General features: G+C 35.6%; 14 protein-coding genes and 4 pseudogenes across 15 annotated transcripts; 9 read left to right on the forward strand and 9 right to left on the reverse strand.

Annotated features, from left to right (window-relative positions):
* Positions 1 to 5,168: 5,168 nt before the first annotated feature.
* LOC122105209 lies at positions 5,169 to 6,119 on the forward strand (annotated as a pseudogene).
* Positions 6,120 to 11,284: 5,165 nt separating this feature from the next.
* On the forward strand, positions 11,285 to 12,235 carry LOC122104727 (olfactory receptor 5D18-like). The gene has a single exon (XM_042675665.1). The coding sequence runs from the start codon at positions 11,288 to 11,290 to the stop codon at positions 12,233 to 12,235; it is 948 nt and encodes a 315-aa protein (XP_042531599.1). The 5' UTR covers positions 11,285 to 11,287.
* Positions 12,236 to 19,894: 7,659 nt separating this feature from the next.
* On the forward strand, positions 19,895 to 20,845 carry LOC122105125 (olfactory receptor 5D18-like). Its single transcript, XM_042676250.1, has one exon. The coding sequence runs from the start codon at positions 19,895 to 19,897 to the stop codon at positions 20,843 to 20,845; it is 951 nt and encodes a 316-aa protein (XP_042532184.1).
* A 6,981-nt stretch (positions 20,846 to 27,826) lies between these two features.
* On the forward strand, positions 27,827 to 28,771 carry LOC122105189 (olfactory receptor 5D14). The gene has a single exon (XM_042676331.1). It carries the CDS (start codon positions 27,827 to 27,829, stop codon positions 28,769 to 28,771), a length of 945 nt encoding a protein of 314 aa, XP_042532265.1.
* Positions 28,772 to 37,489: 8,718 nt separating this feature from the next.
* LOC122105082 (olfactory receptor 5D18) lies at positions 37,490 to 38,431 on the forward strand. The gene has a single exon (XM_042676185.1). The coding sequence runs from the start codon at positions 37,490 to 37,492 to the stop codon at positions 38,429 to 38,431; it is 942 nt and encodes a 313-aa protein (XP_042532119.1).
* Positions 38,432 to 45,661: 7,230 nt separating this feature from the next.
* LOC122105151 (olfactory receptor 5W2-like) lies at positions 45,662 to 46,597 on the forward strand. Its single transcript, XM_042676291.1, has one exon. The coding sequence runs from the start codon at positions 45,665 to 45,667 to the stop codon at positions 46,595 to 46,597; it is 933 nt and encodes a 310-aa protein (XP_042532225.1). The 5' UTR covers positions 45,662 to 45,664.
* An 8,538-nt stretch (positions 46,598 to 55,135) lies between these two features.
* Positions 55,136 to 56,080, forward strand: LOC122105222 (olfactory receptor 10AG1-like). Its single transcript, XM_042676370.1, has one exon. It carries the CDS (start codon positions 55,136 to 55,138, stop codon positions 56,078 to 56,080), a length of 945 nt encoding a protein of 314 aa, XP_042532304.1.
* Positions 56,081 to 60,879: 4,799 nt separating this feature from the next.
* Positions 60,880 to 61,830, reverse strand: LOC122105320 (olfactory receptor 5I1-like). Its single transcript, XM_042676521.1, has one exon. It carries the CDS (start codon positions 61,810 to 61,812, stop codon positions 60,880 to 60,882), a length of 933 nt encoding a protein of 310 aa, XP_042532455.1. The 5' UTR covers positions 61,813 to 61,830.
* A 7,452-nt stretch (positions 61,831 to 69,282) lies between these two features.
* LOC122104728 lies at positions 69,283 to 80,939 on the reverse strand (annotated as a pseudogene).
* A 63-nt stretch (positions 80,940 to 81,002) lies between these two features.
* Positions 81,003 to 81,924, reverse strand: LOC122105167 (olfactory receptor 5L1-like). The gene is given in 2 exon segments (XM_042676308.1): positions 81,003 to 81,429; positions 81,431 to 81,924. Coding segments are annotated over 2 exon segments (921 nt in total).
* Positions 81,925 to 90,629: 8,705 nt separating this feature from the next.
* On the reverse strand, positions 90,630 to 91,559 carry LOC122105165 (olfactory receptor 5W2-like). The gene has a single exon (XM_042676307.1). The coding sequence runs from the start codon at positions 91,557 to 91,559 to the stop codon at positions 90,630 to 90,632; it is 930 nt and encodes a 309-aa protein (XP_042532241.1).
* A 4,201-nt stretch (positions 91,560 to 95,760) lies between these two features.
* LOC122105150 (olfactory receptor 5W2-like) lies at positions 95,761 to 96,714 on the reverse strand. The gene has a single exon (XM_042676289.1). The coding sequence runs from the start codon at positions 96,712 to 96,714 to the stop codon at positions 95,761 to 95,763; it is 954 nt and encodes a 317-aa protein (XP_042532223.1).
* Positions 96,715 to 103,208: 6,494 nt separating this feature from the next.
* On the reverse strand, positions 103,209 to 104,170 carry LOC122105160 (annotated as a pseudogene).
* A 4,293-nt stretch (positions 104,171 to 108,463) lies between these two features.
* LOC122105149 (olfactory receptor 5W2-like) lies at positions 108,464 to 109,396 on the reverse strand. The gene has a single exon (XM_042676288.1). It carries the CDS (start codon positions 109,394 to 109,396, stop codon positions 108,464 to 108,466), a length of 933 nt encoding a protein of 310 aa, XP_042532222.1.
* An 8,342-nt stretch (positions 109,397 to 117,738) lies between these two features.
* On the reverse strand, positions 117,739 to 118,776 carry LOC122104729 (annotated as a pseudogene).
* A 7,968-nt stretch (positions 118,777 to 126,744) lies between these two features.
* On the reverse strand, positions 126,745 to 127,683 carry LOC122105024 (olfactory receptor 5D18-like). The gene has a single exon (XM_042676113.1). The coding sequence runs from the start codon at positions 127,681 to 127,683 to the stop codon at positions 126,745 to 126,747; it is 939 nt and encodes a 312-aa protein (XP_042532047.1).
* Positions 127,043 to 136,515, forward strand: LOC122105023 (olfactory receptor 10AG1-like). 2 transcript variants are annotated; one of them, XM_042676111.1, is made up of 2 exons: positions 127,043 to 127,088; positions 135,599 to 136,515. In XM_042676111.1, exons 1-2 carry the CDS (start codon positions 127,043 to 127,045, stop codon positions 136,513 to 136,515), a joined length of 963 nt encoding a protein of 320 aa, XP_042532045.1. The 2 variants fall into 2 exon arrangements, with proteins under 2 accessions (XP_042532045.1, XP_042532046.1); XM_042676112.1 differs by lacking the exon at positions 127,043 to 127,088 and having other exon boundaries at positions 135,571 to 136,515.
* Positions 136,516 to 142,106: 5,591 nt separating this feature from the next.
* LOC122105200 (olfactory receptor 10AG1-like) lies at positions 142,107 to 143,051 on the forward strand. Its single transcript, XM_042676347.1, has one exon. It carries the CDS (start codon positions 142,107 to 142,109, stop codon positions 143,049 to 143,051), a length of 945 nt encoding a protein of 314 aa, XP_042532281.1.
* Positions 143,052 to 144,179: the final 1,128 nt, after the last annotated feature.

The following is a 144,179-nucleotide window of genomic DNA, read 5'->3' on the forward strand; positions in this document are numbered from 1 at the left end:
ACTTTTTGGTGGTGGTGGTGGTGCATGGGGGAAGGTAGGGCTGGAATTCAGTGTCTGAGTAATGTCTCTGAGCTTTTGTTTTCAAGGCTAGTGCTCTATTACTGGAACGAGTTCCACTTCTGAACTTTTGGTGGTTTATTGGAGAAAAGACTGTCAGGGGCTTGGCTTGTAGCTGAGATTCTAGGTTCTCATCCTGAGTATCTGATTCCAAGCGTGAGCTACTGGCACCTGGCTGAACTAAACTTTTCTTGTTATAATGGAACCATATTTTGCAAATAGAAAAGCTATCAACATCATACAAATGAATTTCTTGACCTGGAGTTTATGCTGTTTTGGGAAAACTATGGACCATTGGCATTTCTACAGACAATATAAAACATAGATTAATGATAATTTTAAAATAGGACTCATTGTGCACATTTAGTCTTGTGTTTACATAGTTTTTAGTTGCTTGCATCCTTTAATTAGTGATTCACATGTCACACGATAATATGTATATATATCATATATTTTCTTTTATAAACATATATATATATATATATATATATATTAGAAAGAAAATGGAGAAGAAAGCTTTAGGTTTGATGGCTCACTTGGCTTATTTGCTCTGAGACTCTACTAGAGCCAAAGCTCCACTTCAAGCTTTTTCGGGCTAATTGGAGATAAGAATACCTTGGATTTATCTTTGAATCTCCATTCATAGAGTTCAGTCCCCTGAGTAGCTGTGATTGTGAGTCTAAGCCACTTGCATTCAGTTACTGTTTGAAACTTATCATTTGATTCAATTTAAAAATATATTTGGCATTTTAATCTTCACAATGACTTTAATTAAAATACAGCACTGAATGTGTTGACATAGATAATATCTAATTATATAACTATATATTTAATATTATAAATTATGTATATATTTATTAAATATGTTATTGTATATTATATATAATATAATCTTTATAGGTACTATTAATATATAATATATCTAGTAATACACAGTGTTATATATACTGTAAAATTATATAGCATAAAAGATATTATATATGTATACATGCATATAAATATATAGATATATAGAGATAATATATATATATATATATATATATATATATATACTACATGCACATATATTTATAATCACTTACGGTTATAGTGATACAATGCAATACAACCATTGTGTTGATTTTTCTATATGTTGTAATTTTTCTGCCAACATATTTATCCCCTGACTTGGAATCCACAGTGCATGAATCAGAATAAATGGATTTAACATATCAGTGCTATGATTTGTGTGCCTGTCTTGACTAGCATATCTCTATGGCAAAATAATATAGCCAATGCACACTCATCATCTGAAAATTCTAACCCCAATGGTTGAGAAAAAGCGCTATAACTGCACAAAGTATGCACGTGTCTAATAACATTTGCAACATATGAAGCAAAAGTGTAATCATGTTGTGATATTAGAACATGGACCATTATCCATATTTTTATTATGGTTGTTTATGTGGTTTTCATTAGTACAATCTCTATAGCAAAGTAAGTGGTGTTCTTAAAATACATAGATGACAATAAAATCTAAAAGAAATGATGTTTTCAGCGACGTACAAGGAGGTTTTCTCTATTTTCTTTGTTTGTAATTCATAACACCAAATTATCAGGCATCTCCAGGGTGCATGTCCCCTAAGGCAAGCATCTGGAGATGAAACAAACAATGGAATCATGGAACATAGGTTCAAAGTCTTTAATTCAAGACATCTCAAAAGGTTTTGAAACTCACAGAGATGCCATCTCTCTCTTCCTCTTGAATTATACTTCACAAGAATCATTCACTGCCTTTATTTAATAAAATTTCTCAGACTATTTTAATTTGGGGGGAGATTGTGCATGCAGATTTTACTTTTTATGGGGAGGAACTACTGTTACTTCTTTTTAAATCAGGTCCTGCAGCTGGCTAGGATATATATTTATAGCTTGAGCCCTGAGCCAGGCCATCAATGTAGTTTTTTTTTTAAATAAAGGCAGGGGAATATCCACTGAAATGTACATCAGGAAAATCTGTTTTTGGTAAGTTCCTTTGATGAGGGGAATATTTTCAGTCATATATGAGAGTTATTGAAATCCTGAGGTAGGAGATTTATATAAGCTAATGTTAGCTGAAGGGAAATTATTTCTACTCATTTAAAATAATGCTACTCATTTAAAATAATGCTACATATCAAAGTGCTAAATTGGACACTTAGTTTTTCCTAGGTTCATTTTACTGAGTTTGAAAACACGTCCTTAATTGTTATATTCCACATATGAATACTTTTAAATGAAATGTTACATGTAAACTTTGTTTACATGATATGCAAAATAATCAGATCCATAGACTGCCACACAAACAAGACTATACATACAAAATAGTATCATACCCTATGCATCTGAAATATATAGTGATAGGTGCAATGAAAGGTAGATCAAGAGAAAAAATGAGATTTGAATGCCAGAATTCTTACTTGGAAGAGTTATGTGGAAAAGTTGTCACTGAAATAGGCTACATGATTAAACACTGCAGAAGAATGTGGTCATTTATTGAATAGGAAGACATGAAAAATGCTTTCTTTTTTCTTTTTCATTTATTTTATTTTATTGTAAAGATGCTGTACATGAGTAAGGCATTGAGTACATTACTTGTCGATCATCATTACCTTTTCCTTGGTTGTTGTCCTACTATCCCTTCCCTCCCGAACCTCCCACACTAATATAACTAAGCCAGGGTCCCATCCAGCTGATTAATGTGATTATTTCATTAAACCAATTAATTAACTCAATTAATCCAAGCAGTGTGCCATCCTATTAATCTGGATGAGAGGATGCACAATTGCAGTGGCGAGTTACAGAAGAATGAAGTTAGGCATAAAATATAATAATGAATGTACGATATCTAATTTTGACCACAAATTCCAAATGACATTTTTATGCACTTCCTGGGAGATTTGATAGAAATTCACATAGAACAGTTTCAATTTAATCTCTTAACGAAATGCTATGAAAACCACTTAAAGTATTGCCTTCAAGTCTCAATAATTGCTGGTCCATAGATTCACACATTAGCAAGGAGCAGTGTGAGGAAAATTTTCATACTTTTCTGTTTTTTTATTAGTTCTTGCTCCTTTAATAATGGCCAAGGACAAGAATAGAAAATCAATAGGAAAAGGAGAATTAATAGCCAGTAGCATTATTAAAGGCAGAAATTAATGGAAGTTTGAGAATTCATACTGGATAACTTTCACAAAATTAGCAGCACCGTCGTATCACAATGTGTATAGTGTTGTGAAGAGTGTGCATAGTGATTTTTGAGACAGGATCTGGGAATGTAGCTCATGGTGGTCTTGAAATCATAACCTCGCTGCTTGAGCCTACTTAGTGCCTGGATTTCAGGTGCTACTGTCTCAACCAGCTCCTATTCTATTTTGTTATATGCAGCAATTATTCTTTTAGAGTTGAGAAGAAAGAAAATTTAAGAAATGTTTAACAAATTGCTCCAGTTGTAATCAGAAATTTTAGGGAGAAACTGGAATTTTAGGGATGGGTTCTAGACAGAGTGCTGAGTTGAAAGGCAAGCTACTGAGCCATGGTTTCATCCAATTGATTAATATGCTTACTTAATTAATCCAATTAATTAACTCAATCCAAGCAGTATGCCATCCAATTAATCTGGATGAGAGGATACACAATTGCAGTGGCAAGTTACAGAAGAATGAAGTTAGGCATAAAATGTAATAATAAATGTGCAATATCTAGTTTTGACCCCAAATTCCAACTTAATAAATATGAAGTTTTGGTTGGTCAGTAATCCCTCCACAAATTTTGGCGTAGGAAAAAATGGAGCAAACTCAGCCCACAGATTAACTACAGATCCTAAATTAGTTGATACAAGGCAAGTAACATCCTTACTTGACTTGATAGATTGTTCTGTAATAGAGGGCATGATTTAGTATTTCTATTTTCTCAAGATAGCTAATGTTATATCAAAACTATTACTTAGACAATGAGACAGAGAAAAAAGTATAGAAAAAATTATAGAAGATTGTGCAAAATAATAGAAAAAAATGATAGAAAAAAATCCTTAGGCAAAAGTGTAAAGATATTTAGAAAAAAATTCTCTCTTCTTTGGAACAATAAAATCAACATCCTTATTTGTCTTTTACACTCAGAATGAGAAATGTATTTATCCAGTCAAGAACCATAAGGAAGCCAATCAGTGCCTTGAATTCTTTCAATGAGAAGATTTGAAAAAGGGTTTTCTAGATGCGAGAAGAGGAATATTCATTCAAAAATGCCCAGTAGAAATTTAGTAGCAATTACTAAACTCAAAGAAAGTGAAAAAGAAAAAAAAAAGTGAAAAACGTCAGGGATTCTTTCATTTAAATCTCTATTATGTCTTTTTTGACCATTCGTTAAAGATTTTCACAAAAGTTAGGTAGTTATCATTTATGCGAATTCTGCTTTAAGCATTTAGGGAAATAGAGAAATTGTAGAATCTTTATTGACACCAGAAGGGGTGAAATTGATTAAGGTCCTTTGTATGCATTGGCATGCTGAATTTAAACCTTTTTGAACAATACTTAAGGATGATATAAAGTAAAGATAATGAAATGTAAGAATTTTTCAACATATGTTGCTAGCAGGCTAACGTTCATTTAGGGTCCCTGTTTCCACAGTAAAGTAGAATGTGATGCTACAGCTGATACTCTCTACCTAAGGGTGGAAATGGCAGGTGATTATAGACAAGGGTAAAGTTTGTGTTGTTTCTCAGATGATTTAATATGTTTATTAAGTTTTTATATCTATTTCTAGAATTGTTTATTCAGGCTCACTAATTTGAATATTTCAAGTATTAGGTTCCTTCCAAATAGTTTGCTTAAAATGTTATTGATACTACTATGACTTTATTTCAGATACGGGAATGACAGCGATGAACAATGAAGCTAATTGCCCACAAACAGAAGCTATGAAGTGATCCACTAAAAATGAAGTGAGGCACAAGAATCACACACTCCAGTTGGTCCTGGTTTGTCTTCATTTGTATCTATTGAGATTCTGCTGAGTTATTGTTTTGCCCCCTTGCAGACCCCCCTGCTCAGTTTTCTTTTCTTTCTGCTTATTACTTTGTTGAATGCAGGATCATGGTCTATGATCTGGTAAACCAGAGTTTCGTGACCACATTTACCTTGATCGGCTTCTCTGAATACCCACATCTATGGGCACCCCTCTTCTTTATATTTTTAACCATCTACATGGTCACGGTGGTGGGGAATCTGGGGATCATTGTGGTCATCAGAATCAACCCCAAGCTTCATACACCCATGTACTTTTTCCTCACTCACCTTGCGTTTTTGGATATGTGCTATTCCAGTGTGTTTACACCCAAACTCTTGGAGATCTTAGTTGTGGAAAACAGAATTATCACATTAGAAGGATGTATGATACAGTATTTGTTTGGATGCACATTTGTGTTTACAGAAATGTTTATGCTGGCGGTGATGGCCTATGACAGGTTCGTGGCCGTCTGTAACCCTCTGCTCTACACAGTTGCCATGTCCCGCTAGCTCTGTGCGCTCCTCATAGCTGGGACTTACCTGTACGGTGGCCTCTGCTCGGTCATCCTCACCTACTCTCTTTGGCAACTGTCTTACTGTGGACCTGGCATCATCAATCACTTTGGCTGTGAGTACTCTGCAGTCCTCTCTGCATCGTGTTCTGATCCTTCCTTCAGCCAGATTGTATGCTTATTCATCTCCATATTTAGTGAGTCCTGCAGCCTCCTGATCACCCTGGCCTCCTATGTGGTCATAGTGGTCACCATCATGAGGATGCCCTCCAAGGGGGGGCTGAGAAAAGCCTTCTCCACCTGTGCCTCCCACCTGACTGCCATCAGCATCTTCCATGGGGTCATTCTCTTACTTTACTGTGTGCCCAGCTCCACAAGGTCAATGCTCCTGGTGAAAGTGGCCACCGCCCTATACACAGTTCTTGTCCCCATGCTGAACCCCCTCATCTACAGCCTGAGGAACAAGGATGTGAAGGAGACAGTCAGGAGGCTCCTCCACTCCAAACTGCATCCTCAATTGATATAATTCCAATAATTGTTCATAGAAGTCTAAAGTATGCATGTTTTATTCATGTGTATGTATGTTTGTATATATATGTATATATGTGTGTGTATATATATGTGTGTATATATATAGATGAAGATAGATAGATAAAATAGATAGATAAATAGATAGATCACATTTGGGATTTTAGTGAATGATACTTTAGGGTTTTTTGTGTGTTTGTTTGTATTTGTCAGTTGTGGGGCCTGAACTCTGGGCCTGGGTGCTGTCCCTGAGCTCTTCAGCCAGAATTGGTATACATTTTTAGACCATGTCTCTTTTAGAGTTCCAGTTACAACACAAAATTATTCTTTGCTTAATGCATCTCTCAATTTCCTATTAAAGATATGAGTTGTAATATATGAGGAAAATATATGAATCAATCTTAAATAAAAGTCAAGACAATAGATATTTGGTACTTCCCTATCTACAAACAAAAGCAGAATAAATATCCTAAACAAAAAGCCAGGATACCATCTATTATTAATTTTGAACTTCTCATATTTCAGCAACATACTAGTGAGAAACAGATCATACTTTTCAAATATAGGATAAACATGTTCAAATTTCCCTCGTGACTGTGTTATTAACTAATTATAATCTTAATTAGGAAGGAGAGATTTTCAAATTTTCTTGTTTGTAGCTCATGGTAAACACCTTGTGAAAGCTCTCTGGGATTTTTATTCCCTAAAGTCATGCAATGAAAATTTAATATATGATTCCTAAATTTTGTCTCTCAGTTTGACTCAGATTAAGAAAGTGTTTATACTGAACATGACTGCTTTTAATTGTAAAAATATAGAATTGTCCTTCATGGCCTATGTTAAATGAAATTCTCAATGCTTAATTACAAGCTTTTATAGCTACAAGTTTTGAGAAATAACATAATAATTAATTGAATTGTTCCACAACCACTGAAAATTAAACCTGTCTTGTTGCTGGTGAATAATTAATCTGTCATCCTGCTATAATTCTGATGCAGAAGACTCTGATTAAAATTTCTAATATTTTTTTGCGAACAAGACCTCTGTGAATCTACTAGCTGTGGTAGCAGTGTCTTTCAGCTAAGAATAAAAACACAAGGTACTAAAACCTCTTCCCTACATTGTTAAGAAGTTTGCCTTGTATTAATCTTTGAATCTGTTTGTATACTGTAATGAGGCTTAATATTCTTAGTGAATACTAAATTAATGCTCATTAACCATTCTCAATTTTTATCAATCCTTTAGAGGACTGTACTTTTTAGGTTTTATTTATTGTTTAACTAGTTGTCTAAAGGAGTTTCAATTCCACAAGTCAGATTATGACTATCATACATTTTATTGATATGGCCCTTCTAGTCTCTCTCATCTTTCCTGTCTCAGCCATAGCCTGAATATTTTTACATACCGTACATTGACTATAACAGCTGTAGTTGCTCACTCTCCCTCCTTCCATTTATGTATTCCCTCCCCCCATCAATAAAAAATGTTTCAGCTAGTTAGTTTGATTTGAAATGGTTCCTTAATTGTTCAGAGGAATTATAAGATTGGATACTTTTAGGGGAATATATATTTTAAAATATGTATAAGGCTGTGAAGAAATATAATAGACAATATAATTTTATTTTTATTTTAATGATGTGTAGGCAAAATCAAATCTGAGCAGTTTAACTGAGCAGTTTAACTGATTTAAACGCCAGAGTTTTCAAGTAGTTTGCCTGGAATTTGACATTAAGAGAAAGAGTGGGTGAATACAGCCATAATATTCAATGTACATGTGTGAAAATAGATCTATCGATAGGATGAGGAGAGATGGAGGAGAGTGTTGAAAGGGTGACAATGATCACGATGGATTTTACTCATAAACAGACATGTTGAACTGAAATCCATTTGAACAATTACTTAAAGATATTTTGTTTCTTTTGAAAAGGTGCCTGTGCTTAGAATTTGAGGGAAAATTGTCATTATAGTGGGAACAGGCAAAGATGTTGAATGTGTATTTCCCTGAAACTACAGGCATGTTGTCAAGTTGTCACCATTTGAGTGTCACCGTAGAGGAAAATTGAAAGGACAACTTGAGTACGTTTGCAGAGACAGGTCAGCAGCAGAGTTGTTATTTAGAAAGAGGAATATGTTGTGGAGTAGGATTGTGAATGGGAAGTCATCTTGAATGATTTCATTTTTACCTTAATGTTTTCCTCAAAGCCTTAAGTTGAGAGGAAAAGGAATCCAGGAGAAGCTAGCGGAGAAAAGAAACAAGAAAAGAGACAGTCAAGTTCATGTGCTGATGGTTTGGGAATTGGGTACCTAAGCTAAGCAATGGTAAGAATTAATCAAGGAAAACATTGCTTTTTACTATATGTCTGCCAACATGTTTCTTGTTTCATTATTTCTAAATTAACAAGAGGTGTTTTTGGTAATATTTTGCATATGTTATGAATCCTATGAAAATTCAGAAAGGAGAAATAAAGAAGCTGTTTTGTTGAATTGACTACAATGTAGAATGTAGTCCCAGGGTTCCTAAGGTTGGGATCTTATTTGGGATACCCTTTATTCATAGCAATATCATAACAGTAACAGTAGTTACATCAAGAATAATGAATATTTTAATATATATTGGGTCACATACAAGCAGATAAAGGATTGAGACCCAGAGCATGAACATCTCATCAGAGGTTTGATATTTGATTCTGGTTGAATTTCAACTCATGGTACTTGACCCAAATATTAAGTCATTCATATTTTCAAGACTCGATACAAACCTATGTAATGGCTGATCATAGAGATTGATTGGTTAACAAATTCACCTTCAGTATGAGAGTTATGCTTGTCTGACAGAAGGACATTAGACCAGTTTGAGTCAAAGAAAGGAAAGGAAATAGCAGAGATCAATGTGAAGTGCTACAAATTCAATGGGGAAATATGCAAAATATTAAAATTTACAAAAATAAGATTGGATTTTCTCAAAAATGCCAATCATGGTCCTGGGCACTGGCCCTGAGCTCTTCAGAGCCACTATAATACTCAATAAGAAATGTACTCATTAGCTCACTGATGTAACTATAACTCCTCTGTACAGAATCTTTACAAGAAAATACAATTAAAAACTAACAAAAAATTAAACAAATATGTTTCTGTTTTTAAAGAAAATCTTTTCTTTTCCATCAATCGTAGACAATTCATGTAGAAAATGTGGCAGTCCAATATCTCTATGTCATTCAAACCCCACAGATAACTTCCAGCTTAGGAAGAATGTATAAGATGGATGTGCAACTGAAAGGTATCAAAAAGATTTTGATCATGTAAAATTCCCTTAGATATGAGAAATCACTGGAATGGTATTGCTTGTAAGAGGACAGGTTAAAATTAGTTCTAGTTGGCCAAGCACTGATGACTTATGCCTGAAGCTGGTGACTCACCCCTGTAATCCTAGCTACTCAGGATGCTGAGATCTCAGGATCATGGTTCAAAGCCAGCTCAGGCAGGAAAGTCTATGAGACTCTTATCTTCCACAAGCACAGGAAAACTAGAAGTGGAGCCATGGCTCAAAGATGTAAAGTGTTACCCTTGAGCAAAAAGATCTCAGGGATAGTGCCCAGGCCCTGAGTTCAAGCCCCATGTAAACAAAACAAAACAAAACAAAAAAACCCAAAATCAGTCCTAGCATCATGTGTGAAAAAGCATAACTGTTCTTTGGTTAGCTTTTAAGCTCAACACATATCACATTTGTTTTCTAGCATCTAGCTATGTAACTAATATGAAAGGTTACTTTTATTATTATTCCCCTATGTGTAGTGTTGACCTGCATGTGAAAGAAAGTGTAATTTCTATTTTCTATATTATACTGTACTTTGTATGTTTTTTTTTGTGAAAATACTGTACAGAGGAGTTACAGTTACATGAGCAAGGTAATGTGTGTATTTGTTATCAAGCACTGTTGCCTCCTCCTTTATTTTTCTCCTATCATCCCTTCCCTCCCACTTCCACAACTACGCTCCCCTCTACCTAAATTTTTTTTATTATAAAAATGTTATACAGAGGGGTTACAGTTACATGAGTAGGGCAATGAGTACATTTCATAGTGAGCATTGTTACCTCTTCCTTTATTTCCCCCTTACCATCACTTCCCTCCCCAACTCCTCCCACCCCCACCCCTCGGCATCGTAAAGTTCGCTTTCAATATAGTGTCCTGTACATCTCGTCATCACAATGGGTCAGCCTGCATCCCCATTTAAGCATTCTGCAATATTCCTTCCCTTCCCCAAATTAAAAAATATACTGTTCCTCTTAATGCTCATAATGTTGAACACAATGAGTTTTCATTTTAAAGGTATAAGTATAGCAATATATCCAGGAAGACATAGATGCGCAGATATAAACACTGAAATCCAACTATACTACTATCCCTTCTGAGATAAAATCACTTTAAATATCAAAATAAAACAAACATTGAAACATAGATTTTTTTGTTAGGTTATGGGTTTAATTGGTTTTATTGAACCCTGGCAGGTGAGGAAAGCTGAAATATTTTTATAAGAAATCTAGCCCATTCTGTTAGACCAAGATAAGATTTTGCACTTATGGTATATGAAAAGAAATATGGTCATGCTAGAATTTAAATGGCTCCACGAAAGGAGTTCAATTGCCTGAGACGAAAGTAAGAAAAATGCCAGATTAAGTGAACATTCATGTTGCCCTAGTGTGTTTTTTTTCTTGAGGTACTGAGCAGTACTTTCCTTTCTTAAATTAAAGCTCTTATTCAGTGTTTTATCTGGTCGTGATGCTATCCACAAGAGAAAAAAAATACCTAACTGTGCAAGATAACTCATCCAGTGTTTTATTGCCTGGAGCAAAATATTTATTGCTCTCATCTTGCAGTCCTAGAATATCTAAATAATTTAGTACTTTCTCATCTGGACAGAAGAGATTACCAACCCATTTAGACTGATTTTAAACTCTTAATATCTGCTGTATACATTGGCCTGTTTGCACTAAACTGTGGCATTCAGAACCAAATGTGTTCTTCCTCCTAAAATCACATTTGTAATCAAATATAAGTTAATTGATATAGATAGTGTTGAGTTTACTAGTTTACTAGCATACCTAAACTCTTTCTTCTCTGGCCTGTAATAGAAGAAAACACACTTCTTTTTCCTCGGCAGGAGCCAAATGCAGGATGAAAGAAATCAGAGCGCTGGATTCATCTTTGTCTTTTTGGGATTCTCAGAATTGCCCACCTTACAGGTGCCTCTCTTCCTGGTGTTCTTGACCATCTACACTGCTTGTGTGCTGGAAAACCTAGGTCTGATTTTGCTCATCAGGATCAATCCCAAACTGCACACACCCATGTACTTCTTTCTCAGCCATCTATCCTTTGTTGACTTTTGCTACACCACTGTCATTGCACCAAAGTTGCTAGACCTCTTGATATCAGAAGACAGATCCATGTCCTTCAAAGGATGCATAATACAATTTTTCTTTGGCTGTACCTGTGTGGTTACACAGACTTTTATGTTGGCAGTGATGGCCTATGATAGATTTGTGGCCGTCTGTAAACCTCTGCTCTACACGGTTGCGATGTCTCATAAGCTCTGTGCAATCTTGGTCGCTGGGAGTTATGTGTGGGGTGGAATCTGTTCCTCAACACTCACATATTTCCTTCTGGTGCTGTCTTACTGTGGCTCTGGCATCATCAATCACTTTTGCTGTGAGTACTCTGCCATCCTCTCGGCAGCCTGCTCTGATTCCTCCCTCAGTCAGCTGGTGTGCTTGCTCATCTGTACCTTCAACGAGGCCTGCAGCCTTCTGATTATCATTATTTCCTACACTGTCATATTTGTCACTGTCATCAGGATTCCGTCTAAGGGAGCCCTGAAGAAAGCTTTGTCCACTTGTGCCTCCCACCTGACGGCCATCTGCTTCTGCCATGGGGTCATCCTCTTACTCTATTGTGTGCTCAAGTCTAGAAGCTCATTGCTTACGGTCAAAGTGGCCACTGTGTTTTATAGCATGGTGGTTCCCATGCTCAACCCGATCATCTACAGCCTCAGAAATAAGGATGTGAAAGAGAGCATCAGGAAGTTAATTCACCTCAAAGTCCTTTCTCGCTCATTTTAGTCATGTTCAGACATCCATAAAGCTCAATCAGTGATGGGATGAATATTCGTTATGAATATCCTTCATGGCTTTTAAATTTCCCTTCATACGATGACATAAAGCAGAGAGTTAATGCAGCCATATACGATTTACTAAATCTGGCTGTGCTTTAAAAATAACTTGTGAGTAAAAGGCAAAGAAGGAGAAAGACAATCTTGTTTCTGTCCCTCCCAGGATGGGGTGGTCTAAATAAACCTGTAATAATGTCCACATTCTATATTTCTCAGACTGTAGAGTCGAGCTTTTTCTAAAATCATCTCTTTCTTTTTTTCCTTTCCACTCTACTACATCTTTAATGTTCTCTCTTTCTGTCTGTCATTCTGTCTCAATATGACAACCATTCAAATGTATGTTTGAATAACTCTCTATTTTTTTCAACAAAGAAAAGGTAGCCCATTAAGTTAAAAACAGTATAAATGTTACACATAAGCCCCTTGGGGATCCCTTTGTCTTGTTACTTTCTCTAGAGAAAAACTGCTTTGGGGAGATTTTGAGATTCACTACATTTCTTTGTCCAATTTTTCTGTGTATGTCCTGAGAGTAGCAAGTTTAATTTTCCTTGCAACTGCAACTTATCTCTATTAGACCTTAGAGTTTGCTTTTCATCGTTCCTGGATCTTTCCCAAGATTTTGGTTAAATGCTATTTAAAAGATCAGTTAAAGCAGTGATTTATTTTATGTTGTGCTTGGTTGTTCCATGAAATGAATAGCATGTTGATACTCTGAATATTCACTTAGATTGCTTCCTTTCCTGAAATGTAGATAAGAACATTTGTGTAAATGTCTGTTCTTGGTTTGTGTTCCTCTGCAGTACTGGCTCAAGTTAAAGAACTTGATTGTGCAGACAGAATGATCTGCTTCAATCATTTCTTTTTCTGCATATATTAGCTCACTACAAGATGCTTGGCAGTCATAAGCTTTGAGCAGTTGGGGTCAGTTCATTTACGATCTCCCTGCATCTTTCCATTTTGCTAGTGGTTGCACAATATTCCTGAAATAGTATTGATTATGTAATAGTTATGTAAATTATATTGATTTTATTCTCTCATGGGATTAAGTTCAATAAGTTCATGAGCACACCGCCAACTGTACCAGTTTGGTCCCTATTTTATACAGAACTATTTGTCTCTAGCTTCCTTAATAAAATATGCAGCCTGCAAGTTGTTTTGTTAAGTTTTCATTTGATCCTTGTCATTTAAAAAGAAACTGCTTTCACATAGGGGTATGCCAAAGGCTTTCTGATGGGCTTGCCTTTGTTTGTCTCTGCTATTTTCCTGACAATATACTTATTCTGCTGATTCTCTAATTCAAAAATTTCATGGCTGATCTTCAAAGTACCTGCAATTTCACTGAGTGGTGATTCCTACGCTACATTAGTCTGTAGCTTTCTGAACAAAGATATGAATGAGATCATCACTAAGTTAAACAATACCTGGTTTATATGCTGTAAAACATTGTGCTTCAGATATTAACTCTTTATATTTTTAGATGAACAGTTTTGGCATTCGGAATCAAAGCACCTCTTGAATGTATCATCATCGTACAATTAGCATTCCATATATGTTCATTCTGTTGATTAGCAACATACATTTTTAAAAATTCAGACGTAAAATCACAGACAAATCTAATTGAATTTGTTATTTTATTGTTGCAACAAATTTTTGCAGTACATTTTACTATACAATTGCCCAGTCAACATGTAGTTCAAAGAAATGCTATGTTTTGTGAAATATTAAACTATAGTTTTCATGTGGTTCTATTCCTCACAAAAAATACCACTGTGAAGTGGTATTCAATATAACACACTGAATATCTGAACCTTTTAAAGTTTATTTCTACATGAATCATTTTAGCTTGGAAAGATTTTTCTTTTAAAAAATATTGTAAGGGTGATGTACATGTGGATTACATAAGTAAGATAATGAGTTCATTTTTATAATTTCTTTTTGGAAAGTTTTATAGGCAAACAAGAATAAATAGTTTTCTCTTGTAGAATCCTAATCCACTGAAATTAAAGTATGTATGACATTGTGTAATATATTTTCTCTATATATAATTCCAAAAGTAAGTACAAAAGACTACAAATTCATGCTTCATTGTGACATATTTGTGTCAATATGACTTTCCATTGTGAAAAAATAATTATTTGGAAATTTGACTGAAAGCACTTTGTAGTCATTTTCTTTCTACATTTCTCATTGGAATTACAAGTCAAGAAACTTTTCATCTTTTTGTTGTATGGCTTTGTTGTTGATTTTTGTTTAAAGTAAGCTCATAATCGAGTTTACCACTAAAATAAATCCTGATTTAATCGTCCACATTAAGATTAAATTAGAAAAAAAGGAATCACATGGCAAACCCCAAAGCTAGGCATGAGAAACTTGTCTGCCTTGTGAAACTGTAAAGTTGCAAGTTGGAAGTCATTTATCTGAGAAGTATGACTGAATCTCAGAAACAGGACAGTTCTGCACACATTGCTCTTTGGTGATGTTGGGTAACTTCCTTAATGATAACTCATAGATAACCTATGACTATACCTCAATTTGCTGAAGTCTTCTAGTAAGTTTTAGGTCATGCTGTGATTTACCCACAAAGTTGTTTGAGATAAAATATAAGAAAGAAGAAAGAACTCACATTGCCCTTAAGGTCTTGTCAATCATGATAAAAGCTTCTGAACAGAACAGTAAGGAGATTTCCATATGATGACTTTTCAATACAACTGATTATGTCATACTTGTTTTCTGAAAGATATATTGGAAGCACATAAATTTTAAAGCATTATACAATGTACTGTTTAATGTATGAAATGGAGTTTCTAACACTAGTAGTGTATTGCAATATTAATGAAAGATTCACATCAATTTTATCAGTTAACAAAATATCATAAATTAATTATTCCACTCTAGTGTATTAAATGGTGGGTGTTGTGTGTGTGTTTGTATACCTTTATATATATAGTCAATATTTAACAACTATTTCAATAAATTTATTTTTTAATTATTCAAATTTTTTATTTTTAGAATTTCCTTCTACTACTAATTATAAATGTTTACTACATACATACATTGCAGCATATCCATTTTATTAAGATTGCCCACCTCTTTGCAAACATAGCTAACACTTTTCAGTACAGTATTATGTATGGTATCTATAAAGTGTCATGTCTTTGGAAAAAATTATACAATTTGTTTTATCTATCTCTTTATTTATGTGTCTATAAACTGTACATATATGTGCACGTGTTTTAAAACTATGCTTTTTAAAACATTCTGCAAAAATTGACTAGGTAAGACAAAATAAGTGATACCCTATTGTTTTCACATACTTTTTGTCTTATTCCTGAATACATCATTTATATAGTATTTATGTGAATCTCACTATCAAATTAATGTACTTGCTCTGTTTGTGGAATAAATTTTACATGATGTGATGTTGAATTTAAGTGGAAGTAGTTTTAAACATGATGCCATCATAACTTTTCTCACTCGTAATTTGTTGAGTATTTGAAGTAGGAATAATTGTGGGCTAACTGTTGCTTTTGTAGAAGTTTTGTCTAATGTTCAAAAAACTTGGGTTCTTATATTTCCTGAATTTCCTCTTGTGAATTTGTCACTCTCATTTGCACTATGTTTTCCCCTCATTTTCTATCAGAGATGATGAGCATACTGGAATCTTTGTGTCCTAAACAAATAAAATACTTTCTCCCTTTTGAAAAAATCATTTTGCTTCATTATTAAAAACAGTATTAGATGCACCAGGTGCCCATGACTCCGACCTGAATACTTACGTATTCAGGATGCTGAGACCTAGAAGAATATGGTTTGAAGGCTGGCTAGAAAGAAAAATTCATGAGACTATCAATGAAATTGGCAAAGATAAAGGAGGGGCGTAGGAAGGCTTCAAGTGTTAAAATGCCACATAAGCAAAGAAGCTGCGTGAGCACCAGAACCTGAGTTTAAACCCAGTCCTGCAAAATAAATAAAATAAAATACAATCTGATGAATTAATCAATCTTTTTTTGTTTCTTACTATTCCAGTTAGGATAGTACAAGTGACAGATTATGTAACCAATCCAGTTGCTCATTGCTTCCAAGACAGAATGTTTGTCATCTTTCTAACAAAGACATTTTAACTTCACGTATGAAGACTATCCTTGAAATGTTTCTGTATTTTAACCCACGATGATGATACGACCTACCTAGATCAGATCTGCATTTCTTTTATTGGCAACGTAATGAAAATTATGCTCTTCATTGATCTAGCTCAACGTGATTGAATCTATGAATTTAATGTTAGGTGTACAGTTTCATATAAAATAATTCAAAGCTATAATTTAACTTCACAGGGGAAGATGAAAAGACATTAGTATCATATGCCTAGATTCCTTAACCAAAACCTGCATAGCCAGGTAGAACAAATTTTGGCAGTTGGCATTTACAATTATAATAGAATACTGTGTGGAATGAGACATCAACATAGTGACATGCATAATTAATTTCAAGGTAGAGTGCATCACACAAACATTCATTTTCACACAGGGGAATTCTTTTCAGCTTCTATTCTTCCATTGTTGGCTATCATTATCCTTTAGATTTTGTTCACGTACTATTTTGAAGCAATATTAAATAGGGAAAAGGTGCAAAATATTACTTTTCCTATACAATTTGCTTTAACATGATCTTTTCCTTAACTTGTTAAAAGGCATTTTTCATGATTTAGTTCTGCCCTGACTTCACTTGGCATTTTGTAACCAACAGATGGTTATACTTCTCTACAAAAACTTCCAAGCAAACATTTATTCTCTTGACTAAACTAAGCATGTGAAGACAAAACCAGCTCATACTTGTGAAGATAAACATGAAATAGGTACATAAATGTAGTCTATGAATCTTCCTACCTCTTCCAAATCTAGCGACACTGGAATACCCAAACCCTTGGAAATTACATTTGCATGTTTTGTTTTCAAGTATCTGTGCACATGTGCATTTCCCCAGGTTTCATGATCAAAACCTGAAGTGGATTTTTCAAATGTCAATCTTTGCCACCTCTGTCTTCCCTGAAGACTTACACACTACAAGTACAGATGTAGAGTCATGTGAGGTAGATATGAAATGGTTGTGCATCTACATCTTGCAGGGAGATGATTGAAGTGATGGAAATAAGCCAAGCCCAAAAACCTATTCAATATAAAATAATGCATAATAAAATAAAATGATATGCATGCTTCTAAACAAATAGGAGACGCACAACTGCAATTGTATTGAAATTATGGTATGTTTCTTGTGATTTCTCAAATCACAAGCTCCTGATAGTCAAGGTTGACTTCTGTTTATAACATGAAGATCTATGTATTACAGATATAGAAGAAAGGAGAGGAATCTTCCTCTAGTTTATTTTTAGCTTATGACAACAAACTCAGCATTCTCCAGGGTCTGGGTCCCAGTGCTCAAGTAGTTCAGACAGAACAAACAACACGACTACAGAACAAAATATCCAAGTCTGATTCTTCCTGTGGCATATATGCACACTGCAAGAACACTCACACTTTAACAACCATCAGAAATGGATTCATTTACAGAATTCTATTTTGCCAGAGACAATCAAGTCCTTTAAACAAAGGGGTCATTTTTTTAAGAACATTTTAATTTTGAGGGGGAGTTTACATAGTCTGGCTTTTGGTGAGTTGCTGCTCTATTATTATGGAATCCTTTATCTTTCTTTGGTGTGTACATTAGTCTTTGGACTCAGCCTTGTGCTTGCCGACAAGCATTCTACCACTTGAGTTATACCCCCAGCTCTTTTGCTTTAATTATTGTAGGGATAATGTCTCATTCATTTCTCTGAGCTACTCTGGAAAGTTGATCCATTTTGGTCTCGCCGATAAGCTAGCTGAGACAAATATTTTTTTTTTCATACGGTTACCTGCGGTATATTTAAATTCAAAACACTTTTGTGAGGAAAAGCCCATGTGAAAAAATTCCACAAGACCTGAGTGAGATTAATAAGTGCCTGATTTAACTAATGGCATATATTCTGAGCCCTGAACTCTGCTTTGTGCTTGGGACCATTTAAATGAGATTGAAACCATGTTCTTGAATGCTATTAAGATGTAATACAGGTAATAGGTATGTGTGTATATGAATATCTGAAATTTGCTATATCGCCCAGACTGGCCTGAAATTGATCATTCTCTGTTTTTATCTATCTGAGTACTAGGATTACATTGTGCAACACCAAACGTGGCAGTCAGTAAGAATATTTTAAACGAAAACCTCGATGTAAATTTTATCTTCATGAGATGCAGTTAATCCACGCAATGAAAACACAGCACAGTCATACATACACATACACAGGAAACAATAAGCCTACAGCTTCCTTAAAATGTTTAGGAGCAAAGAAGGTAAATATGAAGAAATATAGTAATATTAGGATTCATAAGAAAAGTTTTCTTAGGAAAGCTATGTAGGAAAGTTCTCATTAAAACAGGCAATGGTATACCTTTGAAGGAGAAGAGAAGCATTTTAGTAGATTAGAAGAATTTAAAAACTGTCTTTGTAAATTCATATCAGAAAAAAGATGGATGTACAAAGCAACAAAAAATCACCTTATGAATAAGTTTTCATTGTATTTGATGTTGGTATAATTTGGGGAAGGGAAGGGAAAAACAAATTGTTTAAATAGGGATACAGGTCGACCCATTGCAACAATGAGATGTACAAGGCGTTATGTCGAAAAACAATCTTTACAACCTTTGTGGGGGGGTAGAGCCATGGAGGGAATGGATGGTAGGGGAAAAACAAAGAAAGAGGCAACAATGCTTCATAAGAAATGTATTCGTTACCTTGCTCATGTAATTGTAAACCCCTCTGTACGGTATTTTCAAAATACAAATTTTATTTAAGAAGACAAAAAAAAGAAAAAAATGGATGTGAATATAATATTCAATGACAAAGTAATTTGTTTTATATAAGTCCTCAGACAGTCTAGAACTATAGATTGAAGAGTTTCAATGTGAATGAATTTTGTTCATGAAGTACTGTGAACAAAAGTTACATCAACTCCATTTCAGGATAGGTGGTATCATGGACAGAATTACATCAGCTGTGACAGATGTCTTTAGTCAAACTCCAGTAGCAGTAAAAAATAAAAATCCAAAAAGCTGGGTTTACCTATGTACTATATAAAAATTATGGTTTTATATATGCATATAAAACAATGCATACATATATACAATAATGGTATATATACATATATGTATATATAATATATTGCTTTGTAGTGTTATTTGTGTTGTTTTATATTATTGCGTAAGTATATACATATACACAGAGAGAGAATAGTATATGTACTGGCACTGGAATTAGTATGAAGGTCTCATCTATTCACAGATTCATTTTAATAAAAATAATATTTATATATACTACTATTTATTATTCCAGGAACAAAAACACTACAGTGCTGGTGAAAGAAACTAATATCTCATAAGAATGTCTGGATTCAAGTGACACTCCCAAATAGAGAAAAACAGCCAATAGCACTGCTGCTATCCAGCCTGGGTAGATTCCCTTCTTTCTCCCTTTTGTTCTCTGCCTCCCATTTGCTTTTTCGTGTCAACTGGCTATGGTGCAAGATGAAGTCAACCAGAGCCACGTGACCAGTTTTGTCCTCTTGGGTTTCTCAGAATACCCTCATCTGCAGGTACTTCTCTTTTGTGTGTTTTTGATTGGTTATGCGACAGCTCTGATGGGAAACGTGGGCTTGATTTTGGTGAGAAGGATCAATCCCAAACTTCGTACACCCATGTACTTTTTCCTCAGTCATCTTTCTTTTCTGGATATCTGTTATTCTAGTGTACTCACACCACAACTTCTACAGCTCTTAGTGGTGGAACGCAAAGTTATCTCCTTTGAGGGATGTATGACACAGTTTTTCATTGGCTGTGCCTGTGTGGTTACAGAAATGTTTATGCTGGCAGTGATGGCCTACGACAGGCTGGTGGCCGTCTGCAATCCTCTGCTCTACACAGTTGCCATGTCCCGCAAGCTCTGTTCTCTCCTCATAGCTGGGACTTATCTGTGGGGCGGCCTGTGCTCAGCCATACTTACTTATTCCCTGGGACAGCTGTCCTACTGTGCACCCGGCATCATCAATCATTTTGGCTGCGAGTACTCTGCAGTCCTTTCTGCAGCTTGCTCTGACACGACTTTCAGCCAGATGGCATGTTTGGTCATTTCCCTATTCAATGAGTCCTGCAGCCTCCTGATCACCCTGGCCTCCTATGTGGTCATAGTTGTCACCATCATGAGGATGCCCTCCAAGGGGGGGCTGAGAAAAGCCTTCTCCACCTGTGCCTCCCACCTGACTGCCATCAGCATCTTCCATGGGGTCATTCTCTTGCTCTACTGTGTGCCCAGCTCCACAAGGTCCTGGATTCTGGTCAAAATATCTACTGTGCTTTATGCAGTCATGATCCCCATGCTGAACCCCCTCATCTACAGCCTGAGGAGCAAAGATGTGAAAGAGACGGTCAGGAGGTTCATCAAATTCCAACTGCATACACACTCATTATAACTCAATTGCATAGGTGCCCATGTGCTAAGCATATCTCATTGCTGCATACATTGTTGATAACACATGCCTTTCTGTGAATATATGATAATGCCTAAGTATTAAATCCTGACTATTCCATGTGGTTCATCTATCAGCAATCCTTGCTTAATAAAAACACATATTCTGCTTTCTCATTTGAGTTTCTGAAATAACTGCATTTCAACCTTTCTCCCATGAAGTTAGGAAAATGAGAATAAAAACAGTTAACATTTGTGTTTAGAAACTCTTGTCATGTTACAGCTTCACTTTAATCAATGCGTGTAATAAAAGTATTGCAAAGCAAGGTGATTCTGCTTTTCTTGGCACTATCTTCAAGTCTTCTACTTTATGCAAGGCTGTGTCTTAAATTTGTCTTCCCCTGGTCGCAAGAATCCATTTATGATCTTTTCCTCAACTCACAAGCGTTTTCTCTACAGCACTCATAATATAGACCTCATCTTACCACTGGTTCACTTGTTACATCATCTTTGCTATCACTGAAACAAAATGCCTTCTAAGACAGTATTCCAAGGAACTTCTCTCCTGAATTTAGAACAATGTGGGGAAGAATCATTAGAACTTTAAGGAAAAGATTGAGAGAAAGAGAAGATAACAAGAGTCCATTAGGGCAACTATTTTAGAAACAAAGACTATTTTCTTTTCTTTTCTTCCTTTCTTTCTTTTTTTTTTCTGGTTGGTTATGGCCTGGGCACTGTCCCTCAACTCTTCAGCTCAAGGCTAGCACTCTACCACTTGAGCCCCAGCACCACTTCCAGCTCTTTATGTGATGCTGAGGAATTGAACCCAGGGCCTCATGCATGCCAGGCAAGCTCTGAGCCACCTTCCCAGCCCTATTTCGTTGTTTTCTAAAATCATTTTGTATGTCATGTTACCAGCCTTTTGAATTGTAATTATCATTTTTCAACTATTAACATTCTTATTTATTTGAAACCTATTTTGTGCTGTTACTTTAAACCCCTTCATCATTGGTTGACTTTTCCACCAAGTGAATTTGCTAAAAAGTTCAGTTTTAACTTAACAAACTATATTATATGGGTAATGTTTTCATTTTTGGTTTTCATCTTTAATTAGTTATGTAAAGGGGTTTCAATTCAACATGTCAACTTATGAGTACATTACATATTGAATAATGTCAACCTTTCTATTGTCCCCGTTCTGAGACATTGTGAGAGCACAGTTCCACACCAGCTTTTATGTTTCTCCATTGGCTGTGTCTTTGAGAAGTGTGGTCTTCTCCACATTGTAGAGAGATATTTTTCACCATCTTCCATCTTTGACTTAAGGCTCTAGAAATATTTTTGATCCATTCAGAGTCATGGAAGAAAACTGCAGTGCTTCTGCATGATGTGATTCATTTTATCCTAGACATTATGTGTTTCACCTAGGAAAAGCACAAAAATAAGTTGTGAGTATCCTTACAAATTGAGCCTTGGAAAAATATATTCTTGGGAATATATTCAGCTAATTCAAGCATTGTGGAATTGCAGTATACTTCAAAATTCATCGTTCTTCATAAGTCAGTTCCATTGTTGCAGGATGTTTACTGAAAAAGTGCTTTTGTGTTTCTCTGAAGTACCATATTTTTTCATTAAAATTACTCATAAGTATGTCCACCAATGTTACTGTAAGCTACTGACAAAATGACATCAAAACCAATCCCTTGCTCTATGTGATATTTGTGTAAATTCACACAGTATACTTCGATCAGTTCCATCCTTTTCTATTTATTATTTAATCCCCCCTTTTAATGGTTTTAGTGGGTTTCATTATGTTGTTTTCTTACATACTGTGTAACAATAATATTCAACCCCCATCACCTTAATTTCCTTTCCCCTCTCCTGTTAGTCCCATTGGCCACTCCCCCAACCCCTTTTATAATCTGGTAAAAAAAAAATTACCAGACAGCAAAATAAAACTAAAAGTTTATTATGATTTCATTAAAATAACCAGTGGCTCACACCTGTCCTAGCTACTAAGGAGGCTGCAGTCTGAGGACCTACTATAAATTGACTTCTGTTCTTTAAGCTCTTTGTCCAACTGTAGTAAGGAAAGATCATATGACAGTTGTTCCTTTTTGATTTCTTAAAGAATACTCATATTGATTTCCATTCCCACCAACACTCTACATAACCTTTTTTTTTGCTGGTAGTGAGGTCTGAACTCTGGGTTTGGGCGCTGTCCCTCAGCTCTTCAGCTCAAGGTTAGCACTCTATCACTTGAACCACAGCACCACTTCTAGCCTTTTCTGCTTATGTGGTGCTGAGGAATTGAACCCAGGGCCTCATGCATGCAAGGCAAGCGCTCTACCACGGAGTCACCTTCCCATCCCTTGTACATAACCTTTTAAAAATATTTTCTTTTGAATACCTGATGGAGTTTCAACAATAATAACAATAATACTAACAACAGTAATACTAACAATAACAAAGATAATTATTTTTAATAACTATTAAGTGCTTCTTTGAAAATGAATAGGCATTTTAAGTTTCAATTGATAAGAAAAACATAAGGATCCTTTAAGAATATATTAAAATATTTCTTTCAAATTATTGAGTTAATAAACAGTTTCAGCATTTATTGTGTGTTTACATACAAGAAAACTGTTTAAACCAATTCACCTACCTCTAAATGTAAAGGGCACATTATCTGAATCATTTGTGACATGATGTTAAATAAATTATAAACTCCCACCAAAACAAATGTAGGAAAATAGAGTGTTGATTACTCTGTATATACTTTGGGACCCTCACATTTTCAAAACAGAATGCATTGACTTATATAGATTGGTCATAATTTTCTTTTCTTTTTTTAAATTGCATTTTATTTCATTGTAAAGTGATACACAGAAGAGTTACAGTTACATAAGTGAGGTAATGATTACATATTTTTCAAAGACTGTAAGTTGACCTGTTTCTCTGAGTCAGGAAAAAATGATTCTTCTTCAAATTTTTAGATCTATAGCTCATGATAAACATGAGCCAATTTGCCCTAGGATGTGCTTTTCCCAAGGGTAGGCAATTAGATATACAATACTCAACAGGATGCCTAAATTTGGTTTTCAAGCCCAAGTCACCCTTGAGATACTTACTGTGTTACTGATGATGAGCTCTATAATTAAGAAACAATAATTTTCTCAGCCTCATTACTGGTATCTGCTGTCAATGGAACTCATTGTCTAACCACAAATGCAAAGAGACTATATTCAAACATAATTTTAGAAGTTAATTGCTAATGAGTTTCCTAATAAATACCGTTAATGAATAAGTCCATTCAGGTTTCTGTTCCATTATCAATGTACATATTTTATTATGTTTCTATTGTGACCAGCATGTCCAAAGAATATCTCTGTGAAATCAATGGCATGATGTCAGTCTCATTTAGCTGAGAATTAGAGTGAAACAAGGTAGTGAACTCTCTCCTACATCATTAAAATCCTTAGCTTGTTCTTATATTAAGATACCATTTTTTCTCATTTAAAAATAATTCCTGGGAAGATTATAGTGCAGATAGTTATTACATGATTTTTTTTTATCTAAAATTCATGTAGTTGGAAACAAATGAGAGAATATAAGTTTAGATTCTGGATTAATTGCCAAAGATTTCTGGAAGAAAGTAGCCTGGGATTTGATATTATGATGTGATAGTGCTTAGAATTGAAAATGAAATGTACTGTTATATTTGGAAGAGATATATTAATGAAGATAATAAATGATAAGACAGTCATCAAGATTCCTTCAAAAGGCGTCCTGCAAAAAGCCTTATCCACCTGCGCCTCCCACCTGACAGCCATCGGCATCTGCCATGGGATCGTCCTTGTGCTCTACTGTGTGCTCAAGTCTAAAAGCTCATTGATCCTTGTCAAGATCACCACTGTGTTCCACAGCCTGTTAATTCCCATACTCAATCCCCTTATCTACAGCCTCAGGAATAAAGATGTCAAAGAGTCTATTAGGAAGTTGATCTACATCAAGCTGATTTTTCACTCAGTATAACTAAACAGCACTACACAGACATCCTTTCTCAGTGATTTTGCTTTTGCAAATATGATTTCTTTATGTTTCATTTTTCAAATATTTTTGTCTCATAATAATGGAATACTATTTCTTCAGAAATTTTGTAATTTGTATGCATCTATGATAATTAAATCTCACAATGCTTTAATAATCTCCAGTGCTCATAAAATCACAAATGAGGAAAACCAATAGACATGTGCATATGACCATATAAAACGATGCTATGGTGAATAATGCTGCAATAAACATAGTTGTACTGGTAGTTTTAGTATGGCCTTGTTTGTGATCATCTGGGTAAATTCCCAGATGGATGCCCCTCAGTAGATGAATGGATCAAGAAAATTTAGTATATTGTATATGTGTGTGTATGTGTTTGTGTTTATATATATTGGAATTATGTGTTTTCATCAGAAAGAATGATACTGCCACCTATTTTAGGAAATAGAAAGACCTGGAAAAAAATTATATTAAGTGAAATAAGCCAGGCCCAAAGAAACATAGGTCCCATGGTTTCCCTTGTTTGTAATAAGTAGTATGTCTGAGACAAGCAGAAACGGTCAAATAAGTTGATGTTAGGTGAAATGAACCCCAAGATAAGGGCTCAAATGTTTTTTTCTTTCTTGCGATTGTTTCTAACATATTTATAAGATGGTTTCTTTGTTGCTTTGTATGTCCTTCCCCCACTGTATAACCCCTGTTTTCATTGTATTTGATGTTTGTATAATTGTAGAGGGGAAGGGAAAAAACAAACTATTTAAATAAGGATACAGGTCTACCCATTGCAATCATGAATGTACAAGTCGTTATGTCGAAAAATGAACTTTACAACTTTGGGCCGAGGGAGATGGGAAGGGATGGTAAGGGGAATCAAAGGAGGAGGCAACAATGCTTGATAAGAAATGTACTCATTACCTTGCCCATGTAATTGTAACTCTTCTGTATGGTATTTTCATAATTAAAAAATAAGTCTTGATTGAAAAATATATGCCCATTTATCTAAGACTGCTATTTGTGACACTGTGCTTATGCATTAATTATTTACCAAAAAGACCTGACAAATGGTGAAATTTGACTTGACTAGGATTTTTTTTCAAAATAGGAAACAAAGCCTAAGTCTGAGGTAAAGTGGCAAAATGACTATTTATCAAAACATAATGACCATGAGATTTCTTAATCCATCAAGGAAGCTAAAATTAAAGAAAAAAAATTAAACCAGATAAAGAAGACCAACAGGATATTTATATAAATGCAAATAAATAAATAAATATAATATACAAACATGCATATATGAATATAAAATAAATTGAATATTTAAGTATATATTTAAATATATACTTATATACATATAGCTATATATACATAATACCTATATATAAATACACACACAGATAAATGGGAAGAAAACAGATATACCTACATTCTGGGATATGAATTTAGGCAGTGCAAGAGGAACACATAAATGCAAGGCTATATATGGACTATAGACATTTGTACTACATTCTCATGTCTAAGAATGTGAACACTTGACACTAATTTTGTTTAACATCCAAGCGTTGCTTCTCAATTTAGTGAATAGTTATTGGCAGAAGAAGTTATTTTATTGCTTTAAAATCCTGATGTGTTTGTCTATAATTGCTTGTGAGGTATATCCAATGTTCTGAATAAATTCTATTTGCCAAATACATCTCCAGCGCCATCAGATATGCTGGGCTATGCATTACAAATAACCATTTAGAAATGGTGGCTGGAGCTGACAGAGAGCTTTCTCTCGTTTAGGGATTCACATCGATGGAGAACATTTGGTTCATTTTGTAAGTAGGTAGGAGTAATGCTTAAAATTGGTGCATGCTCCCGCCAAAATCCCAAGGGTTCCTGAGTTTTGGAGTAAGGTGAGACAGTATTTGAGTTTCATTTTAATATTTAATACAGATAAGATAATATTTTAATTGTGTATTAACAAAACCTAATAATCGATAGTCGACTTCATGCTCTATCATTTTGTGCAATTTGAAGGAATTTAAATCATTAAAGATGGTATCAAAGACATGGCATTCATCATAATTGCTTGTTTGATGCTGTGGAGGAATAATTTGCTAGTATTCTCTAGAGTTAGCATCTCCAGGGCATTAGAGAGAAGTATATGAAAGTCTTTGAATCTCTCTCACACTCAATCTCCAGAGAAACAGGGGTAATGGCCTGTTTCTGGGTAGCAGGTAAATTTATTCACATTTCCTACATAATGGTAATAACATTCTTCTCTTACAACTAGGATTTTCTTGGATATTTCTATGTAAAGTCACTGCAGATGTATATGTCTTTCCATGTGAAATCACTTCAGATGCTACCCAATTCTGAGATAAATAATATTAAGTAGAGAAGCTTAAGTCATAGAAATATTTTACCATAGTCTCATCAACTACCAGATTATACAAGAGATAATTTATTTGCTCTGATTGCAACCAGAGGTCAAAAGAAAGTGTCTTAATTCTCTCATAACTATAGAATTCTATGAGTGCATTAGAGTTTATAGAATGAAAGTTGGAAGAATGGAATTGCTCAGCCCTTTTCTTACATTTCTGTAATGTAACATTTTGTAACATTTCTATAATGTTCTATAAATGTTCTATAACATTTTTATATCTCCAAATAGAAAAATTCTTCTAATAATTTAAATTTATAAGTAAATGAAGCACAGCAATAATATATATATATATATATATATATATTGCTGTGTGAGGCAAATATATCACACTTTTTCAAGTAGGTTCATTTCTCTATGTATTTACATACAGTAGGTGCAAATATTTTTAATCACCTATGTGCTGGCTTTGATTGTAGAAATTCAAGGCCGAATTGTTTCTCAGTCTTATCACTGTTATATTTGCCAGGGATAATTCTCTTCTACTCTATCTGCCCGTTAAGAGCCATGATGGTGATTACTGCAAGAAATCTGAGTGTGGAGACAACCTTCATCCTCTTAGGTTTTGCAGATTATCCAGAGCTGCAGATCCCTCTCTTCCTGGTGTTTCTGATCATGTACAGTCTCACGGTGGTAGGAAACCTTGGGATGATCATACTCATCAAGACGAACCCCAAATTTCACACCCCCATGTACCTTTTCCTTAGTCATCTTTCATTTATTGATTTCTATTACTCTTCCATCATCATACCCAAGCTGCTAGAGAACTTGGTGATGACGGATAAAAGCATCTTCTACGCCAGCTGCATGCTGCAATTCTTCCTGTCTTGCATGGCCGTGGTGACCGAATCTTACTTGTTGGCTGTAATGGCCTATGACCGCTTTGTGGCCATCTGTAATCCCCTCCTGTATACCGTGGCCATGTCACAGAGGCGCTGCACCCTGTTAGTGGCTGGTTCATATATCTGGGGTATATTTTGTCCCTTGGTACTCCTTTGCCACGCACTGCAGCTCAACTTCTCTGGATTTCATGTGATCAACCACTTTTTCTGCGAATACACTTCCCTCATCACCGTCTCCAGCTCTGACATCCACACGCCCCACCTGCTCCTTTTCTGCTTTGCTACCTTCAATGAGGTGAGTACGCTGCTGATCATCCTCACCTCCTATGTGTTTATATTTGTCACGGTGCTGAAAATACGCTCTGCCAGCGGGCGGCGCAAAGCCTTCTCCACCTGTGCCTCCCACCTGACCGCCATCACCATCTTCCACGGGACCATCCTGTCCCTGTACTGTGTGCCCAACTCGAAAAACTCTCGCCACGTGGTCAAAGTGGCCTCCGTCTTCTACATGGTCGTCAACCCCATGCTGAACCCTCTGATCTACAGCCTGAGAAACAAAGACGTGAAAGAGGTTTTCCAGAAATTCCTGGCCACCAAAAGTCCATGGCACTGAGCCACTCTCGAAATATTTTCAATCCTAATGAATAGTGGGAAGAGAGACGGAAAGGCTGTAAAAGTTATAGCCTATATTTGTGTGAGGGTTTTGGCAGGTTACTGTGATTCATACACGGATAAACTCAAATCTCTTAAAGAAGGTAAAGAATTTCATATTGGAGCGACTTCGCCCAGGTTTTCATCCACCACACATCTGTTTGAATGCTCTAGCAACAAACACATTAAAACCATGACAACAACAAACCCTTCAAAACACAATAGATGGTACAGAAAATATTTTTCTGATTACTCATGTGAATGGCAGTGAGACCCCAGACTTTCAAGAGCTAGGCACCATAAATCACCTTTGGTGGGAGATGCAGGTGTTTATAGTGTGTGGCAATGGATGCTAGGAAAGGAAGGCATCTTTCCTGTCACCTTCATGCTTGTGTGAATTCTATGAATAGAAAGCCTTGAACTCTAGACAGTGATGTCATATTGAGAAACACACAGTATAAGGACAACTATATCTATTGGGTAGATAATGATATAGATGCTTAAGGTACTATTTGCGCAAAGACTGGTATGACTTAAACAAATGTACTGCTGACTGCAGATGTAATACCTTTCCTATACAGTAATTCTGATAATTTTTTACATCTAACAATATGTATTTTTATTATAAGCCATAAACATAAAGTCTTGCTAAGTACCAAGTGGAAGCACATAAAATGATATATGTGGGAAAAGTTATACTATCTAAACACATAAAATGATATAGTACAGTCACCAATGACTTCTGAATTAATGTGATCATTTTGACTTTCATTAAGGACAATCAATGGAGTCATTTCAGAGTTTTTAGATAGCATTTGAATATTATTGTAGTGCTAGAGTCATTAGATATAAAAATTTCTGTAAGCCTGTAAGAATAAATACAAAATTTTATCAGGGAATATTGAGGAAACATTTCAATTTTTATTTTCTAATATTTTCATATAGATGAAACAAAACCAAATATTTTCTAATCATATTTAATACTAAAGCAAATTTGAGCAAGCAGTAAATTATAGAAGTTTCTGTAGTTTAAACAATGTCATATTGATACATATTTTTCTATGGGAAATAAATTGCTTTTAAAATTTTACACACCAAGACAGAGTTTTAGAAGAAAGCCTAAAGTTTAGATACCGTGGTTAAAAATATATTTCTGTGCTAAACTATAGAAAATAACTTAACATGACAAATTAAAAACTGGAGAAATTCACTGGCCATATTTCACTGAATAGTGTAAAAATGACACTCTTATATGACAGACATATAAATAGTTTAAAATTTTACACATGAAGAGAGAGTTTTAGAAGAAAGCCTAAAATTTAGATACCGTGGTTAAAAATATATTTCTCTGCTAACCTATAGAAAATAACTTAACATGACAAATTAAAAACTGGAGAAATTCACTGGCCATATTTCACTGAATAGTGTAAAAATAACACTCCTATACGACAGACATATAAATAGTTTTATGAAATACAGGTAGCTATGACTCATACTAATAGAAACATTTAAAGATTGCTTTGTATTATTTTTCTCACTTATAGGAATGACAGACATCCAAAGTTTAATGACATATCTTTAAATGAAGTGGTGGAGAATCATATTTTCATACATTTCTGCAAGGAAGGTACAAAGCTGCACTACCAACATTAGACTCTTGGAAGAGCTAGAAACATTACCTTCCAGAGAATTCACAGTTCTGGGAATCTATCTCAAAGTTGAATTAACAAAATAGCTTCCTAAGCATCATTTATCATAGCAATATCCTAGAAGAAATTCAAAATGCATACAATGAAACAAAGAAGCAATAAATTGTGAAATGCAAAGCAGGAGGTTTCTAGAAACTACTACTGTATCCTTCCATGTTATATTTTTAACTAAATTAAGCCCAAATCTAGAATAGGTTTTACAGTATGGCCAAATGTATGAAGCCAGATGGAATGATAAAACTAAAACTAAAACAGAAAAATATGCAATAGGAAATGGAGATGTGGCCCAAGTAGTAGAGCTCTAGCAATGAATGAAGAGCCAGACAAAAGATAAAGGTTCTGAATTCAAGTCTCAGTATCAATCAGCACATGAAAATGTTCACTATAACTTAATAAAAGATTTGTCAACAATATATCAGTAATTGTTTTAGAACCAAAATTTCTCATGAGTTAGCTTCAATGAAAAAAAAATGAAGTACAAACATTTAATCTTAATTTGGATTACCAATTTACATTGAAATGTTTTCCCTTTTAAAACCATTGTCCTTTGCAGTTGTAGTAAGTTAACTGTAATTTAGCTGGCATTTTAATTATGAAATATTCTTTAAATAGAAAACCTTATTCTCTGAAAGGGAGCTCAGATTTATTGGATACATGGTAGAGTTGAAGACATGATGAATCTTGTGGTGGTTTAGTTTTGAAGAACACAACAATGGTACCAATGGCTAGTCATGTGATCTCCAAAGGGCAAAGGAAGTAATTTGAAGTGGCTTTCATTGGTAAACGATTACTTTGTTTATGTTGAGGTTTTGCAATATTGTAATGTTTTAAATTTTGTGTAATATTTGTTAGGCAAGTACTTTATCATTGAGGCTGTACCGCCAGTTCCCCTTCTTGGTTCAATTTCTTTCTTAGATACGGTCTCATGGATTTACCTAGGCTGGCATCAAACTCACAATCTTCTTCCTTCCACATCTCAAGCATTTACAGGCCTGAAAGACCACATCTTGTCTCCTTATGCCTCCTCCCCACTGTGCTCCACCTTGCCTCTCATTCCTTCCCCTGTCCTTTCCTCTGCTCTGCCCTCCTGTTGTCTTTTCTTTCATTGTTGCTTCTACTATTTGAACTCAGGGCCTTATATGTGCTAGATGTGCATTTGTTCCATGCCCCAGTACTTTTGGTTATTTTTGAGGGAGGGTCTTTTCTATTTATTTATTTAATTTAATTTTGGCCTGGGCCAGTTTGGACTTTGATGCTCTTACTTACACTTCCCACATACCCAGGATGACAGATGTGTGCCATTGCATCTCTTTTTATTGTGTAAGTGACGAAGGATCTTTCTGTCTCTCTCCCTCTCCCTCTCTCTCTCTCTCTCTCACGCATATATGTGTGTGTGTGTGTGTGTGTGTGTGTGTGTGTGTGTGTGTGTGTGTGTGTGTGTGTGTATGCATTTGCCTATTCTTAAACTATGGTCTTTCCCTATCTCCATTTCCCAATTAGCTTGTTTATAGGCAGAAGCCATCATTTAATTTTCTTTATGAATTATATTTCAGAGTCATCTAACAGTAAATGAGAGAGGAAAGATCATAAGATATCAAGGATAAAAAAGGAATAAAATTTGAAAGTCATGATTTTAGATTTTTTATTGTTTTTCAGAAAAAGCTAATGGTGTTGATTTCAATGACTATTCAAATCATTAGGCAACAATGTAGTGGGTTGTTTAAAATAGAATAACCAGCCTAACACCACACAAATTTCTATAAATCAAGAAGGAAAGCAGGAAATGCCTTCTAATCAGTTACCTTGGGGCACCAGATTGAATATGACTGGTCCATGCCCATCCATGCAGAGTTCTTCATAAAATACTTAAAAATGAACCTAATAAACATTCTTAATTTTAATATCCCTTTAAAATAAATGGTGTAGCAACAAATTTAATTTCGCCAAATGAAGCAGTCAGCCAAATACAGAACAGACATTCTCCACGGTCTACATTTTTTTCCAATAAATGACCTGCATACAGGTGTTTTGCATACACACACACACACACACACACACACACACACACACACACACACAGTCCTAGAGGGAAAGAAAACTAGTTATAACACCACCATTTTTTGACTCTTGATTTAAATGAATTGAACTAACTGGCACAGTTACAGAAATTGAAACATGGATTGGTGTGATATAATATTGTCTGAAGTACTTAGCTCATTTTTACTAATCATAGTAATTTTTATAAATTATGACAACAAGTAGCATATGAATGGATAGAGTAGAAGAGTTGGCATACGTGACTTTGTTTCAAGTGACTGACTGTTAGTGGACTGGCTGTCAGGTCTTGGATTTCCCTACAGATGTTGTGCAGATTCCTGACAAATACTTTCCACACAAACTTCTCTACCAGATGTCACACAGGATTGTTTAACCAAAACACACTAAGCAGGGAAATGTTCGCCTTAGAAGAGCATTTGTGTTTACTTGTTTTGAGGCTTGCAACATTGGCATCAGTATTTTACCATTGTTTCTTGGATTATGTTGAAGGATATAAAGCTAATATTGATAAGCTCATAAAATTTGTAAAGTCTTAAAATTCTAGATTATTCCTATAAACCTGAGATTTGTTACATATAACTTCTCAATGGATTTCTGGTATGGAAGTGGATGTCATTTCAAATATATATGTACATACATGTATATACATACATACATACACACATATTTCCATCTGAGACCAATTTTGAATTTTTGATCTGAAGCTTTCACTCACTGGCTAATGCTCTGCCAACTAAGCCATGCCTCCAACTCTCTCAAATATGTACGTTCTGATATTCCTTTCTGTAATATTGAGGTTTAAATTCAGGACCTCCAGCTTCCTGAACAAAATATCTTACATTAATGTGCCTAGTTTGTGTACTGAGGTGGAGTCTTGTTAAAATTTTTTCTCAGGGTGTTCTCAAGTTGTGGTCCTCCTCCTCATTGCTGCCTTCAGAGAACCCGGGATTCTTTGGCATGTACCATCACATCTGTCTTCAAATTTCTTTACTGTATTAAATAATACCCATATAGTGGTCTGACTGCATCTTTGAAGGATATGTGTAGATATATTTACAGAGAATTGTTTTTTTAATCTACTTTAACTGATGTTATTCTACAGTATCTTTCTTATTCCCCAAAGATTCAGAAACCTGCTTCCACAAACTGAAGGCTGGCTCAGATACATTAAAAAGTGACTTTATGTTTAAAAATAAAGGAGTCTTCCTCATTGTGCACCAAACTCCTAACGTCTTCCTTCAATGACTTGTGTAATTCTTGTATCACAAGGCACCTTACTGTGGCTTCCAGTGACTTCTGAACTGAAGAACAACTCTTGTTACATCCTTTCTAACATGACTGAAAAAAATGATTACATATTGGCATTTGTATACACTTTAAATACTAATTAGATCAACAAATGAATCTTCTCTATCCTCTATAATGATACTGAAGCTAGGACCAGGTTCAAGGTTATCCTGTCATAAATACTCATATTACAACTAAATACACAAATGACTTACTATGAACCTCCCTTATGCGTTCAGTTTCTTTTCCTAAATTATGGCACCAGAAAGCAATATTCATTAAAAAAAAACTTGTGAGATTCTGATTACATACAGCTACATTCAATGCTGTTGTTTATTATTACACATCTTTTGTTTTATTTTGTTTGTTGTTGTTGGCCATAAAGCTTGGGCACTGCTATAAGCTCTTCAGCTCAAGGCTAGCACTCTGCCTACCACTTGAGCCACAGCGGCATTTCCAGTTTTCTGGTCCTTTATTGGAGATAAGAGTCTCACAGACTTTCCTGCTCAGGCTAGTTTTGAGCCAGGAACCTTAGATCTCAGCCTTCTGAATGGCTAGGATTACAGGCATGAGCCACACCAGTGCCCAGCTGCTACACATCTTTTGAGAAGAACATTTTGATGAGATTCATTTCTACATTGTCAAATTAGTGACTTTGGATGCAACTGGCATACAAACATGTTTGAATGTTCATGATACAATCTTTGATGAAGCAGGTTTAGGATTTTTCTGAAGGAACTGGGCCTGGTAGCTTTTTTCTGTAATTCCAGCTGCCTAGAATGTAGGTATTGGGGAGAATGGGGTTCAAGTCAGACTAGCCAAAAATTTAGCCACTTCTAATATGCCATGTACAGAATTGCATATGCCTAAAATTCCAGTACAGGAATGATATAAGTGGGAAGAAGGTGATCAGGGGTCAGTTCTAGGCAAAATAAATAAATAAAAAACACAAAGCAAAAAGTAAACAACAAAAAGTAAAACTAAAAGATAGCAAGGGGCTGGGAAGGTGGCTCAGTGGCAGAGTGCTTGCCTTGCATGCATGAGGCCCTGGGTTCGATTCATCAGCACCACATAAGCAAAAAAGTAAAAAGCTGGAAGTGGCGCTGAGGCTCAAGTGGTAGAGCGCTAGCCTTGAGCTGAAGAGCTGAGGGACAGCGCTCAGGCCCAGAGTTCAGGTCCCATGACTGGACCCCCACCAAAAAATAGCAAAAGCAGAAAATGCCTTCAGGTGTGGCTCAAATGGTATAGCAACTGCCAGGCAAGCATGATAAGAATTATACACTGAAGTCACATCCTAATATATCAGACAAATTCTAACAGTGAGTATTGGTTTCCTATTGTACAATCTCATTGTGCTACACTTTGAAAAATAATTTCTGTTATAATGAACTTGGATAGATATAAGAAAATTATTCACATACAAGATCTTCTTAATTGTGTGGAAATTTCATAATTTTGGAATTTTAAGGGCATGCTTATAAGGCTGGGAAAATTAGCTTCGATTAAAAATTACATGAAATGTTCCTAACTTTATTATTTATATTATTTAATATAAGTGTATTATTTAATCCTTTATTCCCAGGCCTTCTGGTATATAAGCATTGCATTAGATTGAGGTAATTAATTTTAATTGTTTATTTTCTGACCTCTAGAGAATGGGGCAATAGATAGTCTCTGGGGCCTAGGTCTCTCTGGTTGAAACTACGGATATAAAAATTCAGGTTTCACTACCAACCTGAAGAGGAAGGTCCTGCCTTCACATCAGCAGGTTTGTTTCCAAATTACAAACTGATATTTATTTCATCTAGAAAATAACTTGTGAGGAAGGAAACACACCCTTTATAACTACATTGTTCTGGTAAAAGATTGTCATGTACTTTTTATGTTAAGCATCATGTTTAGAGGATTGGCTCAACTAAACTACTCAAAAGGTAAAACACCTGACCAGGGTAAGAAGGTAAAGCAAGTTCAAAAATTTGGGGATTATATATTAATCCAGGTTCACAAATGGTTGAAAAAAATAGAAGAAGAATGCATGAATAATGAAGTAAAATAAAATAAGCAGAGATCGGAGAAGCGAGGGAAAGTATGAAAGGGGGACAGCTTTACTGAAGAGTAGAAAACACAACAGGAAAGTTGGTTCGCTCTTAATTGGTAATCCTTCCCTTTCACAGGTAACATTGGGGCCAACTGACTATACTAGAGCCAAGGAAGATAGAGATGGAGAGGAGACAGTGAGGAAGAATAAGAAACAGCTAAAGAGAGAGGGCTGAGGAAAGGAAATTTTTATGCCGAAACATAATCAATTTTTACTAGTAGGGAGCATTTCCTAAAATTGATTGTACATGAACATACTGCTTTCTGATTGTTCATTACCCAATATATTTTCTCACTGGTTTCTCACTAGTTTCCATAGAATGGGTAATATTAAAACTTGCTCATAAGTAGAATCATAAGCATTCATACAGGAAATTTGCTAATATCTACACTAAAACAAAATCGGAGTCTGATGGCTGGAAAATGTGTACAGTGTTAGGAGTAGATTCGTATTCATCTGCAGGCCACTAGGAATTTAAACATTTCTCTGTGCCTAGAATAAGGAGCTAATTCAGAGTACTTTTTCTAAATGGTTCTGTTTTTTAGCTCTTCATATTAAGGAAATTATACAATTCTAACTTCAAAATTTAAAGAACATATCCTCCTAAACCAACAATTAACATTTCTTTTGATGTAATATTTATCATTTTAGAGTGATAATTCAAGTGATAAATAAAATTAAAAATATAAACACACAGCAGAATGGGAGAAAATAAAGTAAAATAAAAATCAAAGACCCATAGTGAAGCATTGGGACTATTGATATTGAAAGATGTTGTAGCAATATGTGATATAAAATAAATGTGTTTTTTCATGTTGGATTTACATTACTGATTATAGAACCGTGATAACTAGTCATTACAGCATATTAGGCTAATAGTCTGTGAATTTAAAAAGTTTTAGGAGAAAATACGACATGCACAAGACAATGTGTTGGACATCATCTGTACAACCGGAGGGAGGGTTTGGGGGGAGGGATTTGGGAGAGGGAAAGTGGAAGAAAAATGAGGGAGTTTGAACAGAAATGTACTCAGTACCTTACTTATATGACTGTAAGCCCTCTGTATATCACCTTGACAATAAAGTAAACATGATTTAAAATATTCATAATAACTTCATACCAATTTCTAGAGTTTGTAAGTATTAAAATTGTATATATATATGTATATATATATTTCTACAAAGATATCATTCTGGTATTTCCATACATACAGAAAATGTACTTTGGTCAAATTTGTTAGTCTCTCTTCTCTTTCCCCTTTCCCTTTCATAAAAAAATTTCAGTGGGTGTCATTATTCTGTTTTCAAGGAATAAGTAAACTCCAATTCAACATTTTTTTTTCTTCATTAAGTTTTTTTTTTAATGAGTAAGCTTTAAGCAGTTTAGACATCCATGCTTGCCTAAAAAAGGTGCAGATTTGAAAAGAAAATCTTCATCCTCCACATTCTGTAAGGGGAAAGACCCACAAAGCTCCCATTCTGCTCCTTCTTGTTGTTTTCCAGGATTTTCAGATATGATGAAGAAAAACATGCAACTCTCAGAAAGAAATGACAGTGAGGCCACTTTCACCCTCCTGGGTTTCTCTGATTCCCCAGAACTTCAAGTGCCACTCTTCTTGATTTTTCTGGTCATCTACAGTGTCACTGTGGTAGGGAATATTGGAATGATTGTCATTATCAAAATTAACCCCAAGCTGCACACTCCCATGTACTTTTTCCTCAGCCACCTCTCCTTCGTGGATTTCTGCTATTCTTCTATTGTGGCTCCCAAGATGCTGGTGAATTTACTTGCAGAAGATAGAAGCATATCGTTTTGGGGGTGTGTGATACAATTCTTTTTCTTCTGCACCTTTGTCGTGACCGAGTCCTTCGTATTAGCAGTGATGGCCTATGACCGCTTTGTGGCTATCTGTAACCCTCTGCTCTATACGGTTGCCATGTCCCAGAAGCTCTGTGCCATGCTGGTGCTGGGGTCCTATGGGTGGGGGATAACATGCTCCCTGATACTGACAAGTTCTGCTTTGAAATTGTGTTTCTCCGCTTTCAACACCATCAATCACTTTTTCTGTGAGTTCTCTTCCCTACTCTCTCTTTCATGCTCCGATACGTCTGTCAACTATTTGCTGCTCTTCGTTTTTGCCACGTTTAATGAAGTCAGCACGCTGCTCATCATTCTCCTGTCTTACCTGTTTATTCTTGTCACCATCCTCAAGATGCGTTCGGCCAGTGGGCGTCGCAAAGCTTTCTCCACCTGCGCTTCGCACCTGACCGCCATCACCATCTTCCATGGCACCATCCTGTTCCTCTACTGTGTGCCCAACTCCAAAAACTCCAGACACACTGTCAAAGTGGCCTCTGTGTTTTACACGGTGGTGATCCCCATGTTGAACCCCCTGATCTACAGTCTCAGAAACAAGGACGTTAAGAACACAGTCAGCAAAATAGTAGACATCAAAGTCTTTTCTTCGTAAGTGTATTATTTTTGTCCCATGGGTTATTCACTTATGGATTTTTACATGCAGCCTGAAATCGAGAATGCTATTAGAATTAATATAATTCATTGGAGTGGAAATGAATTTTTATTTCAAGAGAATACATATGACAGTCTGTTGGCACCAATCGCACTACCATTTCTCAGATTTCATATATAGTTTTGAAATAATGTAAGAATCTGGGAAGATCCTTTAGCATTACATATATATTTTATGGCATACTTTATATAATCAAGTAATATTTTGTTCAACACTTTTTTTTTTTTTTACAAGATGCTGGAAATAGGGTAAGCTCTCAGCAACCCCTTAAGTATATGGCTATTTTTTTTGTCAGTCTTGGGGCTTGAACTCTGGGCCTGAGCACTGACCCTCAGCTCTTCAGCTCAAGGCTAGCACTCTACCAATTGAGCCACAGCACCACTTCCAGTTTTCTGGTGATTTATTGGAGATAAGAGTTTCACAGACTTTCCTGCCCAGGCTGGCTTTGAACTGTGATCCTCAGATCTCAGCCTCCTGAGTGGCTAGGATTACAGGCGTGCGCCACCCACACCCGGTGTAAATGGCTATTTTATAAGGCACGAAATAAAAAAAGTTGCAGAGAGCATGAGGGAAGCATAAATTCAAATCCATTGAGGAACCTGAAGATTCTTTTCTAAAATTGATATTTGAATTTATTGAGGGAAAAGAACATGGGCAAAGTGTTTTGGAGGTATGTATAATCAATGAAGGTATTTTATCTAGGACAAAGCAGCATAAATAAAACCAAGTAGGAAAGAATAGAAAACATAATCACATATACAAGTAGTAATTTCATTTTTTGCCAGTCCTGGGGCTTGCATAGCTCCTTATCACTTTCAGTATATATATGCCAAAAATACTTTAATTCAGCCCTATGAGAATTCATTTATTCCAGATTAACAGATTATAACAGTTTACAAATAATCAATTATCAACCCAAACTAATGCTCAGCTTTAACAAATGCATTGCATATTTCAAAAACCATTGTATTCAGAACTGTAGGAAAAAATCTAGGTAAACATTAACCATATTCTAAAGTTTTCTTTTAATCCACCAACTAGCATAAATATTTAAATTTTATGAGAGTATTTCCAATCTAAGCAGAACTCTCTCTGAAAAGGCAAGAATCACATCTTCTTCAGACTATATTGGGGCTTAGGCAAAATATCCATTGTATATTTATATGAAAATAACAATTATAGCAATGGTAAAGTTGAGGGCTTTCTATAAATGAATATGAAATATTTTGTATAGAATACATACAATAAATACCAGGCAAACCTAAAACAACACTATAGATTCTATCACAGACTGGGTTAACATCAGTAATTGAAGAAACACATATACGCACACACTCACTGCTCCCCCAGTCTCTGGCTTTGATTTTCTTTGACATTTATCTGAAAACACAGTATGTTAACTACCATAAAACTCCTTCAATTTTAAATTAGGTCTTTACATACACATGATGGAAAGTACAGAGATGAGAAACAAATGTCAGACCCCAGCACGTCCTGTCAAGTGCTGTTTTATAGTTCGTGTATTATAAGCTTCCTCATCAGTAACTGCCTCCATAAGAAGAAAATTTTGCATGTCAAAGTGTATCATAATAATGTATTTGTCATTAGTTAAAAGGCAAATCTAATCTCAGAGATGGAGTATCTGATGAAAGTATATCATGGATGAGACTTGATATGGTAAAAATTAAGTGACATTTTTCTGTAGAATTCTCTTTACAATCATTGAATATTATATATGATTTTGAAGTTTAATTTTCGTAGCTCAATTCTTCCAATTTTTAAATATTTGATTTGTATACCAAAAGCCAATGATGTGTGCATAGTAAGCAAAAATATAGTTTTATTGAGAATAATATATCACCAGTAAATATCTGGAACATATTTATAGTAAGCAATTTTATATCTGTCTGAGATCCAAGTATATTGGAATTTTGTTTTTAATTTGACAATCCTTCTTGTGTATAAATTGGAGAAGTGCAAACAATGCCTTTGCATTACAAAGTCCTTTCCTATAGATGCCTTTAGAATGTGGAGATAAATGATTATTCTTGGGTTTTAATTGCCAATTAATACAGATCTTCTAGGTGTTTCAGAAGGAAAAGAGAGAAGGGACTAGAAAAAAGTGCATTCATCAAATTTTTTATCATATTTATTTACCAGAAAAGGTTCTTCTGTAACTCCATTCTGCATGATTTATAATGTGGGAATTTAAAACATATCTAAAATCTTAAACCATTGATTTAATTCCAACAATTATATCTTTTATAACATTGTTTTTGTGTTGAAGTGTATGGGCCTTGCTTTTCTTACATAGAAAGATCAAGAGGTTGTATCATTGTCATCCTCTCTTTAAAATGCACAGAAATGAATGCAAATTGTAAATTTAAAAAGATACTCAATTATACAATCGATTTGGGATCAAGGGCTGGGAATGTGGCTCAGTGGTAGAATGCTATTTAGCATGCATGAAGCCCTGGGTTTGATTTCCCCATCCCCACATACACAGTAAAAACCACTTGAGCTTTGGCTCAAGGGGTACAGTGTTAACCTTGAGCATAAAGCTCAGGGACATTGCCCAGGGCCTGAGTTCAAGACTCAGGATTAGCAAATAGAAAAATAATAATTTGGGATCAAATTAACTTTTAAACATCAAAGCAAATTAGAAGATGTACCAGTGTTTCAAGAGAAATGCTCTAATCCAATACAAAAATCAGTCTTTCAAATACAGAATGCACAAACATTGTTTTATTATTGCATATTTCATACAGATAATTAATAAACTCATGCTTTTTAATATATATTTTTATTGTAAAGATACTGTACAGAGGGGTTACAGTTACATGAGTAAGTTAATGAGTCCATTTCCTATGGAGCATTGTTACACCCGCCTTTATTTTTCCACTATCCTTTCCTCCCAACCTCCCCAACTCCTCCCTCCCCTCTCTTACCACCCCCCCCCCCCGCAGTCTGCAAAGTTGTAAAGTTTGTTTTCAATATAGTGTCTTGTACATCTCATTGTTACAATGGATCATCTGCATCCTTATTTCAACATTTGTTATTTCCCTTCGTCCCCAAATTAGAAAAAAGTATATACAAGATACAGGACACCAGAATAAATACAGTGTGACAACAGGGGTTGTACCATGGGGGAAGAACATGCAAAGAAACAAAAAAAAATCAGTAAAAAAAGAACAGTAATAAAGACACAACCTCTTGTGTCTCTATCTTGGGGTTCATTTTGCTTAGCATCAGGTTATATGGTCATATGTAAATTTTGACTGCTTTTCCTTGTCCTAGTCATATACTAGCCATTGAAGATAAGGGAAACCATGGGACCTATGTTTCTTTGGGTCTGGCTTACTTCACTCACTATAATTTTTTCAAAATCTTTCCATTTCCTAACAAATGAGGCAATGTCATTCTTTCTGATGGAGGTATAGAGGAGGCAACAATGCTTAATAAGAAATGTACTCATTACCTTGCTCATGTAATTATAATTCCTCTGTACAGTATATTCATAATTTTAAAAAAGTCTCATGACCTTTCCTGTCCAGTATGGTTTTTAATCAAGATCTTAAGATCTCTGCCTTGTGAGTAGGTAGGATTACAGGCATGAGCCACTGGTGCCTGACTGCAAATGATCTTTTAAAAACAATACCATCAAATTGAGGTACATAGGGGTTGCAGTTACATAAGTAAGGTAGTGAATACATTTCTTGCCCAAGTTGTTACCACCTCCCTCATTTTTCTCTCTCTATCCTTCCTCTCCATCCCCTCCCCCAAGTTGCACAATCATTTGCAACATACTGTCTTGTGAGTATTGCTGTTGTATTGGCTCCTCTTTTGTCTTTTACAAAATGGTGAGACAAACATTCTTTTAGTTAAATAATATCAGAATTAGTTCCATGGGCTATATAGTTTGCTAATCACTATTCTTCAGCTGTTCAAGAATCTAGGACCCAAACATACGTATAAAAATGACCATGAACATTTTGAATTTCTTAAGTGGATCTGTATTGTATCAGCTGCAAATGTTCTCACACATCCCTAATATTTTGTCTCATCTGATACAATTTCTGTGGTAATTGAGATTATTTGGGGGATTTAACAATTTAATATATTGCCTAAAGTATGGGGAAGAAGTGCTAAGAAATAAATGTACAGTGTCACCTAACACACCTCATTAATGATATCCACATTTCACTCAAAGAATTCAAACTGCTATCTCAGATTTTTTTTAAAAAATAATAAAAGTTAAAGTAATCCGGGCATTTTATTTCACACCTGCAATTCTAGCAGCGTGGGAGTTTGATATTTGGAGCATTGATAGGAAGTTTGTAAGAACTCATACCAACTTCTACTTAGGGCAATGATATATTCTGCCATCCTGACCAATATTGATGCTGAGAATGACAACATCAAGGTTCAATGCCTTCTTGGCAGAGAAATTTGTGAGACTACCTCCCCTCAGAGGGAAGCTGAATAAGAGATAGCACACCCACCAGACAGGCATGACCTTCTGAGTTTAAACTCTGGTACTGCCAAAAAAAAAAAGAGTCAAAAGCACACATTTATTTTTGATGTGTCAGAAATAGTTGGGGCTTTTTCTGAGGCAAAAATGAAATTACACAAACCAATTGTGTTCAGTTTTATCTATGCTTGATTTGAAAAAAAAAAAAGAACTTAACTCTGAGCCTATCATCTTTGAGTTAATGCAAATCATTTCAGTGACTTTGCAGTTGCAACATTGGATTCTATTGCAACTTAAATGCATCTTGTCATTGAGATCTGTTTGCAGAACATGAGCTATGCCATATTTATGCAATAAGATTGCACCATGTCTCTAGTCTTATTAGGCTGACAGGAATAGCACAGGGTAAAGAATTAAAATTCCAGCCTTTGCTAAAATTGTTGCAGATTCTCAGGGGAAAATCCTGAGCCATTTATCTAATTAGTTATGGTTGAATGAGACAAAACAGTGAAGGTAGAGGTTTAGGAGATTTAACTCACAACACTCACTAGGAGACAATAAAATGTGATCTTCAAATTGCTCAGGTACAGGCATAAGAAAAGAGACACTTCTTATAGCTCAGGTAGGTTTTTGAAAGCCTATGTCTACATACACTTAAAAAGTAAAATTCTACCTTCATTACAAAAACAAAGAAGATTAAAATGTTGAAAGATGAATAAATGAGTGATTTTTATCTATTTTTTCTTTTAGTTCAATATACCCTGTAACCTAAGGGCCAATTTAAATTTCATCTTAGATATATGTGAATTAGACATTCATTATCATTTATACAAAGGCTATAAATGTTTTGCCTACTCATATTTCAGTTAGGATTCATAATTAAGCTTTCATTAATCTGATATGGTAGTTGTCAAATTTGGTTCTAGTTTATTGAATTCTATTATTGAACAATAATAGAATTTACACAAAACAGACATATAAGATATGTCAATGCAATACTTTGGGACTACAAAGGAGAAATAATAGACCTAAATTACACATCAGACAGCCATTCATATTGGAATTTTATGTATCAACAGGTAGATATACTGGTGAATATACGTGTAGACCCACACATTAAATTCCAGTATGAACACACAAGAAACAAAAACCTAGGTATTTAAGAAATTTTGTCAGCTTACTGTTTAATTAAATAGTCTACTCATAACTCAATAATATTCAAATATATTAGTTATAATCTTTCATTCTTTTTTCTTTGGATGATATTTTTTGTTTTTTAGAAGGATTTGTCTAATGGAATTACGTGAGGTACACAAAGGTAAGGAATGATATAATACACCTCTAAAACATGCTTGGATTTTCAATATTCTCTATACTCTTAAGAAAGCTACTATATTAATTTTCCTTTATTAATTTGCATGCAGTATAATTCTGGTCCTAAAATCAGTGATATTTCTTGGATAATATAATAAATGTGATCCAATTTCTCAAGCATATGAAATATTTAGTCTCCAGGTTTCTCTTTATAATTTTGATATTTTTTCCTATCATTGTGTGGTCATGGAACTAAGCTTTATTCAACTGACTGCCAGAGAATGGTTGACAGTGGTCAAAAATAATGTCATGTATTACCCTATTTATTAGGAAATGGAAAGACTTGGAAAAAATTATATTAAGTGAGGTAAGCAAGGCCCAAAGAAACATAGGTCCCATGGTTTCTCTTATTTGCAATAACTAGTATATGTCTGAGTCAAGCAGAAAAGGTCAGATAAGTTGATGTTAGGGAAATGAACCCCAAGATAAGTATTCAAATGTTTTTCTCTTTCATGCAATTGTTTCTAACATATTTATAAGATGATTCCTTTGTTGCTTTGTATGTCCCTCCTCCACAGTATAACCCCTGTTTTCACTATATTTGATGTTGATATAATTTGTGGAGGGGAAGGGAAAAATCAAACTATTTAAATAGGGTTACAGGTGGACCCATTGCAAAAATGAGATGTACAAGATGTTATGTCAAAAATGAACTTTACAACTTTGGCACTGCCGTGGGGGGGAAGAGGGGAGAATGGGGGTTAGGGAAGATGGGAAGGGATGGGAAGAGGAAACAAAGGAGGAGGCAACAATGTTTAATCAGAAATTCACTTATTACCTTGCCCATGTAATTGTAATCCCTCTCTACGGTATTTTCACAAAAAAATAATGTCATCTCAGGAATTATATACAAATGCTTTTGGAGTCAAATTTGATTAATTTGCATTCGATATTTTTAGTTTTCTTCTTATTTTTAATGATTGTGCCCCTTTGAAAGAGATATATGCCTGCATTCTTTCAAAAAATATTGTTAAGATGATATACAGATGGGTTACAGTTACATAAGTAGGGTAGTGATTGCATTTCTTGTCTAACTTGTTACTCCTTACCTCATTTTTCTACCTTTTCCTAATCCCCCAAAGCTCCACGCCCAAGATGTACAGATCATTTCCAACATGTTGTTTTTTAAATATCACTGTTTTACAGCTTCCCACTTTCTCCTTTGTCTCAACCATTTTGTTGTTCTCCTTCCCTTTCATACTTCAGATAAAAATGGATCAAAAAACCAATGTACTGCCTCATACTAACACCATTGTGCAGAAGAATCAATCCCTAACCTACCACTCTCTTGATGATCATCCGTGAAGCGTTTGAAAGAACAAAGGAAAATGGACACTGGAAATTGTTCCTCAACAACTGAATTCCTTCTTTTGGGAATTGCTAATGACTCTGCAATGAAAGTGGTTCTATTTTCTGCATTTCTAGCTTTATATCTTGCTATTCTCATTGCAAATCTTGGAATGATCACCTTAATCAGGATGGACTCCCAGCTTCACACACCTATGTACATTTTCCTCAGCCACCTCTCTTTCTCTGACCTCTGCTATTCTACAACTGTAGGGCCCAAGATGCTGGTCAACCTACTTAGCAAGAATAAATCAATTCCCTTTGCAGGCTGTGTCCTACAGCTATTCGTCTTCTGCATGTTTACAGATGCGGAGTGTATGCTGCTGGCAGTGATGGCCTTTGACCGGTACAAGGCCATCAGTAACCCCCTGCTCTATGCCGTGGACATGTCCAGCAAGGTGCGCTCCCAGCTTCTGGCTGCGGTTTACCTGGTGGGAATAACAGATGCTTTGGTGCATACTTCTTTGACATTCCGCTTATGTTTCTGTGGGTCCAATGAGATCAATCATTTCTTCTGTGATATCCCTCCACTCCTGTTAATATCGTGCTCTGATATACAAGTCAATGAGTTAGCAATATTCTTTGTCTTTGGTTTCATTGAACTGAGCACCATCTCAGGAGTCCTCATCTCTTACTGTTACATCATCTCATCAGTGATCAAGATCCGCTCTGCTGAGGGCAGGTTCAAAGCTTTCTCCACCTGCACCTCACACTTAACTGCAGTGGCCATTTTCCAAGGAACCATGCTCTTCATGTATTTCCGGCCAAGTTCGGCTTACTCCCTAGATCAAGACAAAATGGCATCTCTGTTTTATACCCTTGTGATTCCCATGCTGAACCCTCTGATTTATAGTCTTCGGAACAAAGAGGTGAAAGCAGGAATAAAAAAAATAAAAAGTAAAGTTTTAATTTGAGTACATATTTGTACACTCTGAGTACATGCAATTACACACACACATACAAGCATATATGGTTTTGCCCTTAATATTGTATGTTAATAAAGCACAAATTTGTCTTTAATACTTTAACATTGTAGGTACTTTAGTGAATTGCAACACACAAGTAATATGTAAACTTTAAAATATGCTATACTTCGCTATGTGTTCTATGTAAATAAGATCCTCTCTACTTGCAAAATCTTTCCTTTCTTTTGACAGTGTAGCAAAGTGTTAATTTAAGTGTATATGCATAGTTTTTTTGATTATGCTAAAGGTTAATGAGTGGTTAATTTTACACTGCTTTGAGCATTGAACATGCTAACAGGTACTACTATATATATATAAGAAATTAGAAACATTACTTAGCTAATCTTATGATGAATTCAAATAAGTTGTAAAGTAACACATTGCGAAATGGAAGCTAGTCAAGTTATTAACAAAATGTCTAAACCTAGCCTGAAATGAGAAATGAGGACCTTTGTCACCAGAAGTGAACAGTGAGCCAGGTCTTTTAGAGGGCTGGTGTTGAGAAGAAGCATTTTCTCTCTTCAGAGCTGAGGATGGAACCTAGGTGCATGCTGGGCCAGTGCTCTACCCTTTGAACCATACCTCCAGCTAACAAGGTGGTTGGAATTTGCATTTACGAAGTAATTGTTGGTATTGTCCACTTTTCTCATATAATCTGACATTTTATATGTCTTGAATTCACAAATGTCAATTTGACTTTTAATTAAAATTGCTTCTTCTGTCTTCTTTTTTTGTTGAGTGCTTTTGAGTTGTGCAGGAGAAATAAGTTCTGATTTTCTACTAGAAGGAATAGTGACTTCAGTTAATAATGCTATTCAAATAGATGAGTGAAATAAATAGTGTTTAATACTAGACCAGTAAGCAACAATAAACACATGAGGCCATGGATCAATCATTGAAAAATATGTATATCACTCTTCCCATTATATCTCATAAATTTGTATACTCTGTGTCAACTTCAAATAAAATGAATACAGCCAAACAGAATTGCATAGTGAGGATTGAAGTGAAGTTCAACCTTATGTTGAAATCCCTATTCATTCACCTTCACTTAGCTGCTTTTCCTTTCTCCTTTTCCAAGCTCTGTTTAAATGCCTTTCTTGATGGTTCATAGATAACACACTCCATAAGTTATGATGCTCTATTAATCTAACACTTCCAGTATGACACTGTGGACATTCTTTGTACAAGTCTAGCAGGTTTAATGTCTATCATTTTATAATTTGCATTGCAAAAAATGACACAAAATAGAAAGACATTTAAATTTTAAAAGGTGAATATAATTTGATTTTAAGCATTTATCATATATCATTTGATTCTCCACAGGTAGGATATATGCATTGAATACGTATTTTTCAGTTAGAGAAGGTAAATAAAATGGTTATGGAATATAAGGCAAAGAATATACAAAGGAATATAATTTAATTGCTCATCAATGTGCTTTTATGATGTTTGCCTGCTTTCTCCTTGTCTCTGCCAGTTTATGGAACCAAAACTTTGAAAAAGGATTTCGGTGAAACTGTGCATAAAAAATAAATTTGTGGCCTAACACAACATCCTCTGAAATTTATTTCCATTACAATGTCACAAGCCAAAAATTTTCCAGTTGCCTTTATAAAATCTTCCTCTGTGTGTGCATATTTCAGAATTGATCTAAAATTCAGGAAGTTCCTTTGCTTTCTAAAGTGCCATTTGTTGCATACTGTTACAGGTAAAAGTAAAGCAACACAATGGGAAAAGTTCTGTATGAAGAAGAGTTGTTTTTTTTTTAAAGTGATTTGTTGGTTCCTTAATTCCTTAAGTCATCCTTAGACCCAAATTCTTCTCTTTTTCTTTCTTAGGAGCATCAGAATGACATGAGAGAAAACATTCTAATTCTAATGAATTCTAATGAATTTCAGATTAATCAGAGGGTCCACATATTGCAAATGATTCTGAAGATAAAACAATGGCATCCTCTTTTCATATAATATATGAGAGAGAGATTTTGGAAAGATAATCTGTTGTGCCTATTGGCTCCTTTAGTCAGAGCCAGTGAGAGGAGACTAAAAAGAAAACAAAACAAAACATGTGTTTTATGAAATCCTGGGGAGGTGGTCATTAACTTGAACTAAAGTTGTTTTTTGCTCTTGTTTTGGTATAGCTGAGACCAAACTCAAGTCCTTGCATTTTCCAGGCAAATACTCTTCCACTGAACTGAACCCCCAATCCCATGAATTGATCTTGAACTGTGCACTTTCATGCACTTGATACTTGGAGATTTTTTTTTGACAATTGGGAGCCATAATGAAAGAGATCTTTGAAGGTGTCATGATAGCTCTGATAATAATTATGCTGTCCAGCCTCTCTTGCTGCTTTTTGTGCCTTTATGACTTTGGATGGAAATTATGAATGTCCCTTCAGTTGGCACACCTAAAAGGAAATATCTGAGTGCTCCTGCTCTCTACTCTGCCCTGGGTCATGCATTGGCATGTAGAAGATAACAAAAATCCCAAAACTTCACTAGAAATCTGACATCTCAATTTTCAATGGGAGAAATATTTTTTCTAATTTAAGACTTCACTTTTTAGCAACTCTTAAAAGAACATTTATTTAAACAAAAATAGTAATAATAAAATAATCATGATGCTATATTTCCAATGTTCACATTTCTTCTTTTTTTTTTTTTACATTTTTCACCTTTAATTAGTTGCACACAGTAGTTTGAATTTAACAAAGCAGTTTATGGATACAATGTATCTTGTTCAATGTCAACCCTTTCAACATTTTCACCCATCCCTCCCTTACAAATCCCTTCCTTCACTCTTCTTAATTTTGTAGAATATATATTGGATTCTTGACTGCATTCTTCTTCCTTTTTATTATTTCATCCCACCCTCTGCCCTTTGAAATACCTATACACTGATGTTTATTTTGTTCAACTTTGTCTTTCTAAAGAATTACCCCATTTGAATTGTCCTTTGTATCTACTGTATTTCATATATATATATATATATATATATATTATTGTAAAAATACTGTAGAGGAGTTACAGTTACATGAGTAAGGTAATGAGTACAATTCCCATCAACATTGTTACCTCCTCCTTTGTTTTTCCCCTACCATGCATTCCCTTCCACCTCCCCAACTCCTTTCACCCCCTCACCCCGAAGTTGTAAACTTTGTTTTCAACAAAGTGTCTTGTATATCTCATTGTTACAATGGGTCAACCTGTATCCTTATTTCAGCATTTTGTTTTTTCCCATTCCCTCCCCAAATTAGAAAAATGTATATACAAGATCCAGGACACTGGAATCAAATACAGTGAAAACTGAGGTTATACCATGGGGGAAGAATATACAAAAGAAACAAAAATATCTCATAGTACATTATAAAAACATTAAAAAACAACCACAAGAAAGATAAAACCACTTGTGTCCCTATCTTGGGGTTCATTTTGCTTAGCATAATTTTATATGGTCATATAAAATTATTTCTGCTTGTCCTAGCATATACTAGTTATTGCAAATCAGGGAAACCATGGGACCATGCCCCTCAGTAGATGAATGGATCAAGAAAATTATATATATATATATATATATATATATATATATATATATATGAATTCTGTACCTCCATCAGAAAGAATGACACCACCCATTTGTTAGGAAATGGAAAGACTTGGAAAAAAAATATTAAATGAAGTAAGCCAGGCCCAAAGAAACAAAAAAACATAGCTTCTACTGTGTTTATTATTGATGAGTAAATAAAAAAGGAAGAGTGTCTGAGACCTTAAGAAAAAGTATGAACATAGATTTTTGTTTTTGTTTTGTTTTATTTTTGTTGGTCATGGGGCCTGATCTCTGGGCCTGGGTGCTGTCCCTCAGGTCTTCAGCTTAAGGCTAGTGCTCTACCACTTGAGTCATAACACCACTTCTGGCTTTTACTGTTTATGTGGTGCTGAGGAATTGAACCCAGGGCCTCATGCATGCAAGGCATGCAAGGCAAGCACTGTACTACTGAGACACCTCACAGCCCCTGAGCATAGATTTTTATTGTTGTTGATTGGTTGTTTAGTTACCATTTATTATTTTTTCTATTTTATTATTTTGTTAAGTAAGACACCTGAGTGAGTGGCAGACAAAGAGTTCTGTTCAATTAGAAAGTGTCTTGGAATAGGAGGTGATCCCCTGGGTCAATAATGTTTAGTACTTAAAAGACAAGGTTGATAATGCAATGTATTTCAGACAGAGTTATCTTCTGCTTCAATAAAGTAGAATATCTAATCTTTAAAAGAAAACTTTATTGGTGTCCCTTTCTCACTTTTTTTAGGAAGGCAGTAAAGATAAAAGTCATTTTAACTTCCACCCAAATAGGTAAGCATGGACTACTTTTGTCTAATATAAACTTATTTTTATAAGTACCTGTATGTTTAGAATCAACATTAATTATTTTACTACCAACAATTTTAAAAATTAAAATTTATTGATCTTTCTTAAAAATGGAAAAACTAAGTCAGGTTTTGTACCTCCTTGGGTTTGATTATTATTAGTCTGCATGAAATCAAAATACAAAATATTACATAGTGAGGCTATATATTAAAGATTACCAACATTTTCAACATCATTAACTTTTAATTGCTAACATGCATTAATAGATTAATAGATACTAAACATATTTTATACATATATAAATTCTAATGAAAGCATTTCATATAATGAATGAGCAAGATGATGAATAAATAGTATTGATATGGTTTACATTCTATTCTACTAATAACAAAGATATTCATAAGTTCCATTCACCACTCACCATTGTAGCAGGTTTACTATCTAGATTAAATTAAATTGCATTGGTTGTTAAAAATATATGAAAGTATATTAGATAACATGGTAGAAAATGCATTGACATGTAGTCTGACATAGTATCTTAATCATGCAATTTGTCAGCTATTGATTGTTGATACTCTTAGAAAAAAAAACAGTTGCAACATGTCTTTTGCAGAAATGTCTAGGAGAGGTTTTGTCTTCATTTTATTCATCCTTAATACATAATATTAGACATGTTGATAGGGCACTCTTGTATGTATGAGAACTGTAATTGTAAAGCCAAAAAGCCCTCCACACTTCAACCACTCACTGGTAATTTAAGGGAAATATAACAAGGAAATCCATGTTACTGTTGTGTTTAAATATGGCACAGTATCATGTAGTCAACCTGCTCAACTGTGACAGACCTGACTGTCTTTTTTTGTTGTTGTTGTTGGTTATGGGGCCTGAACTCTGGGCCTGGGCACTTGAGCTCTTCAGCTCAAGGTTAGTGCTCTACCACTTGGGCCACAGCGCCACTTCTGATTTCCTGGTGGTTTATTGGAGATAAGAGTTTCATGGACTTTCCTGCCCAGGCTGGCTTTGATCCACGATCCTCAGATCTCAGCCTGCTGAGGCGCTAGGATTACAGGCATAAGCCACTGGCGCCCGGCTTTGACTGTCTTTCTTCTAATTACAATTTTATACCCATTGGCATTACTCACCCCATCACTTCTTGCCTTCCAGCCTCCTCACCTTGATCTTCTCACTTCTCCATCCTGCTATGGCATCTTTTAAATTTTTAATATTAAAAGAATTTACTAATTACTGAATGCCTCATACATTTCAAGTGTTTTGTCTACAACCTTATAGTTGAGTTGTGTATTTGGATTTTCCTTTTCTCAACCAACGAAAATTATTAAGATATTCCAATTCTGGGTTCACTGTACTGGCCCATCCCTCATTTATGTCTGCCCAGTCTTAGTACATCCATAGGTTTATCTATTCTCTGCAATGAGTTACTATTTTTTGGTTCCCAAATTGCTTATTGAATATTAAGGATGTTCTCTAACTCTTCCAAAAGCAATAAGATATCAGCTACCTCTTCCAGATATGACCATCATCCCTACACACCCTCATTTGCAGACATCTACGTTCATGGGCTTGCTCACAGATACACAGGTAAAATGCATTCAGTACAAAACTTTATGTAAGGACTGCCTTTGGAGTTTGAAAGATCACTTACAGCTTGAGAAGGATTCCAATGAAGAAACTTATTAGTATATATCTAGTAAGTGTGAATAAATCAAATTATGTGAGTCAGTACGCTATACATTCCACATACACTGTAAAAACTATCAGAAGAACATTGTAGGTTTAGAGAAAAGGGAAGAATGTAGTACCTAGAGATAATCAAGTGTTAAACACTAGCAAATGTGAAGAAAAATACAATGGAAAGGACTGAGTAGAGTGGATGAAAAGAGTAGAAGCAGTTTATATGAACAAGTGAGTGAGTTAAGATAATCAGAGTCAGATGCGGTTAATGAACATTTCATATAATAAACATGAAATTCAAAGCCACACAATCTAGGCAGAATTGCAAGCACTAAACATCTTATAATTCTGACTTTCCCTTCTAAAACCTAAAGAAAACTTATACCTGCTGATTTCATTGATATTCCTTGGAGATGGAAACATAATTTGAAATGAAATATTATTATTGGCAAAGCATATTATGAATAACAGTTGTCTAATTATGAATTAAATAAAAACTCTACACGGCATTACAAATATTTAAACAAAATCAGAGCTAAAATATTAAATGCATCTGTCTCAACAGAGCTTAACTTGACAGTCACAATAGTTCTTTGAGCATTAGAATAAACGTTGACTGGGTAATGTCAGAATGGAACCATGACAGTGCTGAGGACAAACTACTGTATACACTTTGATAAAGAAAGGAATCACTGCTATATTGACAATAGATTTCTATTTTGAGATGTGGGAATTTCCAAAGTAAGCCAAAGATTAAAATATGTATCTTTTTTATTATTTTATTTTATTTTATTTGTGAACATACTGTACAGAGGGGTTACAATTACATGGGCAGGATAATGCATACATTTCTTACCAAGCATTTCAGCCTCCTCCTTTGTTTACCCTTCACATCCCTTCCCAGCCTCCCCCCTCCCCCCCACCCAACCCCCCCCCTCCCCGCACCCACGTTGTAAAGCTCGTTTTTGACTTGACAACTTGTACTTCTCATTGTTGCAACAGGTCCACCTGAATCTTTAAATGACTTGTTTTTCCCCATCTCCTCCACAAGTTATACTGACATCAAATATAGTGAAAGCGGGGGATCAAATATAGTGAAAGCGGGGGTTATACTGTGGGGGAGGGACATACAAAGCAACCAAGGAATAATCTTATAAATGCATTAGAAACACATGCATGAAAGAAAAAAACATTAAAATACATATCTAGGGTTTATTTTCCTAACATCACATTATCTGACCTTTTCTGCTTGACTCATACATATACTAGATATTGCAAATAAGGGAAACCATGGGACCTGTGTTTCTTGGGCCCTGGCTTACTTCACTTAATATAATATAATTTTTTCCAAGTTTTTCCATTTCCTAACAAATGGAGCAATGTCATTCTTTCTGATATAGGCATAGAATTCCATTGTGTATATATATCACATTTTCTTGATCCATTCATCTTCTGAAGGGCATCTGGGTTGGTTCCATATCTTAGCTATGGTAAATAATGCTGCAATAAACATAGTTGTGCTGGTAGCTTTAGTGTGGTCTTGTTTGTAAACATTTGAGTAAATGCCCAATAGTGGGATTGCTGGGTCATAGGGGAGCTCTATGTGAAGTCTTTTGAGGAACCTCCATACTGCTTTCCAAAGTGGTTGAACAAGTTTACACTCCCACCAACAATGCAGTAAGGTTCCTTTCTGTCCACATCCCCTCCAGCATCTGTTGTTGTTAGAGTTCTTGATTTTTGCCATTCTAACTGGAGTGAGGTGGTATCTCAATGCTGTTTTAATTTGCATTTCTTTTATGGCTAAGGATGTTGAGCATTTCTTCATGTGTTTATTGGCCATCCTTCTTTCTTCTTCAGAGAAGTTTCTCTTTAAGTCTTTAGCTCACTTATTTATTGGGCAGTTGTTTCTTTGAGGATTTGTTGTTGGGGGATTTAATTTTTTGAGTTCCAAGTATATTTTAGATATGAGACCCTTGTCCATTGTATGGCTAGTGAAGATCTTCTCCCTATCCGTGGGCTTTCTATTGATCTTGCTAGCTATGTCATTGGCCATGCAGAAGCTCTGCAACTTTATGCAATCCCATTTGTCCAACCTTTCTTTGATTTGTTGTGTTTCCAGGTCTCTATTCAGAAAATTTCAGCCTGAGCCAAGGAGACCTAGGGTTTCTCCTATTCCATCCTGTAATGTTTTCAGAGTATCTTAAACAAGCATGCACTGCTTTTCTCAGAAGAACAAATATGACTAACATTTTTCATATGTATATTTACTAAAGATGATTACACTTAATGATATTTTTGGAGCACCTACAAATTAATGTTTTCTATACTTATAGGGAAGTTGGAAAACATCCAGTGCTAAACAAAGTCTGGTGCTGAACTGAGGCAAGTGAAATGACTTGGCTATCTGATCGAACCATCCTCAAAGATGAAACTTGAAGAGATGAAAGCTGAAGGTAATGTTTCCACAGTGAAGCAATTTGTCCTGTTGGGATTCTCTGACCTTCCAAATCTCCGAGGTTTCCTGTCTGGGGTGTTCTCCATAGCTTACATAATTATTCTAATTGGAAACAGCCTTATCATCATCATCACCAGGCTTGACCCGACACTGAAGAAACCCATGTATTTTTTTCTTGCCAATTTTTCTTTCCTGGAAATCTGTTATGTATCAGTCACTCTCCCTAGGATTCTGTTGAACATTTGGACACGGGATAGAGCCATGTCTCTGCTGCAGTGTGCCACCCAAATGTGCTTCTTCCTTATACTGGCAACCACTGAAAGTTTCCTCCTGGCTGTGATGTCCTATGACCGCTACGTGGCCATCTGCCACCCTCTCCACTATATACTAATCATGAACCCAAAGAAGTGCATTGAGCTGGCAGCTGGAGCCTGGCTCATTGGCATGCCTGTCCAGATAGGGCAAACGTGTCAGATATTCTCTCTGCATTTCTGTCGTACTAACCAAATTGACCACTTCTTCTGTGACATACCTCCCATTATCAAACTGGCCTGTGAGGACACCTTTGCACATGAGCTGTCTGTCTTTGTGGTGTCTATGTTGTTTGCAGCAGTCCCTTTTTCCTTGATACTTGCTTCTTACAGTAAAATCATTTCCACCATTCTGAGGATGCCAACAGCCCAAGGATGGGGTAAGGCCTTCTCTACCTGCTCTTCCCACCTGCTGGTGGTCCTTTTATTTTATGGATCTGCAATCATTACCTACTTAAGACCCAAATCCAGTCATTCTGTGGGAATTGACAGATTGTTCTCTCTTTTCTACACCATCGTGACCCCCATGTTCAACCCACTCATATACAGCCTGAGGAACAAGGACATGATTGCTGCTCTGAGAAAATTATTCCTTAAAGCATAGTGTCAAGGATAACCTGGAATTGTTTATCACTGACATGTTCCAATTTTTCCCATTACCACTTTTAGATCAGAATTACCTCCAATTATGATGCATGGTAATTTATTTAAAGACTGACCTGGAATTTATTCTGCATGGAAGCATTGCACCCAGATCCATCTAGCCATAATTATGCATGGCTAAGAAAATTACTTTCTCAGAAGTAAAATTTCTGCATGTTTCACATTTTGACTATTATGGGCAAAATTCAAAATGGTATGCCTTGCTTTTTCAATTTCATTTACACTTTATGACCTAAATACTTCTAAATACATTTGTTGACATTGATCTATGACTCTATAATGTATTGAATAGTAGTCACTCATATGGGTTTTATAATGAATGTGTGCTGAACAAGTTATTGAATGAGTGAATTGATAACAACATTGGCAAAGACATTGATAACAACATTGAAGCAACATTCATTGCTACAGAGTTCTGCCTAAACTATCTCATTAACTCAGTAACTATCTCATTGGTAAGCACTGAATTCTATTATTTTGCTGTCTTCACCCAGTAGGAATTGTTCTATAATCATATTAACAAACAACTAAATTTGCAATTAGCTCTCTTCCTATGAAGACATCCCCAACACTCCTATCTGTGACACAAATGTTTTCATAGTGCAGATTCATTCCAACTTTCTCATGAAATTTATTTGCTTTTATGAATTTTAACTCTTTCTTAACTCAAATCCAAAGAGCTACTCATCAAAATACTCATATTTACAAAAGAAATGTGAGCCAAATGCCAAGTGTATTTTAAATTATTTTCAGACTCCCCAAATTCTTAACAGTTAGATTGAATTATTTTATGCTTTACCTCTTTCTAAAATGGCTAAATTATGAAGTCTTCAAATTGATATTATCAAGGAAAGTGAACATTGTTCAAAAGAATCATAACTTTCTATTTGTGCATCCAATATTAGAATCTCAAATCAGCAATTTTAACTAACCATGACTCCCTTCTGTAGTTCTAGGTATTATTTTAAAATGTTATTAAAGACAATGTTATCTATCATTGTGTTCACAGTTATATTTCTCATCAATCTGCTTAACACGTGTGCCATTTAGCAAGATATATTTCATGATGTATATACACACATACATACATAATGCATATCTATGCAGATGTGTTCATTATTATACACATATGTACTTATCATTTAGTGGTCTACCTATTTCAATAATTTGGCATATGTTATACAAAAGGCTAATTGACTTTTAATTTTAACAATAAAAATTATGACCATGGTGGAAAAGGTTGTGTTATTGATCTGTTACTTGAAATTTAGTAAAAACTTGAATAGCAATTTTATGAGTACAGTGTTTTCCTCTCCCAGGGGTTCTGATAATTGAATGTAATGAGTGGTTGAATAGACTAACTCTCTTCCCAAAACATTGACATTTAGTTGATTATATTTAGTATACTATGGCATTGGACATATTAATTACCCAGATGAGACAATTTATTTCTTAATACATTGGACTTATTTACTGTTCCATATATGTGTGGCTTAGATCTGAATGGTCACACAAAGGCAATGAGCAGATGCTCGGTTCTCAGCATGTATTATTATTAAGAGTGTTAAGATGTGGTTGCTAATTAGAGAAAATATGACATAGTGGATTTGATCTTGATGGGGATGACTGAGAACTCCACCCACCTTCCCTAATTTTCTTTTTTGTTGTTGTTGTGGTTGTTACTTGTTTCTTGGGCAATCACTTTAGATTTTTCAAATGTGTATTATACTCTTACTAAGATATTTTTCAGATTTATATGTAAAAGCCCATCTATGAACATGCTCACAGTAGAATTCAAATCCAACGGGATGTTCCAAGGGATCTAATACCACAGGAGCATAGTTGATGATTTATGCAAATGAGGAATCCACCAAATGAAGACCCAAAGAGAAAAATAATCATTTCAGTCCATCAGGACATGCAACAGATAAAGATTAGCTATCCATGCCCACATTCAAACCCCAGAATTTATGAATAGGACAGCTCATATGACTTAGAGAGTTTGCAGATGCGCACTCACCTATTAGAATTTGAGATCAGGAGGATATTGGCACAGGTTCAGCTCAGGAACCAGATTTTATTTTATTTTATTTTTATTTTTTGGGTCTGGTCGTGGGGCCTGAACTCTGGGCCTGGGCATTGTCCCTCAGCTCTTCAGCTCAAGGCAAGTGCTCTACCACTTAAGCCACAGCGCCATTTCCGGCTTTTTTTTTCTGCTTATGTGGTGCTGAGGAATCGCACCCAGGGCCTCATGCATGCAAGGTAAGCGCTCTACCACTGAGCCACCTTCCCAGCCCCACTATGAACCAGATTTTAAAACCTCATCTCCATCAATAAACCAAGCATGGTGGAGCCCAATTTTAGTTCCATGTATTCCAAGGATACTACCTACAAGAGGACAGTCATCTGAAGCTAGCCCTGGGGTAAAAAGTGATAAAAAAAAAAATACCTGAAAAAACAGCTAAAACAAAAAGTGGGCAAACACCTGCAGAGCAAGCAAAAGGCCCTGAGTTAAAACATCAATATAAAAAAGAACAATTAAGTTAGAGATAAGAAACTTATTCTGGAAAACCCCACGCAATCACATGTGCCATTAAATGAGGCAGCATATGCGAGGAGGGTTGAGTGGAGGCATTAAGCAAAAGCATGCAAAAGACCTAGCTCCCTAGTTCCAGGATCATTTGTCATTTGTATGTGTCAAATGCACTTCTAGGGCTTGCCCGCATAATTTGTCTAGCATTACTGTAGTGTTCCTGTGGGGAGGTTAGTATGACACTAATACTCAAGTTGGGAAACTGAGTAAAGCACCTTGCTTTTGCTGATGTGGGAGAGTCATATCCAGGCAGATAAAGGCCTGAATAGAGCAATGCTTCGAAATCCTTCCTGACAAGGAGAGGGCCTGCATACTGGGTTGGCTGCAGACTAGAATATCAGTTTTGTGTTGTCCTTGCTATTTGAACTGAGGCTTTAGCTTCTGCAGCCTGTGGACCTTAAAAAAAAACTGCATCATCAATTCTTTTTTAAAAAAATTTAGGATTATTTTTTATTATCTTTAAGTAGTTGTACAAGACAGTTTCATTCAATAAAGCAGTTTATTAGTATATAGTGTGTCTTGATCAATGTCAACCCTTTCAACATTCTCATCTACCCCTATCATGCAAAGTATCCATAAAACCAAATTAGTTATTATAAATTTTGACAGTATATTTTCAAATCAAGACTAATAATATTTCTATGACTATAATGTGTTTTAAGGGAAAATTACAAGGGCAATAGCCCTGTTGATTATTATTTCAGGGTCCCTGGGAAATGAGAAAGTTTAATAAATTTGTATTTTTTTGATGGACACTTGTTTTTTTGAAGGCTTCTAAAGCATAGAATTTATGTGTTATGTGTTGATGGATGGGCTGCAAAAGCAAAAACAAATTTATGTGCTATGTGTTGGTAGATGGGCTGCAAAAACCAAATCCAAAACAACTGTCTCTAGGGTTTCAGGACAATGGGCATTTAAGGCTTGAATTAGATGTGGTAAAGATACACTCGTTAAAAATCATGTGGATTCTTGTTCTTCAGAGGGACTCATTAGTAGACAGGTAACATATTAAAATATTAATCTCATAAAAAGTCACCAGCAAACCCATTGGGTAAAATATTATAAGAGAGATAAATGATAAAAATTTATGAATAATTCCACAGAAGACTAGCATATACCTATAAAAGACTACAGCTTTCATATCTGATTTTAAAATTAGATATGTAATTAAGATTGAACATTGTACATGATTTTGATCAGAGGCAGTCAAAATATGAATAATTTTTTTTAATTATTGAAATGTGTAAAAGTTTTAAATTGCCACACACCTCTCAGTTAGTAAAGAGAAGCTATGTGTCAAAGCTGTGTGATTTTTCAGTTGTGTTTAAATCATTGTCATCATCAAATCTTCTGTTTCTTTGCCCTTAATTATAGGAAAATATGTTTCTTAAGCAGCAAATGATAAAGTAAAGTCATCATCATCCCAAGATGCTAAAGACATAAAGTACGAATAATTTAATTGGTCAAGTGAAAAGTTTTGATTAGTGAAAGAGTTGCATGTTTTGAGTGGGAGCTGGGTGGCAAAATGGTGAAAGTGAATGAATTGTCTGCAGCACTGCACTGAACTCAAATTGCAACCTGGAGAGACACAGTTTATAAACAAAAGCAGTCTCCACTGAAGTCTCTATCCCAGCCACACAAAGTCGTCTGTGGGAAGGAAGATAGGAAAATATGGGAGCTCTCCCTCACAAAGTTGCCTGTTATTTTGACCAAGTAGTTAAAGTATGCACCTAATGCAAGAAAATCAAACAAACAGAGGGTCTTTGAGAATTATAGTTATCTTCTTCTAACAGAAGAGGAGAATGATACAGACAGCAATCGTCCATTATGGAAAGAAACCACGGGAAAATGTAGAAAGAGAGGTGGTTAGAATATGAGACAGAGGTGGTGAAGTAAAAGTTAAATCTTGCCCTGAAATACATATTCAAATTTCCAGTATAAAATAATTGAGATCAGCCTATGTAACAGGAAAGAACAAGAGAGAAATATGGTAGCTCTCAGACGCTGGCTTATGTTTGCATAGGGTGTCTAATTCTCCATAGAACCGGGGACTATTCATGGTAAACTAATTTTTCTAATCATAAATAAGAAGACAAAGAAGGTAAAGAATATTCTTTAAAATGTCCAGCCTTAATTCATTGTATATCCTAAGAGATCAATTTCCTGCTAATCATTTTCTTGAAGGCGTTTTTGACATCTTTGTTTCTTAGGCTGTAAATGAGAGGGTTCAGCATAGGAATGACCAATGTGTAGAACACGGAGGTCGCCTTGTCGATATCTAGAGAATGACCTGTGCTGGGACGCAGATAAATAAAAATGAGGGTACCGTGGTAAATAGTCACCACCAGCAAGTGGGACGCACAGGTGGAAAACCCTTTCCTCCTCCCCTCTGCAGAGCCCGTTCTCAAGATGGCAGCTAGAATGCAGACATAGGAGAGGAGAACCGTGAGAAGACAGATGGCCTCCACCAGGCTGGCAAAGACAACCAGAATGATGTCATGTACAAACGTGTCATTGCAGGACAGAGAGAAGAGCGGGGAGATGTCACAGAAGAAATGGTTGATTTCCTTGGAGCAGAAGGGGAGAAGGAATGTATTCGTCGTGTGAATAATGGAGCTCATGGTTCCCCCCAAAAAAGCTCCAAGGGCAAGATGGCAGCAGACCCTCCGAGACATAATCACAGTGTAAAGCAGTGGGTTGCAGATCGCAACATACCTGTCATAAGCCATGGCAGCCAAGAGGAAAGATTCTGAGTCAACCAAAGTGCAGAAAAAGTAGAATTGCGCAGCACAGCCATTGTAAGAGATGCTCTTCTTCTCAGCAATCAAGTTCACAAGTAACTTGGGGGCAATGACGGAGGAATAGCACGCATCGATGAAGGACAGCATGCAGAGGAAAAAGTACATAGGAGTGTGCAACTGGGAGCTGTGGGTGATTAGTAAAACCATCCCAAGATTCCCCATGAGAGTTACAGAGTAGATGGTCAAAAACACAAGGAAAAGAAAAGTCTGGAGTTCTGGATGGTCACTGAATCCCAGGAGGATGAACTCAGTCTTCACAGTGCCATTCTCCAAGTTCATCCTCTGTGTTGCTTCTGGCTTTCTAGAGTTGTAGCAGAATCAAGACTGAGAGACCAGGAAAAGATGAGCAAAAATAAGTAAGACAATGGTTCCAAATCCATGGAACATCCTGACACTAACTTGGCATGGCCACAATTAGCCTAGTGCAGTGCAGGTTTTAAATTTTCTGTCTGCAACAGAACTTACCTCTTATCTTCTTAATGCTTACAGAACTTTGAACTGGGCTATTTTCCTTTTACTCCCATTAACCCTCTCATCTACCATCAGTGTCAAGGGATAATGGATCATCTTCTTGATTTCGCAAATTCTGAATAAAGTATCTGTGCTCCCCTTTCTGTTAACAATGTGTGTGTGTGTGTGTGTGTGTGTGTGTGTGTGTGTGTTTGTGTGTGTGTGTGTGTCTATTGTAGGACTTGAACTTGGGGCCCGGGCACTGTCCCAGAGCTCTTTTTGCTCAAGGCTTGCACTCTACCTCTTTGAGCCATAGTGACACCTCTGATTTTGGGTGGTTAATTAGGGAATAGAATCTCTAGGACTTTCCTGATGGGGATGGCTTTGAACCATGATGCTCACCTCTCAGACTATATAGTAATTAGGATTACAGGCATGAGCCACTAGCTCTCTTCAGTTACCTTACTTTTTGTAAAATAGATAACACTGCTGCTTTTCCAAGTGAAGCCTGCTGGATGGAGAAATAGGAATTCTATTTATGGTTATGAGATACACCTTTTCTTTGAGCAACCAAGGAATTCCTTAGAGTTGTCTAACATCTTCCTCTGGTTTTGCAGCTCTGTTAGCAGCAGATAAGCAGTTGCAATACCAATAATACTTGCTAGTACCCATTTTGTGAAGAGTAGAAACAACAAACTTTCCTTCTTTTCCTTGTGAAAAATGTATTCTTGCATGAATTTATCATGCAAGGGTTATCAATTTCATTTTTTTTTAAATTATGGTCTTAAGACTCTTCTGTAGCAATATTAAAGGTTTAATTAAATTGCATTAAATCATTAAGCACATTTTCTATGTGTAAATATTACAATTTTGTGGTTGTACATATACTCACTCGAGTCAGGTCCTGGTGGCTCACACCTTTAATCCTAGCTACTAAGAAAGCTGAGATTCAGGGGCTGGGAAGATGGCTCAGTGGTAGAGCGCTTGCCTTGCATGCCTGAGACCCTGGGTTCAATTCCTCAGTACCACATAAGCAAAAAGGAAAAAGCCGGAAGTGGCGCTGTGGCTCAAGTGGTAGAGCGCTAGCCTTGAGCTGAAGAGCTGAGGGACAGCACCCAGGCCCAGAGTTCAGGCCCTACGACCGGACCCAAAAACAAAACAAAACAAAAAATAAGAAAGCTGAGATTTGAAGATTGCCATTCAAAGTCAGCCCGGACAGGAAAGACTGTGAGACTCTTCTCCAACAAACTACTCAGAAAAAGTGTAAGTCTGGCTGTGGCTCAAGTGGTAGAGTGATAGCCTTGAGCAAAGAAGTTCAGTGATAGTGCCCAGAGCCAAAGTTCAAGCCCAGGATGGGCAAAAAGCAAAACACAAAAAACATCCCAAAAGCATAACAAAAAAAAAATACACATTCAGTGATATAGTCTTTCTTTTCTAGTTCTCTCCACATATGTAACTACTCTGCCATAGATGATCTATCTTAATCCTTACACATGCATATAAGACCTCATTTCAAAAGGTGGCTCAGTGGTAGAGTGGTTGCCTTGCATGCATGAGGCCGTGGGTTCGATTCCTTAGCACCACATAAGCAGAAAAAAAAGCCAGAAGTGGCGCTGTAGCTCAAGTGGTAGAGCGCTAGCCTTGAGCTGAAGAGCTGAGGGACAGCGCCCAGGCCCATAGTTCAGGCCCTATGACCGGCCCCCCCCCAAAAAAAAAACTGCCCCCATGATTTAAGAAAGTAATTTTTAATGTTTCAGAGAAAAACAATGCAGGACGAATAAGTATATCATTCACATTCTCATCAAGTTCTTGTACATGTCTCTCTTTCTCCCTCCTTATCTCCCTTTCTTCTCAGGCAAAATTATAACCTCTCTGAGGTTAATCTCAGATATGGTTATGTCCCTTTACATTCTTATCCTATTACTGATAACCTTTTATAAACTTTAAGCAAAAATATTTTCTAGCCCTTTTAAAATTAGGTTATATTAATTGTGCAAAACTGTTGTTTGTTTATCTATCATTATAAATCTATACAACATCTAATACAAATCTCAGATGTTCAGTGTTTTGCAGCCTTAGAGAGATAGAGTTAGAACAATTGCAGCATAGAAGTATATTGAAAAGTATCTATACAACTTGTGGTGAGGAATGGAAGGGGAATACTAGAAATAGTGAAGGAAGGCCTGACATTGCTCCCAAAAGAAATATGCTTTTTGCCTGATTTATGCAATGCCTCTGTAATCGCTTTAATAATGAGGATAAAAAAATTTAAAAATACATTTTATTTTATACCTACATAAAATATTTTTGATTGTATTTATCATCTCCCACAATGACTCTCTTTGGTTTCCATTTCCTTCTTTGTCTGGTCCCCTTACTCTTCTCTACTAGTCTTTCTAATTCTATGGCTGTTATTATATTCTAAATATTATATTGAAGAAAAAATATAGAAATGTGGCCTATCTGAGTTGGTTTCATTCTGCTTAACCTGATGGCTTCACATCCTACACACTTTTGTGAAAACAACATGATCTCCATGTGTTTTTAACTGAGTAATATTCTCTTTTATAAATCTTATTTTTTAAGTTTTCATTGTTCTGCAACTTGGCTGATACTATAAGTTGGCTACTGTTAAAAGTGTGTTAAGAGACAAGGATATGCCAGTGTCTCTATTCTGTACTGTATTTGCTTTCTTTCACTGTGCAACCAGTAGGCTAAGCTGGATTATGAGGTAAGACTATTTTTAATTTCCGAAGGAACCTCCTCACTGACTCTCATAATAGCTGGACTGACTCATGTTCTAATACACAGCATATTTTTTCTTTTTTTATTTTCCTGAATCCTCCCCCATGTTTGGTGCATTTTGTGTTGCTTTTGTTATTTTCTTCTTGCTAATCTCCCTTCAAGGCAATGAATTCTAACAGATTTTTGATTTGCATTTCCTTTATGGCTAACTGGTCTCTGAACATTTTTTTAATTTATTAATCATCCATACATTTTTCCTTTGAAAAATATCTCTTTAGTTTATATTCTCATTATATATGTATATATATATTACTGTAAAGATGCTGTTCAGAGGGGTTACAGTTACATGAGTAGGGTAATGAGTCCATTTCCTATCGAGCATTGTTACCTCCTCTTTTGATTTTCCCCCCACCATCACTTCCCTCCCTTCCTCCCCTACTCCTCCCTCCCACCCCATCAATATTTTAAAGTTTGTTTTCAGCATAGTGTCCTGTATATCTCATCGTCACAATGGGTCAACCTGCATCCCCATTTAAGCATTCCACTATATCCCTTCCCCTCCCCAAATTACAAAAATGTATATATAAGATGCAGAACACTGGAATCAAATACATTGAAAACAGGGATCATACCATGTGGGAAGAACTTACAAAAGAAACAAAAAAGAATCACATAGCCAATATATGGAACCAACCCATATGCCCCTCAGTAGATGAATGGATCAAGAAAATGTGATATATATATATATATATATATATATATATATGTATATATATGTATATATATACATATATATATATATATATGTATATATATACATATATATACATATATATATATATATATATATATATATATATATAGGAATTCTATGCCTCCATCAGAAAGAATGACACTGCCCCATTTGTTAGGAAATGGAAAGACTTGGAAAAATTATATTAAGTGAAGTAAACAAGGCCCAAAGAAACATAGGTCTCATGGTTTATCTTGTTTGCAATGACAAGTACATGTCTATGACAAGCAGAGAAGGTCAAAAACTATGTACATATGACCATATGAGATGATGTTAACCAAAATGTACCCCAAGACAGGGACACAGGAATTTTTTTCTTTCTTGCTATTGTTTTTAATGCACTTATAATGCACTATGTGATTCTTTTGTTTCTATTATATTCTCATTATTATTTAATATTCTGATGTTTACTTTTTGAGTATTTTTTGTTTTCTGGATATTAATGTCCAGTCAGATGATCAGAAAATGTTTTTTTCATTCTGGTAATTGATTAGGTTAGTGTCTTCTTTTACATTAGCCTGTATTCTCTTTATTTTCTTTCATTGAAGGGTGATACTTTCCTTGTGTATGTGTATGACAGTTCTGGAGCTTGAGCTCAGGGCCTGGGTTCTGTTCTTAACCTGTTTTGTTCAAGACTAGTGTTCTACCACTTACCCATAGTTCTACTCCCCCACCTCCTCCCTGGTTAAGTGTAGACAAGAGTGTCATGCACTTTCCTGCCAGGGTGGCTTTCAACCATAATTGTTAGAGCTCAATCACCGGATTAGGTAGGATTACAGGCATGAGCCACTGGAGGTTAGCCACAGGGTAATATGTTTTACCAATCAAAAGTAGTTGCCTTTTATTCCTAGGACAACTAACTTGTCATCTTCCTCTCCAACTCAAGTAAATCAAAGTTTAAAGTGCCTGTTTTGTCTACACACAAGAATCTGTCACTCTGTTACTGAACAGCAAGCTTGTTTAGTATTGCTTGTCTTGTGAATGGAACTGCTGCAAAAAAATAATATTGTTAAAAAAATTCATTTGAACTGGGGCTGTGGCTCAAAAGTGGAGCTCCTACCTAGCAACATGAATCCCTCTGTTTAAACCCCAGTACTTCAACTAAAGATATACAAACAAATTAATAATAATAAAAATATTGTTGGAAGCCTGTACATAAAGTCAGTTGTCCTAGCACTCTTCGAAGCCCTGAGGTTTCATCTGCAACACTGGGAAAACACACACACACACACATACACACACACACACACACGCACACACACATGACAAAAACCTACTGATCTTTGCATGCTATGTTTACCAGAGAGAGAAAAAAACTTCTTTTTTTCTCATTTGTTTCTCTCTATAGCTAAAATCAATTCAGTAAAAATATCTTTAAATGCAAATAAAATATCTCCCTGCTCCCTTCAACATTTAAATATAAAAAGAAATGTCATGTGATGGTAATGTGCTCAGCTCCTTTGATTCATGAAGCATCTGTCCCTTTGTGGGCTTTTCTTGGGGGCACGAGAAGCCTCAGGGAAGAGAGTGTCCTTAGCATTTGAGGTGGTCATGAGGGGCATCTCCTATACCACACATGAAGAAAGAATCCTCTTTCCCAATAGGACATCAGAAGAAAGAGTGTGTTCAAGGGTGGCCATTTTGTAGAGCCCTACAATCCCAGCTCCTTGACAGGTGGAGTTTTGGGGGTTCATCTTATCTCAGTTCAACCCTGGACAAATAGTATAGACTCTATCTGGAAAAAAATAACTAAAGACACATTTTAAAAAGTGAGGGATTGGCTTACATGGTAAGCCTAGGAAGCTTGAGGCCCTATGTTAGAACTCCAATGTAGCAGAAAACAAAGTAAAACCAAACAAAATAGGAATAGGGAAAAAAGAAAAACATGTGTTCAATGTTCTTACTTGTTGTTATGTTCATTTCTGACATTTATTTGTCAGATATTAGCCTCCTAGGTGTAAAACTATTTCTTAAAATTCCATCCAGATCTAATATTCTAGGGCTATGAGAACACTTACCAGATCAAGCCCTTTCCTCCTTGGTCTTCTTTCTCTGCTATTTTCAGTGCCAGTTTAACCTCCACCAAAAAATAGAATGTGACACTTAAAGAAAAACAGCAAATAATGATCCACTGTAATCTATATCAAAATCCATTATGGAAAGGCCTTTGGTGTTCATAGAAGAAAGGAAAGCTGAGCTTTCTGAGCAGAAGTAAAAGCTTTTATGGTTTGCCAGGAGGATTTGATCTCAGTTCAGATCTCAGGATCCCAAACTCCAGTACCCCCGATTCCTGTGGGAATTATACAGCTTCTCTGAGGAACTGATTAAATGCAAAATGAAATGACATCATGTGTTTTTGAACAACTTTGGAATGCCTCAGAGGGACAGAGTTGGGCTTGCAGAAATGGTAGTTGAGTTAGGAAAATGGACTGCATTCTTTCTCACTTGACCTAACTCAAATAAAATGTGGAAACAACTATTAGAATAGTCTTCTTCAAATTAATATATTATTTATTTATTGAATATTTTTATTGTCTTTAAGCAGTTGTACAAAGAAGTTGCTATTCAACAAGCAGTTTCTGAATGCCGCGTGGGTTCTGAATGCCACGTGGTTTCTGAATGCCGCGTGGCTTGACCAATGTCACCCTCTCATCACCCTTCCCCACCCACTCCTCCTCTCAGTTTTCTTAATTTTTTAGGCTATGTACTGAAATTTTTCCATTTATGAAAGCAGGAATACAATGCATCTTCAACATGTCAATCCACAGGACCAGCAAAAACAAAAGCAAAACAAAAATTGTAAAATATAAATAGAACAAATGTAAATATTATTATCTTCACAGTCTACATTAGCTCTGGTATATATAAAGAAATGAGCAATAAGGACTTTTATATGAGGACAGATGACACAGAAAGAACACAAAGAGAAGCTACAACTCTTCTTACAAGCATTAGAAAGAAATGTTTCCCCATGTCTTGGATGGCACATGGAGTATGGTGATAGGAAGTTAAAGAAAGAAAACATGAAAGATGGCCATAAGGTCAGAAATGTGGCTGCTCCTAGTGTGATTAATGCATGTTTAAAATGATGCATCATTAAAATGATGAATTGAGACAAGCACATAGACACAGAAGAAAAGACTGAAGAAAATAGTCATTTATAAAGTTAATTCTGTGCCTTTCTGCATGAAACATAACACACTATCTGGATTCATGTGAATTAATAATTATTAATATTGCGTATTTCAAAGGAGATGGCAGAGGAAGTCCCAAAAGCATATTTTACGTTGCACAGTCTGATAAAGTAATAAAAGAAACACTAATGAAAGCAATGAAAAGTCCATAAATATGAATTTCTGTTGGTGTACCTTAACTATATACAAAAGACTATTCTTTACGGTTAAATATGACCAACTCAATCTGTAAAAGTCTCCTACTTGACAGAAAATGCACTGAAAACTCTGTGACTTAAGTGAATTCTTCACTACAGTTATGAGAATGTAAAATGACCTAAACATAGTCCAAGTACCCAAATCAATTTAAAACACTAAACGTTTAAGAAAAACATTCAAGGCAACACACATTTTAAAACACTCAGAGGTTTTGTGGTAAATCAAAGTCAAATTCAAAGTAAGTAAATAGAGTCATTCTTACATACCTTGTACCCAACTCTTTTTTTTTAATTCTAAAATTTGAGGCAGATTCTCAGTCAAATAACCATATTCCCTTTATAGACCAAAGTGCTGCTAGCAAAACCTTCTCTAAGAAATTGTTTTGGATCCCATCACTTTTCTGAGAGCTTCTTTCACGTCTTTGCTCTTAGACTATAGATCAGGGCGTTCAGCATGGGGATCACCACAGTGTAGAAAACAGGACTCCCTGTACCAGTATCTTGATTATTGTTAGTAGTGTACTGACAATAAATGGAGAGGATCGTGCCATGGAAGACAAAGATGGTTGTGAGGTGGAAAGCGCAGGTGGAGAAAGCCTTGCGTCTTCCCTTGGCTGAGTGCATCTTCAGGACGGTGGCCAGAATAAACCAGTAGAAGGTGAGGTTGATGATGATGGTAACGGACTCATTCACATTGACCACAATGAACACTAGAACCTCATTGATAGACACTTCCGCACAAGCAAGATCCAGGAGTGGAGGCAGGTCACAGAAGTGGTTCACCACGTTGGCCTGGTAGGATGGGATCTGAAGAGCTAAGCACAAATGAGTCAGCGCACAAACAGAGGCATAGAGGTAACACCCAGAAACCAGCACCGTGCGGAGGGACATAACAACTGTGTACAACAGAAGGTTACAGACAGCCACGAAGTGCTTGTAGGGCATCACAGCCAGCAGGAAGACCTCTGTGATCACAAATGTGCAGAATAAATAAAACTGCACCATACACCCCAAGAATGGCTTTGTCTTCACTGGATATGTTCACCAGCATTTTGGGCACGATGACAGAGGTGTAGCAGAAATCCACAAAGAACAAGTGGCCAAGCAGAAAGTACATGAGGGTGTGAAGGCGAGAGCTGGCCTGAATCAGGGCAGTCATGCCCAGGTTAGCCAAAACTGTGACTCTGTAGACAAGCAGGAAGTACAAGGAGAGGAAAACTGAGCTCCGGGGCCTCTGATAATCCCAGGCATATGAAGTCTGTCACCTTGATGCCTCACCCATTGCCACACCACACATCAGGTCAGTGAAAAAATCTATAACCCAAGTTTAAAGGAGAGTTCTCTACAATTCCATTTTAAGAAGTACAAATATTTTCTTTAAGGTTAGTGGGCCATGAAGACCCTGTAAATTTGGAATGGTTCAGAATGCAAGAGGAGAATTAAAACGTAATGTGACAACAATAGACACAAAGGTAAGAAGGGCAACCATTGCTTAACTCTCCTGTATCTCCAAGGAGGGGAGACAATGACCACGATTTTTGAAATTGTGTTTTGGAAGTGACTAATTCAAACAAGTGAACACCCAACCGTTGAAGGAACACATATAACCCTGTGAAAACAGAATGTATATGCAACACACACATGCACAGACACACAGAATATTTCATCAACTCAATTCCAAATCTGACATATAACTACACTAAAAAAAAAGAAAAAGAGCTAAGTGCCGACTTTCCAAGTTTTCTCAAAGTATTGATTGGGAAAATTTTATCGAACAAAAAATCCTATCCAAGCCAGACTTTATACACTTTATGGAAGTGGAGTAGATATTTTGTGTTTTCCTTAGCCGATTGCAGAAGTGAATATGGGAATCCATTAATGTTACAATGAAAGTGCAGTGAAGATAGTCTGGAAAAGAAAGATAACATAGTAGTTCCTCAATATCTGAAATAAGTAACTGCAAAGGAATTGAAGTGTTGAAATCATAACTTCCTTATCCCCTAGAGAAAAAAAAGAAAAAGATAAGGCAAAAGTAAAAAGTAAAATAGACCAAAAAAGTCCCCTTGAAATTTTTGTACCCAATGTTCTATGCTAAAATGAGGAGTGAAATCTAGGAATAATGCAAATCATACACTGTGTGATCAAGTGTAGAATTAGGATAACAGTGGAAATAAGAAGCCCTTTAGCCGGTAATTATAGATGCTATGAAGAATTTTTGTATGTATAAGGGAGAAAGATAAAGAGAGACAGAGATAGAGACAGAGACACACAGAGAAAGTGTGAAAATTAGGTGTGAAAATTAATCAGTTTTAATATATTTTTTCATATAGGCTTACAGGCCAATGTTTGGAATAAAAGAGAAAATTGTTCTAAATTCTCAAACATTTCCCAGGAAAAGACAAACCAACTTTTAATAGTAAATGCACTATATAAGGGATCTCACAAACATTCCCTAACCATTGCATTGATGACTTAGGAATATTGTGATATAATTTTTCCAAAGAAAATATATTACTTTCTTTCCATTTTAAGTGACTAGTTTCTAGTTCTATTGAACAAACCTGAGGTGTAGACTTTTCTTCCTGGAATTGAAGATGTTAGTTGTGTGTACCACAAACTAAGAGACTTTATAATGTTAATGAAACCTTTGGGGACTCACTCCCTTATGTAAAATAATTGCTGGAGAGTTAGTCAAGAGAGGGGAAGCCAAGCAGACACATCTGAGCAGCTGCCGCTGCGGGGCAGGGTCGCAGCAGCGTCCACCGCCGCGGGGGCATACCTGAGACACAGTCCAGGACGAAGGAGCCAGATGCAGCGGATGAGCAGATTCTACTCAACACCAGCAAGAACCGACAAGGAGCGGACATCTTCATCCTGCACTTTGCAGACCAGAGACGACCCAGGATCCAAGACTCGGCGTGAGTAGAAGCCCGACTTCCTCACTCTTTCTCAGGGAGCAGAGGAGGGAAGGCTACCCCTCTCCCTCCAGCACCAGTGATCTCCATCTTGGATACCGACAAAGCTCGGAGGAGCAGCTAGCTCCAGCTCAGGCCTTGGAATAAAACGAGTCATTTAGCAGGTCACAAGAACTTAACGGCGAAGTGACCTCACAGACTCAGTTCCATCCAGGGAAAAGTCACCCAGCTCAGGCGCCAGCCATTGGGGTGGCTCTCCTCACCGGGTAACCAGAGCCAGAGGCTGCCCCTCCCTCTAGCAGCCACCACAATCAATTGAAAAACAGAAACCCTGAGAATGGCTCCAGGCTGGGTGCTGTGAGTTTTTTTCACTAAATAGCCCCAGGGAAAAGCTACTGTTTGTTGAAAGGCCTCAACTCTACCCAGAACCTAGCCTCATCACTGCCTCCCCCTCTTGTGTGATTCTCAAAGCAGATCACCCTCCCAGTAAACTAACCTGGGAGGGGGATCTCAAAATCTTGGGTAAAGCAGAGCATTTTTCTGCCTGTTCCAACAAACTGACTTAAGAAACCAATCAAGCCACAGGACCTCAAGCTGACCAGAGACTCCAACCAGACTCTGGTTACAGACAAAAGGGAGATACAGGACTCTTCCCACCCCTCCCAACAAAAAAAAATCAAAGAACTTTTTTTTTCTTCTTCTTTTCTTTTTTTCTTTTGTTTTTTTTTCTCGTTTTTTGTTACCTTATATATATAAAAATTTTTTTTCCTTTTCTAAAACTTTTATTAATCTTTAATTTTTGCCTCTTCTGAAAAAATAATTGTTTTCCAGTAACTTTTTTTTTCTCATAATTTTTATTTTAGGAATAACGTGAATGTGTGTTTTCCTTTCTTTTCTCGTCTTCTTTCTCTTTGTCTTTCATTCTTAATTAGCTTTTTGTTTTTTGTCTAGCTCTACTGAACTTCTGATCTTTTCTTCTCACTTTCCTATCCTTTCCACCTTTTCCTCTTTTGTTCTTCTTTATGTGACTTAACTCTTGTCCTGCACATCCTCAGATAAACCCGTAGTTAACTAGTAGACCCTATCCCCCATTGTGTACACACTTAATCCACAAATTTATTACTCAATTCAAAACCTCTGAGACTTAAATTCATTAATAGCAGTACTACCTCTTTATACCTATATAATATTTTAAGCATTTTTTAAAGTTTTTCACATCTCCTCTATGTCCCTCCCTTTCTCTCAACATATTCACATTCCTCTCTAAATAGATGGTCTTTTAATCTCTATAATAACATTAATTTTTACGTTTCCATTTTTTTTCTGGTCTCTTTTCATTCCCCTTTCCCTTTCTTCTTTTTCTCTCTCTCTCTACTTGCATCCTACCCAACCTATTTCCTGCATTGTGATTAGGACATAGTTAACTCTCCCTGTGCCTCCCCACACCAATCTATTCCTATTTTTTACCCACATCTCTCCCTAACCCTAATAATTTCTGGTTTTCCAAATTCTTCTCTGCGGTTCGAAGTCCTTTAACATATAGTTGTTTGATGTTGAATAGATGTATCTGTTGAACTAGATTGTATCTGTAGACTATTGACTGTACAAATACAAACTTTGGTTGATGGTTGCCTTAAGATAGTGTTCTAGCACAAAACTGGTGCTATCTTCATCTCAAATGGGCAGAGTAAGCCAGAAAAACACAAGAAAAATGGCAAATTCGGGTATCTCAATTCCCAATCTTGATAATCAGGGGTTAGAACTGATAATGAATAATCCAGAGGAGAGTTCCCAAATAGCTCTACAAACACTGCTGGCAAACATGATAAATGAGAAGTTTGACAACGTACAAAGGACTCTGTATGAGCGTGATAGGGAGAGAGAGGAGGCATCCCAGAAGTTTATACAGGAATATCATAAGCGTGAGGAAGCTACTCAAAAACTGATACAAGATTTGTGTGAACAACTTGAGAATACTCAAAGAGAAAGGGAGGAATGGCGTGAGCAGGCTGAGAACACTCAAAGAGATCTGCAGGAATCCCACGAACAGGAGGAAGCTAATCAAAGAGTAATACAGGAATTGAGAGACCAGGTAGAGAACACACAAAGATCACTAAAGGCATTCATGGAATCCATTAACAAAGAGCTGAAGGAAGTCAGGGAGACCACAAAGGGAATGCTGAATGGAACCCAACAGAAGGAATGGGAGCCCAAAGAAACCATAACCAATCAACTAAGTGATTTGAGGACAAACACTGAACACCAAATTAACGAAGTAAAGAAATTCATACAAGATCTAAAACAGAGCTTCAACAAAGAACTTGAAGCCATCAAAGCTGACCAACTAGAAGGAATAGAGATAAAAAACAAAGTAGAGAGTCTTGACAGCAGGTTAGACCATGCAGAAGATCGAATCTCAGGGATTGAAGACAGCCTAGATATTATAGAGAAAGAACATACAACCATCCAAGACAAGTCCAAGAAATATGATAGATCTATCCAACACCTGGAAGACACCATCAGAAGGCCTAATCTAAGGATAATGGGTGTAGAGGAGCACCTAGAAACAGAAGTTAATGGTCTAGGAAATTTGTTTAACAGGATCCTAGCAGAGAACTTCCCAAACATGCAAAAAGATAGGCCTGTCCAGATACAAGAAGCCTTTAGAACCCCAAATAGACCAGACCAGAATAGGACATCCCACCGCCACATTATAATCCACACAGGATCAACTCAGAACAAGGAAAAGATCCTTAAAGCTGTCAAGGAGAAAAGGTTAATCACCTATAAAGGGAAACCAATTAGAATCAGATTTCTCAGCAGAGACAATCAAAGCAAGAAGAGCCTGGAATGATGTATGCCATGCCCTAAAAACAAACAACTATCAACCAAGAATACTGTACCCAGCTAAACTCTCCTTCATAACTGAAGGCCAAATAAAAACCTTCCATAGCAAAGAAAAATTGAAACAATGCATCTCCACCAAACCAGCCCTACAAAAGATTCTTAAAGATGTCTTACACATAGAAAACCAACAAGACCGCAATAAAGGCCAAGAAACTGCACCCAAACTGAGAATCCAAGAACCATAGGAAGAACCCAGTTTTCGCAGCCCCCAAGAAGGTAAATAACATGGCAGGAACTCCCAAATACCTCTCAGTCCTATCTCTTAATGTTAACGGACTGAACTCTCCAATTAAGCGACATAGACTGTCTAGCTGGATTAAAAAACAAGACCCTTCTATCTGCTGCCTGCAGGAGTCACATCTTGCCCGTAAAAACAAACACATTTTCAATGTTAAAGGCTGGAACAAAATCTACCAAGCAAACGGACCGCATAAACAGGCGGGAGTTGCAATCCTAATATCAGATAAAATAGACTTCAAATTAAAATTCGTGAGAAGAGATAAAGAAGGTCGCTACATACTAATTAAAGGATCTCTCCTTCAGGAGGATATTACAATTCTAAATATCTATTCGCCAAACAATGGAGCACCCAAATTTATCAAAGAAACACTACTTTCCCTCAAATCCCATATAGATCCAAAGACATTAATTGTTGGGGATTTTAACACACCACTCTCCCCACTAGATAGATCAACTCGGCAAAAACTCAACAGAGAAACCGCAGATCTAAACAGCTGCATAGATCAACTAGACTTAACAGACATTTACCGAACATTTCACCCAGCAGCATCAGAATACACGTTTTTCTCAGCAGCACATGGAACGTTTTCTAAAATAGACCACATTTTAGGCCACAAAGCAAACTTGTCTAAATTCAGAAACATTGAAGTTATACCTTGCATTCTCTCTGACCACAAGGGAATAAAATTAGAACTCAACACCAAAAGCCACCAAAGAAATTCCGGTATCACATGGAGGCTGAACAACACACTGCTGAATCATGAGTGGGTCATGGAAGAGATTAGAAAGGAAATTCAAATGTTCATGCTATTCAACAAAAATGAACACACAAAATACCAGCTCCTCTGGGACACAGCAAAGGCAGTACTCAGAGGCGTTTATAGCTCTGAGCTCCTACATCAACAAATTGGAGAAATCTGAAATTAACAATTTAATGACACATCTAAACCTCCTTGAAAAAGAGCAGCAAGATAAACCCCAATCCAGTAGACGGAAAGAAATAATAAAAATTAAATCAGAATTAAATGAATTAGAATCCAAAAAAACTATAGAAAGAATCAACAAAACAAAGAGTTGGTTCTTCGAAAAACTTAACAAAATTGACAGACCCTTAGCAAATCTTATCAGAAAAAGAAGAGAACACACCCAAATTAATAAACTCAGAGATGAGAATGGAAACATCACCACGGAAACAACCAAGATTCAGAACATTATAAGGGAATACTTCTCAAAACTTTATGCTAATAAGTTTGAGAACTTGACAGAAATGGACCTCTTCCTAGCAAATATTGACATGCCAAAACTAAACCAAGATGAGGTAAACTATCTTAACAGGCCCATATCAAACATTGAAATAGAAACAGCAATAAGAGACCTCCCAGCTAAGAAAAGTCCAGGACCAGATGGTTTTACAGCGGAATTTTACAAGGCCTTCAAAGCAGAGCTCACACCAATTCTCCTCCAACTCTTCAATGAAATTGAAAGAGAAAGCTCACTACCGAACACATTCTATGAAGCCATCATAACCCTCATCCCAAAACCAGGCAGGGACTCATCAAAGAAAGAGAACTATAGACCCATTTCTTTGATGAACATTGATGCAAAACTTCTCAACAAAATTTTGGCCAACCGACTTCAACAATTCATCCAAAAAATCATACACCATGATCAAACAGGATTCATTTCAGGGATGCAAAGCTGGTTCAATATACGCAAATCAATTAATATTATTCATCACATCAACAGGAGCAAGAATAAGAACCACATGGTTATCTCAATAGATGCAGAAAAAGCATTCGACAAGATCCAACACCCCTTCCTGATGAAGGTTTTGGAAAAATTAGGAATCCATTCCTAATTACATTCCTCAATACAATAAAGGCTGTATATGACAAACCTACAGCCAGCATTATACTTAATGGTGAAAAACTAAAGCCATTTCCTCTTAACTCAGAAACAAGACAAGGATGCCCACTCTCTCCACTTCTCTTCAATCTAGTATTAGAATGCCAAGCTACAGCAATAAGACAAGATGCAGACATAAAGGGGATCCAAATAGGGAAAGAAGAAATAAAACTCTCTCTCTTTGCAGATGACATGATCTTATATTTAAAGAATCCCATAGACTCCACTCCCAAATTACTCAAGCTGATTCAAAAGTTTGGCAAAGTAGCAGGTTATAAAATTAACCCCCAAAAATCAATGGCTTTTCTGTATGCCAACAATGAAAAAAGTGTGGCTGAAATTAGGAAAGCAACTCCATTTGTAATAGCCCCACAAAAAATAAAATACCTAGGAATTAACTTAACTAAAGAAGTGAAGGACCTCTATGATGAAAACTTTAAAATCTTGAAAAAGGAAATCAACACAGAACTTAAAAAATGGCAAAACCTCCCATGCTCCTGGATTGGAAAGATTAACATCGTGAAAATGGCAATACTTCCCAAGGCTATCTACAAATTCAACGCAATACCTATCAAAATTCCACCCTCATTCTTCAAAGAAATAGAAGAGGCAATCCAAAAATTCATAGGGAACAATAAAAGACCCCGAATAGCAAAAACGCTTCTGAATGGAAAGAACACTGCTGGAGGAATATCAATACCAAATTTCAAACTCTACTATAAAGCCATAGTAATCAAAACAGCTTGGTATTGGCATAAGAACAGACCTCAGGACCAATGGAATAGAATTGAAAACCCAGAAATGAACCTACAGACCTATAGCCATCTAATCTTCGATAAGGGAGCTAAAATAATAGAATGGAAGACAGACAGCCTCTTCAGTAAATGGTGCTGGCAAAACTGGTTAACTACATGTAGAAAACTAAAGCTAGATCCTTATATATCACCCTGCACCAGAATCAACTCCAAATGGATCAAAGACCTTGAACTCAAAGCAGACACTCTGAAAACATTACAGGATGGAATAGGAGAAACCCTGGGTCTCCTTGGCTCAGGCCGAAATTTTCTGAATAGAGACCTGGAAACACAACAAATCAAAGAAAGGTTGGACAAATGGGATTGCATAAGGTTGCAGAGCCTCTGCAGGGCAAATGACATAGCTAGCAAGATCAATAGAAAGCCCACGGATTGGGAGAAGATCTTTACTAGCCATACAACGGACAAGGGTCTCATATCTAAAATATACTTGGAACTCAAAAAATTAAACCACCCAACAATGAATCCTCAAAGAAACAACTGCCCAATAAGTAAGTGGGCAAAAGACTTAAAGAGAAGCTTCTCTGAAGAAGAAAGAAGGATGGCCAATAGACACATGAAGAAATGTTCAACATCCCTAGCCATAAAAGAAATGCAAATCAAAACAACATTGAGATATCACCTCACTCCATTTAGAACAGCAAAAATCAAGAACTCTAACAACAACAGATGCTGGAGGGGATGTGGACAGAAAGGAACCTTACTTCATTGTTGGTGGGAATGTAAACTTGTTCAACCACTTTGGAAAGCAGTATGGAGGTTCCTCAAAAGACTTCACATAGAACTCCCCTATGACCCAGCAATCCCACTTTTGGGCATTTACCCTAATGTTTACAAAAAAGACCACACTAAAGCTACCAGCACAACTATGTTTATTGCAGCATTATTTACCATAGCTAAGATATGGAACCAACCCAGATGCCCCTCAGTAGATGAATGGATCAAGAAAATGTGGTATATATACACAATGGAATTCTATGCCTCCATCAGAAAGAATGACATTTCCCCATTTGTTAGGAAATGGAAAGTCTTGGAAAAAATTATATTAAGTGAAGTAAGCCAGGCCCAAAGAAACATAGGTCCCATGGTTTCCCTTATTTGCAATATCTAGTATAGGTATGTGTCAAGCGGAAAAAGTCAGATAATGTGATGTTAGGAAAACGAACCCTCAAATATGTATTTTAATGTTTTTGTTTCTTTCATGCATGTGTTTCTAACGCATTTATAAGATTATTTCTTTGTTGCTTTGTATGTCCCTCCCCCACAGTGTAACCCCCGCTTTCACTATATTTGATGTCAGTATAACATGTGGAGGAGACGGGGACAAACAAGTCATTTAAGGATACAGGTGGACCTGTTGCAACAATGAGAAGTACAAAATGTCATGTCAAAACCAGCTTTACAATGTCGGAGTGGGGGGGGAGGGGGGGTTGATAGGGTGCGGAGGGAGGGGGGAGTGTGGGAAGGGAGGTGAAAGGTAAACAAAGGAGGAGGCTGCAATGCTTGGTAAGAAATGTATGCATTATCCTGCCCATGTAATTGTAACCCCTCTGTACAGTATGTTCTCAAATAAAATTAAATTAAATTAAAAAAAATAATAATTGCCAATCTCTGGCAGCATAAGAAATGAGTAAAAACCTGTGCTACAGAAGAGCAAACAATATGATTAAAGTGATTTCCTCTTTTGATATGTTATTGAATGCTTTTCTTTTGAATTGTTGTTGATCATTAGAATTCAAAGGTCAGGGACAGGAGTTGCAAATCCATCTGCTACAAATGAAAGTGTGAGCATGGATACAGAGGAAAAGTAAAGAAAATTCAGAGAACAGTCAACTCAGGAATGCTGCTATCTACTATATTTTTAAATGTCTACATTAATAGAAGTCAGTGAGGCATATAAAGTGCTATGTATCTTTGAGTGATTGTTCTAAGGTTCTTATCTATGTTTTCATTTGTGAAATTCATCGTTCCTAAAATACTAGTATGATAATTGCAACAATTTTCTTTATGAGAAAATCTTTGAGATGAAATGATATCCAAGGTTCAAACAACACTGGATACTAAACAATAGAATCAAAAGGAGAAAACAAAGTACACAATGAACAAGAACCAGCAGAAAAGGGATACAGCTATACTATTTATTCATTATATGGTACAGGTCCTGAGGCTTGAAGTCAGGACCTGAGGTTAGTCTTGGTCAAGGCTAGTAATGATCTACCAACTGAGCCACACACAAACATCTGGCATTTTGGTGATCAATTAGATAAAGTGTGTCATGGATTGTTCTTCTCAGACTAGTTTTGAACCATGATCCTCAGATCTCAGCCTCCAGAGTAGCTAGGATTATAGGCATGGAATTCACAGAAATGGTGGGATAAAGAATGAACTAATTCAGCAGTGATACTCATTAGACACTATGTTGAAAATGAATTATTCGATTTGTGGGGGAGCAGAGTCAGGAGGGAAAAATCCGGGAGAAAATGAAGGAAGAGGTGACACAAAAAAATACTAATTTCATTACCTATGTAAATGCAACCCCTCTGCCCATCACAATAAAAATATTTAAAGAAGTACAAACATTTTAAAAATGAAAGTAATTATAGTTTCTTTCATAGATTCTAAAAATTTTTAAAGAAGTACAAAAATTTTAAAAATGAAAGTAATTGTAGTTTCTTTCATAGATTCTAAAATAAAGTAAAAGGTTTGACTCTTCTTTTTAAACTTGTGATGGATTTGCACCAAATAAGTACATCTGTCTTTTATTTTCTTTATTCATTTCTTTTCATCCAATGCAACCTGAAACAGTATTAATGAACACTGTATTAAAGAAGATTATCACTGTGATTTTGGGGAAGAAGACTATTACTAGGATTTGAATTCAGGGCCTGGTGTTTAGGTTGTTTAGCTTGCTTGTGAGGCTGGCCCTCTACCAGATGAAGATCTCCTTCAGCCCAGTATTTTGCTTGTTATTTTTTTATGTTATGTTGTATTATCTTTGAAGAGTTACACAAGGAATTTTCCATTCAACATATCAGCTTATGAATACAGTGCATCTTAGTCAATACCACTCTTTCCTAATAGGGCCATTAATCATATGTGTGCAACATTGAACATTTAAGAAAAAAAGTTTACACATTTAGGAAAAACAATGAACTATGAATTTAGAAATACATTGCATCCTAAGCTTGCAAAGTGAAGTGGCTAGAAAAATAGAAATACGTACTTACAACTACTTTGTTCCTCATTCTAGTCCTACACCAGGGAGCTCCCACTCTCTCTCCTTTGCAGTTCAGAGTCCTGGCTATTTTCTAAGCACCTGTTTTAGACCTCAGAACTTTCCTAAGGGCTTCTTTCACATCCTTATTCCTCAGGCTATAGATCAGGGGGTTCAGCATGGGAATCACCACAGTGTAGAACACCGTGGCCACTTTCTCAGCATCACCGCTGTTTTCTGATGTAGGTGCACAATAAATGGAGAGGATTGTCCCATGGAAGACCACGATGGCTGTGAGGTGAGAGGCACAGGTAGAAAATGCCTTGTACCTCCCCTTGGCAGAGCGCATCCTCAGGATGGTGACCAGAATGAACAGGTAGGATGTGAGGATCACCACGATGCTAATGGTCTCATTGAAGGTGGCCACAATGAACAGCACTATCTCATTGACAGTGACATCAGAGCAAGCCAGACTTAAGAGAGGGGGTAGATCACAGAAGAAATGATTGATTACATTTGATCCTGAGGGCCAGGCACACGTGAATCAGGGCGCATGCCGACGCATAGAGGTAGCAGCCACACACCAGCACCACACAGAGTTTCTGGGACATGATGACCCTGTACAGCAGAGGGTTACAGATGGCCACAAAACGGTCATAGGCCATGATGGCCAGCAGGAAGACCTCTGTGACCACGCAGGTGCAAAACAAATAGAACTGTATATGGCATGCCAAAAAGGAGATGGCTCCATCCTCCTGAAGGGTGTTAGGCAGCATGTTTGGCACGATGATTGAAGAGTAGCAGAAATCTACAAAGGACAAGTGGCTGAGGAAAAAGTACATGGGAGTATGAAGTGGAACGCTGATCTGAATCAAGGCAACCATGCCCAGGTTGGCCAGAACTGTGACTCCGTAGATGACAAAGAAAACCAAAGTAAGAAGGACTCTTCCAGCAGGTGCGTCTGATAATCCAAGAAGCACAAACTCTGTCACAGCAGTACAGTTTCCTTTTCCCATTTATCCTCTTCACAGGCATTTGGGTAAATAATTTGAAAATCTCTCTATTTTATTATCTGAAATTTAATTCTGGCCCTTTTCTTGAAAAAATATCAGAAGCAATAGTATGCTTAATATAACCTGCAGAGAAAAAGCAAATGTTTCATGGGGTTTATCATATAATATGGAATTATGCATTAGAAATGCTTAAATTCATAGTTTGACTCCGAGATCACACAAAAATCATTACTTACATCTAAACTTTGTGTGATTTTGATCATTCTTTTCATGATTGCCAGGTTGCTATTGAGTTTATAAGCAACAAGTTCCAATAGTGATTTAATTTGCTTTATTGCTCTATGAAAACTACATCTAGTAAGGAGGACGCTATGGAAAATTTTACAATGCACCTGCCAGTCTGCTTCCAGTACCCTCTGCCTACAACACACCACATAACACATCACCTGCGTGAAAAGGTCACTAATGCCACAGCGAGAAACCTGCTTTAGAGAGTCATATCAAAGAACTTTGCACAGATCCAGAGGAACTCCTTTCCTTTATGCTACAGAGATGGTTCATATGTTTGCCTTCCTCCCTAAGCAGTTCTGGAGACCTCTCATGGCCACCAGACCCTTGAGGTTGCTGGCAGGAGAATCTCTATCCAGGCTTCATGAGACTGGATAAAGGAAGAGGGGAAATAAGACACATAAAGTGCTTAGGTATCCTCATTGGTTCTGCTGTTTTTCCTGTCACACTAATGGCTTTTGGGAGATTTGTGATTCTGCAGACTAAATTATTGATCATTTCAACCATCCCTTTCTACATAAGAAGCAGAATCTTGTCTAACAGTGTTCAGACTGGCATTTCTGAGTACACTCTCACATTAACAGATAAAACACAACTTAAAAAATAAACTCATATGATTACCTCTTTTACAATTTTTTTATGAATGCAGTAAAAGTCAGCCATAAGGAAAATAGCTCATGCTTCCAGCACCATGAAAATTCTATTCATAGGTGTTCTGCAAAGATAACCATAGGGTAACTTCAAACCACAAGCCTATGAAGAAGACATCATGTTGTCCGGAAGATGCTATTCTGGGAGATGTTTCAGTTTTTTATGTTTGAAAGATGACTCTCTGGGGCCCGTGACATTTAAGCATTTCAAAACAATCCTTGGTCTCTGTGGGACATCAAGGAGCTATCATGAAAATCACTCTCTCCTGAGATGCAAACAATTATTTCTACTGTAGAATTAAAACTGATGAAAACTAAACTATGTAGTGAATATTACTGTAAGCTAGTTCAATTTAAACTAGATCTCACAGTCAAACAAAAAATACTGCATTCTGTGTGGGCATTGCTTTGAGAGTACATTTATTTTGTCATGGTGAAATAAATGAAGGCATTTATAAAATTTGTTTGTCCTATAGTCAACAACCCCTTTCTGGAAGACAGGAGGGTCTGAAATCACATTCAAAATCAACTCTACAAGGAATGGAGGTCATGAATGGTCCACTTACTGATGTAGCTCAGTAAGTGTGAGCTATGCCCTTGTGTCAAGGACTCTTCTCAGTAGCACTTTAAACACAGTCCATCTTTATGAAGCTAAACTGAGATGAGTAATTTTAAATCTCTTCTACAAATGAGGTGACTCAGAAACAGACTGGCACCTCTTGTCCAGTCACTTTCAGAATCCCCCTAGAAAGAAGGCATGTACAGAAGAAATGCTCAACTCCTCTGGTCATAAAAGAAATCCAAATCAAAACCACACTGAGAGTCCACCTCATCTCAGGTCAAATGGCTATAATCAAGAACTCTAGTAACAACAGATGCTGGAGGGGATGTGGCCAAAGGGGGAACCCTACTGCTATCTTGGTGGGAGTGTAAACTTGTTCAACTACTCTGGAAGCAGTATGGAGATTCCTCAAAAGACTCCACATAGAGCTCTCCTATGACCCAGCAATCCCACTTCTGGGCATTTACCCAAATGATCACAAATAAGGCCATACTAAAGTTATCAGCATTATTGCAGCATTCTTCACCATAGCTAAAATATGGAACCAACCCAGATGCCCCTCAGTAGATAAAAGGATCAAGAAAATGTGGTATATGCATATATACAATGGAATTCTATGCCTCCATCAGAAGGAATGACACTGCCCTATTTTTAAGAAATGGAAAGACTTAGAAAAACTTATATTAAGTGAAGTAAGCTAGACTCAATGAAAAAATAGGTTCTATGGTTTCCCTTATTTGACATAACTAGTATATATCCATGATAATCTTAGCAGATGAGCAGAATAGCTCAGTAGCTATGTATATGTGACCTATAAAATGATGCTGAGTGAAATAAACTCCAAGACAAGGACACAGTTTTTCTTCATTGTAGTTTTTAATGTACTATGTGATTTTTTTTGTTTCCTTTGTATGTTCTGTCCCCTATGGTATATCCTCGGTTATCACTGTATTTGATCTGGTAGCCTACTGTTGTATATACATTTATTTGAATTAGGAAAGGGAAAAGGAATAACAGAATGGTGAGACAGAGGACCAGGGTGTGGGGGAACCAACGCAACAGCCATATTCACAAGGAAATAAGTTGGGAATGATCTGTACAACTTGTGGAATGGGTAGAGGGAGGGAAAATAGGAAGAAATAAGGGAAGGGATAACAAGTTTGACAAGAAATATACTCAGTATCTTACTTGTGTAACTGTAACCCCTCTGTATATCACCTTGACAATAAAAAATAGAAAGAAGCCATGTATATCTTTTTTTAGCATGCATAGCTACAAGGAGGGCTGGAAGGTCCACTTTCCAGTACAATGCTAGAGGTGATTACATGGGGAGAGCCAAACTCAATCCGTAACTTTCCTCGTGAGGTAGTATTGAGCTGAATATAGTGCTCCAACCCAATATGTGTGTTCCTCAATACACCAAATACAGAAATTTCATGAACATCAATGAAAGTGATCTGCTACATGTAATAAGTTCCCCAATTCACAACCATTTACAAACCATTTTCCTAAAATGGATCTATGTGGGAATTTCCTGAACTTGGGAATTTGCTGAACTTGAGAAATCTTCAAGGAATTTTTTGGTACCTAATGTCACAAAACATTAAAAGTATTTCTGTTATCCAGTTACATCTTCTTATTTGAAACGTTCCAGTGAAAGAAAAATAAAACAACCAGAAATCCCAAACTTAAACATAAATACAACATGAAATATGTTATCCGTAGGGCCTGATATTTCTTCCTTTTCAATGAGATACTTTATACCTCATCCACTTGGAGGAGGAGATTGTGAGGAGCTAGGTTCAATGTCAGACCTCAACCTCAATCAACAATCTGTGCATGGTGATACACACCTAGGGCCCGGAGATGTGGAAGGCTGTGGATAGGAAGAACACAATCTGTGGCCTACCCTTGACAGAAGTCAAAACAGTGATCTGTGAAAAGTACCTAGCCTCCCAAAAAGGCTAGGAACATGAATCAAGTGGTAGATTGGCTGCTTAGTAGTATGAGGCTCTAGACTCAAACCCAGTACCGCCAAAAAGGGGATGTACAAATATTCAAATACATATTCAAATATTGAAACATATATTTTCCCTTATTTCCTGGGAAATATAAACTTATTTCTGTGTGTGATATCAAATAATAGGTCAGGTGATTATGAGGATTCATATTTGACTCATTGATTATTGGTTTGGTAACAACTCAAGCTTTGGGCAAGTGGTCTAGCTTTTGGGGCTTGTGATTTGAATTACAGAAGCTTTTCAAGCTTTGGAAAGACTGCAAAACTGGAAGGCCTCTCAGAGTCTGGAGACTGGTCCAAGTTTATTTCAACTACCTTCTGTAAAGGAAAGATGAATTGATTATCTCATTTGATCAGAAGAGACACAGAAGTGGTGGGGGGAGAGGGGATGGAAACACAGAGTGGAAAAGTTGGACCATGTTTGCCAGTTACTATCCTGTGTAGCAAATCCTTTGAAAGCTGTAATTTCAAAACTCTTGACTTTCTAGAAAATTAGAAGAAAATTGAATTGGTTTTTGTCATTACAAAAACTCGTTTATAGATTACCATGAAAATTTTTATGTAAAAAAATGAACTCTGTAACTTGAGGGGAAGGAGGGAAGAGAAGAAACGGAAGAGGATAGAAAGGGTGACACTGACAAAGAAGCATTGTCTCCTGTGTAGCTTGAATTAGAGGTGCTTCCCAGAATGCTCCGTGTAATGACATTGGGACCCATTGTGCATTGGCACTTGCAGACCATGTAAGTGCACACTGTGTGTATCTCTTTTAGTCAGAATTTGTCTTGGTACCATCTTCTTGCATATTTGTGATTTAATGTGATATTTTTCGTCTCACTTTTCTTGATTGGACATCAGTCATGGGTTTGGGTAAAGATAATGCTTATAGCACATTAACTGTCAGCTCATTTCTGGATGCAACTTTAATGCTCATCTAGCTCTGACATCATGAATATACATTTGATCCTCTAAATTTTACTAAAAACAATCTTTGGAGAAAAGAACCTCTTCAACAAATGATATTGGTAAAATTGACATCTACATGTAGAAGACTGAAACTAGATCCCTTTCTCTCTCCCTACACATAAATTATGTCAACATATAAACTATCATAATATTTGCTCTGAATGTTTGAAACTACAAGAGAAAAACATAGGCGGAAACTCTTCAAATTACATGCATAGGTAATCAATTCCTAACTAGGATCCTAATTGTTTGGAAATAAGAAAGATTGCTAAATGAGATTGTATCACATTGAAATATTTTCTGCACAAGAAAAAGTATGGGGATACAGGTGGACCCATTGCAACAATGAGATGTGCAAGTCGTTATGTCAAAGAATGAACTTTACAACTTTGGGGGGGGACGGGGGTGTAGCGGTGAGGATTGGTTGGGGGGGTAGGGGGAGCATGGGAAGGGATGGGAAGGAGGAGGCTACAATGCTTGATAAGAAATGTACTCATTATCTTGCCCATGTAATTGTAACCCCTCTGTACAGTATTTTCACAATAAAAAATAAATAAATAAATAAAAATCCTCAAAGAAACAACCACCCCATTAATAAGTGGGCTAAAGACTTAAAGATAAAAAAAAAATATAAAGACACTGCCTAAAGACTGGGAAAAAATCTTTGCCAGATAGTCATCCAATTAGAGATTACTCAAAAAATTGCACAACAAAAAAGCAATCTATCTAGTCAATAAATTTACAATGAGAATGACAAGAACCTTTTCTAAGGAAAAAGTACAAATAGCCAATAAATAGATGGAAAATTGTTCAACATCTTAGCCATAAGAAAATTACAAATAAAAACTATATTGAGTTTCCACTTAATCCTATTCAGAATAGCTACTGTCAAATAAATGAACAATGGGAACAAAAGTTTTATAAGTTGATGTTAGGCGAAATGAGCTCCAAGATAAGGACTCAAAAGTTTTTTCTTTCTTGCTATTGTTTCTAACATATTTATAAGATGATTCTTTGTTGCTTTGTATGTCCCTCTCCCATGGTATAACCCCTGTTTTCACTGTATTTGATGTTGGTATAATTTGTGGAGGGGAAGGGAAAAAAAACAAATTGTTTAAATAGGGATACAGGTGGACCCATTGCAACAATGAGATGTACAAGATGTTATGTAGAAAAACAAACTTTACAACTTTGTCAGGGGGTATGGGGGGAAGGGGGTAGATAAGAAGGGTTGTGAAGGAGAAACAAAGGAGGAGGCAACAATGCTCGATAAGAAATATACTCATTAGCTTCCCCATGTAATTGTAACTCCTCTGTACGGTATTTTCACAATAAAAAAAAAGTTGGTGGCTGTTGAAGATGACAAGTTAGAATGGGGCAGTACTTGTTATACATGTTCTTCTTGCCTCTGAAAACTGTTGTTTTGTATGTAAGTTTATCTTTTTAGGGGAGGACAAGGAAGAGCACAGAATAGTATGACCAAAGCTGAACAAATGCACCAGTGGTGATCACTAGACACTACATTAAAAATGAACTCTACAACTGGTGGAGGGGGATTCAGGAGGGAAAAACTGGGAGAAAGTGAGGGAATGATTGACACTGTCTAAAAGGAAATGTACTCACAACCTGAATTGTGTGACTGTAACCCCTTGTTATATCACCTTGACAATAAAATAAAAATTAAATAAAAAGATCCCAGGATGCAAAGGTTAGTTTGGAGTATCTTTCCAAGTTCTAATTTTTAGTCATGAATCATCTAAGAAATATTCCTTATATTAGTTTTTTTGGGGTTTGTTGAACAAATGCAAATTTTAGACATACATATTTTCATTTATAATACTTGATTGTTGTAGTACTTAAAAACAATTGATTGTTATTAGCCTTCTCTTAGTTTACCTTTAATAATTCATACTTAATGAGTATGATGAAAAGAACAAGAGGTACATCAAAATTAACTTTCCATGATATGTCTTTGATATGTCACATGAAAGGGAGATATCATGTTTATAATCTTCACAATTATAAGTAATCCTGAGAATCCTTACGTTGATCTGAAGCTTTATACTATTTCAAATAATGCTTTCTTTCAGGTCTCTGCTCATAAGTTAACAGAAGAGTGTGGGTACATTGGCTGCACACAGAAACAGGAGCCCTAAAGCTAGGATTCCCAAAGAAATATTCTTTCCCACAGAATCTTTTCTATCACTCTGCTTTACTAGGCCACCTTGTGACAGTGCCCAACAAATGCTTCTCCAGAAAGCAAAGGAGCCTATGGACTCCATCTCTAGCCTGAAATGTGTTCACCCAAGCACATATTTAGTAGCAACTGTCCATTTGCTTGGACAGTGTTCTGTTAGTTTGATTGTAATAAAAGTCAAGAATTTCAGAGTATAGTGAAACCCCTCATTTATAGCCTTAAAACTCACAACCATTTTATTTGTATACTTAAGCTATAATATATATATATATTAACAGTGCATATAATCATTGGTAGTTAATCACAATTTGATATATAACAAAGTAGCATATACATAGGTTTTGGCATTTCTATATTAATCCATTTTGTGTCTTAGTGGTAATGCAGGTCATAAGAAGACAGGAATAAAACCCACTTGTATAAAACCCACCCTGTATGATTAGTGTCCCAAGTATAATATTAGGACTGATGCTTTAATAAAGCACAGAGCTGTATAGAGTGATGCCATCTACAGAGTATTATTTATGATTCACAAAGATGGGCATTTAAACAGAGTTGAGAAAAGGAAGTAGGGAAGAGAGGCTTAATCGAAATGACATGACGGAGTGGAGAATGTCAACATAAATTTGAATTTCTCTGGGGTCTACACAAGCAATTATTAAAAAAATAGTTAATACAAACAGATAAGTTTATGGGGTAAAATGTGCAACTGAGATTAATGGAAAAATTATGTAATGTTCATTTCAGAGAGAATGCTATATTTGCTTATTCACATATTTAGAATTTGAGTAATGGAGTGAATATGATTAATGCATATCATACACATGTATGAAAATAGCATAAAGAAGCTCTTTAGATTTTAAATATAAAAAGGTGAGGACAAAGAAGAAGAAAATAATAGAGATGAGGTTGATCAAACTATACTTTATGAATATTTGGAAATATAAAAATGAAACCCTTATACACACAAGATAATAAATCTCTGCTTACATTGAGATATAACATGTAATATTATAGAGTATTTTTCAACATACTTGAGTGGAAAAAATATCTGAATTTTTTCTATGATTTTTCTTAACTATGGACTAATTAAAAAAAACAGTGAACAAAACACTATTTGAATAAGAAGTGGAAAATATTTAAGTAGATATACAACAAAGTAAATTTTGAAAAAAAATCATGAAGAAAATATACAAGCTTACTAAACACCACATATAGTAAAATCAAAACCACTTTGCTTTCATTATGTGCTTTTGTGTATCCAACTCAGGCTTATTCTTAGCTTATGGTCTTAGAAATATTTTCCCCTTGATGGACCCATTGCAACAATGAGATGTACAAGTTGTTATGTCAAAAAATGAACTTTACAACTTTGGTGCAGGGGGGGGAGGGGGAGTGGGTGGGGGGCGGGGGGGGGGGGGAGTGGGTAGGGGGCGGGGGGGAGGGGGAATGGGTGGGGAGCGGGGGAGGGGGCGGGGGGGGGGGGGGGGAGGATGGGAAGGGATGGGAAGGGGAAACAAAGGAGTAGGCTACAATGCTTGATAAGAAATGTACTCATTATCTTGCCCATGTAATTGTAACCCCTCTATACAGTATTTTCACAATAAAAAATAAAAATTAAAAAATTAAAAAATAAAAAAAGAAATATTTTCCCCTCACCTTCTTTCCATTGTATATCTGCTCACTGAATGATTAGATGGGTCATATCCAAGAATCCCTTTTTATTCGGGGTAGATTTAGGCATTTTGTATGTTCCGTGATTACCTTGTCTTTTGGCTTCATGGAATTGTATAGTTTATTTAAAATTTATAATATCAATTATTATAGTAAATATCACAGGAACGATTTCAGTGAAGACATATAGAAGTCTAAAATTTAAGAAACTACAAACTACATGCTATGGATTAACAAAGTATGTAATGTATTAAATTAAGGTATGTCAGATAAGAACATTGAAATATGTATTTGAAGGCAACAAAATATGTGTACATTTAAATATGTGTGGACTTACAGTATGCAAAGATTTCCCTACAGTAAGATCTTTTTCTTCAGTTTTTTAATGCCTGCTTTCACCTCCTTGTTCCTTAGGCTATATATGAGAGGGTTCAGCATGGGAATCACAAGGGCATAAAACAGAGAGGTCATTTTGTCTTGATCCAGGGAGTAGGAAGAACTCGGCCGGAAATACATGAAGAGTATTGTTCCCTGGAAAATGGCCACTGCGGTTAAGTGTGAGGCACAGGTGGAGAAAGCTTTGAACCTGCCCTCAGCAGAGCGGATCTTGATCACTGATGAGATGATGTAACAGTAAGAGATGAGGACTCCTGAGATGGTGCTCAGTTCAATGAAACCAAAGACAAAGAATATTGCTAACTCGTTGACTTGTATATCAGAGCACGATATTAATAGGAGAGGAGGGATATCACAGAAGAAATGATTGATCTCATTAGACCCACAGAAACATAAGCGGAATGTCAAAGAAGTATGCACCAAAGCATCTGTTATTCCCACCAGGTAAACCGCAGCCAGGAGCTGGGAGCGCACCTTGCTGGACATGTCCACGGCATAGAGCAGGGGGTTACTGATGGCCTTGTATCGGTCAAAGGCCATCACTGCCAGCAGCATACACTCCGCATCTGTAAAGATGTAGAAGACGAATAGTTGCAGGACACAGCCAGCAAAAGGAATTGATTTATCCTTGCTGAGCAAGTCCAGCATCTTGGGCCCAACGGCAGAGGAATAGCAGAAGTCAGAGAAAGAGAGGTGACTGAGGAAAATGTACATAGGTGTGTGAAGCTGGGAGTCCATCCTGATTAAGGTGATCATGCCGAGGTTTGCCATGAGAATGATGAGGTACACATTGAGAAATGTGGCGAATAGAACCGCTTTGATTTCAGGGTTATTGGTAATCCCCATGAGAAGAAATTCAGTTGTTGAGGAACAATTTCCAATCTCCATTCTCCTTTATTCTTTTCAAACACTGTCACAAAAAGGATCAGGAAAGTGGTGGATTAAACATATGCTGGTGCATATTCAGAAGCGGTTTTAGGAGATGAATTCTGTGAATAGTTTTATTCATTCTCAGAAAATAGCCTGAGCATATCACTCTTCAAGGGGCATGAGTGTTTCCTTATTTAAAATGAAAACAAAATGACCCATCTATATTAGTCAGCTTTGCTTCTAAATCTACATACATACATTTCTGACATGACTTGTTCTAATCATTCTCATTCATTCTCAGCAGTTTATTTAAGTAAACTAAATCTTGCTCCAGATTCAAAATGATGTGACAGAAATACCAAAGTTACAGAGGAAAGCCATAAAATGTACTAAAACTGTTATCCTTTGGATAAAAGGATCAAAGTTATTACACTAATAAACACACATCCTGGATTTTGACAGTAAGAATAATATTATATATAATTCAATAATGGAAATTATTCTAACACTATGTTTGGGATTAATGAAAATGAATCATGTCTTATTGCTTGGATTTATGTTAACTGTAATTTTTGGTCCTTTCTTCTTTCACGCTGAGGATGGAACCACGGCTGTTGCACTGTGTATACATTTTAGATTTGAGGAGCACTTTGTCACTGCCCACAAGGATGTCTTAGTGATCATCATTTAAATCCAAATACAACAAATTTAAGTTTATTTTCACCATTTCCTTTTGTAAGTAAAAAGGAATGGTTTATTTATAAAGTCTCAATAAGCTATGAAGGTAATCCATACTGACAAACATTTAAAAAATGAATCAAATTCACACAGGTGTAACAAGAAAACCTCATGGCCAGTGGAATGAAAACTGTTTAACTTAATAAGTGGATGCAAAATCACCCAACCACACAATTCTCAATATATGATTTCTCATTTTTCTACTCAAATTTTTATTTTCCATTTCCACTGCATCCCAGGCTTTTAGAAACCTACCTGAGATGAGAAAGCCTTTCTGTTCTCATGTCTGGACCTTGCACAAATATACATATATATATACATACATATCACATTAAAAAAATTTTCTTCTAGTGACTCTTGAGATTTACTTTCCAAAACCCTCTGCCTTCACTGTTTTGTGTTATTCAACTATGAGTAATTAGATTTCTGGCTCAGAATTCTCCTTTGAGAATACTGCAATAATTTTGTCAAATCCTGAAATTTTAATTAGTTAATGTTGTGCAGCTTACAAACCTTGCAATACTGCTACTTCTTTTATTTATTGTGAAAATACCGTACAGAGGGGTTACAATTACATGGGCCACAGGAAAAAAATATATTAAGTGAAGTAAACTGCTACTTATATTAGATCAAAAATCTAGATGTGCTTCAATGTTTTTTATAAATTTAACTCACGTGTGTGTGTGTATGTGTGTGTGTGTGTGTGTGTGTGTGTGTGTGTGTGTGGTTGTTGTTGTTGTTGGTGGTGGTGGTCTTGAAGCTTGAGCTCAGAACCTTGGAGCTGTCTCTGAGCTCTTTTTGCTCAAGGCTAATACTTTACCAGTTTGAGCCACAGCTCCACTTCCAGTTTTCTGGTGGTTAATTGAAGACTAGAGCCTCACAGACTTTCCTGCCAGGCCGGTTTTGAACCATGATCCTCAGATCTCAGCCTCCGACTAATTAGGATTACAGGCATGAGACATAATTTTTGAGGTAGAATGTTATTTGGAAAGTCTTCAACATATTCTGCATGAAAGTCTCTCTTTCATATAAAAATTAAGTTGAAAAAGACTGTGTATGAACAGAAACCTGATATCTCTTTCAATCATCTATTTAAATAAAACATTAACAAGAATGGTGGACTAAATTAAATTATGTAAGCTCATTGCATATTGACTTTGGTTTTAAAGTCATTTATAGTATATAGTTTTTGAGTAATAATAATTGCCATCAAGTAATTGGTTTATATGGAGAAGATATAAATAATACAGATGGGGCAAGAAAACAAGAAGATTGACTTATACATTCTATGATCAAATGATTGATAACTAGGCTGATTCTATATGTAGCCTAATATTAATATAGTTGTAAGAAATATGAGTGTACTGGAATATCTAGTGTGTGTTGACTTGTGTTCCTTCTAATATATGTCCCCAAAGAGCAAAGAGTACAATTAATGAATGGGCAAATAAGTTATTAAACGCCATGTTAAAAGTCAACATATGAGTGGGAAATGAGTTATTTGGGTAGGAAACTTGCTCACCTTTAATTATGGACAATCCAGTGCCAGTCTTGTTTCTACATGAACATGTTTCAAACAATGATTTCTGTCATGCTCTTTGTCTTAGTCTATCTGAGCTGGTATAACAAAATGCTATAGACCAGTTGGATTGTAAGCAACAGCAGGAAGAAAATAAATATTTTTCACAGCTCTAGAGACTACAATCCCAAATCCCAGTGATGACAGATTCAGTATCTGGTGGGAGCCTAAATTCCTTTTCACAGGGCCCTTGATATTTAGTCCATACATAACAGATAGAGCCAGGGAGAGCTCTTGGCCTGTGTCACATGGTCAGGAATTCCACCCTCAAAGGCTCTGTTTCTGTGAACTTGTCATCTTCATCCTAAATTACCATCATGTTGAAGGTTCGGATCTCAATGTTTGGCACAATATGCCATAGTAGTTTCCCTGAGGTACAATTTATAAAGATTAGGCATGGACTGAAAAGAAAGTGTTTAATCAGAATGTCACAGAGTCTTTTATCAAAGACAATAATGGTTCATAGATGTTTTGCACTGGATGCCTTCTTCTGATATCAGCTCATGACCCATGAAAGCAGTGTTTCTTGGATTTTACTTGTATTCAAAATATTGTGGAAGAGGGATATTTGACACTGATAGCCGGATGCCCAAAGATAACACAGGGGCTTTCAGTTTCTTTAATTGTAATGCATACGACATGGCTGTTTCTCAAGAAGCAGAGCCATTTCTTAAGCCACCAGAAAAATCCAAGCAGAAATCATTGAAAGAGGCAAACATTAAACACACACACACACACACACAAACACAAACACACATGGGTACTCTTTAATTTTAATAAAATTGATATCTATTTCTTTGATGATTCATTAGTGAATGTCCATGTTATCTACTCTGTTAGTAGTGCTAATGTATGGATGAGCATGTGTGTGTGTGTGAATAAGTGTATATGTGTTTGTGTGCATGTAGAGCATACCATACCCACAGTTCGTGTTTACTAGCAACTAAAAGCAATAAAAATCTTTACATTTTGTCTTATTACATTTTGTCTTATTATTATTTTATTATTTTTTACTATTTTTTGGTCCAGATATTATACCAGTGGCTTGTCTTAGTGTTGAAGTTTATGAAAAAAAATGAAAGAAAACATAATTTTCTTACTGGAGATACTGATGTGAAGCAACATGCTAACATTTTAAATAACAATTTAACTGGATGACTGAAAATAACAAGACTATTTCACCAGAACTGAACACCTGGAGAGAGAAAAATACACTTTCCTGGAAGAATGGTTAAGCATTTCATCAAACAGAAGTAGTTCATCAGAATCTTTTAAATTCTTAACCTGATTTGCTTTATATATAGGAACCTATCTACTTCAAGAATTTGATACTTGTCATACATCTGACTAAAGTACATTCCTCTCTCAAATATGTGTCTCTAGGTTCTGAAAATTCACACTCTATCCCAAACAGCCTTTTTTTAGCATGCTGGAGTTGGATGTTGTGACCTGGTATAAATGCTGCAGTCTTTGTGTTTCAGTAGTGTTTTGAGGCTCATTTTGAATTATGTAAGTAGTCACTTAGAGCCTATGATTTTTCACTATAACAAAAATTTCATTAAGAAATTGATCACTGAATTTATCATGGAATATTAAACCAATGAATCAGAAAACATTCACTAAATTTTATCATGACTGAAATTAAATGAAAGAATAAATAAAAATTTGGATCAATGTAGATCAGGAAAAATTTGCATATTGAAGGACTAACATATATTAATAAAACATAATGTGGTATGACACATACGAAGATCAGAAATATTTTCTTGTAAGTTGACTAGTAAAAATCCTCATTAAATCAAACAACGAGGTACAATTATTTCTTATAAGTTGTGCTAAATAATTTTTAAAAAAAACAACAACTACTAGAAGAATGAGTACCAGTAAACATAACGCAATGATTTAGATTTTATTCTTTAGTTTTTCAAGAGCCTGTTTCACATCCTTGTTCCTTAGGCTATATATGAGGGGATTCAACATGGGAATCACAAGGGTATAAAACAGAGACGTCATTTTGTCTTGGTCCAGGGAGTAGGAAGAACTCGGCCGGAAATACATGAACAGCATGGTCCCCTGGAAAATGGCCACTGCGGTTAAGTGTGAGGTGCAGGTGGAGAAAGCTTTGAATCTGCCCTCAGCAGAGCGGATCTTGATCACTGATAAGATGATGTAACAGTAAGAGATGAGGACTCCTGAGATGGTGCTCAGTTCAATAAAACCAAAGATTGTGAAGATTGCTAATTCATTGATGCGTGTGTCAGAGCAAGAGATCAGCAGGAGAGGAGGCACATCACAGAAGAAATGATTGATCTCATTGGACCCACAGAAACATAAACGGAATGTCAATGTAGTATGTATCAAAGCATCTGTAATTCCCACCAAGTAAACCGCAGCCAGGAGCTGTGAACACACCTTGCTGGACATGTCCACAGCATAGAGCAGGGGGTTGCTGATGGCCTTGTACCTGTCAAAGGCCATCACTGCCAACAGTAGACACTCTGCATCAGCAAAGATGCAGAAGATGAAGAACTGCAGAGCACAGCCAACAAAGGGAATTGGTTTACTGTTGGTGAGCAGGTCCACCAGCATCTTGGGCCCTATAGCTGTGGAATAGCAGAGATCACAAAAAGAGAGATGGCTGAGGAAAACATACATAGGTGTGTGAAAGTGGGAGTCCATTTGGATTAAAGTGACCATTCCGAGATTTGTAATAACAATGATGAGATATACCAGTAGAAATGTAGCAAATAGAGCCACTTTCATTGCAGGATTACTGGTAATTCCCAGGAGAAGGAATTCAGTTGTTGAGGAGCAATTTCCAATGTCCATTCTATATGGTTCTTTGCAGAAACACATTGTCCAGAAAGGAACAGGAAAGTGACAGATTAGGTATTGATACTTTTGCATATTTAAACTTCATCATGTAAGAGAAAATGTATACATTATTTTATTCACTCTCAAAATATACCCCAAGTTTATGTCATTAAGGGGCATTATCATTGTTTTGTTACAAATGAGAACTACATGCCTGATGTATTTTGATCAACATTGTTTCTAAATTATATGGCTAGATAGATACGTATATATATGCAGAAATGCAGGCATATATATATGCAATACATATATATATAATGCATACAGCAGAAATTCCTTTCCTACTCACATTCACTCATTCTCAGTATGTTTGTATAAATGAAACCTGCCTCAAAATCCAAAGTGATGAGACACAAATACTAAAGTTAAAGAGAAAAGGGCAAAAATGTAGTAATGAAACTTTCATACTCTTCAAGAAGGTTCATATTTTTTACACTCATTTTGTTGTTTCATGGATTTTAACACTGAGAATAATATTGCACTTAACTCAATAAACATTATTCTAATATTTTTGGGCTTGGAATTTATTGAAAAATCAAGCATGTCTTATTGACATATTATATTAATTCTTGCCACACTGGTTTTCTAGTACATTTATAACCTCTATGTATAACTCATCCAATTCCAGTGGAGAGATTTCCCACAAAAATGAAGCCAATGTCATAGGAAGAAGTGGGTTATAACAAATATTCTTGTATATCATTGGATTTTTAGTTTATATGAAGCTAAGGAATCAAACAACAGATATTTTAGAGAAGTTTATTTGTGTGTTTCTAGTGTTTCTATTTGCATTTATGTGCATATTTCACACAATGTCGAGATTTGTCCATTTGTTTTAGGAAAATTAGAAGCGATTTTTAACTGTTAGTTCTCCGAGATCTAAATACACTATGCAACCATATGAACCTGAGTTTACATTTATTAAATATTGTGTTAACTACAATCATTTAAATGTTAATAGAACAAATTTAAATTTACTTCTACCATATCACTTACAGGAAGGAATAGGAGAAACCCTATGTCTCCTAGGCACAGGCCTAAATTTTTTCAATAGAGACCCAGAATCATAACAAATCAAAAAAAGATTGTACAAATGGGATTGCATGAAGCTACAGAGCTTCAGCATGGCAAAGGACATAGCTAGCAAGATCAATACAAAGATCTTCACTAGTCATACAATGAACAAGGGCCTCATATCTAAAATATACCTGGAACTCAAAAATTAAATCCCCCAACAACAAATCCTCAAAGAAATAACTGTCTGATAAACAAGTGGGCTAAAGACTTATAGAGAAACTTCTCTGAAGAGGAAATAAGAATGACCAATAGACATATGAATAAATGCTCAACCTCTCTACCCATAAAAGAAATGCAAATCAAGACAACATTAAGGTTCCACCTCATCCCAGTTAGAATGGCTATAATGAAGAAATCTAATAACAACAGATGCTGGAGGGGATGTGGCCAGAAGGGAACCCTACTGCACTGTTGGTGGGAGTGTAAACTTGTTCAACCACTTTGGAGAGCAGTATGGAGGTTCCTCAAAACACTCCACATACAGCTCCCCTATGACCCAGCAATCTCACTTTTGGGCATTTACCCAAATGATCACAAACAAAACCATACTAAAGCTACCAGTACGACTATGTTTATTGCAGCATTATTTACCATAGCTAAGATGTAGAACCAACCCAGATGCCCCTCCGTAGATGAATGAATCAAGAAAAATACACACACACACACACACACACACACACACACACACACAATGGAATTCTATGCCTCCATCAGAAAGAATGACATTGCCTCATTTGTTAAGAACTGGAAAGACTTGGAAAAATTATATTAAGTGAAGTAAACCAGGTCCAAAGAAACATATGTCCTATAGTTTCCCTTATTTGCAATAACTAGTATATGTCTGGGACAAGCAGGAAAGTTCAGATAAGTTGATGCTATGTGAACTGAGCCCCAAGGTAGCGACACAAGTGGGTTTTTTTCCTTGCTTGCTATTGTTCCTAATATTTATAATGTACCATGTGTTTTTTTTTGCATTGGATTTTTTAAAAATCATTTATTTATAAATCATCAGAAAACTATAAAGGTAATCAACCTTGATGCACAAAAAATTTGTGAGTCAAATTTAAATTTACTAAACTGCAGAGTGTTTAAGTTGGCAAGAAGAATGAAAATCACTCATTTACACACTACTTAACATCTGATTCCTCATTGTTCCAATAAAATAGTTTTATTTTTCATGTCCATTTGATTAAAGGATTTGAGAAACCTACCTGAGTTGAGTTCTTTCTGTTTTTATCTCTGGTACCTGAACAGTATTTAAATCATATTTTATTTTCTCCTTGTGAGTCTTGGGATTTATAGCTCTGAGAAGTCTGCCTTCACTGTTTTGTGTTATTCATCTATAATTAATTAGATTCCTGTCTCAGAATTTTCCTTCGAGAGTACTGTAGCAATTATCTAAAGGCTGGAATTTTAGTTCTTTACCCTTGTGATACTATCTGCCATTCCTATTACATCAAAAAGACCAGAGATGTGGCTCAATCTTTTTTCTGTAAATGTAAAATGTCTCATATATTTCAAATTGTTCTCAATACTGTTACGAGTATTCATGACAGTAGAGTTATAATTTTTAGAAGTACAGAGTTGCACCTTGGAAAATCATAAAAATACTCTACATTAAAACTCTTTTTAACATAAAAATTAGATTAAAGGAGAGGGTGTATTACCTAGAGTCAAACATGACATCTCTTTCATTCATATATTTAGAAGAGACAGTAGCAAGTACAATGTACAGAGTTAGATTACATAAAGTGCATTACTTACATCCTCTACATGTCAAAGTATTTCTTGGTAGCATCTCTTATTACCCCCAAACTATACTACCAGTCACTTTAAAACCAAAATTAATAATGTAGATCACTTTACATAATTTAAGGCTGTAAATAATACAAACAGGGGAAGGAATTGTGAAGACTGAATTATACACTCTAGGATAATATGATTGATTGCTACCTAAGCTGATTATGTACACCGACTATTATGAATAGTGCTGTAATAAAAATGAGTGTTCTGAGATATCTTGTGTGAGCGACTTTGTATTTTTCTAAGTTACTTCCTCAAAGCAAATAATTTAATTGTCAATATGTGCCATGTTAAATGTGAATTTATGAGTGGAAGATAAGGCAATTGGGTGGAAAATTTGCTCACCTGAAATGGACAATCCAGTCATGGCCAGTCCTCCTTTGTTTCCATGTTAACAGGTTTCAGTCAATGCATTCTTGCGTTCCTTGTCTTAGTCTAGCTGAGAAGTTACAATAAAATGCTATAGATCAATTCGCATATAAGCAATAGTGACAAGAAAATGTTTTTCACAGGTCTAGAGACTACAGTCACAAATCCCAGACAGATTCAATACAGTCCCAAATTCCAGACAGATTCAGTATCTGTTGGGAGCCTAAATTCCTGTACATAGGGCATCCTGATATTCTGTGGATATGGAGAATAATTAAATTTTCAAAAGTTCTTCTCTTGTAAATTTCTTACCTCCCTAGATTCTTATATCCTAACATACCATCATGTTCAAGGTAAGGACCTCAAAACATGGCACAAGATATCACAATGATGGTTCTAAGGTACAGTTTAGGAAGACTGGATGTTAATTGAGGAAATTGTGTGTAGTTCGAATCTTACAGAACTTTTTATCTAGAGCCAGAAATCATAGATATTTTCATCTGGTATCTTTTTCTGACATGACCACAAGTACTTTAAAGAGTGATGTTCAGAAGTTACTTGTATTTCAAAATATTGTAGAAGAGAATATTTAACACTAGTCCCCAGAAAACCTGAGTAACCGAGTGACTTCCAGTTTCTCTCATTGTAATGCATAAAACATAGCTGTTTCCATGTTTTCTCCAGAAGCTGAATTATCACTTAAGCTAGCAGAGAAATTCAAACAGAAAAAAATGACAGTAAGAAATATCTAAGATATACACAGAAATACATACTCCTTAAAATTAATGAAATTGATTTCTATGTCTTTGATGATCCATTACTGAGTGTCCATTCTATCTGCTATTAGTAATGTTAGTGTAGTGTATAGAGGCGCATGCATATGTGAATATGTTTGTATGTGTGTTCAAATCATGTATGTATAAAGAACATACAATCCCCTCAGCACATTTTTATTAGTACCTGAAAAACATTAAAGTCATTATGTTAAGGGCACTGTATTCTCTTGGACTATTTTGTGGTCAAGTTTTATAACAATATTTTGGATTTTCACTGAAAGTATAAGAAGTAATTTTTTAAAAATCTTAATTATTCTCTTATTGGAGATATTGATGTAAAACACTAGGGTGACAATAAATAATGATTTAAGTGGGTGACGGTGAACTATTTCACCAGGACTGAGACAAAAATTTATGAGAGACAAAAAGAAAATTTTCAGGAGGAAGTGATGATCAAGCTTGTCATACACAGAAGAATCTTTTAAATCGTTCTTTAGACCTGAACCCGATTTACTATATACAGACCTGTCTACTTAAAGAATTTATTTGTTATGTATCTCCCTAATATCCAATGCTTCCTCTAATATAATATATGCAGGGGCCTTTCTTTGGCACATTGCAGTTGACTATCATTCCCTGAATATATTTAACAGTCTTTATTATTTCAACAATGCTTTTTAAATTATTTAAGGAATCATAGCCTAATATGTTTCATTGAAACATAAATGTCAGTAGGAAATAAATCACTGAAATTTCAGGGAATATAAAGCAAAAATGCTAGAAAACATTCCCTAATGTTTCTATCTCCCTAAATTTTATTCTGTCTTATAGTGATTTTTTTTTATTGTGAAAATACTGTACAGAGGGGTTACACTTACATGGGCAAGATAATGAGTACATTTCTTATCAAGCATTGTAGCCTCCTCCTTTGTTTCTCCTTCCCAACCCTTCCCATCCTCCCACTGCCCCCCACCCAATCATCCTCCCCCCACCACCAAAGTTGTAAAGTTTGTTTTTCGACATAACCACTTGTACATCTCATTGTTTCAATGGTCCACCTGTATCCCTAGATAAACAATGTGTTTTTTCCCTTCCCCTCCGCAAATTATACCAACATCAAATATAGTGAAAGCAGGGGTTATACCATGGGGGAGGGACATACAAAGCAACAAAGAAATAATCTTATAAATGTGTTAGAAACAATTGCATGAAATAAAAAAAAAACATTTGAATACATATCTTAGGGTTCATTTCCCTAACATCAACTTATCTGACGTTTTCTGCTTGTCTCAGACATATACTAGTTATTGCAAATAAGGGAAACCATGAGACCTATGTTTCTTTCACTTACTTCACTTAATATAATTTTTTCCAAGATTTTCCATTTCCTAACAAATGGGGCAATGCCATTCTTTCTAATGGAGGCATAGAATTCCATTGTGTATATATACAACATTTTCTTGATCCATTCATCTACTGAGGGGCATCTGGGTTGATTCCATATCTTAGCTATGGTAAATAATGCTGCAATAAACATAGTCGTGCTGGTAGCTTTAGTGTGGTCTTGTTTGTCAACATTTGGGTAAATGCCCAAAAGTGGGATTGCTCTTACCTCCCTAATTTTTTATCATAGCTAAAATTATATTAAAAAATAAACAAAAATTTATACAATTAAATCATGAAAATTTTACAAAATGAAGGAATAAATATATTAAAACAAATTCAGTCACTAGGCATGGCATGTTTGAAAATCTGCAATATATTCTTATAATTTCATCTAGTAAAATTACATATTTTATGAAATCAAACTATGAGATAAAAGTGTATTTCTCTTTTATTGTTAGTACAAATGTGAGATATGGAAAGCTTAGAGTTACATGAGTCAGGTAATGACTACAATTCTTTTGGACGATGTCCCCCCTTCCCTTTCTCTCCCAGCTGTTTTCCCTCTTGTACTCACTGCCAAGCTGACTAGCTCATTTTCAACATAGTGTCCAGTGAGTAATATTTGTTGATACTTGTCCCTCCACTTCTGTGCCCTCCCTTATCATCCCAAAAACAGAATTGAAGGAACAAAAGAAATAAAAAGAAAAGAAAGGAAAAGAGTAACAGCAACAAAGAAAACCTATTTCCACTTCCTGGAGATCATTTTCATAATTATTTTATATGATCAGAGGCACATAGGTACTTTGCCTTGTGCTCTCTCCCTAAAAGTATCTTTAATGGTGTCACTGCAAGTGCGTGGATAGAGTCCTTTGTAATTTATCATGTCCAAGTACATTTTAGGTCTAGCTTAGTTCAATGAAAGAAAACATAGCCATTTGTCACTCTGAGCTTGATGTACCTCAATCGACATGATTTATAACTATATTTTGTATATATCATGCAATATAATTTTACACTAACAACAACCACTAGATGAATGTGTACCAGTAAACACAATACAATTATTTAGAGGCACATTTTATTCTTTAGTTTGTCAAGAGCCTGTTTCACATCTTTGTTCCTTAGGCTATATATGAGAGGGTTCAGCATGGGAATCACAAGGGTGTAAAACAGAGACGTCATTTTGTCTTGGTCCAGGGAATAGGAAGAACTCGGCCGGAAATACATGAACAGCTTGGTCCCCTGGAAAATGGCCACTGCGGTTAAGTGTGAGGCACAGGTGGAGAAAGCTTTGAACCTGCCCTCAGCAGAGCGGATCTTGATCCGCTTGATGTTACATCATCTTGTTACATCATCTTGATGATGTAACAGTAAGAGATGAGGACTCCTGAGATGGTGCTCAATTCAATGAAACCAAAGACAAAGAATATTGCTAATTCATTGATGCGTGTGTCAGAGCAAGAGATCAGCAGAAGGGGAGGCACATCACAGAAGAAATGATTGATCTCATTGGACCCACAGAAACATAAGCGGAATGTCAATGTAGTATGCACCAAAGCATCTGTTATTCCCACCATGTAAACTGCAGCCAGGAGCTGGAAGCGCACCTTGCTGGACATGTCCACGGCATAGAGCAGGGGATTACTGATGGCCTTGTACCGGTCAAAGGCCATCACTGCCAGCAGCATGCACTCTGCATCAGTAAAGATGCAGAAGATGAGGAACTGCAGGACACAGCCTGCAAAGGGAACTGACTTACTCTTGGTGAGCAGGTCCACCAGCATCTTGGGCCCTACAGCTGTAGAATAGCAGAGATCAGAGAAAGAGAGGTGGCTGAGGAAAATGTACATAGGTGTGTGAAGCTGGGAGTCCATCCTGATTAAGGTGATCATGCCAAGGTTTGCCATGAAACTGATGAGATACAAAACAAGGAATGTAGCAAATAGAACCACTTTCATTGCAGGGTTATTGGTAATTCCCAAGAGAAGGAATTCAGTTGTTGAGGAGCAATTTCCAGTGATCATTCTCCTTTGTTCTTTTCAAACACTGTCACAAAAGGATCAGGAAGGTGATAAATTAAGTATTGATGCCTCTCCGTATTTAAGCTTGTGCATATGAGATTAATTGTATATACTATTCACTCTCTGAAAATAGGCCAAGGATATATCCCTACTTAAAGGAGCATTATTGTTAAAAATTAAAACCAAATGACTAATGTATTCTGATCAAACTTTTTCCTAAATTTACAAATACACGTATATTTATATGTATATATACACATGTATATTTGTTTATATATATAAATATTTCTGAAATTGCTTACCTTAGTCACTCTCATTTATTCTCAAGTAGAATATCTGAGTAAACTAAACCTGTGTTGATACCCAAAATATTGTGTCAGAAATTCCAAAGTTAAAGGCAAAAGTAAATACAATCCTTAAACTTGCACATTATTGACGCACAGTAACATTGCATATAGTTTAATAATAGAAAATTATTCTAGTATTGTTTTAGTATTTAAAATTTATTGACAAAACAAACAAGTCTTATTTGATTTCTTATATCACTCTGTCACTTGTTTTGTAGCATATTTACAATTGTATAACTCATTCAATTCCAATGGACAAATTTCTTTAAGAAATTAAACCCATGTCATAGAAAAGAAAACTAGGCTATTACAATGATTCGTATTTAAAATTGGCTTTTTACTTGACTTTTTTATTAAGCTAAGGTAACAACCAGCAGGTATTGAGGGGAGATCTATGCTTCTGTTCCTTATGTTTCTGTTTGGGTTTATGTGCACATATAGGGCACTATAGATGTTTGCTCATTTGTTTTACTAAAATTAGGAGGGAATCTGTATTTTGTCCTTTTTCCTAGACTTAAAAACTGAATTTAACTTATATGAGCTGGAATTTGAATACATTTGTCTTTGCATTTTGTTAACTATACTCATTTAAATACAAATAGAACACATTTAAATTTACTTTCACAATATCATATGCAAAGTGATTTTAAAATCTTCATTAAAATCTGAAGGTAATTAATCCTGACCAACACTAAAAATTGTTATCAGTTAATCTCACACAAGTGTAACAAGAAAATATTACTGGCTAATAAATTGTAGACATTTTAATTTAACATGTAAGTTCAAAATCATTAATTTACTCATTATTCAATCTTATTCCTTATTATTCCAATTAAAATAAAATTTTATTTTCTATGACCATTTAATCAAATGGGCTTCAGAAACTTACCTGAGAAGTGAAAGTCTTTCTCGTCTTATTCCTGGTCTGTGAATGACATGGAAATCACATTTTATTTTCTCCTGGTTACTCTTGGGATTTACATCTTTGAAAACTGCCTTTACTGTTTTGTGTTATTCAACTATGATTAATTAGATTTCTGGTTAAGAATTTTCCTTTGAGGATACTGCTGCAATTTCAGTAAAGGTTGAAATTTTAATTCTTTATCCTTGTGTTACTTGTCTACTTTACAATACTAGTATTCCAAATTTGGTTTAATCTTTTGCATAAATATGAAATAATTCATGTATTTCATATTTATCCAAATATTGTGAGGGGTTTTCAGACAGAAGATTCATAACTTTTAGATGTAGAGTGTTGTTACTTGGGAAGTAATAAAAATATTCTGCATTAAAAATTCAAAAAATTAGGGGCTGGGAAGGTGGCTCAGTGGTAGAGCGCTTGCCTTGCATGCATGAGGTCCTGGGCTCGATTACTCAGCACCACATAAGCAAAAAGAAAAAAAGCCGGAAGTGGTGTTGTGGCTCAAGTGGTAGAGCGCTAGCCTTGAGCTGAAGAGCTGAGGGACAGCGCCCAGGCCCAGAGTTCAAGCCCATGACAGGACTCTCCCAAAAAAAATTCAAAAAATTAGATTGAAGAAGACTGTTTTACATAATCAAACATGACAACACTTTAATTCAATATCTGGTGGGAACCTAAATTTATTTTCCTGGCCATCCTGATATTCAGTCTGTATATAACTAAGAGGGTCAGGAACAGCTCTGGACCTGTTTCATGTTGGCAGTAATTCAATTCTCAAAGGTTCTAGTCTTGTGAATTTCCATCTCCTTCAGTTCTTCTCCTATAATATATCAGCAGGTTGAAGTGTAGGATCTTAGTATACGGTACAGGAGGTATACCAGTTTTACTAAGGTATACTTCAGAAAATTTGAACATTAATTGAGAAGACAGTATGTAGTTAGAATCTTTCTGATCCTTTTATCTAGCACAAGAATCCAGAGCTGTTTTCGATATGATGTCTTCTTCTGACCTGACCACATAATTCTTGAAAACAGTGATGCTTGGATTTTACTTGTATTCCAAAACAAGATATTTGACACAGACAGCCAGATATCCTAGTGGCTTTTTGTCTCTGTAACTATAACTCATAAAACATGGCTGATTCCATGTTTTCTCAAGAAGTGACATCATTACTCAAGCCATCTGCCAAATTCAAGCAGAAAAAAATGACAGAAGCAAATATCAAAAATGTGTACTCTTAAAGTTTAATGAAATTGATGTGTAGGTCTTTGACAATCCATTACCAAGTATTCATTTTATCTACTTTGTAAGAAGTGTTAGTGTATGGAGGCCAATGCATGTGTGAGTGTGTCCGTGCATGTCTGTGAGTTTGCTTGTGTAGAATGTACAATGCCCTTGGTTAACTTTGCTTTTACTAGCATCTGAAAAACACTTAAAATAATTATATGAGTGGGCATTGCATTTTTTGTGGTCCAGACTTTACACACATATTTTGGATTAGCATTAAAATTTATCAGCAATAACAACAAAAAACCCGCAAGCACAATAATTACCATATTGGAGATACTGATGTAAAACAACAGGGTACATTTATTTATGTATTTATTTATTATTGCAACGGTGATGTACAGAGGAATTACAGTTACATAAGTAAAGTAGTGTGTAAATTTATTTTCAAGTAGTGTTACACCCGCCCTCGTTTTCTCCTACTTTCCCCCCTCCAACCCGATCACCTTCCCCCCAAGTTGGAAAGTTCATTTCCAAAATGTTGTCTAGTGGGTATAGCAGTGGAGTTGGCTCACCCTTTGTCCCACAGTTTCTGTGCTTCTCCTTCCCTTCCCCAAATCAAATAAGCTTATATACAAGACAAAAGGTATAGATATCAGAGACAGTCACCATGGAGAGTAAACCAGAGGAGAAAAAAAAGAAAGACCAAAGAAAGAACTGTTAATAGTACATTAAAAATAAAACAAAACAACCTGTATCCATATCATGGAGATCATTTCAATTAGCATCAGCATCATTAAACACACACACACACACACACACACACACACACACACACACACACTGGAATTCTATGCTTTTATCAGAAAAAATGACACCACCCCATTCATAAGGTAATACAAAAACTTGGGAAAGATCGTATTCAGTGAAATAAGCCAGACCCAAAGAAAGATAGGCTCCATGGTTTTGCTCATTTGTTATCATTAGTATATGATTAGAATAATCTTAGCAGAGGTTCCCAATAGCCCAATAGCTATATACATATGACCATATAAAATGATGCTCATCAAAATGAACTCCAGAATATGGAAACAAGGTTAACTTTAAATAATGATTGAATTGGGTATCTGTGAACAATTACAAGACTATTTCTTCAGTGGAAATGTCCTGGAGGTAGTATTGTTCAAGCATGTCATCACACAGAAGTATTTAGATCTTACCCTGATTTGCTTTATAAATATACAGACCTGTTTACTGCAATAATTTTCAATTTGCTGTGCACCGCCTAAAATCTAATCTTCTCTCAGACATGCATCCTTTGCTTATGAGAATCTATATCCATAAAAACTATTCTTTGGTCCACTAGAATCAGATCTTATGCCTTGGTACATATTCTGCAATCTTTTTTTATTTCAACAAGGTTTTGAGGCTCATCTGAATTATTTAAGTAGCCACTTAAAGCCAATTGATTTAACTAGAACATAAATGTCAGCAGGAAATTTTCATGGAATATGAAGCAAAAATATTAGAACATATTCACTAAATTTTGTCATAATTGGAATTAAAAGAAAAATACAAATAAATGAAACTTTGACACAACTATATCAGGAAAATGTTCACACTGAAGGAATAAATATATTAATATAAATGACATGTGTGCAATATTTTCTTAGTTTGTCTAGTACAAATGCACATTTTATTAAATCAAACTATGAGTTACAACTGTATTTCTTATGTCTTTCAATGTAGTATTAGAAAGACAACCACCACTAGAAGAATGTATACTTATATACATAACATAATGATTTAACAGCACATTTTATTTTTCAGTTTTTCTAGGGCCTGTTTCACGTCCTTGTTCCTTAGGCTATATATGAGAGGGTTCAGCATAGGAATCACAAGGGTGTAAAACAGAGATGTCATTTTGTCTTGGTCCAAGGAATAGGAAGAACTCGGCCGGAAATACATGAAGAGCATGGTCCCCTGGAAAATGGCCACTGCAGTTAAGTGTGAAGCGCAGGTAGAGAAAGCTTTGAACCTGCCCTCAGCCGAGCGGATCTTGATCACTGATGAGATGATGTAACAGTAAGAGATGAAGACTCCTGAGATGGTACTCAGTTCAATAAACCCAAAAATCGTGAATAAAACCAATTCATTAATTCGAATGTCGGAACAGGAAAGGAGAAATAGTGGAGGCATATCACAGAAGAAATGGTTAATTTCATCAGGACCACAGAAACATAATTTGAATGTCAATGTGGTGTGTATCAATGAATCTGTCAGCCCCACCAGGTAAACTGCAGTCACAAGCAGGGTGCACACTTTGCTGGACATGTTCACGGTATAGAGCAAGGGGTTGCTGATGGCCTTGTACCGGTCAAAGGCCATCACTGCCAGCAGTAGACACTCAGCATCTGCAAAGATGCAGAAGATCAAAAATTGCAGAGCACAGCCAAGGAAAGGAATTGATTTCCTTTGAGCTAATAAGTCCACCAGCATCTTGGGACCAATGGCCGTGGAGTAGCAGAGGTCACAGAAAGAGAGGTGACTGAGGAAGAAGTACATGGGTGTGTGAAGCTGGGAGTCCACTTGGATCAAAATGATCATCCCAAGATTTGCCAGAAGATTTATGAGATAGACCAGTAGAAACATGGTGAAAAGCATAACTTCCAAGTCACGGTTATTAGTAATTCCTAATAAAGTGAATTCATTTAAGGAAGAGCAATTTCCTCTGTCCATTCTTCTCTATTGTGGAAACATTCAAAAGAGGGTCTGCTCATATTTTATTGTGCACATCAATGAAGAAATCTGTGAAGTAAAACATAATTTGTTTCTATAATTTTCTTTCCCTCCTGAGAGAAATGTACATTTTTTGTCAAGCTTCAAAGCCATTGTATTCTCACAAGAAAAAAATAATAATAACACAAAGCAAAAACTGAGATGGTATATAAGATTTTTTAAATGATATATATGTAGTTGATAATTACATACATATGTAATTATATTATTATATATTATTATATAACACTTCAGGTTATATTATTATATAACACTTCAGATAGCATTCTATATCTTTAGTTTCTCTTTTACCTCAAAATGATATGGATGAAACTTGAATTCTAGAGATAATAATCTGTGATAAAGCATTAAAATTTACTAGGCTTAAAATACCCGTCGGGAAAGAAAAATAGTCTTATCAATATGAGCACACAACTGACTGAAGAAAATTTGTACTATTACTCTACTTTCTTATACTATGTAGTTTTCAGTATATGATGCGGTATGAGAGTTTTATTATATTTTTCCATTTTATTATATTTTTTTCCTTTTTATTATTTTTATTTTTTTTATCTTCTTTAGGTAGGTATGCGAAGGAGATGCATCTTCATCTGTATCATCCCTTCAACATCTTCACCTGCCTTCTTCCCAACTCTTCCCTTATTTTTCTCAGTTCTGAGGCATATACAATGCATTCTTGCCTGCATGCTACACATTTTTCAGTTCATTTTTCTAACCCCATTCTCTTGAGCTCCACCTCCCACTCCCTTTGAAAGTACCCATTTTCTAGTACTCCTTTTGTAAGGCTTTGTCTTAATCTTTCTAAAGAATTATATTGCTTGTGTTCTCCATAGATTCTAGTATAACTCAATTAATTCACTTATAACCACTTGGTTCTCATACAATGTACTAAATTCCAGATTTATAGTAACTTCCTAGTTTCCAATAATGAGGGAAACCATGAAACCTTTGTTTCTCTGTGTCTGACTTACTTCACTTAACATAATCCTGTGCAAGTCTTCCATTTCCTTAAGAATGGTTCAATGTGATTCTGCTGTTTGATTAGAATTCATTGTGCATGTATATTTCATTTTATTGATCCATTCACTCATTGAGAGTCATCTGGGTTGATATGGTAAATAATTCTGCAATGAACATGGCTGTGGTGGTGGCTTTAGTGTATCTGTTGGATAAATGCCCAGAAGTAGAATTACTGGGTCATAGGGGAGTTCTATGTTCAGCTTTTTTAAGGAACCCCCCCATACTGCTTTCCAGATTGGCTGAACAAGTTTATATTCCCACCAACAGTGCAGTAGTGTTCCCTTTTGGCCACATACCCACCAGCATTTGTTCTTGTTAATGTTCTTGTTAATGGCCATTCTAACATGAGGTTGAATCTCAATGACAATCCCCTAACAAACTGAACTAAGACAAAATAGGAAAGCCACTCAAATAAAGTTAGAGATGAAGAAGGAAATATCTCCACAGATTCAAGCAAAATTCAGAATATTATAAGCTAACAATTATGAGAATCTGGCAGAAATGGATATATTCTTTTTTCCCTTGAAGAGTTAACCACATGATAATTCAGAGAAACAGTAAGATAGAAACTGAAAATCCATTTTCAAAATAATGATTGTTGAAACAGACAAAACAATGAATGTGTATATGATGAAAGTACTTTATATGCATGAATATAAATAGAAAAATAAAACCTGTTCAAATTGTTTTAATAAGAGGGAAAAGAACAGAGGACGGGTTGATTTTGATCTAGGTACTTTGTACGCACCTATGTTTGGGTACAGATGTATTCCCCCATGCACAACTAACAAAGAAAATAATTGAAACAAAATGAGAGACAAATTTTCAGTGGTATTCTGGCTTCTCTGAGTATATGTGTATCTATAAATATGTAATGTACTCTCACTTATATATATATATGTATATATATATATGTACATATATATATATATACATATATATATATACACTGAAATACTGGAAATCATATTGTAACGTAGGTAGGAGTAAATTTTTCCTGTTGCTTTTTACCTAAATATGTATGGTATATGTTTCATATAGTATTAGTTTACTTATTTATTTGTAATGTGGCACTTTGATTATATGTTAATTCAGTAAAGAAACTAAAAACCAATTTACATTCACATGTATACCAACACAATGATTAAATGAGAAAAGGATTGCTTATGGAAATAGGAAGAAAACAAATAAAAAATATCTTCTCTTAGGCACTGGTGGCTCACACCCTGTCTACTCCAGAGGCTGAGATTTGAGGTTCTCAAGCCAGCATAGGCTGGGAAGCCCCCAAGAGCCTCTTATTTCCATCAAATACACAAAAACTTGTGAAGCTGTAGCTCAAAATGGTAGATCTCTAGCTTTGAGCAAAAAAGAGTTCAAGGACAGTGTCCAGGCCCTGAGTTCAAGCCCCATTATGGAAAAATATATATATGTACTTTTACTTCAATTCTTGTTAGTATATATTAATTGTACAAAGGGACTTCATTATATTTCCATATATTCTTATAATGTATCTTGATCAAATTTACCCCCTTTCTTATCTCCTCCTCCTCAACTTTAAGCAAATTTTTAACATTTTTATACAAATAAGTTCACTCACTGTCTTTCATTTCTGAAATAGAAATCATCCAGTTCTTAGATGAAATCATCTGAATTTGGTCAGGAGACTTTGGGATTCTTCAAACTAAGTAAGACGGAACAAAATGATACATAAATGATACAGAACCCTCATATTCATCAAAAATTAAGAGATCCAAGTTTAATTTTAAACTCTTGAACTTACCAAGATGAGCGGTTCTTTGATAACTAAATGTTCGGCAGACAGTATTGACCTATACTACATAGCATCTGGGACGTAATTCTCTGCATAGATTTCCCTTGGGCTTTGTGATATGCAAACAGCTGATTACTTACATTTCTCATTCCTATATTCCCCTCAGAACATCTTAAGAAACATGGGAATTAAAATCTTGGATATGCTCACAAAATCTATCTGCATCACAAAGAAAACTGCAGATTATTACAATGTGCAGAATATATGCATATGAGATTTTAATAAGTTTTTATTGTGAAAATACTGTACATAGGGGTTACAGTTACATGGGCAAGGTAATGAGTACATTTCTTATGAAATTTTATCTGTGTCATCTTCCCTTTGATCTTAAATAGCCCCTCTGATTTAAGTATTTCCATCTTCTTTGTACTGTTCAATCTTGTTCATATTGCAGTTATTCTCCACCATCTTGCAGGGTTTTGAAAAACTTTTTGACTAACTTTCAATAATCTTTTGATTATAGAGTATGGAATCCATACTCGAAAAGAATTCATTTCTTTGGTTTATTTGATTTGTTCCCTAGGTTGGACACACTTTAACATCATCTGCTTCCAGAATATTCTCTAAGAAACACATACCTGTAGTGATCACTCTACCTTCTCCCACACCCCTGTTCCTATGATCCTGTTCAGACCTTAAACTACCTTCCAATTCACGTGTTCACTATTCTCCCATCAAGCACGATACAATCATATGGGAGAGGTTCTTTGGTAGCAACTTTTCCCTTGTGGTTTTCCAAATCTACCCAAGTTGTATCAAATCTCAGAATTTCAGTAATGTTTCATTTTCTGGATGTCACATCTTTTTTTACTTTTTTTTATTTTTTGGTCAGTTGTGGGGCTTGAACTCTGGGCGTAGGCGCTGTCCCTGCGCTCTTCAGCTCAAGGCTTAACCCACAGTGCCACTTCCAGTTTTCTAGTGGTTTTATTGGAGATAAGAGTCTCACGGACTTTACTGCCTGGGCTGGCTTTGAACCGTGATCCTCAGATCTCAGCCTTCTGAGTAGCTAGGATTATAGGTGTGAGCCACTGGCACATCCTAAAAAAACACATCACTTAGAATACATCTGGGTTGTTGTTTCTTTTTATAGTCATCTGTAGCTGTGCCATGGACATTCATGTCAAGAGAAGGTTTAAATGTCACCTGTTCTACTAAGAATTTAATATTACCATCTCCAAACCATGTATAACCCTCTTACATTTCACCGATTTCATTAGTTTATTGTATTTTCAAAATCATGTATTCTAATATTTGAATTAAGTGTAAATTGTGCACATAAAAACTTATCTACTATATTTGTGGATATTTGGTATAGTTTTGTGTTTCTTATAGTGCTTTATAAAAATCTGAAATGTAATCTCTTTTTAAACATTTATTCTTAACTATTTCACATATTTTTATAGTGGAGAGTTCAGAACAAAGAGAAGTAATGCATTGCCTTTTGCAGATTCATTCATATGGGGCTGTCCACTCCACAATCCTTTTGGTCTTAGTGTAGATTCTGGTCTTATAAATTGGCTCTATCACTTCTATTATCTTTTCCATTGTCTGAAATCCCAAATGTGAGAAAAATTATGTGATAACTATTCATTCTTCCTTACATTGCATAATATGATGATTACCAGTTTCACCATTTTTTTTCTGCAAAAATCATCCTTTTCTTCTTAGTGGCTTAATGATAATAATCTGAGAAGGAAATAGCAGCAGTAACTCACAAATGAGTTTCCATCACACTAGAAAGTTTCTTCTGCAAGGTAAAGGGAACAATTATCAGTAAAGTGACCACTTGTAGAGTGGTAGAAATTCTTCAGCAGATATTGATCATATAGAGAATGATATCCAAATTAAAAAGAATGCACAAATGAATTGAAAGAATCATTCTTTCTTTCAATCAGTAAATAAACTGAACAGAAACACCTGAAATGAATAAATACATAGGTCCATCACAAACATAAGTAAAATATGTCCAACATATTTACCATCAGAAAATTAATTTAAACATACACATGCTCATAAAAAATAAGTTATTGCTGTATTTGTTTTGTAGATTTGTGATTGTAATAGTATTAATTTTAGAAGGTTGTTTTCACTTTCAGCAGCAGTTGGGCCATTAACATAGATACTTAACACTCCTGCCTGGAAAATCCTTTACCATGGTTATTTGAAAATAATTAAAATATCTATAATTATGTCTGGGCCATTTAGATTTCTTAAAAAATGACACAGAAGTTCCCCCAAATGACTTATTTTTGTCAATAACAAAAACAAATACATTATTTGGGGAAATTAAATAATTAGCTTAATTAAAGCTTTCTAGACTTTCATGCAAGTATATTCCTTATAAGAAAAGGGAAGCCGGGAGTTGATGGCTCACGCCTGTAATCCTAGCTACTCAGAAAACAGATCTGAGGATCATGGTTCAAAACCAGCCTGGGCAGGAAAGTCCATGAAACTCTTATCTCCAATAAACTAATAGAAAATTGGAAGTAGTGTTGGTGTTCAAGCTGTTGAGCGCTCACCTAGAGCAGAAGAGCTCAGGGACAGTGTCCAAGCCCAGAGTTCAAGCCCATGACCACCACCACCACCAACAACAAAAAATAAAAAACAAAAAACAAACGAAAAAGAGGGAAGCACTTCAAACCTATAATCCTGGCAATCTGGGGAATCAGTGAAATGAGTGGTTTTTATCCCCCCAGGAAAACATAAGTTGTCTATAATCCAGGTCAAACAAAGGCTGTGTGCAATCATGCACAACGATTTGTTTCATCCAGTGGGGAACATAGTGGTGTTTACCTGTTATACCCAGGGACTTTGAAAGCTCAGACAGGAAGATCACAGGCCAGGCCAGATCAGACATAAAAAAGAGACCCTTCCTGAAAATAGTCAACAAGGAGGCTAGGCATAACTCACGTGTTAGAACACTTACCTAGCAAGCATAAGGCCTCGAGTTCCATCCCAGCATGCATGAATGTGAGTGTGCGTGTGTGTGTGTGTGTGTGTGTGTATGCACACACTTTTAAATTAGACTTCTTTATTTATCCTGAAGAAAGGTTTTCTAATTATTTTCCATTCTGGTGAATGTTGCTACTTTATACTACTCCTGTGAGCATAAGGATTCTTTTTTTTATTTCTTACATTTTCATTGTTATTATAAAGGTGATGTACAGATGCATTACAGTTAAGTCAGGGAAAGAGTACATTTATTTTAAGCAATGTCACCTGTTCCCTCACTCTTTCCAAGATTTTCTCTCCAGTACCCACCCACAAGTTGTACAGTTCCTTTTCAACACCAGGTCTAGTGAGTACCACTGCTGCAGTGGTTCTTCCTTCCTCCCTCCATTTCTGTGCCAGTCTTAAATTCCCGAAGACAGATAATCAAAAAAACAAATCAAAAGGAAAAGAAAACATCACAGCAATAAAAAACCCTTTTTTTTACATTTGGTGGAGTTCAATCTCAATGAATATTATATTATTAGGTGCGCGTAGGTATTACACATATTTTAAGTGAAGTTAGCTAGACCCAGAGAAATGTAAGTTTCATGGTTTCCTTCATTTGTGGTAACTAGAATGTGCCTGTAAGTCAACACAAGAAAACACACTGTATGTTAAAAAAAAGTAATAGACTAGGACATGATAAATTATGCATGTCTCTAGGCATTCACACACAGTGAGACCAAAGGAGGATATTCATAGGAAAGGTACACAGAGCGTAAGGATTTCTACTTGCAAATGATATGCAGAAAGTAGCTAAGTGAACTTTAACTACTTAATAGTTGACATAAGGGAAGACAAATTTTTATGGGAACTCTTGGGAAAGTGTAGTAGGAGACAGAGGTACTTGGGAAAGTGAGAGTAAGGGAAGGGTTAACCTGACTAAAGAATGGTATGTATATTTGAAAATAGCATGGTAAAAAATGTGAGCAATGAGCATATATATACTAAAGCAAGAGAAATCAAAGACAGGAATAATAAAAGCGTCCTGTACCGAGTGGACAGGGAAACGTGATGACTGGTGGGGAAGTGTGGAGAAGGACTTGAGCGAGCATGGCAAAGGGGGTGTGTACAAGTTCTCATACATGCACAGATGGACAGGACACAATGAACCCCCTTTTACATCAAATTGAGTCATAACTTCTTCACAGCTAAAGAAATGCTCCACAGCGAAGAGCAGCAGCTCACAGAGTAGAGAAAACAATTAGCCAGGCAGGCTTTAGACAGGGGATACTGTATAATAGATAAAGAACTCAAGAAAGTAAACAACAACAGGAGAAGTAATACATTAAACAAGCAAACAAACTGAGCAGACACTGATATTGATTAATAAGCTTAAAAAGAATGTTCACGGTCTTTAACCAGATGGAAATGCATGGATTTTAAGTGCTCATTTCCAAGGTACACCTGGGGAACATTTCACAGTGTCATCGGCCTTTATGCTTTTTTTCCAAAAACATATTGATGATTATAATAGAAATACTGTGTTCACTTCAGTAGGGCCTTCTCAATTTCTGTATCATGAGGGCTGTTTGTGTTGTGAAATTATACCGAGGAACAACACTTACTCTGGAGGTTCTCGAGAATGGTTCATTTACTCTTCTTTACATTTTCATTTTACTTAGTTCCACATTAATTGTATAAGGCAATTTTATTATGGTGTTTCACAAAACCATATATTATCATTTTAGTCAGATTGACCCACCTACTCCACTCCTCTTTCTTCCCCATTCCCATGTCCACCATTGTACAACAGCTGTCGGTGAGATACCTATGCACCTACATACATAGTCAGATAGCATTCCAATGTTATCTGTTCTTTCCTCCTAAGTTACCCTCCACCTTATCTCCCAAGGAGTCCTTCAGCTATGTAATATGATATGTACAAGTATACCTACATATTAAAAATCTGTAAATATTAAAATCTTTAGTGCTTTGGAAGAAAGATATGCTCAATGAGGACATGGAAATAATTCATGGAAAAAGCATCTTAGACCCCAAATCATTAAAATGATTGCACATTGACATTGTTGATACATAAGGATTTTCAAAAGAAATGTTATTAATAAAAATAAATTACATAGACAAAATAAGTTATAGGTCACTTTCCATTACATTTAGAACATAAATAACATTTTCACTCAGTATATACATTTACAGGAGAAATACAACACACTTAGATATCCCCCCCCACTTTGGTGGGGGGGAGGGAGGGAGGATTGGGTGGGTGAGGATTCAGGGTGGGAGATGGGAAGGGATGGGAAGGGGAAACAAAGGAAGAGGCTACAATGCTTGATAAGAAATGTACTCATTATCTTGCCCATGTAATTGTAACCCCTCTGTACAGTATTTTCACAATTAAAAAAAAGAAAATACATGTTTTCCTACCATAAAAGGTAACTTTCAGGCCATAAGTAATGACACAAAAATACATTATGAGTTAGAATTTTCTCATAATGTAGGTGCAAGTTAACATGTTTCTTGGGTAACTGAGTGACAAAAAGAAGTAAATCAAAGTAATCCACAGCACTTAGGATAATAATTTCCTCAGTGCTTCAATCACCTCTTTGTTCCTAAGGCTATATATCATTGGATTGAACATGGGAGTGACCATGGTGTAGAAAAGAGAGAGCCACTTGTCAATGTTTGCAGAGTGACTGGACTTGGGCCTCAAGTAGGCAATGCTAGCAGATCCATAAAATAAAATTACAGCCAGCAGGTGTGAGAAGCAGGTAGAGAAGGCTTTACCCCGTCCTTGGGCTGTTGGCAATCTCAAAATGGTGGAAAGGATTTTGCTGTAAGAAGCAAGGATCAGCATAAAGGGAACATCGGCAAACAGCATAAATGCCACATAGATGGAGAGTTCAGGCACAGAAGTGTCACCACAAGCTAGTTTCAGCACTGGACGTACATCGCAGAAGTAGTGGTTAATGCCGTTGGATTTACAGAAATTCAGAGAGAATATTGTAGATGTCAGCCCGGTGGGAATAGGGATTCCGCTGAGCAGAGACGCAGTTGCTAGCTGAATGCACCTCGATGCGTTCATGAGCAGTGGGTAGCGTAGAGGGTTGCAGATGGCCACATAGCGGTCATAGGACATGACAGCCAGGAGGAGACTTTCATTCCCTGCCAGTACCATGAAGAAGTACATCTGGGTGGCACAGCCCAGCAGAGAAATGCTTCTATCCTGAGTCCAAATATTGGCCAGAATCTTAGGGAGAGTGACTGACGCATAACAGATTTCCAGGGAAGAAAAGTTAGCTAGGAAAAAATACATGGGCTTCTGCAAGGCAGGATCAAACTTGGTTATTATGATCAGGAGGCTGTTTCCTACCAGAATCGTTACGTACATGATGACAAACACTCCAGAGAGGAGCCCTTGGAGTTTGGGAAGATTAGAGAAGCCCAGCAGGATGAATTCCTTCACTGTGGAACCATTGTCTTCCGCATCTGACTTTTCAGGCTGCATCTGTGGGAATGACTTGAACAGTAATATGTCATTTCACACCTCTCTTACACAATACTTGGATGTCACGTTCTCTTGTTGTAACCATTTCCTGAACCAAAAATTCTATAACTTTCAAAAGCTTTAAAAGTGTAATTAAACATATTTTTCACTATTAGTAAATATCCAAACAGAATTTTCTACAGTACCCAAGGGATATTGCATTTGCTTATTTATGATGAAGACATATTTTAATATTTGCTGTTTACATTTAATATCCAGAATCTTAAAATCTTAACTTATAGTGTCAGTGTAGTAAGAGGAGGTTTGTGTGTGTGTGTGTGTGTGTGTGTGTGTGTGTGTGTGTGTGTGTGTGTGTGTGGTGTGCAGGTCCTGGGGCTTAAACTCAGGACTGGCTCTGAGCTATTATTTGCTCAAGACTAGGACTCTACTACTTGAGTCATTTATCAATTTCTGGCTTTTTCTTTGGTAGTTATCTGGAGATATGAATCTCAGAGATTTTTCTGTTTGAGCTGGCTTTGAACCAAGATCCTCAGATCTCAGCCTCCTGAATAGGTAGGATTACAGGATTACTAGGGTCTGGCTTATTGTTGTTTTCTTTATGATGGTATGATTGACTTCAACTAAAAAATCTATGTTTTATTATATTTAAATAAAAATTTATTTCACTACTCAAGTGAATACATTATATACCATTTTAAATAAACTCAGGAAAGTTTTTTTTTAACATTTAAGCTATGGTCTTCATGTAGTATTTCTTAATTTTTGGTCATGTGTGCTGTACAGGGCTATGTAATTATCATAAAAAGATTAATAAAGTGGGTAATGTTGATCAAAGTATATTATATGCATATATAGAAACACAAAAATGAACATCATTGTCCAATTAATGTATATTAAGAAAAATATCATTAAACTATCAAATGTTTTGGACTTTATTATTTACATTGTGTTTGTTCAAGTAAGTAGACAAGTGTGCAAGTGTGCAAGTTTAAGTAAGTAGACAAAAATATTATTTCCTGATACTGCAGTAGAAAGCAATTTTCTGTCTAGGAAATTTCAGAACACAGTTTTAACCAGAAAATTCACATACAAAATATAGGCTTATTATATAAATGGAGCACCAACCACAACTTAATCTGTATGATTGACCTAGATCACTATGTATTTATTTTGTTGCTGAGTTTGTTTATTTACTTTTTATGTATGCACTTTTTTCTGAGTTAGCCTTTCTTTTCTTTTCTTTTTTTTTTTTTTTTTGAGCCACAGTGTCACTTCTGGCTTTTTTCTTTTTGCTTATGTGGTGCTGGGGAATTGAACCCAGGGCCTCAGGCATGCAAGGCAAGCGCTCTAGCACTGAGCCACCTTCCCAGCCCGAGATAGCCTTTCATCTCACCGTTTTGATATGAGCTAGATCACTGCCCCATTCTGTGTTGAGTCAATTCACTAAGAGGAAACAAATGCATGACCACGTACAAAGAACTGGTAAGTCTATATACTAAGCAAGATGTTGGCTATGGAAGTGTTTAGACACAAATAGAGAGGTAATTACAGTGTGCACAAAAATGGAAATCACAGGTTTGCTAGGACTGCAAAATATAATTTGTCACTTATAATATTATATACAAAACAATAACTATCTTAAACTATTAAAATTTATGATTTTGTAATCCAGCAATTGGAATTGGTTTTACAGAGTGTAGAGATGTAGTAGCATGATGTCACAGTACTGAGATTTGAGTGGTTCCGAATAAAAGCTAGGGAGACTCTAGAACAGAGGGTGGTAGGGTAGTGGCTGCTAAGCTCTGGTTAGTTACAAGTAAGAAGCATTAGTCTGCCATTGTACTGCAGGATATTATATTTTACTGTCCTTTTCAAAAGAAAACTTTGAATGTATATGTTTGATAAACAAATGGTAAATGTTTGAGGAGGCAACTTTACACTGATTTTAGCATTGTGCAAATGTATATATATATAAATATATATCAATGCATCCCAGGATAGTCTCATTATTTGCACAAGTTCTTTGTAACTGGTAATTATAAACAATAAGAGAAAAAGTGAAATAGATTCCCTGACTAAAATGAACAAATGTGATTTTATAATTTGCCACAAATCAGTATCTAAAAGTGGCATTATTAGAATGTAATTTTATACAAAGATTACACAACAATTACTCTTCCCATTTACTACTCTCCATACTTTAATCCTAATTCATTTCATTCACACAATTCATTCATTCCAATTTAATTTAAATTCTAGAGACTAACACAAGTACAATAATAGAAACTTTTAATATTAGGAGGTTAGAATTCAAGCCCATTTAGGTAACATTTATTATCATTGTGATCATCTATATAAAATTCTGCTTTTATGAGATGGTTTTGTTATATGTGAAATACATATACAGAATACATAAATAGGCACTCAAGACTTAATAATCACTTAATAAATGTTAATATTTTCTGGTATCAAATATTATTAATGCTAAACATAAAAGTATTTGCAAAAATAAATATGCATTATAGAAATGAATTTATTAAGTATATATTTAAAACTTATGTCTGAGACTCACCATTATTGGCTGAATGAAACTTAGAAGAAATGGCAAAGTAGACTTTTTTAAGATTTGATGATTTTATTTATTTGGAAAAAAAGGCTAACTTTTCAAATATATTCTAATGCCAAACCTAAAAATATCCTTTTAATACTGCCTACTGTCCACCCTAGGGATTATACATTTTCCCACACAACTTTTTAATTGAACTAAACCATTCTGCCTGCAACTCAAGGAGTTTGCTACCAAAAAAACAAAACAAAAAACCCAGCTTACTATTTCAACTAGAAATTTTCAACCTCTTTTCTTCTTCTTTTTGATCATTTAAATATGTGCCTTGAAAACATTATGAGTATATATTACTTAACATATAAGTAATTAATGGAAATATTGATTGTGATTAACTGTACAGAATTTAATTTTCCTGTCATTGAAAATCGAAACAGAGTTCTCAGGCAGCTCGGTTGGTTCTGGCTCTTCCATATGAGTCTTCTTTCTCATATCCTCCCAGCCCACAGGCCTCATCTGCTTCCAGGAAGAGAGTGGGGATGTGTGTGCAAGAATGGACAGGTCAGATCCCCTATTCCTCTGCAGCAATACAACGAGAAGCAGCATGCAGAATTTCACGTGAAATGAGTCATGAGAATATACCATGCTGGAATACTGTCCATTTCTAGCTGAATCGCCAAGTGCCTCATCAGCAATTTAATTTTCTATTAGCAATCTTCACTTGTAATAATCTTCAACTCCAAGTGCTAATTTCCCCAAATCTAAAATCAGTGATCAATACGGACAGGTTAATGATGGCACCTTGTAATAATAATTTTTAAATTGACTGGTCCTGTTGGCTCATGACTATAATCCTACTTACTCAGGAGGCTGAAATGTGAAGATTACAGTGCAAACACAGATGGGATAGAAAGGTAGACTCTTATCTCTAGTTAGCAAAACCTTGAAAGAAGAGGTGTGGCTCAAGTGGTAGAGGGCCGGCTTTGAGTTATAAAAAATTTAAAGTAAAGAACGCACTCAGCCCCTGACTTCAATCCCCAGTATCAGCACCTAACACACATGAAAATTTTATAGTAGAAGAATACATATCTGTAATAACTACATGATGAACAAAGGTACACATATTTTTTTACAAAAATACAATGCATGAGAAAGTTGAATCTGGCATAAGTGTTCAGGAATGGAATTTCCAAGTTAAATGATTATGGAATGAATAAAATGTAGGGACTTGTTACCTTTAGACTCTTTGAGACATAGAGGCAATGCAAAGAAGCAAGACTGTAGTTATGAGTACTTATATTGGAATACTAGAGATAAAATGTTTGGGGAGATGAAATTTTTATTTGTTACAGATCAAGGAAAATGAAGAGCTAGCAATTTTAAATGTTCTCATTTATTTAAGTTAATTTATATTATACAGTGAGAACTATATTGTTGGTTACTTAAATCTACTATGAAATATTTTACACACCATAATAGGTACTTGGAAATATATTTCTTTAATATTAATTGAAAGGGACATGAAGAATTTTGAAGAATGTTAAAATTAATCACAAACTACATAGAAGTAAGCGAATCTTTTTTTTTTAAAAAAGCTTATTGAAAAGATGATTTACAGAAGGGTTACAATTATGTAGGCCAGGTAATGAGAATATTTCTTTTTGAAAAATATCACCTCTTCCCTTCTTTGCTCCAATTGTTTCCCTCCCAACTGTCCTCCCATTTCCAACATAGTGTCTAGTGAGTTTCTAGTGTCTAGTCAGTTTCACTGTTGATTAGTTCACCCTTTGTTCTACCATTTCTGTGCTTACCCTTCCCATTCCCAAAGCAGATAAACTTACATACAAGACAAAAATTACAGAAATCAAAAACAATAACAAAAGCATAAAAATAACAACAAAAATAACACATTAAGCAAAATAAGAAGCCTCATGTTTCCATTTCTTAGAGTTTATTTCCATCAATGTCATCTTATATGATCATATGCACATAGCTATTGAACCTTTGTGATCCTTTCCTAAGAATATTCTCCTTTGGTCTCACTGCGTAAATATTTAGAGTCTCTGAATTATAACACATTCATTAGGAAACAGAACGCTGGGTCTTACATGATTGGCTATATTCTACCAATAATAATTTAATGACTTTATTTATATTACTGAAACATGTGGTCCTATGTTTTCTTAGATTAAAATTGAATGCATTATGACATTTATTAAAATATGTGAACATAAAATTCTCTCAACTTCATAGAATTAAACATATTATTTAATATAGAGAAAGTACTAATCATTGTTTAAATTTAAGATTAAAGGGTTGAGATGGTGTCTCAGTAGTGGAGTGCTTGTCTTGCATGCATGAAGCCCTGGGTACAATTCCTCACCACCACATAAGCATAAAAAGTCAGAAGAGGTGCTGTGGCTCAAGTGGTAGAATGCTACCTTGAGCTGAAGAGCTAAGGGACAGTGCCCCAGACCAGAGTTCAAGCCCCATGACCAACAAAAAAACGATTAAGTTCAATAATTTCCAAATTCTAAAGAAAATTCGATGCTGAATGTGTGCCTTGTAAGAAATTGATCAAATAGAAGAAATCATTCCCTTAAAGAAAGATTTGTGGAAGATTTGTGGAAGATTTGTTACTATTATATATTTTCTAAATGGACTAATTATTTAATTAATCTATCATCTAAAATATACTTGAAATAAACATTTTAATTATGACCATAAGCCTAAGATAATATTATCTTGCAAACAATTTTATTGAGCCTTTATATAATTATTCACTTTGTTATACTCTTTCTGTTTTTACCAATATACAGGAAACTAGCCATGCACTGATGGCTCACACCTGTCAACCTAGCTACACAGAAGCCTGAGATCTGAGGATTGAGGTTCAAAGTCACCCTGGGCAGGAAAGCTCTTAAGACGCTAAAAGTAGAGGCATGGTTCAAGTAGTAGAGTGCCATTATTCAATAGAAAACCTAAGGAACAGTGGCCAGACTCTTAGTTCAAGTTCCAGTACCAGCACAGAACAAAATATATAGGGAAAATTATTTACTTACTATACCATATTGATTTATCTGGTAATACTGTGTAATGAATATTAAAATAGTAGACAAGATCTTCCAGCAAAATTGAGTTACTGAAGTGAAAATTGGTACATGTAATTGGCCATGATGAATAAGAATCATTTTGAATATATTGCTGTAGGCAATCAATTATCTTGCAACTTTTAAGACAACTCAGCTCATTTTCCTTTTAAGGTAAATGAGAAGTTTTAGAGTTTATTACCAAGTTCTGCAAAACATGTTTTCCATGACAGACCTAATGTTTTCATGAATAGACAGCAGTGTAAAACATAGAAGAGGTTGACAAAATGGCTTGAATCAATCGTCACCAATGGCCATTATGGTGGTCCTTTAAAAACACATTCAAAGTATAATCTATGTCTTATTCAGACTGTAACCCATACCAAGAAATGTATGTGTGTGTGTATATATATATATGTATATGTATGTGTGTGTACATATATAAACATATGCTCACAAACACAAAGACAAGCAAATGAAAATTTAATCATACTGTAAAATAAAATCTTTGTTGGACTTTTGACTCAGTATTTATTACCATCATGATTTTATTTTTTTCAGCTGTAAGAAACCTCTCTTCTCACTGAAATGTACCTCCACAAATTCCAATCTTTCTATTCTTCATTCCAAGTTCACATAACTTTTGTTTTCAGATGAAAACACACTTTTAAAATCCTGTGTTGAATGTAAACTTTCTCTACTGGCAAATAGGGGCATGTATTATTACTTCCTTTGTTGTCTGAAGGTCAGTACTCATCTTGCATTATTCAAAGCAAAAATCATGATTTATTTGAACAGATATTTGTTGTCTTCTGACAAAAATTCATAACTATTGAGAGCCTCAATGAATTCAGACACTTTATGAGAGCTAAATATTGAAATTTGTAGTGTTATACAAAGCATTGTACATAATTTGTATATTCAGCTTTTAAGGTCAGATTCTGAAATATACACTCATCTCAGTTTTATAGATAAAGTATTTAAAATACAAGCTATTTATAATAAAAGTCTTCAAAACCAGGTGCACTTGACTAATCCATATAACTCCAGCTCCTCAAGAGGCTAAAGTCTGAGGATAGGTGTTTTTTTGAAGTCAGCCCAGGTAGGAACGTCAGTGAAACGCTTATCTTCAATTGTCTACCAATAAGTTAGAGCTAGAGCTGTGTCTCAAGTGCTGTCTTTGAGCAAAACCTTATTCAGGGCAGTGCCCAATTCTAAGGATACGCCACAGACTGTTATACACATATTTTTTAAAAGCCTTCAAGTAAAACAAAAATCAAGATTTATATATGCTTAAAAATATCCATTAGAGGTCCATTTTAAAACATTAGTTCTATTATTTTATTTTTATTGTTATTGAAAAGTGATTTACAAAGGGGCTACAGTTATATAAGTCAGGTAATTAATGAGTACATTTCTTTTTAAACAGTGTCATTCCTACCCTTGCTGTCTCTGTTTTTCTCTTCTCGACCCTCTCCCAATTTGTACAGTTAATTTTCAACAATATGAATAGTGAGTATCACCGCTATATTTGTTCAACTTCTGTCCCACCATTTCTGTGCTCCTCAAACAGATAAACTTACATACAAGACAGAAGTTACAGAGAACAAAAATGTCGACAAAGAAGAAAACATGGAAAGCCAGTAACACAAAACCTCATGTTCCCATTTATTGGAATTCATTTAGTATATGATTCATATGAAATATGATTTATATGATCATATGAATATAATATCTATTTAACCTTTGTGATACTTTCCTAAAAATAACCTTCTTTTGCCAAACTGTGTGAATATCTAGAGTCCTGTATAATTTATCATGACCAAGTGTGTTTATGTGTAGATTTATAGACACAGTCTAGTTAAAATAAATGAGAGAACCTATGTTTCTCAGTTGTGGCTTGCTTGATATAATTCTTTCCACTTCTTCCCATTTTCCTACAAATGGTATAATATTCTTTCTGATGGAAAAATATATGAATATATATGTATACATATATATGTATATATATCACACTTTTTTGATTCATTTGTCCACTGAGGGGCTTTGGTGGGAATGTAAAGTTGTTCAACCATCCTGGAAAACAGTATGGAGATTCCTCAAAAGATCAAACACAGAGCTTCCCCATGACCCATCAATTCCACTCCTGGGCATTTATCCAACAGAACACAAACAAGACCACTATAGCTACCAGCACAACCATGTTCATTGCAGTATTGTTTACCATAGCTAATATATGGAATCAACCCAGTCATATTACTTTAATGTCAAACTTTATGAAATGTATTCATTATATTGGGGACAAACACACCTCTCATATATTGTTCAAGAAAATATTTTAACAGCCAACATTTTCTTCAAAGTATCCTTCACTTCCTTGTTTCTGAGACTGTAGATCAGAGGGTTCAACATGGGGATCACCACCGTGTAAAACACGGAGGCCACTTTGACAGTGAGTTTGGAGTTTTTGGAGTTGGGCACACAGTAGAGGAACAGGATGGTGCCATGGAAGATGGTGATGGCAGTCAGGTGCGAAGCGCAGGTGGAGAAAGCTTTGCGACGCCCACTGGCTGAACGCATCTTGAGGATGGTGACAAGAATAAACAGGTAAGACAGGAGAATGATGAGCAGCGTGCTGACAGCATTAAAGGTGGCGAAAATGAAAAGCAGTAACTGACTGACAGCAGTATCAGAGCAAGAGAGGGAGAGCAGTGAGGAGAACTCACAGAAAAAGTGATCGATGGTGCTGAAATCAGGAAAACAAAGTTGTAGTGCAGAGCATGTAAAAATCAAAGAGCAGGCATCACCCCAGGAATAGGATCCTACCACCAGTGCTGTGCAGAGTTTCTGTGACATGATGACCTTGTAGAGCAGAGGGTGGCAGATGGCCACTAGGCGGTCATAAGACATTGCTGCTAAGAGAAACGCTTCAGTGACAGCAAATGCACAGAAGAAAAAGTATTGTACTATGCATCCTGAGAAAGAAATGCTTCTGTCTTTTACATATAAGTTCACTATCATCTTGGGAGTGATGGTGGAGGAATAGCAAAAATCCACAAATGAGAGGTGGCTGAGAAAAAAGTACATGGGGGTGTGCAGCTTGGGGTTCATTCTGATTATTTGTATCATGCCAATATTCCCTATCACAGTGATGCTGTAGATGGCTAGAAACATCAGAAAAAGTGGGATTTGCAGTTTTGGGTAATCTGAGAAACCCATCAGGGTGAAAATAGCTTTACTGTTATTTCTCTGTGACAGATGCATGATTACTTCTTGTCAGAACATAGTAGTTGCTCCTGAAATAAACCATAAAGAATGAAGCCAATAAGAACCTTGGTTCATGCCCTATTGCTAGCCTAAACAGAATCTAGAAGCATTTTGTTGTTGTATTGTTAAATATCAAGTTCACAAGAACATTCCAATTTCCAACCTATGTTTTCTGTTGTCAAGTATTCTTTTTAATATTTGCAAATGTAAGAATGGGATTATTGGGGCTGGAAATGTGGCTTAGTGGTAGAGTGCTTGCCTAGCATGCCTGAAACCCTGGGTTCTATTCCTCAGTACCACATAAACAGAAAAGGTTGGAAGTGGTGTTGTGGCTCAAGTGGTAGAGTGCTAGCCTTGAGCAAAAGAAGCTCAGGGTCAGTACCCAGGCCCTGAGTCAAACCCCAGAACTGGCCAAATTAGAATGTGATTATTGTATTGCATTATATTGCAAGTTAATTCTCCTCATATATTTTTGTTTGTCATTTTACAACATTAATTTTTATAATTCTACCCAAATGTGATAACAATATAATAGCCTAATAAATCATTTAAAAATCAGCAATTTCTAGTCAAATTAATAGTTTTTAATTGTATTCATTCAGGTACCTGAATGAATCGTAAACCAATATTTGCCCTATTTGCAATTACATATGAAGCATTTAATGTGCTTTTCTCTCTTATATCTTATGGCTCTGTCAATCTTATTCTAAAATGAAACAATTTTTTCCCACAAAGGTTGCTCTTCAATTTGAGTGTTTTTCCCCTTTTTATCTATTTCTCCAAACTGGAACAATAAAATTAGAAGTAAGTACAATGAACACATTATAGCTTACTTCCTAATATATAGTGCTGAAAAATTGAAACTAGAGAAATATTTGCGCATAGATTACAGAACAACTTATACTTCTGTGTCTAGAGCACTGATTTTCAGACCTCTAGTCTTTTATTATTTCTCAAACCACCAATTTCTGGCCTTCCAACTTGGTCTGCTTACTTACAGGTTTCCTTTCTTAAGTTCACATTTTCAATTAGGAAATATTGCTATAGAGACTTTAAACATGAAGGACATAATCTAACAGCATTGGAAATTTCACAGAGTGAAACAAGAATGAGGTATCAAGAAAAAGCACAGACAAAATATATTTAGAGAAACTTGTAAAACAAGGAATATTTAAAAACAGGAAAGATGGGAACAGAAACATTTTCTATTTCATGACAACAGTCTAATTCTAAAGTTAGCTATCTCCTTCACAGATTGTTTTCCTGACAGAGTAAAAACAATCATCCTTTTGAAGCTCATAACAAACCTTCTGTTGTGAAATTCACGATCTCTTCTGGCTGGAAGTGATGCATGTTCTCTTATTTCTAGTGCTACAACCTTGGGAACAAGAACCCCAAGGAATATTACAACTATATTCTCCAGAGATCACATTAAGCCATTAAAATTAATCATGTTGAACTGATGTAACAATAGTTTAAGTTTATTTCTTTATTTCAATAGACACGTAGCACTTGAACATTATTATCCAGTAATGTTAGGCATTCCAACACAACCTTATGCTTAGTTCTGATCAGAGAAGTTGTCATAAGCTTTTCTTCTTCAGGACATTCAAAACATTTTTTTCCTCTGACTACTGCAAAATAATTATTATTCCATACCACAATGATCCTACTCTAGAACATAAAATTTCCAATCACAGAACAACTAACTAGGAAGCATAAAACCTTGTGCTCAACACTTATTACCACAAAAGTATTCTCAGCTTCTACCCCTTGAATGTTGGGAGAATAAGTGTGCACTATATTGTACAGTTTGGGGAGAAAGTTCTGTGATCTTTTACATAATGGTTGCATCAAATGCATTCACGTCAATAGTACATGAATTTAGTCCTGTTCTAAAGTAAACAATATTACACATCATATTGATTCAACTGATATTTACAGAACATTTTATCCACATACCTAAATAATATACCTTCTTTTCATCAACACAAGCATGATTCTCTAGCACAGATCATATGTAATTCAACAAGGCAAGAAGGGTTCTATCAGATTTACTGTAAGTAATTATAAAACAAGACTGGGAATTAGTTGCAAAATATGAAGAATTAGGCTATAGACATTTATTGACACGAAAGAAAGAAAGAAAGAAAGAAAGAAAGAAAGAAAGAAAGAAAGAAAGAAAGAAAGAAAGAAGGAAAGAAAGAAAGGAAGAATAACGAACTTTAGACAATTGTGATTTTATTAGTAATTATATTGTTCAGTTAATTTTATATTTTATGACTAATGATTCCTGAACTACATTTTAATGGGAGGGGAAGGATCTATGCAAAGTATTAATTTAAAACTAATATAAATACACTGTATTATTTTGACTATTATTTAAATTTAGATCATCTGGAAGCAATAATATTATTAGGTTCTAATTTGTGGCTGTGTTAGAAAGTTGTTGAAGGTGTTCTTTGACAGAAAAAAGGTAAAAAAAAGTTCGACATCATCTTTTATATTTTAATGCTATCTTAAATATTGTGCATATTTATACAGTACCATTTAACATTTTGGCATCTGTATGCCCTGTGCAATACTCAAAGCAGTGTAAACTGATCTCAAGCATCTATCTTGATGGTGAATAGATTCAGAAGTTTGTGTTGTAGAAGAATGTTGCAATATTATTTCATATTGTCATCCTGCTTGGCATTAGAAGCACAGAATTTCTTATTCTTTTTTTATTTTTTATTTTTATTGTGAAAATACTGTACAGAGGGGTTACAATTACATGGGCAAGGTAGTGAGTACATTTCTTATCAAGCATTGTTGCTGCCTCCTTTGTTTCCCCTTCCCATCCCTTCCCCCTCCCCCCTACCCCTCCCCCTGCTCTGCGCCAAAGTGTTGTAGAGGTGGGAGAGAAGGAGGGTAGGGGAGAAACAAAGGAGGAGGCAACAATGCTTGATAAAAATGTACCCATTACCTTGCTTATGTAACTGTAACCCCTCTGTACAGTATTTTCACAATAAAAACTTATTAAAAATTAAAAAAGTAAACTGAACTGTACATGTATAAAATTAGATGTGTTTGTGGATGAGAAATGGTAGAGGGGCAAATGCACAAGGTAAATATGATATGATTGAAGTGATTTATAGGAATGTATGAAAATGGCACACATTAATATTTTTTTCAGACCTATAAGAATGGTCTGAAAATAAAGGAAGTAGAAAATATAGAGCAATAATAGAGTGGCTGAATTTGTTCAAAATATATTATACACATAAGTGAAAATATTGCAAAATTGCCCCCTTTTAAATTTATCAAAAGACACCAAAAGAAATGGAAATACTGAGTGGTTAAATCTAGGAAAGCAATGATCTCAATGGCTCCCTGTAGAGCTCCTGCCTAGCAAGTGCAAGGCCTTGAGTTCAAACACCAATGCTGTAAAACAAGGCATTGTGTTGATAACTCAAAGAATACGTAAAGCTTAATATCAAGACAAGGAAAATTTAGCCATGTACTGGTGGCTCATCCCTGAAATCCTAGCTACTCAGGAGGCTGAGATCTGAGGATTATGGTTCAAAGCTAGCCTGGGCTGGAAATCTATGAATCTCTATTTTCCATTTAACCACCAGAGAACTAGAAGTAAAACTGTGGCTCAAAGTGGTAGAGTGCTAGCCTGGAGCACAAAAAGCTCAGTGACAGCATGCAGGCCAACTTCAATCCCCACAATACACCAAAACTAAAAGAGCAAAATGTAATTAATGAATGCAGATAAATAATTAAGTACAGGTGACTATGTGATTACAAGTCTGAACAAGGTGTAGGCTACCCGGGTACATACTGGGTATGCACATGCATGTGAGCATACACACATGCACACACACACACCACATACATACCAGAATAAGTAAACAAGTTCATAAATATATAAGATGGATTAACACCCCAAATTTATACTAGATATCCGATGAAATTCAAATTCAATTGCAAATGACTCAGTGCATCATATTGTAATAACTACATTGATGATGAAATAGAATATGCCATAAAATGCTATACCTGTTAGTGAATAAATATATTATCTTTGGATCTTGATAGTTTTCAATGTTCTAAACTATGAATGGCTATGTGTTCACTAGTCTTCTAAATTCCATAAATCTCTTCTTGACTCTCCAAACAGTTGAACCATTTCCTCTATTGTATATTGTGTCTGTATCTAGTGTTTATATCTATCTATCTATTTGTGTTACAGATATATACATATAATATTATATTAAAATTTTATTATAGGAAAGGACACACCACTAACATAAGCTGATTACTGGCAGTACATATGATATAGTCACCCCTTGTAATTACAGATTTTCACCAGTCATTAATGACAGGAAGAAACTTAGTTGTTCTCATGGATGTTTAGCTAGCGTTGATTTTCTAGCTTGTATTCCAGCAGTGAGCTCTTGGATGTGAATTGTACAAGTGTTCATTTTATCCGTGAGGAGTAAGTGAGAAGATTGTGCATCGCTCTGTCAGCCATAGAGTATGTGGGAGACAGTGAGGCCCATGGTGTCAGTGTCAGTGTGGAGAAAGAGGTCTCACGCTACATATGTCAAAGAACTTCCCCAGCAACCTAGAACTCTGATGTCTCCATTTCCAGTAGCAGAACAATGAAATTATCTCCAGCTTAAGTTTATTTCCTTGTTGGTACTCTTTCAAAGAGCATACATACTACTTAATAACATGAATAATATGCAACTCTAATGTGACATCTTGAAGGCCTCTATGTCTTTGGGATCATACAAAGGAAGAGAATTTGAAAATTTTCAGAAACACATATTGTGGCCAGTTAGGTTTTTCAGTGTGGCTGGGCACAGATACTTGAAGTGGTTGGCAGGATGGTTTAATGAGCATGCTACCTGAGAAAGCAGTTGGTCCCCAGAGAAGAGAGCAGTTAGTACTTAAAGAACAATATTAATTCTGAGAATGGAATGCTGTTGAGAGCAAGATGCTTTTTCTATCTAACAAAGTGAAGTATACAACCATGCAAGTATTCCTCCTTTTTCTCTCCATTCACACGTAAATAGCAAAGGTAAATATTGCCTGAAAGCTGAATCCATGAAAGCTTGGACTAGTGTATAACAGAAATATACATTTAGAAGTGTCTGTCTCTGCAGTATCAAAAATTACTATCTCAATATGAAAAATTAAGAAATCCTAGTTTAGATTTTGGTAAAAACATTGATTCAGATAAACTTTCTAATTCTCTACATTTAAATTGAAAAGAACAAATGTAAAATTCTTTATTATGTAAGACACAAATTAGAGGTTATTAACATTATGTTAATCTCCATCTAAATGTTAACATTAATGAAATAATTATAATTAACAAATAATTACATGTACACAAGGATTGTCCAGTGACTATCTCATTAAAACACAATTGTGGGCCTCTTAGCATCACCGGTTACTTGAAAAAACTAATGAAGGGATATTATTGAAATAGGTTTGCATTCTGTCCAAGGGATTTTGGAGTCTTGATAATTATTCCTGGTTTAGTCTTGTGATTGATTGAGTTATGTTAGAATGAATATGAGAATGAAACGACATGTAGTCAGAATGATATATTGAAAAATATTTTTGTAGTATTAATTTGTACTCATAGATTTCAGCAATAGCTAATTTCTGGTTATGTTATAAATAAATTCAACATATTCTTTTGTATTACAATGGCACTTATTACTTCTTTTTGCTTTGTATTTTTCCATAGTACATAAATATTGTGCTTATTTTTGAGGTACATGTGATGATTTTATAAAGGTTTGCATAATATGATGCTAAAATCAAGGTAAACTTCCTTCTAATTAATTTATGATTTTAATAATCAATAATCCTTGCTTGAGCTTTTTTTGAAATTAACAGTAGAATATCATTTCTACAGTCAACCTAAACATAATGCAAGCCAGACCTTACTATTAATGAACTTGCACTTAGAGTGCACTAACTTGCCTGAATCCAATCTTCCCCTACCATAACCACTCAGGACACATCTCCAATTTCTTTTTGCTTGGGGACATCATTGTACTGCATTTGACTGTATTTAACATTGTATATTAATGAACACATTTGCACAATTAAGAAAGACCACAAATACATCAGGTATTATTTTTTCTTCCTAGATTTAAAGATGACCAAATAAACTTACATTTAACTTTCCTATTTATTCAAAGAAAATCTATAGAATAACTGTATTCCTTGTTCAGTGTTGCTTCTCCCTCCCTGTTCACGTCAATATGCTTGAGAAATTCACCTGGGGATCACTGATTTACCAGTTTTAGCATTTATAATTGACTCACCTTCTTCTATTGAGTTATTCTCTTTTGGATTTCACATGCTATCTCCATAATAGAGATGTGCTCTAGCCCACACCAAAAGCAATGAGAATAGAGTTGGTTGCTACAAAAGAAGCTACAATGGTTCTCCCTGTTCCTCACTTCGCACCATCTACTTATGAACAGTACAGTCACCCAGGTAAAACATAACCTGGGGCTAGGCTGTGCTTTGCAGTTGGATTCAAGTCCAGTATTAGAGTTGGGATTATCCTAATGAAACAAATGTTGATTTGTTAAGGATTTACATAAATGCTTACAAGATAAAAGTTTGTGACACACATGGCATAAGGTATCCCAAGTGTACAGAAAATCGAAAGAAATTTATAGTCTGCTTTTACAAGTTAAATACTATAATAATAGTGATTTCCCTCAGCACACTCATATATAGGAACAGGCACCCAGAGCAAATGACTGACTGAAGAGAAAAGTAAACTTAGTGAAAATAGACAACTAAATGATGAATGCATGATTTAGGACCCTTAAAGAGATAAGTTCACTGTGATGCCTCATTTACATAATAACATGAAATTCAGTAGCATTCACACTTTATGCAGAATGGCTTACAAAACTACCTAGATAGGAACATAATATTTTTTTAACCTCTTCTCTGAAAAAATCTAAATAACCTGTTTTTTAATTTCATAGCCTCTAACACTGACATTAAAACACATTTAAAATGAAAAACATTCCATAATATTTGATAGCTTACATAATAGAACAATATTTGAATATAATAAAATTACCACATCAAACATCACAACCAAATTAACTTTTGTAAATACAATAGCCAGATCATAAATAAAAAATGAACTCAATTAATTCATATATAATGCAGATATATATGAATGCATATTATATATATTCTATTTAAAAATCTTTTTTTGTTTTGTTTTGTTCTGTTTGGTCACGGGGCTTGAACTCTGGGCCTGGGCACTGTCCCTCAGCTCTTCAGCTCAAGGCGAGCACTCTACCACTTGAGCTACAGCACCACTTCTGGTTTTTTAGTGGTTTACTGAAGATAGCAGTCTCACGTTCTTTCCTGCCCGGGCTGGCTTTGAACTGTGATCCTCAGATCTCAGCCTCTTGAGTAGCTAGGATTACAGGAGTGAGCCACCAGCGCCCGGCTAAAAAATCTTAACTGGAATAGGGAAATAAAGTTTTCACTAATAGAAGAGAAAGCACATTTGGTAGTGGATGGTGAAACTATGATATAATGCACTAGAAGATCCAGTTTTTAAGATGATAGATGTTAAAACAAATGACAGAACTTAAAATAATGTTGATCACTGTCAGAACAATGTGTATAATGAAGGAGAAGCAGGAATATATACCATAGATTATTCATTCATAGTGGAAGTTATAAGACTATATTTGAAATATATCTGAAGTTTTAATTCTTATTACAGGGATTGAGAAATACAGACATGTGTGCCATTCTTGGGTTTTGCACAGGAAAATAAAAGCTGAGAACAATAAAATGATTTGTGTTTCCGTGAAACCATTCCCAGAGATGAAAGATGGAGAGATACATCCAGAAGAGAATGTTTCCATGGTGAAGAAATTTGTCCTGCTGGGATTCTCAGACCTTCCAAACCTCCAGGGTTTCCTATCTGGCATATTCTCCATAGTTTACACAATTATCCTAATTGGAAACAGCCTCATAATCATATTAACTATGGTGGACCCTGTATTGCAGAAACCTATGTATTTTTTCCTGGCCAATTTTTCAACTCTGGAAATCTGTTATGTGTCAGTCACTCTGCCTAGGATTCTGGTCAGCATGTGGACTCTGGATAGAACCATTTCTCTACTGGAATGTGCCATTCAGTTGGGTTTCTTCCTGATCCTGGGAGCTACTGAGTGTCTTCTCTTGGCTGTGATGTCCTATGACCGCTATGTGGCCATCTGCAACCCTCTCCACTATCCTCTAGTCATGAACCCAAAGAAGTGTGTTCAGCTGGCAGCCGGGGCCTGGCTCAGTGGAATGCCCATCCAGATAGGACAGACCTGTCAAATATTCTCTCTGAATTTCTGTCATTCTAACCACATTGACCATTTCTTCTGTGACATGCCTCCCATTATCAAGCTAGCCTGTGGGGACACCTCTATGCATGAGCTGTCTGTCTACATAGTAACCATGTTGTTAGCTGCGGTCCCATTTGTGTTGATACTTGCTTCCTATAGCAAAATTATTTCCACTGTTCTGAGATTGCCAACAGCCCAGGGACGGGGAAAGGCCTTCTCCACCTGCTCTTCCCACCTGCTGGTTGTAGTTTTATTTTATGGATCTGCTAGCATTACCTACTTCAGGCCAAAGTCCAGTCATTCTGCTGGAATTGACAGATTGCTCTCTCTCTTCTACACCATTGTGACCCCCATGTTCAACCCACTTATATACAGCCTTAGGAACAAGGAGGTGATTGCAGCACTGAGAAAATTATTACATCGAGTATGATTTCCGCAACTATTTGGCATTGTTTAATTATGTCTTACACAGATCAGAAAGATAACTGTTTTGTGTGAATATTAGCTTGAACTTCACTGGCTGGATACGGAGTGACAAATTTTATCTATCTTCAATGAGCTCTGCCTAAGGGAAATAATTTCTAAAGAATAAGGTTTTAACATGGCAGGTTTTCAATTTTAATAAGCAAAGTAGAATTTAAAATGTTAGATGATTTGGCTTAAGTGTAAAAAAAAGTTCACTTATGTATTCACTTATTAATTAGTTAATTAAGCTTCTGGCTTTGGCCATGGGGGCTCTCACAGCTCTCTGCATGTCTGTAATCCTTTTGATGTATTATCTTACTTTAGATGCAGTCTTGCCAGTATACCTGGAAACCCCTCCATCTTGTCACCTTCCTGTTCTCATCAGCCCATTATTAGGAGATCTTTCTGGTCTCCCGTTTCCTGAGAGTGGGTGGTCATTTAGACACATTCTAAAATCTAATAAATACTGGAAATTTTTATGGCTGTTCCTTAGATTCTATTAACACTTCACCATTGTCTATTTTCATGGCTTCACAACAGTTATTTTGTCAATATTTAATAAACATAATTTACAATTCAGATTCTATTTTTTTCTGAACTCATATATCCATTGAGTAAACTGGGGATTCATTCTTAATCTGGCATATACATTTTCTGTGAATCAAAGATTTTTTTTTTAATGAGCAAATAAGCAAAGGAAAAGAAAAGAAAAAATGACTGGGAGATGGGACTAGGATTTGTAAAGCTGGTAACTCAGGAGGCTGAGATATAAAAATTGGCATTGCCTGTCAGCTTGGGTAGACCAATCCATGTCATTCTTATCTGCAGTTAACTATCCAAAAGCAGGAACTGGAGGCATGGCTCAGGTGGTAGAGTGCAAGTCTTGAGGGATAAAGCTAAGCAAGAGTGGGAGGTCCTAATTTGAAGCTTTGAAAAAATTGATTCTGGGGCTGTGAATGTGGCTTAGTGGTAGAGTGCTTGTCTAGCATGCCTGGAGCCCGGGGTTTGATTCCTCAGTACCACATAAACAGAAAGAGCCGGAAGTGGTTCTGTGGCTCAAGTGGTAGAGTGCTAGCTCTAAGCACAAGCAGCTCAAGGACAGTGCCCAGGCCCTGAGTTCAAGCCCCAGGTCTAGTAAAAAAACAAAAACAAAAAAAGATTCTATATTCGCACATGTAGAAGCAAATGCACATACACATAGCAATCTAAGGATGTAATCTTAACCAAAAAAAGTATCTCAACATTATCAATGTATTTTAAGTTTATTAGTGTTCGTTGGAATTATTGAGGAAGTCATCTGAAATATATTATATATTAGCAAGTCATCTGAAATATATTACCCAATCACTTATCCATATAAGAAAATATATATTGGACTCAATTAACTGGCAAGAATATGGGGTATTTGTGTTAAGTGGGACTAGCCTGACCAAGAAAGAGAAATATTTATATTAAGAATATAAATATTTTAAAAATTAAAGACAAGAATGTAATGCTGGGAGTTTTTAGGGGGGTGAACTAGGAGAAGAGAGCAAAAGGATTGGGTAAGAGATGGGCGTGTTTTAGAGGGGTGGACTAGGAGAAGAGAGCAAAAGGATTGGGTAGGAGATGGGCGTGGATATGATTGAAGTAATGAACAGGCAGGTGAACATACAATAATCACATCCATTAAAACTGCTTTTAAAAGGAATAGAGGGAGAAAACGAGGTGGGAGCTAACACTGTTCAGAAACAAATGTATTCATTACCTTACTTATGTAATTGTAATTCCTCTGTACATCACCTTTCCAATAAAATAAAAAAAGGAACAGAGGGTAAAAGACAGTGGAGTAGATTAAGTGAATTTAATCAAAGTATATGATATATAATATGGTATAAAAACTTTTTTTCAAATAGTACATGAAATGTTATGTTCTAATAATGACATTTTGAAAAGAATGAAAGAAAATACAGACTGTTGAAGTCTTAGCAATTCAATTAAGGTCTTGTGTGAAGAATGTTCAAAGGAGTCCCCAAACATATCAGGAAGGGAAGAAATATTTCCAAATCATCTTATCAATCACAATGAAAATATTGGAAATATTCTAGCTAGAAAATATATAAACACAGGATAATCATATGAATGTTGCATCACCCAACTGAAATTAAATTCAAAAGGGGATTCAAATCCACAAAATGTTTAATTGTTACCAGTGAGGTTAAATAAATGCATCACAAACTGATCTAACTCAAAATTGGTAAATCACTATATTACTTTGCTCAATGTAAAGGCATGATGCTTCATAAATATGTCTGTGTGCTTATTAATCTTTGAACTTGTGCATCTCTAAAGTAGACCAAATATTGTCCTATAATCTTCCTGCATCTCTAAGCTGTCCTAAAATTGTGTGATCAAACATTTTCCTACAGGATTTTTAGAAAACCTGTCCCCATATGTTTAGATATAAGGGTGTTATAGATAATTTGTTTTTTATTATTTTATGGTGATTATAACAGGAAAAGACATCACTAACTGGAATAGATGCTAATTAGTATTTTGCATTTTAGATTTTGATAATTGACAGAGGTTAATGATACAAATACAATCTTCACTGGGTGTCAAGGAAGTTCAGCTGGAAATGGATGTTTTACCTGTGTTTCTGTTTGATGAGCTACACTTTTCACAATGAGCTGCATCTGCAAATTCTGCATGCGTTTCCACTTGAGAGAGCTCCTGTGAATTGTTCAGTGGCCTCATCCCAGGCTTGGGGAAGAGGAAGCCTGCCTGACAAGCATGAATGCACAGAATAAAGACAGACCTGATAAGAAATGTACTCAATACCTTGCCCATGTAATTGTAACCCCTGTGTATGGTGTTTTCACACACACACAAAAATTTAACAAAAAACAACAATAGTTATAAATCATATGTGCATGTTACATCCATTTAGGAGAAGTTATTACTGGTGTTATATATACATTAGAATCTAGATGAGACATTTTGCAAGAACAAATCTGAAAAAATAAAGAATCCACTTATTTGTAAAAAAAAAAAAAATAGACAGACCTGACCCAAACAGTCCTAGGAGAAGTTATACTTTTCCTAGCTCAAGGCATTTTTAATTAATTTTATCTTTGCAACTTTTAAAGGAACATTGCAGTTTATATAATAAATAGTAGGTAAATAAAATGTTGTGACCTTCCCAAGGTAAATAGTTCCCAGTGATCATGGAACAGGAAAACATTCTGAAATGTTACAGAACAAACTGTGGTAGGATAAGTTTTGGTTGTTGAAACACACTCCTTGAATGACAGGCAGACCCATAGTTGAGTTAGGTGACATGGGAACGGAAATGATCCTCAGAGGAAAGAAGAGTTCATACTTAAAGGACATTTTTATTTCTGAAAACAGAAAGCAGTGGAGAGTTGGGGATCATCTCATATAAATTAGATTAAATAATGTTTCTTCTGACTCAATCCATTTTATGTAGGCATGAAAGGTAAGCATTATACATAACCAATATCCAACTAAGTAAGCAGAGACTACATTTGTCTAATTGTAATATATTTGAATTGAAATGCCAATGTGAAGAAAATGATCTAAATTCAATTTTTATAGGTTGATCATAAGAAAATGTGAAGTATTTATTACATAGAGTCCTGTCTTGTTATATTTTATTATTATTGTAAATATGATGTACAGTGAAGTTATAGTTATATTAGTCAGTAAAGAGTATATTACTTTTTAATAGCATTATCTCTTCCTCCTAAGTATATTTTGATAGTATCATTTGACCCTGATTTATATACCTAATAAACAAATTAGTGAATAGCTAGTATTTAAATGGATATGTATTTTTCCTACTAATATCTGGAGAGTTCCTTTGTATTTGAATTATTTTCCCTCCATTAATGTATACATTCAATCAAATTGGAATGACTATGTATATATAGTATTAAAGTAACATAGGATAATATGTTTATAAAATAATCATTGTATATTCTTAACTTCTTTTAAAGTCATATCTTTGTAATGTTGTTTCAAGCTATTGGTTTTTGACAATATTACCAACTCAGATATAGTATTTTATTTCAATTGGGGCACTTATGCAAACAATACATAAAATATGTGTTTATTTGAGAGGTGCTGTCTCCTCCTCTACTGGGTATCATTTTTATGCTGAGTGTGTTTGAACTCCTTTCATAGACATTTCCATAAATACAATGGAAAAGTCACCTGACAGTGAAATTGTCTGCCAGAGTCCCCCTCCCCCACCCAGCCCACACTCAGGTCCATTCTACTCTCATTTGAGGACACCATTTTATTGCACATTAACGAATCCTAAGTTCAAATGTTCATCAGCTGATTTACAAAAATATGGGAGAGTTTGACTATTGAAGTGCTTGTTATTTTCTCTAGAATATAGTAGATAACAAAATTAAAAACATAGATTTTATGTTTAGTTTTCTTCTACTTTGTCACAGTGTCCTCAGGGGGACCATCTTGGACGTTCAGTGCTGTTGCCTTCCTGTCTGTGTCCATATGCTTCTGAAACTCAAATGCAGATCACTGACCACACTTCCCACTTCCATTGCATGTTGATAGATACGTCTCGCTATTGCTCTGAGTTACTGTCCTTTGGTTTTCAGGTTTTCTTACTGAATAGTATGGTGTGATCTAACCACAACAAATTCAAGGAGATGAAAGTCAGGTACTGCAAAAGTAGAGGAAACGACAAGTTCCCATACATTCTGGTTTTTCTTTCCCCACTTGATGAGCATGCACATAGACACACAGGTAAGGTGTTTTATGTTAATCAGTCTGAACTGGGTTTGGGACTTATGCTTCTGCTCAGAACCATTTTTATATCATTGAAGCAATCAATTTGAATTGTTACTAATAGCTACAATTAAAGAGAAAATGAATATTTTAGGACAGTCACAAAGATGAATTGTTCTCAATAAACTTCCTATGTAATAATCTTATAATTTAAATGTGCATGATTTAATTGCAATTATTTTATGAGTTTTGCCAGACAGAAAACATGTTAGCTTTTTCTCTCCACTCTAAAATCTGAATAAAGTTTACACATGCTCATACATTGATCACATACTAAAACTCAAACATTTTGAGCTTTGTAATAGTCCATACTATTAGTTTAAAAATTGCATTTGATTTTATATCTTTTAATTGTGTTACATAGTAATGTGTTAACTATCATGTTTATTTTATTTTAAAATGATTAAAATGAATCATTACTATACTGAAAATAAATTCAGATTTTGAAATTATTGATGTTTCCATGAATAATAAAATTTAAAATAACAGTAGTCATCATAAAACTAAACTTATAGCAACAATACAATATCTAGTTTTACAAGAACCTTTTTTTCAAATGTATACTTTTTATAATGAAAAAAATAGACATAATTTATTTTAAAGCACCTGGGAAAGTTAAATTTTATTTTTATAGTGAATGAATATGGTGGCAACATATGCTGTTCTTGGGTTATTCATAGGAAAGTAAATACTGAGGACAGTTACATGACTTATTTCTGGTTAAATAATATCCCACAGATGAAAGATGGAGAGAGAAGAGCAGAAGGCAATGATTCCATAGTGAAAGAATTTGTCCTGCTGGGCTTCTCTGACCTTCCAAACCTCCAAGGGTTCCTATCTGGGGTGTTTTCCATTATTTATATAATTATCCTTACTGGAAACAGCCTCATAATCATAATAACCATGGTTGACCCTACTCTACAGAAACCCATGTATTTTTTCCTGGCAAATTTTTCCTTCCTGGAAATCGGTTATGTATCAGTCACTCTGCCTAGAATTCTTTTCAGCATTTGGACTGGGATCAGGACGGTGTCTCTACCTGTCTGTGCCACTCAGCTGTGCTTCTTCCTGATCCTTGGGACCAATGAAAGTTTCCTGCTGGGTGTGATGTCCTATGACCGCTATGTGGCCATCTGCAACCCTCTCCACTACCCTCTAGTCATGAAACCAAAGAAGTGCATTCAACTGGCAGCCGCAGCCTGGCTCAGTGCAATGCCAGTCCAGATAGGACTAACATGGTGTATCTTCTCTCTGCGTTTCTGTCATTCCAACCAAATTGACCACTTCTTCTGTGACATACCTCCTATACTCAAGCTGGCCTGTGGGGATACATTTATGTACGAATTGTCTGTCTATTTAGTAGCAATTCTCTGTGCTGTGGTCCCTTTCTGGTTGGTCCTTGCTTCTTACAGCAAAATAATTTCCACCATTCTAAGGCTACCTTCTGCCCAAGGACGGGGCAAGGCCTTCTCCACCTGTTCCTCCCACTTACTGGTTGTGGTTTTGTTTTATGGATCTGCCAGCATTACCTACTTCAGGCCCAAATCCACTTATTCTGCAGGACTTGACAAACTCTTCTCTCTGTTCTATACCATTTTTACTCCCATGATGAATCCATTGATATACAGCCTTAGAAACAAGGAGGTGATAATGGCATTGCGGACATTAATACTAAGATCATAATTTCAGGTGGTTGCGGGAAATTGTTTTATTTTGGGTCATATAATCAGAGAAATCTTTTGAATTTCTTCCTTTTCTCTTTATTTGGCTGTCTCGTTCTTCCTTATGTCATTACTCTTAACTTTTAGTCTGGTATTTATTCCACTTCATAATGTGTTAGAAAATTTTCTTCTATCCATAATTTCATAAATGTAATATTAATGTGTCACTCTTTCCTGTAGATAGGTAAGCAGAATTGTAAATATTTTAGAATGTGAAAATGTTTTTAATGATTAAACTTAAAATATAATCTCCATTATGTCAGTTACATTTTTTCTATCATTTGTTAATAAAAAATCTTGCTGCATAATTTATAGTCTATTAAATTCACATACACACATGACACTAAGAAACTATTGAAAAGGCTTGATCCTTTTTAACTGAAAAATAGCAATATTATATCAATTTTCTAGGGTTTCAGAATTTACATTCTTATATATTACTATATATGTGATATCCACTGTCAATAATTGCTTATGTATTTAGGTTGCTTTTTTTCTTTTTAAGCTTTGCCATTATATTTTTATTGTTATTGTAAAGGTGATGTACAGAGGGGTTACAGTTACGTAAGTCAGGTGATGAGTACATGTCTCTTTGTACAATGTCATCCTTTCCCTCACTCTCTCCCAGGTTTTCCCTTTGATATTCATCCACTAGTTGTATACTTCATTATCAAACTAATGTCCAGTGAATACCACTGCTGCATTTGTTCCCCTTTGTTTCTCCATTTCTGTGCTCCCCTTTAACCTCCTACAGACAGACAAATGAACAAATGAGACAAATGAAAAGAAAACAGAAACAGCAACATCAAAAAAAATCTCTTGTTTACATTCTTGGAGTACATTTTGATATGGTCAGGTGCACATAGCTATTGAGCCTTTGTGTTTCTCTCCTAAGAACATTCTCCTTTGATCTCCATCTTTGTGAATGCCTAGATAGCTGTATGATTTATCCTGCCCCAGTCATTTATTTATTGACTTATTACTATCGAGTATGCTTACTTTAGAATTATAGGCACATTCTAGTTACCACAATAGAGAGAAACCTTGCAACTTCTCTTTCTTTGTGTCTGACTTACTTCACAGAATATAA

This window comes from Dipodomys spectabilis, unplaced genomic scaffold (assembly GCF_019054845.1).
Source record: "Dipodomys spectabilis isolate Male_0828 unplaced genomic scaffold, ASM1905484v1 ptg000030l, whole genome shotgun sequence".
NCBI classification, from domain to species: domain Eukaryota; kingdom Metazoa; phylum Chordata; class Mammalia; order Rodentia; family Heteromyidae; genus Dipodomys; species Dipodomys spectabilis.

Bases quoted from the DNA above. Each gene is read 5' to 3' on its own strand.
- LOC122105222 (XM_042676370.1), top strand. From the start codon at position 55,136: ATGAAACTTGAAGAGATGAAAGCTGAAGGTAATGTTTCCACAGTGAAG.
- LOC122105150 (XM_042676289.1), bottom strand. From the start codon at position 96,714: ATGTGTTTCTGCAAAGAACCATATAGAATGGACATTGGAAATTGCTCC.
- LOC122105151 (XM_042676291.1), top strand. From the start codon at position 45,665: ATGGACACTGGAAATTGTTCCTCAACAACTGAATTCCTTCTTTTGGGA.
- LOC122105189 (XM_042676331.1), top strand. From the start codon at position 27,827: ATGGTGATTACTGCAAGAAATCTGAGTGTGGAGACAACCTTCATCCTC.
- LOC122105149 (XM_042676288.1), bottom strand. From the start codon at position 109,396: ATGGACAGAGGAAATTGCTCTTCCTTAAATGAATTCACTTTATTAGGA.
- LOC122105125 (XM_042676250.1), top strand. From the start codon at position 19,895: ATGGTGCAAGATGAAGTCAACCAGAGCCACGTGACCAGTTTTGTCCTC.
- LOC122105023 (XM_042676111.1), top strand. From the start codon at position 127,043: ATGAGCAGCGTGCTGACAGCATTAAAGGTGGCGAAAATGAAAAGCA. The intron at 127,089-135,598 runs GTAACTGACTGA...TACATCCAGAAG, and splicing joins GGTGGCGAAAATGAAAAGCA to AGAATGTTTCCATGGTGAAG.
- LOC122105200 (XM_042676347.1), top strand. From the start codon at position 142,107: ATGAAAGATGGAGAGAGAAGAGCAGAAGGCAATGATTCCATAGTGAAA.
- LOC122104727 (XM_042675665.1), top strand. From the start codon at position 11,288: ATGCAGGATGAAAGAAATCAGAGCGCTGGATTCATCTTTGTCTTTTTG.
- LOC122105082 (XM_042676185.1), top strand. From the start codon at position 37,490: ATGCAACTCTCAGAAAGAAATGACAGTGAGGCCACTTTCACCCTCCTG.
- LOC122105320 (XM_042676521.1), bottom strand. From the start codon at position 61,812: ATGAACTTGGAGAATGGCACTGTGAAGACTGAGTTCATCCTCCTGGGA.
- LOC122105165 (XM_042676307.1), bottom strand. From the start codon at position 91,559: ATGGAGATTGGAAATTGTTCCTCAACAACTGAATTTCTTCTCATGGGG.
- LOC122105024 (XM_042676113.1), bottom strand. From the start codon at position 127,683: ATGCATCTGTCACAGAGAAATAACAGTAAAGCTATTTTCACCCTGATG.